Source organism: Pituophis catenifer, unplaced genomic scaffold (assembly GCF_029215685.1).
Source record: "Pituophis catenifer annectens isolate HBS135680 unplaced genomic scaffold, rPitCat1.0.hap2 SCAF_4, whole genome shotgun sequence".
Lineage (NCBI taxonomy): Eukaryota > Metazoa > Chordata > Lepidosauria > Squamata > Colubridae > Pituophis > Pituophis catenifer.
In genome coordinates, this window is record NW_027256884.1 from 79,492,377 (window position 1) to 79,636,555 (window position 144,179).

The following is a 144,179-nucleotide window of genomic DNA, read 5'->3' on the forward strand; positions in this document are numbered from 1 at the left end:
TATGTATAAAAAAGGTTTAATGGTTCCCCTGTCCAGTTGTGACTGACTCAAGGGGGCAGTGCTCATCTCTGATTCTCAGCCTAAGGACTCTGCATACTCTGAGAGATGCTTCCATCATCATGTAGCTAGCATGAAAGTACGGAATAAAGTAACCTTTCCTGGATCTCAAACTTGGGCTTTCGACTTTCCAGCTGACAAACTCAGCATCTTAACTGCTGACAGATCGCACTGTCCATAGATACAGATGTTACATTATGTTGTAATCCCATGTACAGGTGTTTACATGCATCCCAGCCTGCTTTCTCTATTATGTATATGTATATTCTTGTAATCACTGACCACTAGTACTTGGATAGCTCCTCAAGCTAATGCACTGTATATTGTCATTTAAAGTATAAAGTTCCATGTGTTCAGTTCCAAGTCAGAACCTCATAGACCAACATCTATTAACATCTGAGAAATCTTGACAAGGATGAAACCAGTCACTTGATGCTTTCCCAGTATTTAAAATCCTAATGATTAGATATTTCTCACTGAGGCTTTTATTTTACAATATTATGTTTTTTTTACAACAAATTAAGATAAGAAGAGTTCTTCTCTTATTTAATTTGTAATTTCCGACATTTCTTTTTTTCTAATTGGGAAATAATCCAAAATTGTACAATTCCCATCCCCCCTTCACTTAAAATTTCTGAAAAAAAAGGGAAGTGTATATATAAACCCTATCAAATATATAAATAAATAATGCTCTTAGAAGTGCAATTGCCTAGCTGTGTTTTTCACAGATTTCTGTTGCAATAATTAAGATGTAGAAGGTACAGTAAATTTTGAGTAAATTAAAACATTTAACATGAAAGCCATCTTTTTCTAAGAAATTGATATCCTAAAATAGGAAACATTACTTTTTTCTGACTTCAATATAGGACGACACTTGCAAATGAGATTTAGCAATAATTGTGTGACAATTCACACAATTAACTTGCCTCAAATTGGGTCTCTGTGCTGTTTTTGTCACTAATGAAGACATGAGAGAAGTCTCCTGTTGAAGAACTGAGTTATGAAGAATGTGTTTTAAAAGACTGCTACATGTACACAGAAATTAACATACTTTTGAGTATTTTACTGGAGCTAAATAAATAAAATTATATATAAAAATAATATATGGAACCCAATGCAAATGAACACAAATTCATTTAACTGTAATATAAATGTCTCCATTTAGTATATTTCATTTATGTAATAAATAAGCAGAAACATGCAAGAATCACACTTACTTAGTAGAAAGGGCCTCAGAAATAGAGCATTTGTTACTAGGGTAAAATTATGAGTAGTAAATAGAGAGAACCAGACCATTAATTTTCATGCTAAGAATCTGTAAAATCCAGGAAAGACCTCATTCTGACCTCACAGATAAATTAGGGTTTAGCTACAGGGCACTGGCTTCCTTATATTTTCTCTGCTCATTTGCACTCCTATTCCTTGTTACGCTTCCTTCATAATAGATGTAGATTAAATTGGACAAGCTTTGAGTCAAAAAGTTTGCATTCAGAACACAACATTTGAGAAAAAGTTAATGAATCCTAAAATAAAATGTATCACATATTTATATTTATGAATATCCATGACAAAATTACTTTTGATAGACAGGTTCATTCTACCTTAAAATTACATCTACTGTTGTAATTTTTCAAAATGTGGTAACCAAGATCATATCCATACAGGAAGCTAATGTTGGTGACAATATAAGCACAAGTCCTAGTTATTTGCAGAACTGCCTGTCTTCACCTGTCTCTGCATATCGCTCTGACAGTGTGGGCATGCTTCAGGTACCAATGTATTTGACAGTGTTGTATTGTATTGTGTTGTGTTGTGTTGTGTTGTGTTGTGTTGTGGGATATAGAAACCTTCTCTGTTGCAATGTCTGCTATATGGAGTAGCATCCCCCAAGAGATCCTGGCTCTCTTGGCCTTTGAGCCAAAAGGTTAAGTGAACTCTGTTGACTGATTTTTTTCCCAGTTCTAGTTTTTTTGATTAAATGTCAGAAGCATACGTTATATTGGTTGTTCTGGATATTTATTTTATTTATTTTATATTTTATTGTTTTTAACCTTCATGTTTCCTGACTAAGTTTACTGCAAGTGAAATAAACAACTATATAAGTTGTATAATTAAATACTGTTTTTAAGTTAAAAATGAGAAAACTCTAAAGTAATAACTCTATTTTGTTCCAGTAGCTGTAAACAGCATAAAGTTTGTTTTCACAATAAGTGTCCCATAAACTATGTTGAATAACAATGATTGAATGATCAGCTAAATCATAGCTGAAGGTGACTTGAATCCAGATCTCTCTAATCGTACTCTATTTTTTATTACATTTTCATCTTTGCATGTTTTATTCTGTTTTCTGATGGTGTCTAGCATGGTCTCCATGCTCTGGAAAATAATTTATAGTTTATAGTTTACTTTATTGTCATTGCACATGGTACAACAAAATTAAATGCAGTCTTCAGTGTACATTATAACTATAAAAATAAAAACACAAACATACATCCTTTACCTTCTATATAATTGAAATTGAAAACCTGATATTGCACTATACAATAGAATTCAATATGTTTATTGCCCTGGGATAGAAGCAGTTTTTCAGCCTATTTGTCCTTGTTTTTATTGACCTGTATCATCTGCCAGATGGTAATAGTTCAAAAAAAGAGTGACCAGGATGAGATGGATCTTTAAGAATGTTTTGAACTTTCTTAAGGCAGCGGGTAAAGCTCTTCAAGATGTCTTCCCCTGGAAGTTCAGCTTGTGACAACATTGATGGACTTCCAGATTAATATAAAGATAAACTTCTATGGTCATCTGGAGTTTTGCAGCCCAGATCTGATATCCCTTCTAATACTGAAAATCAATGGCTGAATCAGCTATTATTAACTATGCCAAACTCTCACTGGCATATAGGAATAAATAACAGCCATGATCAGCAAAGCTTGATCACCTGGAGAGTAGAAAAATAGCAACTACTTTTTTTCAGAGTGCTCGTCAAATCCCAATGGCTTGCTCTGAGGAGTCCTTCCTCAGAGGGAAGCATTGTGAGCATGGTGTCCATGGAGACCATCTGTGCTGTGGCAGCACCAGCAGTCTCCATGGACACTTCGCCCACAGTGTCTTGCTCTGAGAAGGAGCCCCTTTGAACAAGACACAAAGTATAAAGCTGGTAGAGGTAGCAGCTGCTTTCACACCTGAAGTGGGACATGTCTTGGGCTCCACTAAATATACTCAATTTTTGCACTGAAAGTCATTTCCACTGCCAGCCCTGCTGTTTTCAGAATGTTTTAGCTTCATAGATCACACTTTACTTTCAGTGTGGCCACTTACACTACCAAAACTGTGGAATGCATTATAAAAAACACAAAGGACAAAGGAGGCAAATTGGCATTATTATTTTTTTTAAATTTGATTTATATGCCGCCCTTCTCCAGAGACTCAGGGCGGCTTACAATGCGTTAAGCAATAGCCTTCATACTTTTGTATATTTATACAAAGTCAGCTTATTGCCCCCACAAACTGGGTCCTCAATTTACCTACCTTAGAAAGGATGGAAGGCTGAGTCAACCTTGAGCCTGGTGAGATTCGAATTTACAGTAATTGCAGACAGCTGGTGTTAATCACAATGCTTTTAGTCTGCTGAGCCACCAGGCCCTTCACTTTGGGACTTGTAGGTAAGCAAGATCAGTCCTAGTGACCGTAGTATTTGGTTAGGAGACTACCAGAGAATCTTAGGACTGTAAACAGAATTGAGTTATACACCCACCTATCCACACATCCAAAAGAAGGCAACTGCCAACTGCTTCAATGCTATTTGCTAAGCAAGCTGCCTGGATATCTCCATATGGTCACCAAAACCCTAGCTGAACTTTACTCTTACTTTACTCTGAAGTACGGATGAAAACTTTATAAATAATGAACAATGTTTTTACATGGCAGTGCAGTAGATCATGCTGCAAAATGGAAGGTTTTATCTAGGTATCCAGCTGTTTCTTCTACTGTATCTGATATCCAAATGGTCTTAAAAGACAGCTTTGAGGCTCCCACTCTCCATTCTTGCAGTTCCTGATATTTGAACTGGGTATAGGTGACATAAACTTTAAAGAAAGGGCATTTTTCAGTAAAGGACTATTTTCTGTAAAGGAAAACACATGGCCATCCTAACCACATGTATATCTGTCACTGGGGATAACAATTCAAGCATATAATGAAGAGAGCTCTAGTCTGTGGAAAGCTGTGCCATATTAAATCTGTTTGCTTTTAAGTTACTTTAGCTTCCTTTGTTCTTTTAAGGGCAACATATGATCATTGTTATCCTCTGGAATTTTACCAGAGGATAACAATGGTATTATTACATCTGGTAATTTTTCATGACATTTTTTTTGTTTATTTATATATAGTATATATTGATTTACAATCTTCTGAAATTTCAACAGGCATTTATATACTCATCTTTTATACTCTTAATACACATTTTAAACCATATATTTTCCTTTGTTCTAGTTCAATTACATTTCTTGGTTTACCTTCATCTTATCTGTTTAATAAAGATAAAGGTTTCCCCAATCCAGGGGTGTCTGACTTTAGGGGATGGCTGAGGGAGCCAGCATTGTCTGAAGACATTTCTGTGGTCATGTGATTATCATGGCTATATGTCAAAGGCACACTGAACACTGCTACTTTCCCACTGAAGTGGTACCTATTCATCTATTCAGATTTGCATGTTTTCAAACTCCTAGGTGTGGCAGGACTTGAAGCAAGTAACAGGAGCTCAACCCGTTGCGCAGTGCTGGGGTCTTAACCCAGCTGTCAACTTAAATGCTGAGTCATTGCACCCACATAACTTTTAATACATGTTATTAAATTTACATACTATGGTTTACAAAGCAGTAAGGTTGCAAAATGTTTAAAACAGAGTCGAGTATGATCTTCTGGCTAATTTTTATTATTAGGTTATTTCTCTGAAGCAGAAATTTCAGAATTTCTTTTTTATTTGTTGCTTGAAAAATACATGATACTGGGAATTAAATTTATGTAATGTTCAAGATTCTTCTCCCTCCTCCTCCTCCTCCTCCTCCTCCTCTTCCTCTTTCTCCTCCTTATCCTTTTTAAATTGCCATTTTTGAGATTTATATCAATGTTTCAAAGTTTGTATATATTTCATTTGTTTGTGGAGATAATACCTTTTTAAAGAAGGGGGTAAGTGTTCTAATGTAAAATTTTCTCACAACCTGATTGACCCATTCACACACTCTGCAAGAGAAATGTGTTTGTTAGTGGTAGTGCTGGTATCATCACATACCTCAAACGCCTGTATGTTAAGCCAAACAAAGAGCCGTGCAGATTGCTGCTTCTGCACAGTTACTTAGCAACCATACAGTGAGTACTGAAAACAAAATATTGCCATACAATGCTTAACATGTTGAAGCTGAAATAAAACTGATAGTATGTTTGGTGAAATATATTACGTATAAATGATTTTAAAGTGTTGATCAGAAATGAAGAAACAAAATACTATGAGTGTTTTGATGTTATTTCCCCCTCCTGATGGGACTGTACCTACAAATCCTGCTATAAAAAAACTTATCAGACAGACTTATTCATATGACTCACATGCATGTTACTCCTGTTTCCAGGTTGCAAGTTAACTAATGAAGATACTGTTTTTATTGAGTTTGTGCTATCAAGCCAGTGTTGACTCTTAGAATCACATAGATTTTCTCCATGATGATTGTTTCACAACCTGATGCTTGAGGTACATCCTTTGTCATAGCCCTTTCCTTGTTCATAGATCTGGAATTAGCCAAAGAATCTATGACAACATTGATCCATAGTGCACCCAACTTTTTTTTATTATTATTAAATTTATATCCCTCCCTTCTCCCCAAAGGGACTCAGGGCGATGAACAGCCGAGAATTAAAATAACATACAATATAAAAGTTAAAATAATTAAAAATAAATTAAATTAAATAGCCGCCCCAATTTAAAACCCCTAGCAATACAATTAAAAAACTAACCCATAAAACCTATTCAGGCCAGGCCGGCTTGCTGAAATAAAAACGTCTTCAGGGCCTTACGGAAAGTGCGGAGATCCGGAATCAGCCGTATTCCGGGAGGTAGCTCGTTCCAGAGGGGAGGTGCTCCCACAGAGAAGGCTCTTCCCCTTAACCACATACACAAAGATTGAAAGACCCAGAATTATGGATTTTATAAACCTCTGTGTAATCACATACTTTCAATTAGATGGACAAACCTATCAACAAAGGTATATTGGTGATATACTTTATTAATTTTTAATAAGCGGTGATCTATGGGACCACCGCTTTCAGGTTTCATAGCGGAGGTCATTAGGCAAAGTCTTGAAGTGATAGCACTTCCACAAGTACAACCCAATATATGGATCTGGTATATATGGATCTACCAGATCTTCACCATAATAAAAAAGGACAATTAGACCACACACACAAAAACATCAACAACATCTTCACAGGAATCCAATTTACCAGGGAGAAGTAAACTACAACACACTACATTTCCTGGACATCCTGATCAGCGGAGACTGTGATAGCAAACTAGAAACACAAGTGTACTGAAAAACCACCCACATCAATCAAGTGCTCCACTACTGAAGCAATATCCTAACCTATCACAAAAGAAGCTGTATAAGAACTCTTATTTACAGAAGTGCAAACACACTGTAGCAGCCCTGAACAACAGAGAAAGGAAATAGAGCATGTATACAATATCTTCCAACAAAATTCATATCCATGCAATTTTATTAAAAAGTGGCTGACCACTCAATCTAATATAGTACAACAAGCAGAAGCTGTAAAAAGGGTAATACTGCCATACATCAAAAACTTCTCAGAAACCACCAACAGACAACCACATCAAATCAGCGTAGCACACAAACCAACTTAAGCAGTGATGATGTTACCCAGTTTGGTTAATGAAACATCTGCAAGGAAACAACTGAGCTCAGAGAGCACCAAGGACTCTTCATCTCAATCCTGAACTGCAAATATTATCCTTCAAAGGTACATCCATTACCATGTAATGGAATCTGTTCAGCTTGCTATTAGTCATCCTCTTCTTTTTCCTTTCACCCTTCCTAGCATTATGGATTTCTCCAGAGAGACTATAATGTATAGGATAATTTGAGTCTGGTCATTGGTACTTTAAAATGAGTACTTTAAAATGGTACTTTAAAATGAGAATGCTACATTAGTTTGATGATCCGTTTTGTTTATTTTCTTATCTATCCAAGATATTCTAAAGAGTCTTCTTCAGTACTAATGTTCAAAAGCATCAAAGTTCTTTCTATTCTGCTTTTTCAAAGTCCAACTTTTGCTTCCATAGAGTGTCACAAGGAAAAGCATTGTCTGCACAATTCTGATATTTGTAAGCATCATGGCATTTGAATATCTTCTCCAAGGTCTTCACTGCTACTTTGCAAAGTGCAGGTCTGCAGCATATTTCTTGACTGCTGATTCCTTTCCTGGTAATAGTTGGTTCTAAAAGGTAGAAATTATCTACGTATCACTTTAATGTCTCCATTGTCAATTCCACTATTGGTTGCCGTACCTGTCATCATTACTTTTATCTTTTTAATATTTAATCCATTGCCTTTTCCAATGGATTATGAAATAATGCCCTTGCTGTGATCATTAAAGAGTTTTTATTTCTCCATCTAGATTATTAGGAAGACTAAGAACACTTATGAAATAATTCGGAAATTGTGCTTCAGAGTATGTGAGAGCATATACGTAACACCTATCTGTAACTCTTAAAAGTAGTTGTACATTTTCTGGAATCATGTAACAGCATACAATCCTGGAAAAGGTATGGAACCTCTAAAGGGGTAAAACATCTTTTGGAAACTAAACCCAAACTGTTACACAGCCATAATCTTTAATTATTGGACATATAAAAAACTATTCTGTAGACACTTAAAGATTTAGTATGAACAATTTAAAAAGCAGATCATAAATTTATGGAAATCAAAGTTTGTCCATCAGAAGCCCCTCTTTCCAATAAATTATCAGCGACCCCCCTCCAGTGCATTTTTTATTACTAATCACAAATTTGCAAATTAATTGCTTTTCCTTATTCTAGGCTCTTCAGAAAAACTAATTTTGGTTAGTGTCTACTCAGACCAATTCCAAACTTGATTAGGAATCTCTTAATTGCCATTTGTTTGTCTGTTCACTTTATAACCTTGCAGAATTATTTAAGAAATACCAGAACTAAATGTTGCTTTTTAATAATAAAAAAGAGACAATATAATTGAATGGAAGTTCACTTCATCAGTATAAATGGCAAAGTAACATGTTCCATTTTATTTGGAAATCTTTTATATTCTTTGATTTCCAGAAGTTAAGGAACAAAACATGTTTACGTTGCTCATTATCTCCTAAATATTACTTTGACTATAAGGATATGGTGACAAAAAGTACTGAAGTATATTAACAAGAAATACATTTTTATATACCTTCCCCAAAGTTGAAATCTAACTGTTGTTTGAAAATAGATTTTACTGCCTAGTAAAGAAGTTGGCTTTGGCCTGTGAAAATAAAGGGGCAAAGATTCTTTGCTGTTTTTAAGCCGGGGTGTCAAACATGCATCGTCACAACGTCGTCATATGACGTATCACGACTTCCCCCCCTTTGCTAAATCGGGCATGAGCATAGACAGCGCATGATGCATCCGGCTTGCAGGCCGCGAATTTGACACCCCTGTTTTAAGAAGATTACTCCAGATTATTCCAATTTCATTTTAAATTGTATTTTATCCAATTCCATTTTAAATCGCTTTTATCAAATTTTAGTAATAATTTGTTTTTGGAACTTTGCACTTTGATATAGCCCAAGGGCTAATCAATAAATAAAGACTTAGAAGATTACTGATACTTTTCCACTTGTGCAATAATACTTTGTCCTGAGTGATGCGAAGTTCAGTTTATGTTGATTATCTGTTGTGAATGTGAAGCAGAGGAACAGATGCTCCAGACAGCATTATGTTTGAATAGATACATCTAGCCAGAGGTTTGTATTAGATTTTTTCTTTCATTTTGTTTATGTGACATATTGTCTCTATTCCTCTGTAAAAATTATGAATGTGGTTTTGTATCCATTTTTAATCAACTTGAATATGTACAAGGATATTATTTAATCTGAATCCTAAACAATTTACAGGAGATTTTGTGGCAGACCATCACCATCTTGTGGTCCTTCTGGAGCACTGCATATTTATATTAAAAATTAAACTGAGATTTTTGAATTTTATATTTTTTTGTTCTAATAACGTTTGTTTATTTTTTGTTGACTTGCTCTATTTCCAAAGGGCTAAATCCTCCAACTATAAATCTCTAAGCTATACAGACAAGTTGCATTTATAAGAAAAATTATTATTTATAAGAAAAATTATTTCTCTCCCCCCTTCTTTTTTCTTCCTTTTAATTTCCAGAAAGTCAGCACAGTATAAAAACAGCCTTGTCTCTCTCACATACTGAATTTAGAAGGAAAACACCAGGACAATTGGTAAATAGGTGGTGACATTCAGAACTATCAATCTGTGTATTCCAAAACAGGGTATAGTTTTCCAGGGGGTTTCTGGCAGAGGATGTTTAAGATCTCCAGAATTCTATTCTAGAAACTCAGCTACTATACTATACCCCCTTCCTTGGATAAGTTGTCAAACATACTTCTTGGAGACAAATGGCTTGTAAGGAAAGCAGATTTTTGTATTCTGAAGAAGAAACAGCTCATTTGGAGTTCCCCTAAAACCGGAGCCATGGGCTATTTGGAGTAAAAGTACATTTATGTATTCTGACCATAGAATAAAGAGGCATAGATGATACTTGGCATCTAGAATTTGAGGGCAATAATTTTGGTCCCCAGGGTTTAATATTTAACTGTTTCCTACATTTTCTGAAAAAGTGTCAGAATTTATGATTAATTTTGGATGCGTGACTAATTTTTTTTTTAATACAATTTTTATTGATTTTTTTTTTACACAGATAAAATATAGTAACAATTCTGTTTAACATCGGATTCGCAGTGTTTATACATATGTACATGAATAAGTATCTGGTGTCATTTATACTATACATTTCTAATTAATTTCTAATTAATTAATTTCTACACCTTTTACTCCTTCGCGTGACTAATTTTTATTATACTCTTCAGAGCCAGTTCTTCCATTAGGCCTTGCAGATATGAATTTTTCTACTGATTCTTTTAACTGGGAGCTGAAGTCAATTATTTTTGGCAGGAAAAAGATAACCTCCTGGTCTATGTTGCACTTTATGACTGCCTATATCACCTACAAAACAGGATCAGGTTTCAAAACCCGTCGCTACTGGTTTACTCATGGGTGTGCGTGCATTTGCGCGCACGCGCAGAAGCATCCAGGTGGGTGGGTGGAGCCTCTTGCCACTGCCGCTACCGGTTTGCCCGATCCGGGGTGAACCGGTAGCAACCCACCACTGCTACAAAAGTTTTAGAAGTAACTCAGTATTTCTTTAAGAACTTTTCCTCAGCTGTTTGTATGAAAAAAAGTATATAAATGCATAAAATCAAGACCAACACGTATTTTCAGCTGTTTTACTCTAATTATGGTGCCTGGCTCAAACTATTTAATTAACCCTTAACTTTTGGAGAGAAGAAGCACATGCAACAAAAGCAATCATGTTTATTTTCCATGGTTATAATTTATTCTTAGTCTGAATATGCAAATATCTAGAAACTCTGAGGAAAAAATAAGAGAATCCAATCTAAGATGGTCAAAGTTCCTCAAAGATGAGTCTCTTAGGCAGAATCTATATTTCACAGGTTTTTTTTAAAACAAATTGTCCTATTAAAAATGTTTGCTTTAACTTTGCTTGCATTGTGTTTTTATACATAATGGAAAAGTAAAACAAATAATAATATCAGGACAGTTCACAGGAAACAATATGAAAAATAAGCCTTGTATTTAAAAACATACAGTATCATGAATTTGATCCTTCCAATTCTGCCCTGAGATGAATAGTCAGTTGTGGAATTTGTCAGTCCTGGACTGCTCTACAAGGATACATGTTGTCCCACATGCTCCATTCTTTCACCTACATCCTACAGACCATTACTATACAAAGAGATTCCAATGAGTCAATTTGTAGTTAAGTGCCACCTACTGGTACACTAATAACACCATCACAAGAAATTGTCAAATTTATCTCATTTTTTTTTAATAAAATCATTTCAACAATATATAGTGACAAAACATCAGAATCAGCTGTTGTATTACCTGCAGAACTATTCTAATCACCTTCTTTATAGATGCAATTTAAATATGATCTAGTTCAGGAAAAATGATTGCATTTCAACTAGAATAAAATGTTTTTGTACTGTTGCTCATCTAGTCTATATGCTTGCAAAAATATCCCGCATCAGCTTTTGACAGTGGAAGGTATATTGAGATAAAGTGAAAAATAAAGATTAAATGAGGTAACTAGTTGGGGAAGAAAAGAAATTACTACCGGTACATATCTAAATATGCAAGTTTAGAGCAGGTATGGCAAGATAGTACTAATATGAAGTGTGTAGTACATCTAGAACAGGGATCCTCAAACAATGGCCCACGAGCTGGATATGACCCACCGATACAATCTATCTGGCCCGTGCAGTGGTGGGATTAAGCCAGGGGTGAAATCTAAAATTTTTCCCTACCGGTTCTGTGGGCGTGGCTTGGTGGGGGGGGTGTCCTGTGACTCAGTGGGCTGGCCAACTCAATGTCACTCACAGCCACGCCCACTCAATCACAAGACCCCCTCCCACCAAGCAGGAAAACTTTTTAAATTTCTATTCTGCTGGCGTGTCCTTACCTTTCTCCCGCAGCTCTGCCCACCGACTCCGGGGAATGGGGAATGCACCATTCCCTGACTCCGGCCTTGCCACGGAGCCACTGCCTGCTCGCCCTTCGCCACACAACCCCATTCCCCGGAATCCTACTGCTCACCTTTCTTCCGCCACTGGCTGTCAGGGAAGGCAAGCGCTCGAACATTACCGGAGTCACTCACTCTCCTTCTTGAATGAGCCGCTCTGGTCCATGCGCTGGCTGCGCAAGCGCACACCCAATCTTCCACTGATGAGTGAATTAAATAAACGGTGTGTGCTTGTGCAGCCGGCGCATGGACCAGAGCGGCTCATTCAAGGAGGAGAGTGAGCGACTCCGGTAACTTTCGGGTGCTTGCCTTCCCTGACAGCCAGCCATGGGAGAAAGGTGAGCAGTAGGATACACCGCGTGGCGAAGGGCGAGCAGCAGCGGCTCCGTGGCAAGGCTGGAGTCGGGGAATGGTGCATTCCTCGCTCCAGGGAATGGGGCAAGTGGGCAGAGTGTCCAGCTGCCATTGCTACCGGTTCTCCAAACCACCGGCCATCATCGCTACCTACTCGCCTGAGCCGGTCCGAACTGGGAGCATTTCACCCCTGGATTAAGCCCCATCCCTCGCCTCCCAGCCATTCCTTTCATGGCTGGCTTTTCCCACAACCCTCATTTCTCCTCCTCCAGCCTATATTTACCTTGCAGAATGCAGCTGCACTTCTGTGAACTTCTGCTCATCGCTGCCCATGCACTTCTGCTCACCACTACTTGCAAAGGTAAGGTCAAAGGGTGCAGGCCAGCAGATGGGGGGGGCGAGCTGGCAGAGGGATTATACTGGCCAGTGGACTGATGCACAGGGTTAGAGCTTTGAGCTCTTCCTAGAGTTTTTGCAGAAGCTGCCCCAGTCTTAAGTGGGAAGGGAGGAGAGTGTGTGAGAGCGTGCACTGAACTCTTCCAGGAGTTTTAGAGAAGCTGCCCCAGTCTTAAGTGGGGAGAGAGGAGAGCCAGGGGTGAAATGCTATTGGTTCGGGGTGGTTCGCCCGAACCGATAGCATTTCACTACCCGTTCGGTAGTGAAAATGCAACTAATTTGCCCAAACCGGTACTAAAAAAATGTTTTAAAAAGTAAAAAAAAGTTCCAACGATCACGTGGCACAGCTGATCCTCGGAACTTTTTAAAAACTTTTTTAAAGCATTATTTTACTACCGCTTTGAGGAATAGGTAGTAAAAAAAATGCTGAAAAAAAGTTTTAAAAAGGTTCTGACAATCAGCTGTGCCATACGATGGTGGAAACTTTTTTTTTTACTTTTTAAAGCATTTTTAAACTACCTATTGCCTGAACCTGTATTTTTGTGTAAAGTGTGATAGTTTGTTTTTGAGCTCTCTGTGACTCTGTGAGGTTCTTGCTTGTTGCAGGGGCCAGCTGCTTTTGCATTGTGTGTGAGTCAGTTGTGTAGCTTTTGTGTTATTTTTGTGTAAAGGGTGATAGTTGGTTTTCCCAGTCACATAACCATGCCACGCCCACCCAGTCACATGACCACCAAGCCATGCCCATCCAGTCACATGACCACCAAGCCACGCCCACAGAACCAGTAGGGAAAATTATTGTGAAATCTGGGATTGCTGATCATCAGACATATGATTTTGTGTGTTTCCTTACTGGAAGCAACACAGAAATTTCTGAAAAAACACGTAATCCTATTAAAAAAATACTTGGTTCTATTTTAGTCTTATGGATACAAAGTCTTCCTGTTAACTTTGGCCTTTGTAATCTTTTTTCAAAATAGAAAAGCTCAGTAATGCTTTATAATCAAAACAACAACGTTTGCCTTTTGTTATATTTCTTGTTTGCTGACTATTGCTATTATTGCTGTTATTCTGTGCCATTGCCAAATACTTCATTATAACTCCAGTTTATAATCCATTTAAAATATAATAAAGAGTCAGCAAGAGAAATTAGCTTCTGAAAGGTGACGACTGATTTAGCCAAGTCTGTCTATAGATGGCTTTGCTATTGAGGTAATAATTTGTTGCTTCGAATGACAATCATCTTAGATTTCTTAGGCTTAAAAGATTTGATGTCCTGTGAAGTCACAGATCAGTTTCACCCATCTTGCTAACTCATAAACCATATACAATCACAGTGATCAGACTTGAAAAATTAATAAAATCAAAATTAAGCAAGCCAACACAAACAAGCTGAGAATAATGCATGAAATATATCTTTATTTGAATATGCATGAATTGGTCTCCAGACTGGAACTTTATATTCTAACACTAAACATTTATTTCAGAGAAAACTCTTTTGATTCTGTGCAAATTATTTTAAAATAAAGATGCTAAGAATCACGATTAAAACTATTTGAAATATTTTTATTTGATTACCTACCATTATCATTGGAAATGTATTTGCAATGCACATCTGACATATTATGAAATATATGATAATTATTGTAGTGATCGTATTTTTATACTGAAAATAGCTGCATTTTGAAAGAATAGGAAGAACCCCATTTATCCACTCCTAAATGTTTCATTCTGCTGAAATGCAGCGCTCTGAATAAAGTACTTATCTTATTCTATGAAATAATTTATAGAATAAAAGGCAACAAAATTAAAATATGTTGTCAGCCATAGTCTATCTTAGAATTAATTCCGTTTTGAAAACAATAAACTCTCTTAGTCCATACTTCATATTATTTCTTGGCATTACAGATGGAATGAAGTACTTACTAAATGAAGTCATTTAATATTTGTAAACTGTAATTGTTCTGACCCAAATTCCTTGTGTTATTTTGCATATGTTACTCTAGGCTTTTAATCCATTGTACTGTTGGAAGAAATGTCCATCTGGGTTCAGTTCCAAGTGGGAAAAAAGACTGGATTCATGGAAGTTGCTTTGAATGAAGGTTAATTGATGAAGAGGATCACATGGCTTGAGATCCTGGGCAGAAAAGAGAAGAGATGCTGAGAGCGCCTGGGTTTTATGCCCTCTGTTGGGCTTTGAATTTGAGTGTGTGTTCTGATTGGTTGTCAGACTCCCATGGGGCCATGCAGGGGTAACTTTGTAGGTTGTCTTTTGAGTTCCTGGCTTGGTTGACTCTTGCTGGGTGATGATGTAATGGAAAGGCTTTGGGCAATTCCTACTATGGCTCTGCCTGAAGGAGGTAGATCTTTTTTATGTAGAATAGACTGGCTCAGGCCTTAATGGCCCATTGACAAAGGTGGGGAGCTGAGTTTCTGCCTCCCTTTTAGGGGAAATATTCTGCCCTTTTAATATTTCCTAAAATATCTCATTTTCCTAGGAGAGGGGTGGGTGCTAACTTCCTACAGTACTATGCTAAACATTAATTGTTCAATTCATTTTAATAGCAGAACTTCTGACCTGTTTAAAGCATACAATTTTCTGCTTAGTCATGCCTGAACTGAGGATATCCCAATGATCCCAGAAACACTGCACTTTAAAAAAAGTGAGCACAATTGAAAATCACAACTCTTTGGCAAAAAGCAGTCCCAGAGCTCCAGCACAGTACAAAGTCCAGCTCCAGCTTGGCTCACAAGTGAAGCACAAAGCTGCAGCTGACTCAACCCAGTCCCAGTTGCAGTTGCCCACACCAGCCTACACTCCCAGACCCCTGCAGCTCTGAGTTCTGCTGTTCTCTGAGCCCCCTGCCGCCCTGAGCTACCTTCGTTGTCTTCTTGCTTCTGCTGCTGAGGCGGCATGCTTAGTTTGGCTCTTCATGAGGCAGCTGCTGACCATGTGAGACTACCTTTTCTAGGTCTCCAAAGACATTTTTTAAATAAACAACTATATAAACAACTAGCTGCAAACTTCCCCAGATGAGGTGAAAGACAAAAAGGCTGCTCATGCTACAGTGAGAGCTGAGAAACTTGGGAGTGCCATAAGACCAGAATAAGATTTTCAATTCAAAGAGCTGAGCAAAGTGGATTATTCCCAGAGGGTAGCAGAATACACCTAAATAGACTATGACTGTAGCTCTGCAGATGACGTTGGGGTGATGGATGACAGTGCCCCATAGGAGTTATAGCAGATCCCATGCATTCAGGGAAATAATGCATCCTGAAGAGCAATCTACCTAATAATATAGAGACTTATCCAGCATCTCACAGATCACACAAAGATCTCAACTCAAGAGAGCCTGGATAGCTCAACAGACTAAAAGCCTGTTATTAACATTCAGCTGTCTGCAATTATTGCAAGTTCGAATCTCCCTAGGCTCAAGGTTGACTCAGCCTTCCAGCCTTTCTAAGGTAGGTAAATTGAGGACCCAGTTTGTGGGGGCAATAAGCTGACTTTGTATAAAATATACAAAAGTATGAAGGCTATTGCTTAAAGCATTGTAAGCCGCCCTGAGTCTCTGGAGAAGGGCGGCATATAAATCTAATTTAAAAAAAAAAAAGGGAAAGGATCACACAAACACAATTGATTTAATTAGAAAAGTACTGAAAATAACTTGTGACATCTGGATTTATAAAATTACATGATAATTAGATGACAGAAATTAGATAGTTTCTTTAAAATTTTTGAAGGCATGAAACTACCTCTCACTCCCAACACATCAAACACAGCCTCTAGATAAAATAGTTGTGTCATAAAATCTACCAGTGAAGAAAAGTTTGAGGCAGCATTTGGAAAGTCATTGAACTCCAACTGGAACAGATTGGAGACTTGCTGCAACACACTTATACTGCAGGAGTCTGGTCTTATGAAGAGACCAAGAAAATTTCCAGAAATAGCAGGAATGATTTCTTCAATTTATGGGACTCAAACTGTATTTAAACCGATCACTTCTGAGGAAGTGGACTCTGTCTTGCTGTTGTGAGCTCTGCCACTTGTGTTCTGAGCCCATGTCCCTTCTGGTCAACGTGGCTGTTAATCAATGCTTTTAGAAAAAAATATTTTTTTCTGTATTCGGGCCAGGTCTGATTCAATGTTCTTATTTGATTTCTTTCTTTGGAAGGAGGAAATGATGAGATTGATCAAAGAATATGAAAGGTCTTCCTTTGTTTCAAAGGATAACTCAAATGCAACTAAGGCTTCTACAGTTTGTATTTGTATTTACTAGTTTGTCAAACATGTACAAGACAGCAAGTATAAATATAAAAATGGATATGAATGAAAGAAATGAATACAAATAAATGGGGACAGTATGACAGGGACGGTAGGCACACTGGTGCGCTTATGCACGCACCCTTATGGACCTCTTAGGAATGGGGTGAGGTCCACGGTAGACAGTTTAAGATTGAAGCTGTGAGGGTTAGAGGATATAACAATGGACTCAGGTAGAGCATTCCAGACGTTGACCACTCTGTTGCTGAAGTCGTATTTTCTGCAATTGAGTTTGGAGTGGTTTACCTTGAGTTTGTACCGATTGTTTGCTCAGGTATTATTGAGGTTGAAGCTAAAGAAGTTGTTGACAGGTAAGACATTATAGAAGATAATTTTGTGTACTGTACTTAGATCATACTGCAGACTGTGTAGTTCCAAACTGTCCAAGCCCAAAATTTCAATTCTGATGGCATAGGGAATTCTTTTGTGAGTAGAGGAGTGCTCTTCTTGTGAAGTACCTCTGGACCCACTCAATCACATTAATGTCCGATATACAGTATGGATTCCAGGCAGATGAGCTGTATTCGAGAATTGGTCTGGCAAAGGTTTTGTATGCCCTAGTTAGCAATACAATGTTAGCGGAGAAGAAGCTTCACAAAATTAGGTTAATAACTCTTAATGCCTTTTTGGCAATGTTGTTACAGTGGGCTCTGGGGCTTAGATCATTTGAGATGAGTACTCCTAGGTCCTTGACAGAGTGAGGGTCGTCTACGAGATTGTTTCCATCCAACTTGTATTTAGTGTTCTGATTTTTATTGCCAATGTATAGGACAGAGCATTTATTAGTCGAGATTTAGAGTTGCCAATTCCGTGACCATTCGGATACATTTTGTTTGTTAATCAGAGACAGGACGTGAGAGGGATTTTCAAGCAAATTGCCCCTTGTTCTTATTTTCCACTCACCAAAGGGAATAGTAATCTGAGAGAGAACTTTACTTGGTTCTCTCTATGGTTCAAATTCCTCTGATTAAAAATAAACTGACAGATTGGTGCAGGGCAGGATTTTGCTATCTCTGGCAGCTAAGTACAATGGCCATTTCAGATAAAGACCCCAGCAGCTGGATGGAAGTGACCAGTCTTGAGGTAGATTATTGGGGACCCAGAAGGTCACCAACCTTTAACTTCTTAGTGCAACCTAGAATATCTAGTGTTTATGGGAGATTTTCTTCCATTCTTCCAGATAAAAACTACTTTAGTAGTTTTTAGTACAATGCTTAGTACATTGTAAACCGCCCTGAGTCTCCGGAGAAGGGCGGCATATAAATCAAATTTAAAAAAAAAACAAAAACCTTTCAAGCCAGAACAGCTGAAACTAGCTTCATCTTGCCTCAGTTGTACCCCAGCTACAAGATGGAGGACATTCCTTAGGAAAAGGCTAATGGAGTTTCTTTGTGCTGGGACAAAGAGATTGTGTGGAGAAACCATTAGAATTTCTTTAAACCATGGAATTCAGTTCTATACCCACACAGCATTTTACTTTTTAAGAAATGAGGATATTTAAGACTGTATCTTATATTAGAATAATAATAAACTGAAGAATCTATATCTGTAGATCTTATGCTTGTGTTGTTTTTATGAACAAAAGTACAGAGCCTGCTGCCTGAGACAAAATGAAAGACAAAAAGGAATACTGTATAATGGTTAAATCCTTTTAAAACAAGATGATTTGACACTATAATTCTATCTGGAAACATCTCAATTTTCTTTAGAAAAAAAAATGAGGAAGAAATAATGGTAGACTGAGACTATTACATAGACTCCTTGTAAAATTTAAAAAATAAGGAAGGACAGGAGCATAATGAAAGCAAAGTTAGAAATGTGCTTCAGCTACTAGATAATTATCTGATTTTCTTGGCTACACACGACAAAGAGAAACATTTTGTTTTATTAGATAAGGCAACAGTCCCTTTAAGAGAGCAGCTTTATCTTATCCTCTGTATTATATAAAATTGTGAGGAATTGCTCAAAAGGAAAAAGAAAAATGACTGGGAATATTCAAACAGGAGGCCTAGTTGCTTTTATTTGTTCTTTTCAACTAATCTTTCTGAGGTGTAAATGTGCTGGAATTTGATATGAAGCTAAGCAAATATTAATTGACTTGTTTAATTAGGAGTAAGGTCTCTTTTCACTTATAGTTTTGTATTCCCTGATGTACGAAGGAATTGCTCATTGAAATCTTTCCCATGTGCAATCCCACTTGTTTGATATATCATTTGGGTTTCAGGATTGGCACAAAATTCTGTATAGTGGTTTTGGGCAGGAAGAACCAAACCACCTCCCTTGATTGTTCTGATTGCTTTTAGTGTAATTGACCCAGGCATCCTTTTGGATAGTGTTGGAAGAAAAATCCAATTCCAGTTCCAAGCCGGGAATAAAATGGAAGCTGATTAGAAACAAAGGTTCCCTTTATTTGATGAAGCAGAACTAGCCTGTGGTTTTGGGACAATTGACAAAATGGATTCTGCTTGGGGCAGGGAGACTGGTGCTGGTTTCTGCCTCCCTTACGGGGAAAAAAAATTCCTTAAGATTTTTTCCCATTTCTCCCTTAGGGGAAATATTCTATCCTGCCTTTTTAATATTCCTCAAAATATTTCATTCTCTAGGAGGATGGGTGGGTGGTGACTTTCTACACTAGCCTAGGACAATTTGGCCTTGGAACCACTATTTTGTGATCCTTCCAATCTTCTCCTTAGGGTTTGCTGGTGTAAATTATCTCGAGTCCCATGCTGGACAGTATTTCCATGAAACTTTGGAGTACTTCAGAGCAGTATGCCATCAATATACAGATAATTCTAGCCTATTTCATTTACAATCTTAACTCTAAAAAGCAATCACTATTCTTGAATGATATTTGTGTTTCATAATGGTCTGGGTTCTACTTACCTTTAGTACCGGTTTGCAATAGGAGCGCACGCGCGCTTCTGTACATGCGCAGATTGTCAATTATGATATCTGGGTGGGTGGGCGGAGCCTCCTGCCACTTTTACTACTGGTTCTAAAGAACCGGACAGAACTGGGAGCAACCCACTACTGGTCTGGGTAAAACATCTAAGAAAAATAAATTCAAACAAGGCTAAATTGCTGCTAATTTGGTGCTCTTTGAGCCTTAACCACCACTAGATATTAATGCTGGCTATAGTAAGGAATCTAGTTGCAACTGTTGAACAAACTGTTTTGTTTTCGCAATTTTTTCTCTGCCTTACATATGTACTGACTTGACAACCGCAGTGTCCTCTATTTGTAGCTACTCTTGAAACTGGACCCAAAGGAAAAAAATCACAGAATAAAACAAAAAATCATTTACTTTGGAAATAATGATTATTTGATTAGTCCAATGCATTTCTACTATATTAGAAACTTTTTGTTTTATTTGGATTACATTAATATTGTACCAAAAAGACTAATGTAGCCTGAAACACATTGGACCAAAGACTTTTTATACCAGCGAGTGAATTTTCCTTTCCTTTGTCTTCTGCATGTTATCCTTTCTACATGATATCTATAGTGAAAGATCTGTAATGATTGTAACTCATTTTTCATTCACAGTTTAAGGTGTTGATATTTATGTTTAAATGTCTAAATTGATCTATTTAAAGGACTACTTCACCTGTTACCAACCTGTCTGGATATTAGAAAATGCAGGACAGGATCTGAAAATGTTCTGCTTTCAAGGACTCATTTATTATGGAACAATGTTTTCTCTTACATCAATTCCAAAAATATATGATACACTCCCTTGTGAGTTATGATTTGGTCCCTTTCTGATGTTAAAAGGTTTATAAAGTATTATTTTTAGCTATAAATCTGTCTTTTAAAGACAGATTTTATACTGTAATTTGGTTTGTTTATATCTTTTGCATTTTGTACTAATAAACTGTACAGCAACTTAATTTTCCAATTTGAACTTAAGGGCTATATATAATCAAATACATCTTTGGACAAAGTTTCTTAATAATTCATAATTGCCACCTGGATGATACTTCCATCATGTACAGATAGTTCTTAATTTACTACCACAATTGAGCCTAACATTTTTGTTGCTAAGTGAAACAATTGTTAAATGAATTTTCCCCATTTTGTGACCTTTCTTGCCACAAGTGTTAAGTGAATCACTGCAATTGTTAGTAAAAGTTAAGTGAATCTGGCTTCTCCATTGACTGCCCTTGTCAGGTCACAAAAGTTGATCACACCAGGACACTGCAACCATCATAAATATGAGTCAGTTGCCACGCATCTTAATTTTGATTATGGGGATTCTGCAACTGTTGTGTGAAAAATGGTCATCAGTCACCATTTTTTAATGCTGCTGTAACTTGAAATGGCCACTAAATGAACTATTGTAAATTGAGGACTACCTATATTCCACTTGACTAGACCAATCCGAAAAATTACACATCTGCTGAATCACAGTCTCTAACCCGAGGTGTTTCCAGCTAGAGAGCCCAGAAAGGAGGAAAAGGCAAATCTTGTTTTGTGTGCTAGTACAGGTAGTCCTCAACTTACAGCCACAACTGAGGCCAAAATTTTTGTTGCTAAGTGAGAAACTTAAGTGAATTTCACACCATTTTACAAGTTTTCTTGACACAGAAGTGAATCACTGCAGTTAAATTAGTAACAAGGTTGTTAAGTGAATCTGGATTCCTCATTAACTTTGCTTGTCAGAAAGTTGCAAAAGCTGATCACATGACCCTGGGACCCTGCAACCATCATAAATGTGAGACAGTTGCCAAGCATCCGAATGTAAGTCACGTAACCATCGGGATACTGCAATGGTCTTAAGTGTGAAAAATGGTCATAAAAGTCACTTTTTTCAGTGCCGTTGTAACTTTGAATGGTCACTAAGCAAACTTTTGTAAATCGAGGACTACCTGTACTACTAAGAACCTTCTACCTGGAAACACCTCCGGTTAGAGGCTGTGATTCAGCGGATGTGTAATTTTTCGGATTGGTAGACCCAGAAAGCCTCACTCCTGAAGCACCTTAATCCCTACCAGCAATGCGTCCATTTCCAACCGTCCCACAGGATTACAACATTCGTTCTGACGTTTTTAAATTGTAAGAATGGAAAAAGTAACGAATTTTTAAAAATCGCCCTTTTGATTTTAACCGGCGTGTATTATTTAAGTGCTGATTGATATTCGTATTTTATCGTTCACGTAAAGACAAGTCATCAAAATGTTCATCAATCAAGGGCAAGGGTACCCTTAAGAAAGTCTTCGGGAAGTAGTCCGCCAAAGCCGAGAAGGGGAAAAAAAAGAAAGCTCAATCGCATGCGTTTCCTTGCGCGCGTGCGCACTCGTAGGCACTTGTGTGTCTATGGTTTTTGTCCTGCGGTCTCCTTCCTCCGATGGGTGGCGCGAGGCTTGGGAGGCCCTTGCTATCCCAGGGTGCTGTTCGCGGCGTGCACTTTGCCGTTCCGCTGGAGAGAGAGAGAGGGAGAGATAGAGAGGGACGGTCTGTGCGAAAACTTCGCCAACGAGTCGCTGCGGGCTGCCGCCAAAACGGACATGTTAGCGCCGAGGCCCTGAAGGCGGGACGCTGCTGAAAACGACGTTCGGCCATCACCTTTCAGCTCCTCGCGCGCGGTAGCGTAGGCCGCCGACCGACAAACATGGAGGCAGTGAACGCCTTCAACCAGGAGGTGAGAATGGAGTCCGGCGGGCGAACGCGGGGCAGCCAGGCCCGGCAGGGCTCGGCCTCTTGGATGGGAGGAGGTGGTTGTTGGCACGGCCCCTGACTGGAACTATGAGGAGGTGTTAGTGGTTGGGATGGGCTTGAGTGGAAGAATTACCCGGGCTTTTGGGTTTCCCCCCCCCTCTCTTGAGCCCGGCATGTGTGAGGCCAAGCTGCATCGGGTGACACGAGACCTCCGAGGCCTACCTCTGAGGGCTCCCCCTTGCCTGTGAAGCTCATTCCCTCTGCCCTATGGAACCTGTTCGCCCTCAGAGAAATGACCTAGTTTGCCGTGGTCCAAATTGTGGAGGAAACTTTGCCGAGCTGCTTAAGGTCAGCTGTATAGGCGGGGGGGGGGGGGGGAGGGGGGAAGACCGAAAGAAAGGGAGTAGAAGTTCGTCGCTGCGCGCCTATCTGCGTGCTAGGTCAGACTCCTCCTGTCGGTGGAGTGGGCATTCCCATTGTGTGTATGTGCGCCAGTTTGAGGAGAGAGATGGGGTGGAGCGAAGAGGAAGTGTTTGGCCTTTTTCCTGTACAGATGTAATGAAGAGCTCGGCGTGAAACCAGGAAAAAAAAAATCGTTTACCGTCTAGTATTCGATCTTTCAAAACGTTGATTAGATGCTTGAGCCAGTCTTGAAGTCTCACCCATTTTTGTATTATGGAAACGGGAGATGAATAACACAAACAGCAGTGCTCAAATTGGTGAGGAGATTGAGGGAAGGTGAATTAGACACTCTGGAACATTTTAACAGCAAGGTTTTGAATATGAAGAGGCAGTTAAAATTAATACAGGTAATCCTCGATTTACGACTACAATTGAGCCCAAAATGTATGTTGCTGAGTGAATTTTGCCCCATTTTACGACTTCTCTTGCCACATTTGTTAAGCGAACCACTGCAGTTGTTAAGTTAGTAGCACAGTTGTTAAATTAATCTGGCTTCCCCATTGACTTTGCTTGTCAGAAGGTCGCAAAATGTGATGCCATGACTCTGGGACACGGCAATCGTCATAAATATGAACCAGTTGCCAATTATTTCAATTTTGATCATGTGACCATGGGGGTACTGCAGTGGTCATAAGTGTGAAAAATGGTTATAAGTCACTTTTTTCATTGCTGCTGTAACTTTGAATGATAACTAAAGAAACTGTTGTAAGTTGAAGATTACCTGTATTGAGCAAATAAGTTATTTTATAGACAGTATTATAGAATTTCAAACAGTGTCATACATTTCTTTGAATCTTTGCATGGGTTTTTGCAGTAATTCACAAACTAACATTTATTTATTTATTTGTCATATTTCTATGCTGCCCACTCTCCGAGGACTCTGGGCGGCTTACACCAAAGACAGTATATTAAATAGCATATTGCCCCCAACAATCTGGGTCCTCATTTTATCCACCTCAGAAGGATGGAAGGCTGAGTCAACCTTGAGCTGGTGAGATTTGATCTGCTGATCTGCTGAACTAGCAGTCAGCTGAAGTAGCTGCAGTACTGCCCTCTAACCACTGCGCCATCTCGGCTCTTCATAAAAGTAGTACTAAAACTGTATGAACTGCAGAGGATGTGTATGGGTTTTGTTTAGCTACATACCTGAATATAGGTTTTCTTTAACAGAAAGTACAATGGAAGTTTCATGCTTTAACTCATTGAACAGAAAGCTCTATAAAATTAATTCACAGCAATTATTGTAAATTGAGCTAATGGATCACTATAGGTAGTCCTTGATTTACTGTCATAATTGAGATCAGAATTTCTGTTATTAAGCAAGATGGTTGTTAAGTGAATCACACCCAATTTTATGACCTTTTCTGCCACAATTGTTAAGTGAATCATTGTGGCTGTTAAGTGAATCTTGTGCCTTAAGCAAATCCAACTTGTTGACTGTGCTTGTTGGAAAAAAACAAAGTTGCAAATGGTGATCATATGACCTTGGGATGCTGCAAACATTGTAAATGCATTCTGGTTGCCATGTGGCAAAATTTTGATCATGTGGCACTGGGCATGCTGCAAGGGTTGTAAGTCACTTTACAACCTGTAAGGACCAGTTGTAAGTCACTTTTTTGTAACTTTGAATGGTTACTAAATCACTACCTGTATATCCCTTCTGGTTAAATATAGATATAAGTAATTTGTAGCTACATATGACAAAACTGCATTTAAAGCACTATTAGTTACAAAAGTGGTGGACTTTTTGGTTTTGAATCCATAAAGAATTAATCTTTAAGTGAATAACAGATATCTATATACAATTGTCTAGAGTTCAAATGCTTCTCATATGCTTTTCAGAGTTCCTACGCTTGAATGGCAGATTCAGAATGCTACTCTTTTTTCGGGGTCGGATAAAGATGCTATAAAGCAGTCTTTCTCAACCTTGGCAGCTTTAGGACGTTGACTGGGAAATTCTGGAGTTGAAGTCCATACATCTTAAAAACTGCCAATGTTGAGAAGATAAAGTGCTGCCTTACTTTGAGTCATTAAATGTAATTCAGCTACAGTATGTCACAAAAGTGAGTACACCCCCTCACATTTTGTAAATATTTAAGTATATTTTTTCATGTGACACCACTGAAGAAATGACACTTGGCTACAATGTAAAGTAGTGAGTATAAAGCTTGTATAACAGTGTAAATGTGCTGTCCCCTCAAAATAACTTAACACACAGCCATTAATGTCTACTGCTGGCAACAAAAGTGAGTAAATAATTGGAAGGGATATTGTCATTTCAAAATGGATACCATTGACTATTGCATACAGTAGTTGCTTACCTTAGAGATAACATTTAATTTCAATAAGATTTCTAGCAAGAAAATGGAAAGTTGCCTAATGATCCGTAATGAGTAAATATGATTTTGCACACTTAGATAGGGTTAGGTTTGAGACACGATGAAATAGTCATAGCATTCAGCATTGTTTCTGTATAGCAGTTGCATATATATGTATCCTAAGAAGGATGGGAAGAAGCTGCACTGCTCTTATTCCCATACTAGTTCAATAGCTGGAGATTGAAGTATATCTGTGTGTGCTTTGAGATTTCCCTTTTCTCTCAATGGAGGAACAGCCTAACCCTCGAGTTGTGGGTGCTTCAGTACTATACGTTTTCAATGGGAAGAATATTCCTATGCTGGGCAGGGGTTTGGACTAGACTTCTAAGATTTTGCTGTTCCTGTGATTCTATTCCTTTCCTGCACATTCCTAGAAATACATAAGGAATACATATTCTGCATGTCCCTAGTGTTACAAGGCAGTTCAAAGTGATACAAGCCCCTTGTTTTTAATTTGGGTAAAGTCCTAAACTTTTTAATTCTTAAATGTTCGATATATAGCAAATATAAATTTTATTGTCTACAGAAGGGTAGTTCTGTTCATTCCTGCTGTTTCAATAACAGTACAAACAGTAATTAAATAATTTTAATTTTTTTTGAAAATGGAAACATTTTTCTTAAAGTCATTGTGTTAAAATTATTTTTAAGAATGTTAATTTTCAAAGTGAATGAGTGTTGCTCTCAGATACATTGAGTTAAAGGTGTATTATATCTGCCCAAAGTCGCTTATCAGTAAAATGAATGACATAAATATTTAATAAATGAATAAAATATGTAATTGAATATTTTCTTCTTAAGCAATTCTAGGTTTATTATTTAAAACATTTTAAGAGAAATAGCTGTCCAACTATGTTTTATCTATAAATTAAATGTAAAATATTAAAATTATAGCACTAATTAACAAAGTCAAAACAGTCACTGTGATAAAATCATTTGAAGTTGAAACATCTCAAACTTGAAACACTCCATTTCAAGAATATTACTCTGTAGTTTAAAACAGCTTTTCCACTTCAGAATATGTTGGTCTAGCTGTTGTGGAAATATTTTGAACTGAAAACGCATTCACTCAAAATATAAGTCTTGAGACTTTCTTACAAATGGATGGTGTGGCATGATGAACATTAGGTAAGATGTACCGTAAGTGTGAGAGCTTTATTGAAGGAATCTTCTGTCTTGTTTTGACAATTAAAGAGCCGTCAAAGGTCACAGAGAAAGTCCTCTGATCCAGATATTAAAATATGGATAAGTTGATATAAATTAAGACACTACTTCAAGTAATTCACAAGGATTTACAGTGTACCTTCCAACTTACAGTATAAATTTTAGTTTCAGTACAAAAAGGGTTATATGTCGTTCTGCCTCTAGTTATCTGCACGATAAAATCACTCAGATTTGGGAAGGCTTGGTCTCTCACTGGGTAGGTACAGATGGGATGATGGAGGCTAGTCTTGAGAATGTCATTTGGGAAGAGTTCGATCCTGTCGCTCCTGAGGATGTGGACAGGATACTGGGACAGATGAATGCGACCACATGTTTATTGGACCTGTGTCCCTCCTGGTTGATGCTGGCCTCCTGGGAGGTTACGCGAGGCTGGCTCCAGGGGATTATTAATGCTTCTTTGAGTGAGGGTGTCTTGCGGTCCGCCTTGAAAGAGGCGGTGGTGAGGCCCCTCCTCAAGAAGTCCTCTCTGGATCCGGCTGTTTTGGCTAACTATCGTCCGGTCTCCAACCTTCGCTTTGTGGTGAAGGTTGTTGAGAGTGTGGTGGCGCGACAGCTTCCTTAGTACCTGGATGAAGCTGTCTATCTAGATCCGCTCCAGTCCAGCTTCAGGCCTGGGCACAGCATGGAAACGGCATTGGTCGCGTTGGTGGATGATCTCTGGAAGGCTCAGGATAGGGGTTGTTCCTCTATCCTAGTCCTGTTAGATCTCTCAGCGGCTTTTGATACCATCAACCATGGTATCATGCTGTGCCGGTTAGAGGGGTTGGGGGTGGGGGGCACCATCCTACGGTGGTTCTCCTATCTTTGGCCGGTTGCAGTCGGTGTTGGCAGGGGGGCAGAGGTCGACCCCAAGGCACCTTGTTTGTGGGGTGCCGCAGGGGTTGGTCCTCTCACCCCTTCTGTTCAACATTTATGTGAAGCCGCTGGGTGAGATCATCCGTGGTTTTGGGGTGGAGTTCCATCAGTATGCTGATGATACTCAGCTGTACATCTCCACCCCAGGCCATCCTAACGATGCCCTTGAAGTGATGTCCCGGTGCCTGGAGGACGTGCGGGTCTGGATGGGGAGAAACAGGCTTCGACTCAACCCTTCCAAGACCGAGTGGCTGTGGCTGCCGGCGTCCCAATATAGCCAGATGGTGCCATCGCTGGCTATTGGGGGCGAGTTACTGGCCCCCTCGGAGAGGGCTCGCAACTTGGGCGTCGTCCTGGATGCACAGCTGTCTTTAGAAGAGCATATGATGGCCGTGGCCAGGGGGGCTTTTCATCAGGTTCGCCTGATTCGCCAGTTGCGTCCTTTTCTGGATCGGGACTCCTTATGCACAGTCACTCAGGCTCTCGTCACTTCCCGCCTGGACTACTGTAATGCTCTCTACATGGGGCTCCCCTTGAGGAGCACCCGGAGGCTCCAACTGGTGCAGAATGCGGCCCCGTGGGGGATTATGGGAGCGATGGGCCGCTCCCATGTGACACCCCTCCTGCGCGAGCTGCATTGGCTCCCGGTGGTCTTCTGGGTGCGCTTCAAGGTGTTGGTTACCTCCTTTAAAGCGCTCCATGGCACAGGGCCTCCTCAGGGTGCCGTCAGCCAGGCAATGTCGGCTAGCGACCCCCAGGGGGAGGGCCTTCTCTGTGGAAGCACCTGCCCTCTGGAACGACCTGCCCCCGGAGATACGTAGGATACCAGATCTCCGTGCTTTTCGCCGTGCCCTCAAAACTTTTCTATTTCACCAAGCTGGGCTGGCGTAACCCTCCCCCTCTTAGATATTTTAATTGTAACAGATTTTAGTTGGGATGTTTTAAATGTGGGCCAAAATTTGTTTAATTCTTTTAATAATTTTAAATTTTGTATTGGATGTTTTTTATTCTTGGCTGTTCACCGCCCTGAGTCCAGCAGGAGAAGGGCGGTATAAAAATTTAATAAATAAATAAATAAATAAATAAATAAATAAATAAATAAATAAATAAATAAATTTTTTACTTTCTGTTCTGAGACATGAACTAAAAATAAAAGAGAAACATGGAAAAGAAAAAAAAACCAACAATTTTGTCTAATATGTAAATTCTTATGGTCCTCACAAAATGTATTAGCTTTTTCTTTATAGGTAAAAAAAGCATAAATATAGTACAGTGTAGTGCAATGAAAAAGTTGCAAGGCTTGATTGCAGGAATGAAAGTATAGAGGAAGGAAATCCCAAATACTTTATATCATTTGGTGGCAAGCACTGTTCTTAATGGTTCTCTATTCTTGAGATGTATGATACATACAACTCATTCAAGGACTTTGCCTGTAGACTTGGAAAGGTAACTGTTGTGTGAATATGGTATGATTTTAGAAGATCAGAACGTAGTACAAGTAGTCCTCAATTTAAGAATCAGTTCTGTTTCTGAAATCTGTCCTTAGGTCTAATTTGTATGCAACCTGGAACAGTTTTAGTATATAATATTGTGTAATGAACCATTGTGTACTTAACTTGAATCATTGTGTATTTAACTCAATTTTTTTATAATAGGCTCTGTTCTCAATCATGGGTTGTTCTTAAACCAGGGCACTCTTAACCTGGAGATTTGTTGTACAAGGAAAGACAGTTTCTATTATCATTTTCTAGTAATTATCAATGTAAGAAGCTTTTTTTGCAATATTGACAGTTTTTTTCTCCATTTTATAGAGTGATATATATACAATACGTTGCATAAATTGTAGAGGTAACCATTTGGGAGAGTTACTGCATACCTTCAGGCAAATATGTGTTACCAGTCTTCCTTGCTCAGTACAAGCTTATGTGGGAAAGATAATATTTTAATATTAAATGTTAAAATCTAATTTAAAGTAAAATTAGGGAATGAAGCAAATTCTAAAACATAAAGTTCATATTCTCTCCTCCCTCCAAATTATGCACAATGTTTTACCAGCAGTGGCTGGCAACTATTGTCAACGAGATCAATTGTGCCATTAGAACATACCGAGACCAAAATAATTTTCTTCACTAAGAGCAGTCCTCTTATGAATAACCCTTTGGACTTTTGGAACTCTGGGTTTCTGATCTCACAATATGGGGATGTCATAGTCAATCCTGTTGATACAACAATATTATATTGAAGAAGGTTCACCAAATCAGTACCATATAAGGCATCTGGGGCCATCACTCTCTATCTCTTAGCATACAGAATATTATCCAAACAACTCTTATACCTGATTTTCAGAGACTCATTATCAAGATAACAAACTGTTGGCAAACTAATCAAAACTATAACTCTTAAAATAGCTATGTAATGCTCGGAATTATAAGACTAAAAAGACCTGCACATGGATTAGAAAAACAAAATTATACAATATGATTAAGAGAGCAAAAGAATTGAAATGGGCTGGTCACATAGCAAGAAGAACTGATGGCAAATGGATCAAGGCAGTCATAGAATGGATCCCACTTGATAAAAAATGTCCATGAAAGAGAGCTAAAGCAAGATGGATCGACGTCAACAAGTATCGCGGGTCTAATTGGCAAAAGAAAGCTCAGGACCATATTGGTTGGAAACGTGGCAGAGGCCTTCATCCTGCAGAGGATAGACAATGGCTAAAATGATGATGATGAGATATATGTGGATAAAAAAATGGAATATATAAGATGCCCAATCCAAGTAAATTCTAGTTTTCTGTTGCTTAGTGGCAGCAAACTATTTGGAGAGTCTTTAGGAAAATACTGATCAAAAGCAAGGAAAAACAGTCCATTTGAGTCAGTTCCACCAGATGTAAAGACAGACAACCAAAACTATCTACTTGTAGGTGTGGAACTTTTGAAACAGTGGTTACACAGAAGCACCCTTTTTTTTGCGGGTTACAAGGGAAGCACAAAGCTTCCGGTTCTGGCAAAAAATGGTCCATAATGAACAATGAGTTTGCTTAACCATTGTGTTTGCTTAATGAGTCCCAGAGAGCAGGTTGTAAAATTGGATGCAGTCATGTAATGACCTGCTCAGGACTATCACCATTTATGACCATAATTGCAGGCTCAGTTATTGTTGTTAAGTGAGGACTAAAATAATGCCATAGGGAACAGGCTTTGTTTACTCACCCAAAGCCTCTTGATTGTGTTAGAATTTTTAAATGTTCCAACTTATTGTCAAAGAACCAGTCCCACAAAAAGATTCCCAATATGTAGTCATCTTTTGTTATTCAAATAAAATGACTCCAATCTTCTCTCTGAATGTGTAATACTTGTAAGTTCGACATGATCATATTGCTGCTGTCTTTGGACTGGCTAGCATTCAGGATCTTTGGTGTGCTTAGTCTTTACCCAGGCCACTAAAGGCTTTAGACATTCAAATTTCTGGGCTTACATTTTTAATACACCATCTTCCCCCCCCCCTTTTTTTTTAAATTTGATTTATATGCCGCCCTTCTCCGGAGACTCAGGGCGGCTTACAATGTGCTCAGCAATAGCCTTCATCCTTTTGTATATTTATACAAAGTCAGCTTATTGCCCCCACAACTGGGTCCTCAATTTACCTACCTTAGAAAGGATGGAAGGCTGAGTCAACCTTGAGCCTTGGCGAGATTCGAACCTGCAGTAATTACAGGCAGCTGGTCTTAATAACCAGCTTAATAACAGGGTGCCTTAGACCACTGTACTACCAAGGCCCTTAGAGCTATAAGCACCAAGAGTGCTTATAGAGATCATAAAGTAGGTCCTTTGATGGTCTTCCACATTTGGAGAGTTAATATCCATTCCTATGGAGAAGATAATCTGCTATTCTTATTCCTCAACAGAAGTGTGACAACCAGACAGCAATTTGGTACCTATTGCATCTGTGCTTCCCACAAATCAGGAAAACAGTCAGCTCTTCCTTTCATAATATCTGTGTCTGGGAATTATTTTGTATACCATATCAGGTTTGGCTCTCCTCCCAAATGCTAGGAAACTAAAGAAAGTAAAAAAGTGATGATCTGCCAAAAAGCATTGAATTTATTTGACAGGTCATTCTGTTAATTTACAAATCCAGACCTTCGTGAATGGGCATGGGCATGGACATGGCTAAGGATTGTCCATAGGTTGTGCAATGGATGATACTGCCTTTTTAGCAGCAGGGAGCTGAGCTAAAGTTCCACTGAATTTATACTTGGTAGAGTCCTTTGAGTTTGGATGTCCAGCTACCTTCTTTTTCCATTAATGAGTTCTTCGTACTATTAGTGAGTGTCTGAGCAGGGCTGACCCACAGCCAGTATTTTGCTGTGAATGCTATTGGACTATGGATATCTCTGATAGTGACTTTCAATTTTTTTCTGATTAAGGGCTGCTGCTTTCACATACTTCGTTTCACATCTAACCAAGGTGTTATGTAGCATTTTAAATTTGTTTTACCCATATTTTTGTTTGGTGCTATTCATTAGACCTCCACTACAGGGGTTCCCCAATCCCTGGTCCATGGATTGGCATCGGGCTGCACAAACAAGCGAAGCCCCATCTGCAGGATGCAGGCAGCACACGAAACCACGCCCCCTCTGGTCTGCGGAAAAACCTCTCTCCATGGAACTGGTCCCTGGTGCCCAAAAGGTTGGGAGCCACTGTTCTACTGTTTCAGTTTCTTTCTCCCTTAGTATTCTGTAAGCTCAAAATTCTAGATAGTAAAAGTGATAAGGGAAACATTCCCATTCATCCTAGTCACATGTGATACCAGCCTTCAATATTGGGATGCCTACTGCCTGGCTATGTGATCCATAGATGCTGGGCATTTCGGTATGTTTGAATGTTCACTATGTCATTAGCACAATATTGTCCCGATGGACAACAGCACAACCTGAATATATATCAGTTGCCAAAGAATTTTGGTTTATATTGAGGGAGTCCTCTAGATAGAGCCTCATCTCCTATCCCTCTCAGCAGAGCGTATTGGAAGTTGAATGACAGATTGGTTGAGCTAATGTAATGGTATGTGGGAATGACCTTGGGAGGTAGGAGGAAGATCCTCAGTTTATGCAACAGTCTGATTAGAGGCAACTCAGTCCACGGGGGGGGGGGGGGGAAGCATGGGAAGTGTTTCAGAAGGGACCTTCCCTAGTTTTCTGGAGACTCTAAAGTGAGGAGGGGAGAAATGCAAAATTAGTGCAAGTTACATTAACATCTTCCAGTGTACAAGTATAGATTGTGTTGCCAAGGAGGTCAGCAGTTTATCTTGTGATTTTCTATGGAGGAATCATAGCCTCAGATGCACTGAAGTTCCTATCAGGGTGGATAAAAATCAATGATTTTTTTTATTTAAATCGGATTTTTTTTATTTAAATCGGATTTTTTTAAATAAAATGCTTTTTGAGGAAAATATATTACCATCCAAAGGTTATTCCATCATGAAATAAAGATTAGTTTTTTAATTATGTAGAATAAGGCTGTATATGTTTAATTTGTTTGGTAAATAAATTCCATTAATCCATTCACAATGTCATGCTCTTCCAAAGGTTTTTGTAAGATTATTGGGCAGTTTCTCTGCCTACAAGATATTATCACAGATGCTTGGTTTACTTTTGCAGTTCTCAAAACTGAATTTGACTCAGCAGAGATCACATGCCTCTTCTTCACAGCAAAAATGTTATAACATGAACAGAGTTGAGAAAAAGACCTTAATCCTATTGTTCTACAAACCTATGAATACAGAATCAACCCCTTCAGTACTAAGTTTCACGAAGTTCCGTGAATAGAATAGAAACAATATTTTTCTGATTGTTTGGAGTGGAATAGATCTGTACAAGAAGAAAGTGAAACTAAGTGTGAGGAGAAAGGGGCAAGCAGACAAGCAGTACAAAATGAAAGTGAAACTTTCTGAGCACAATACTGCACAGCCACAGACAGACAAGTCTTTGGATCTTTTTGTGTGTATGACCTGAGGTTTATCACATTCTTTCCTTGGAGGAAAAAACCTATAATGGCAGCAGGCCGTAAAAGAGACCCAGTTTGGCAATATTTTAATGAAGTTCCTTTACCTATCGGTAAGGCAGGCATGCGTGCAAACTGCAAACACTGCAACAAAGAAATGCAAGGCCTAGTGGCCCAAATGAGGCAACATCATGAGAAGTGCTGTGATGAAGATGACCAAAGAAACACATTTGAACAGGCAGGATCTTCAGGTTGGTAAACATTTTTATTGAATCATATTTCTAAAGACTGCCTTGAACTGTCACGGTTGAGCAAAATTATATTTCTTATTATTACTGCATGTTACTGTCATTTAGTACAGTTATGAAGAAAAGCAAATATTCCTTTTGGGGCAGTGCTGTGTACAATAAGCAGAAATTGTATAAACAATAAAATAACAGCATTGGCTTTTTTGTTTAGGGGAATTCATGGATTCTGGAAACTATTCACCTTCAAGATCACCATCCTCCTGTTCTACAGTTTCAGAGTTATCCATCCAGGATAGTGCTTCATTAGCATCATCATCATCAGACACCCACAGCCACATATCACTATCACCTAAAAGAAAGAAAAAACCCTTCCCTCCTGGAACCACCATAGATAAATTTGTGATAAAAACTAGCAGATTAGAAAAAGAATTAATTGATGAAAAAATTGCCCAGTTTGTTTATGCAACGAACTCTTCTTTCCGTCTGACTGAGAACCCACATTTCATTAATATGGTTCAGTCACTGAGACCAGGATACAGTCCACCCAGCAGAGCAGATGTTGCAGGGAAACTGCTGGATAAAGTGTATGACAGAGAAATGGAGCAATGTGCAACAGCTCTGGAGGGTAGAATTGTTAACCTAAGTATTGATGGGTGGAGTAATGTCCACAATGATCCTATTGTATGTGCCTGTATAACAACAGAAGAAGGAAAAGTCTTCCTTGCACAAACAATTGATACGTCAGGAAATGCACACACAGCAGAATACTTACAAGAAGTGGCAGTAAAAGCTATAATAACATGTGAACAAAAATTCAAATGTCTAGTACGCAGTTTGGTCACAGACAATTCTGCAAATATATCCAAGATGAGAAAAAATTTAGAAGAGCAGGAAGGGAATACAAAGCTAATAACATATGGTTGCAGTGCTCATTTGCTGCACCTCTTATTCAAAGACTTAAGTGTTCCAGAAATAAAGACTAATGTTGTTGAAATTGCTAAATACTTCCGTAACAATCATTTTGCTGCAGCAGCTCTGAAAAGGATGGGTGGAACCAAGCTAACGCTCCCACAAGATGTTAGATGGAACTCTGTGGTGGACTGTTTTGAGCAGTATATCAAGAACTGGCCTATTCTGATGACAGTTTGTGAAGAAAATCGAGATAAAATAGATGACATGTCACGGCCAAAATCCTCAACATTGGGTTTAAGAGAAATGTTGAACATATGCTGAGCATCCTGAAACCCATCTCTGAAGCTTTAAACAAAATACAGAAAAATAGCTGTTTTATTGCTGATGCTGTTGAAATTTGGAAGGAACTGAGTGAACATTTAAAAACAGAACTACACATGGACAGAATTAAATTACAAGCATTAAAAAAATGAATGGGACAAGTACTGTCTCCAGCTCATTTTTTGGCAAATATTGTCAATATCCAGGATCAGGGTCAAAATTTAAGTGCTGAGGAAGAGGAGTTAGCTATGACATGGGTATCCAGCAATCATCCATCTGTAATGCCAACTATAATAAACTTCAAAGCTAAGGGGGAACTATTCAAGAAATATATATAAGATGAAGATGACGAGTGAGCTACAGAGGACAGTATTTAAGTTTTTCATGTGTAGGCTGGGCTGACAGTCTAAGTTTCTTAAAATATATATATTTTGTTTAGCCAAATTAGTTAACAAACATGGATGTTTGTTTAAGCAAATAACAGATGCTGTAATGTTATTGTTTCAGTTGAATAAATCTATTTAAATTGTTATTATTAAGATAATGATTATTTTTCTCCTTCCTAAGTACAACAGAAAAGTTGTCCAAATATGAATGATTAACCTATTAAACGGGGGATAAAAAAACTAATATGAAAAGTTGTTATTCTAAAAATCTTCATCTACTTGCATATTAAAGTTATACTAGCAAGAATTAGTCTTTATGTAGAAAACTATGATTTAAATCGAGCCTTACTGACTAGTGATTTAAATCGTGATTTAAATCAATTTGATTTAAATCAAATCCACCCTGGTTCCTATAGTCCAAAGTTCCACTCTAGGCCTTTCTGTGGCTCTCCTTCCTGATTTGTATTCTGCCCAAGACTTAAATGAAGAGGGCAGAAGTCACCAGGATGATTTGTAGCTCAAGATTTTGGGACTCAGTATTGGTTCAATTGCCCACAAATCTCTGTTGCACCTCCTCAGAAGTCCAGCTTCATCCAGAATTGAAGTGGTTACAGTTGCGATTTGCAGGTTAAATATCAGGCCTTACAAATACTATGCTACAATCTAACCCAAGGGTGTCAAACTCGCAGTAGCACATTGCAGTCACATGATGTTTCATGACATTTTCCCCCTTCGCGGAGCTGGGGTGGGCATAGCTGTGCGTGACACATCTGGCTCATGGGTCGGATGACACCCTGACCTAGCCTATTCTGTTTGACACCCCTACCTAGCCTATTCTGCTGAACATCAGTAGTCCAAATATATTAAATCACCAATTGTACCTTTGCTGCTAGCAAAGAAGGAAGAAAATCTGGTCCGTCACAGCTTCAATTTTTCACATATAGATCATCTCTGGTTTATATAAGTCTTAGGTCAATTTTATAGATTTTTTTCCCATAAGCCATGGAAAACATGTAAAATATAGCTAGCTTCTTGTGCATGCACAAGCATAACAAACATATACGGTGCATATGGTAATCTGATTTGTGCAACAATTAGAATGGAATGGATGTGTAAACGGGGGGCTGCCTGTATAGGCCTTTTCCAAGCAGGACAGTCTAACACAATAAAGATGTCATTGCTGATATGAGGCCTTCCAGATTCCCAGGGACCGTCCACCTTCATGTGTTCATACATTGAGAGTACTGTGTGTAGCTATCTTTCTGAAGTCACATCTTGTTCATAGGTTTCCTTTATGTGACTTTCAACTGGTTTTAAAACCTCCATTGTACTATTGTTTTGAACTCATCCACGAATTGTACACCAAATGTCTTATTTGGAAATTGCCTACATAAACTGTCCAGCCTCTATGGTATTACATATGAATCCCAAGGTAAATTTAATATATGACTGAACACAGGATTCAACTACAATTCTAAAGGAACAACAGGACACATATACCATCAGAAGAGCTATCTTAGAAGGATGAGGACTAGCCTTTCCTTTCAGTAAGTTTTTCTCCACCATCTGGTAACTCTCCAGTGACCACCAGCTTGAATAGAAACTTACTGTACCCTTTTCACTCACCCTTCACTGAACTTATTCAGAATGGCAACATAATCTTTGGTCTCTCCCTATATTAAATACTGCAAGCTCAATTTGCCCGTGTTTTCCTGAAAATAAGACCCTGTCTTGTATTGTTTTGAACCCTGAAATAAGCGCTTGGCCTTTTTGCCATGCACTCAAAAGCCCAATTGGGCTTCTTATCAGGGGATGTCTTATTTTGGGAGAAACAGGGTAGTAAAATTGAACAATCTGAATAGTTTAGTGAGCTGGTTTAGTAGATGCAGTTTTTAGAAGTAGAAAAGAAGACGACAATCTTCATTTGGCACCCTTATGACTACAGCAGATTGGATGGGAAGGAATGAGAAGAAGGTCAAGGGCTCAGAAGTAGTTCTGACAGTTTTAGTTAATGAAGACATCTCGCTATATAGATGAATGTTAGCGATTTTGTCTTCACAATATAGAATCACAAAGTGTAAGTGGCTATGTGGAGGCACTTTGATAGAAAATACAATAAAATACCATAACACAACTTACGAATTATTCTTGAAATAAGAAACTGCAACCATACTCTTCAAAAAAAATATTTTTAAGTATATTTTTATGATATAATTATTCTAGTTTTTTTGAACAAAATTGTTTGGTCTTTTGGTTCTGTCACCATCTCATAGAATGACGTGTTACATGAATAACATTTTTTTAAAAAAATTGGCCCTGTCTATTAAACTCACCAAACAAATAAAGTATCTTGGCATTGCTTATGAAAATTTGAACACTTAATTGTATTTCATACCTATCTGTAATGCAAGATAGGAGGAACTTGCAACATGTTTTGAATTTAAACATTTATTTCGGGATTTAAGTGGGTTGTTCCGTTATTATTAGAAATAGTATGATACTATTCTGACTATCCTAGAAATGTTTGAAACATCTGTTTTAGTTCAAAACAGATATTCAGTACTATACTTGGGTGTGGCCATTTTGAGTTCAGGATATTTTAGCAGTGGAGAACATTGGAGAGAGAGCTTTAACTGGAAACTGAAAGTTTTGATTTTTTTTTTTTGTACATTCCTAATTTTCACACAGCTGACAGTCTGTATGCTCTGAACTGTCATCAGAATATAGGACAGAGAGTAAAGGTGTTAAGTTACTGTTGGGTCCTGATAAAGCATTAAGAAGAATAATGGGAAGAATAGTTTTCACCATGGAACCATTGTCCTAAGGGACCAGCATGCTTCCCTTGCTGTATGTATTCAAGGATAGACATTGTAAGTGAAGTTTTGCTCCACTGTGCTGATTCTAGCATTTCTGTTCTCTGATTTTAAGAAATATTTTCCATATTGGTTTTGTTAAGGACTTTTGGAAACACTTCCTCCCCAAAGAAAGATTTCAGATTTCCCATTCTCTTTTCCAAAAGTTTAGGTCTGGTCAAATAGTCTGTATTAGCCAACCACTTTCATTAGTATTACTTTACTTTGTTTTATAAGTGTCCCTTTTTGCAGTGGTAGGATTCAAGTAATTTAACAACCGGTTCTCTGCCCTAATTATTTTTTCCAACAACCAGTTTGCCAAACTGCTCAGAAAGTTAACAACCGGTTCTCCCGAAGTGGTGAGAACTGGCTGAATTCCACCACTGCCTTTTTGTAAAGAATATGAATGCAATATAAAAATATCACAAAAAAAATATTGTGTGGTAGAATAAAAAATCTTTCATAAAGATTTTCCTTCTGGAGGGAAATATAAAAAAATCCAATACCATATTGACATCATTCTTTTAAAGAATGATTACATCAATGACATCTGTGTGAGTATACCTTATTTACTTGGGCAATTCAGGTACTGTATTTTTTGCACTATAAGACGCTCCAGTCTATAAGAAGCACCTAGCTTTTGGGGAGGAAAACAAGGGGGGGAAAATATGCCTCTGCCTCCCAGCAATTTGCCTCCTTACAGCAAACAGCCTGATCAGCTTCAGTACAGCTTGTTTTAGCACAAGCAGCTGATTGGCAGTTGAACTGGCCTCCTGGAATAACGCCAATCAGCTGTTCCAGGCTACGGGGATCGCCGCTGCACACCCCATTTTTGGCTTTTGCGTGTCCCATTTTTGGCATGTTCCAGGCGGTGGTGACGACCACCAATCACCGCAATTTGGTGATGGCGATTGGTGGCAGTGGCAATCCCCGCTGCCTGGAACGGGCCGAAAACAGGACGCGCCTGGAACGGGCTGAAAACAGAAAACAACCAAAGGGTGGGGGCCAGAGGGTGGGTGCGGCTTCGGCAACATTTGCTCTATAAGGCGCACAGAAATTTCCACCCACTTTTTTTGGGGGGGGGGAAAGTGCGCCTTATAGTGCGAAAAATACGGTAGCTACTTTGGGAGGTGGGTGGGATAGTAAAACAAGTCATTCCTGAAATATTCTGCTCCAAGCCTGGGTTTCTCGTGGGTGCTGAAAGTACCAGCCTTCAACCTGGCTGTTTCTCTGTGTCTGGCTTTCCGGATGGGTCCCCAAAGCACTGTGCTGCAGAAGACGCTCCCCAGCAAGAGGGGGGTGGAGAGAAAAAGCAGCTGCTGATTACATGAAGTGTTCTCGTCGAGTCCGTTCAAAGCCAGTTCTTACGTCGCCTAATGGGAGTCCCCCCCGTGTGAGCAATGCTGCAATCCGCCTGGAACTGGGCACACCATCACTTGCTACTGTTCTGTGGAAGTGTGCTATTGGCTACTGGCTGACCCTGTGGGTCAGACTTCCAGATTACTATTTAGGCCAGTGCTTATGGCAGGACGACTTCCACAGTCCTTGGGCCAGCAATATTAACACCAAAATTATGAAGATAGGTATTCCCCCTATTGAAGCCCTTATGCTTGGCCCAGATGCAGCCAAATCACTGATATTCCAGCGATTGAATGATATTGAAAGACAACAGAATCTGGCATTTGGTGCGGGAGTATGTTCTCCGTTTTCTCTCGGTATTACTCCCCAAACGCCCCCCCCAAATATCTCTCTGCGCTATCCTTTGTCAAATAAAGGTTGGCCTTTTTAAAGGCACGTTTTAATGTGATCCCCTTGAATGTCCTAGAAAGCAGGTGCTCGGGGTGTGTGAAATCCACCCACTGTTCATGTGATGGCCGATCTCCGGAATCGTTGGCTCACATCGTATTTATATGCCCCCGTTATCAGGAGGTAAGGTCAGAACTTATTTCTCCCATTTGCCAAAGATTTCCTGGAACATCTGAAAATCTTAGCCTTCGCTTCTTACTCCAAGATACTGATTCTAAGATTACATTAAAGGTAGCAAAATTTTTTGCTGCAGTATTGGTATGTAAGAGTCGGGGGAAGGGACAGGCTGGACCCATTGACTGAGGTCAGCCTCACTGATCGTCAGCAGTTGAGCTAGCTGGTGGTTGTATAAAGTGCCGATATGTGGATTTTATGCAAATTGCAATATAGTATTTTCTACCTATGTATAATTTTAATCGACCACAGTCCATATAGATTGGAGCTAAAAAATTTTATAACACATGAACTATGAGCTTGACGGAGTGGTTTTCTACCACTGATCTTGTTGTCGTTTTGCACTTCAGTCTGGTCGTGTGCCAGCTACGTGCCTTTGATGTTTTGGTTATTTGGTCTATGATCGCAATAAAGTATGCTATACTACATGAAGCGTTGTTCTCCGGCGACCTGTTTTCTCTCCCCCGCTCTCTTGTTGGGGGAGCGTCTTTCATAGCACAGTGCTTTGGGTCCTGTAAGTGTAAGTCCGATCTGGAAAGCCAGGCAGAGAAAAACAGGTTGAATCCTGTTTCTCTCTGGCGCAGCCCTTTCTGGACTTACCAGGACCCAAAGCTCAGTGCTGCAAAACAACTTTCTCTCTCCCCCAGCAAGAGAGAGGGGAGAGAAAACAGGTCGCTGGAGAACACATGGAGGCTCCATCATGTGCTCTCCAGGTCAGCGGCTGCTGCTTCTGCCCCTGCTGCTCTTGCCTGGGAGAGAAAGTGTTTTGGAGCACTGTACTTTAGTCGGACTCCTGTAAGTGCTATCCGGAAAGCCTGTGCTGCCTGAAGCTCCCGTTTCGGCTGCCTGCTGCAGCCTGGAGCTCCCATTTCGGGGGCCCCGCCTGCCGCGGCCTGAAGCTCCTTTTGTTAATGTTGCTGCTGCAGCCAGGCGCTTTGTCTCGAGCCTCCTGGTCTCACTCTCCTAGACTTCGAAGGAGGAAGGGAAGGGAGGGAGGGAGAGGGAGAGAGAGAAAAGAGAGAAAAAAGGAAAGAGGAAGGGAAAGAGAGAAAAGGAAAGAAAGAAATAAGAGTTAGAAAGAAAAAGAAAGGGAGAGACAAGAAAGAAAGACAAAGAAAGAGAAAGAAGGAAAGGGAGAGAGAAAAGAAAGAAAAAGACAAAAAGAAAGAGGGAGAGACAAGAAAGAGAAAGAGACAAAGAAAGAAGAAAGAGGAAGAAAGGGAGAGAGAGAGAAAGAAGAGGAAGGAAGGACCACAAACCCTGGCACTAGACGTGGCTTCAGAAGATGCTTTGAAACAGGACAGCAATCTAGGACTGGAAGGGACCTTAGAGGCCATCTAGTCCAACCCCCTGTTCCAGCAGGAAACCTTATATCGTCTGGATTATTTTGGTGCCTCTAACAGAGAGGAAAATTACCAGAAAGGAGAAGAAGTTTACTAGGACAAGGCTGCCATTCAGAAAGGGGCAGAGATGGTCCTTGACTTATGACCACAATTGAGCCCAAAATTTTGGTTGCTAAGCAAGAGCATTGTTGAGTGAGTTTCACCACATTTTACTCAATCCATGACCTCTCCTGGCTCTCACAGTCATGTGCAAGCTAGGGAAGAACATCTGAAGGCGTGTGTAATGTTCTAAATGTACAGAAGTTATAGTTAAATGTGTGGCAAAAGTGGAGTCTGGGTGTGTTTTTCCAAATGTGAGGTTGAATATGTATAGTTTTAGAAGAGTTGTGTGTTTGTGTGTGTGTGTACATACATATACAGTATATATAGTAGATAATGTATCTTTTTGTGTGCCTATACATTTGTACACATATGGCATATATACATAGGATTAAATAGTATATTTTGGATGTTCAGTAGTAGTAAATAAATAGACAGGGAAATTGTATCTTGTTGAGGCCTTTGAGGCGAGGAGAGGCCAGGCACCCTAACCCTTGATGTGAGTGACATCAAGGGTTAGGGTTGTGTCACTATGCCCACCCAGTCATATAACCACCAAGCCACGCCCACCCACATGACCACCCAGTCACATGACCACGAAGCCATGCCCACCAAACAAGCCATGCCCACAGAACCGGTATTAAAAAATTTTGAAACCCACCATTGGAAAATTAAAAAAACAAATTGAAGGTTTGATTTTGGTTGTTCAAGCTATTTGAAATAATGGAATCAAGTCTGGCATTGAAAAATTACCAAATGATTTGAGGTGCAGATTGTGCAAAGAAGCAGAAGAAACAGTAGATCATATATTAAGCTAGTGCAAGAATATCACAGAAACTGGTTATAAATAATATAACACAGTTGCCAAAATGATGCACTGGAGCATTTATAAAAATTGACATGTTTGTTTTGTTTGTTTGTTTTATTAAATTTATATACCGCCCTACTCCCGAAGGACTCAGGGCGGTGAACAGGCACAGAATAAAATACATAAATACAAAAGTTAGAAACATAATTAAAACCAAATTAAATAATTTAGCCCAAGACAATTAAAAATCCCAATAATTTAAAACAAATTAAAATTCCAATTTAAAAATTTAAAAGAAAGGGGAGAAAATTAGGCCAGGCCGGCTTGCTGGAATAGGAGGGTCTTAAGAGCACGGCGGAAAGTGTGCAGATCCGGGATCCTCTGTATCTCCGGGGGGAGCTCATTCCAGATAGTGGGTGCCCCCACAGAGAAGGCCCTCCCCCTGGGGGCCGCCAGTCAACACTGCTTGGCACCCGGAGGAGCCCCTCTCTATGAGAGCGTACCGGCCGGTGGGAGGCTGTTTGTGGTAGTAGGCGGTCCCGTAAATAACCAGGTCCTAAGCCATGGAGCGCTCTAAAGGTGGTAACCAAAACCTTGAAGCACACCCGGAAGACCACCGGGAGTCAGTGCAGCTCGTGCAGGAGAGGTATCACACAGGAGCGCCATGTTGCTCCCATAACCACCCACGTGGCCGCACTCTGCGCCAGTTGGAGTCTCCGGGTGCTCCTCAAGGGGAGCCCCATGTAGAGAGCGTTACAATAGTCCAGGCGGGAGGTGATGAGGGCATGAGTGACTGTGTAGGGAGTCCCGATCCAGAAAGGGACGCAACTGGCGAATCAGGCGAACCTGATGAAAAATCCTCCCAGTCACGGCCATCAAGTGCTCTTCTAAAGACAGCCTTGAAACCAGGAGGACGCCCAACTCTCCGTGGGGGCCAGCGATTCGCCCCCAATAGTCAGCGATGGCATCAACTGACTATATCGGGACGTCGGAAACCACAGCCACTCGGTCTTGGATGGGTTGAGCCTGAGCCTGTTCCTCCCCATCCAGATCCGCACGGCCTCCAGACACTGGGACATCAAGGGCATCGTTGGGGTGGTCCGGGGTGGTGATGTACAGCTGGGTGTCATCAGCGTACTGGTGGTACTTCACCCCGAAACCACAGATGATCTCGCCCAGCGGCTTTACATAAATGTTGAACAGAAGGGGCGAGAGGACCGACCATTGTGGCACCCCCGCATATGAGGGGCCTCGGGGTCGACCTCTGCCCCCCTGCCAACACAGACTGCAACCAGTCGGAAAGAAAGGAGGAGAACCACCGTAGTACAGTGCCCCCCATCCCTAACTCTTCCAACCGATGCAGCATGATACCATGGTCGATGGTATCAAAAGCCGCTGAGAGATCTAATAGGACCAGGACAGAGGAGCAACCCCTGTCCCGAGCCCTCCAGAGATCATCGACCAATGCCATTTCCGTGCTGTACCCAGGCCTGAAGCCTGACTGGAATGGATCCAGATACATGTGCCAGTAATGAAAAATTGGTGGAAAAATAAAGTTGAAAAAGTAGCTGAAAATGACCAGGTTAAAATATTTCTGAATACAAAAAGTTTTGGCTTATAACATATCGGATTTAACTGTGATTGAAAAGAAGAATAATTGGATAATTTAATTATTGATAATTGATGTGGCAATACCAGCGAATAGTAGAATATAAGAAAATATTGGAGAAGATCACAAAATATCAAGATCTGAAAATGGAACTTGAAAGATTATGGCATAAACCAGCCACTGTAGTCCCAGTGGTTATCTGCTTACTGGGTGCCATACCAAAAAAATCTTGGATGACACGTAGACAATTTGCACATTGGCAAAATTTACATCTGTCAATTACAAAAGTCTATACTGCTTGCATCACTTATATGCTAATCTGATACATTACAACGTCTTAGCTTCTTGAGAAGAAGTTGATGCATATCAAAGTCAATACCAGCTAAAGAACTGGCAGCTGTGATTTCACATTGTTGTGTATATCATAATCATAGTATTACCAGACCCTTTATCTTGTATGCATAAAAGCATATAGAACCTCAGGAAGCTGGAACCTGAAATTTTCATAGAGCTATAGTGTATGTTTTATACAGTGTGAGTTATGGGTAGTAGATGAAAATTTTGACCCTACACTTGGAAGTTCTGAGGAACTGTATAGGATGGGATAGGTGAATCTCAGCAAATGGAGATGCTGTTGATGTGGATACCTTGTGGGTTTCAGTTATCACCCTATGTGGGATTGCACCTCTCCTGAAAGAGGAAATCCAGATATAATTTACAATGTGGTAAAATTTGTTTTTGGACTTAGTTTGGTAGTACATAAATTCTATCAGTATGATATATAGGCTGATGCATGGATATTTTAAATTTTATCATATCTTTCATGTTATTTTGCTGTTTATTTTGTTATATTTGTAATTTTTCTTTTTATATGCTTGTCTTGGGCTGTACTTTTCTACCGGTTTTCCTCTATCTTGACAGTTCAACGTTAGTATATGCTAAATGCTCTTAAATTTTTTCTCTGGATCTTATTTTTTAAAGTTTTTTTTTAATTACTGTATTTTTCAAAGTATAAGACGCAGCTTAGTTTTTGGGGAGGAAAATAGAAAAAAAAATCTGCCTGCCAGGTATTCGTCTGGTTAGCGTCCTTAGTCTGGTTAGCTTCAGCACATTAGTTTGCTGGTTTTGAGAGCATGCGTGCCCTTTTTATCCCCTACTTGGGGATAAAAAACAGCTTCTAAAGCACAGCTGATCTTTGGAGAGAGAAGCAATGAGAAAAGCAAGCCGGAAGATCGCTTCACTGTCATTAGGGCTGAAAAACAGCTTCTCCTGTGTCCAAGCAATGGGCGTTAACCTCGTCTTATTGGCCAGAGACTGAGTTGAATTTGTTTAACCACGCCTCATCTTCCTAGTTGGGCCCCAGTTTCTTAATTCAGTCGACCTAAAGAGACTTATTTTTTGCTAATCCATTGCTTGGACTTTGCTAATCAAGATATTGGCTTTCTTGGACTTTTTTCTAAAGTGGCGGTGTTTCGGCGGCGTACCAGCCTAGTGCCGCTCAGCTGAGCTGCTTATCAAGATCGTGGCGGTTCCTTTCCCCGGTGAATTGGCACGCCACGTGTAGTCATCAGACCGAGGCTTCAGTCCATGTGAGTTGGTAGCCGGGAGAGTGCTATAGAGCTGTGGTGTGGTGTCGGCTCTGCACACACAGGGACAGAGAATTTTGATCATGGTGCCAGTTCACGTGTCTCTCCCTAGCTGAGACTGCGGAGAAGTGCTTTGGGGCTGTGGTGTTGGCTTCGCGCCATTTTGCCTCACTCAGTCGCTGCAATTAGTTGCGCTTTCAAGCCGTTTTGTCGGCTTGGCATAGCGAGGAAAGCTACAGCTGATCCCTTTGGATCCTTTTCTATTTGGTGTGGGGTAGGTTTTATTGCAGCAGCGGAAGGGCACAGGTGGGTGGTGTACCATTTTAAGTCCCATACCAGATCCGCATACAGTCCTTCAAAATGGCGGACCGCAGATGCTCTCATTCTAGTGAATCTGCGTCATTCTCCCCTGGGCACTTGAGCTCTCGGGCTCCAGCCACCAAATGAGGAAGGCCAGCTTCCAAGGGCCCTGCCACCTGATCCAAAGCCTCGGCTCCGAGGTCCATTTCATCGGCCTCAGAAAAGGATGCCAGGAGGCGGCAACGGGCCTTGGAAAAACACTTTGACAAGGCCCAAAAGCTGGCGGAGGTCAGCAGGGAGTATCCCACTCCAGGCAGCAGTGGAGGGCCTGGCTCTGCCTTACAAGGAGAAGTCTTGCTCCAAGATCATCAAACAGATCAGTTCGATTTATCCCCTAACGTGGCAAAGGGCAAGGAGGTACCTTATGCCCACACACAATCCAGTGAATTTATATCTGGTGCCATCACCTTAGAACCGGGACCGGCCTCTCTCCATAGGTCTCACCGCCTTTCAGCCACCTTCACTTCTGCTGTGGCGGGGCTCCACCCGGAGGAGGGCCAGTGGGCTACCATGACACAGGATATGTGTGATATGATTGCACACACCATTTCAAACAGAATTGATGCAGTCCTCTATAAAAGAGGTTTATTTTTTTTTAATTTTTTTTCTTCTTTTTTTTATTTTATAAATAAATTACTAACATTACAAACAACATATACAATATAAAAGAGGTTTATTGGGCCCATCACAGTTGTCCGAGCCCTGCCAACATGCGTTTCAGCCATCAAGCCCACTGGATAGAGAATATGTCCAGGATCCTCAATCTCCTTTACCCTCATAACATAGCAACTTGTCGTTTATGGGCGAGGAGGACATGGCAGACTACAATCTTTCTGAAGGGGAGGGCTTCACGCTGGGCTGTTCCGCCATGACTTATTTAATACCCTATTGTTTAAGGCAAAAACAACGGCCAACATGGGGTCACTTATTGGGCACTCGGAGGACTCCATGGACCCTCAAGTTCCCAATGCCCTTCTTTTCACTGAACCTGTCTGTGAGCAGGAGGTTATTCCATCACCCAAGATGTTTCCTGATGTCATACAGAGACTCTGGACTCAGCCTGGAGCAATTTCTGCCCCTATCGGGATGGATAAGAAAATATACACAGTGGAACAAAATCTTGAATAACTCCAAATTCCAACTGTAGACGCTCCTCTGGCTACCCTTGCCACTTCCACCATCTTCCCATCAGAATCGGCGGAAGGGTTGAAAACCGAGGACAGAAGGGCGGAGCTTTCTGCTCGTAAGACCCACCAGGCGGCAGCCTGGGCAATTCGATCTGCCATGGCGGCGGCCTTCTTCACAAGGATGTTGTTAATATGGCTTTGCCAAATGCAGTCCCATGTTTCATCTGTGGACACTCGGATGCAGCAAGACATTAATAAACTGATAGCTACAGCTGAATACTCAGCCAACACAATTCTCAATTCTGCAAAATTTGCCTTAAGAGCCCTAGCGTCCAGTGTTACTACCAGACGCCTTTTGTGGCTGAGACATTGGCAAGCCGATATGAAAACTAAATGGAGGCTAGCGTTGGCCCCCTTTAAGGGAGGCAACCTCTTTGGTGAAGTAAATGTTAGACCCTATTTTAGTGGAAGGCAGAGACAAGCGGAAATCTCTTCCCCGTGTCTACAAACGATCAAACAGACGTCTACCTTTCCCTATCGCAGACAGTCAGATGTCTGATACCGGATTCCAGGCCCCGACCTACCAAAGAACCTATGTCCAAGGTATAGATCGACCACTGGACAGACAGTCCTTTTGTGATCACAAGACCACAAGCCAAATGTCCCTTTCAGGGGGCCGGCTACCGACCCTATCGTCGGACTAAGTGACTGGTCCGACTCGGGTCCCATCAGCGGCCGTCTGGAACGGTTCGCCAGCAGGTGACAGAATATGACCATGGACGCCTGGGCACTGCAAACAGTGACATTAGGTCTTACCCTGGAATTCTGCTCCGAACCTCCACAGCGGTTCATTCAATGTTCGGTGTCACGTGACGCCACCAAGAGATCTCTGATGGAAGCCGAAATCTGGCATCTTCTGGCAATCCAGGCCTTAGAGTCGGTTCCACCTGAACATCAGGGGTTCGGCTTCTATTCGATCCTTTTCTTGGTTCAAAAGGAATCGGGAGGAAACAGGGCCATCCTGGATTTGAAGATTATACATACAATACAAATGCTTCAAAATGCAATCTCTGCATTCCATCCTGAGTTGCATCAGACAGGAAGATCTCTCAACATCAATAGATCTCAAAGAGGCCTATCTCCACATCCCGATCAGACTATCTCACAGAAGGTTCCTCAGATTTTGCTACGCAGGGACCCGTTATCAATACAGGGCCCTGCCCTTCTGGCTCTCATCAGCCCTAAGGACCTTCACCAAATTGTTGGGCGTAGTGGCAGCCCACCTACGGACCAGGTCCATCAGAATACAATTTTATTTAGACAATATATTGATCCAGGTGACGTCTCTACTACAAGCATGACGGGATCTCCGGTTCACAATCCAAACACTCCAATAGCATGGATTTACAGTGAACCTGGAGAAAAGCCATTGCTTCCATCCACCAACTTGATCCATTTGGGAGCAAAGGATCGACACTTTGACCTGTCAGGTCTTTCTATCTCCAGAGCGTTTGGCCAGCATACGCTCAACAATCAGACGAATCAAGGCCCTTAGGCAAGTTTCTTTGGCGCTTTTTCTCCAATTGTTGGGGAAAATGATCTTCTGTTTAGCAATTGTTCCTTGGGCGAGATTACATTCCCACCCTCTTCAATGGTTCCTGCTCCCAAGTCAAAGGGCTGGTTGTTCCTACTCCAAATTGCGGATCACGGTTCCCCAGCGGTTGATTGGATCCCTAGAAGGGTGGAGGTTGCCCGCTATGGAGAGGGACTGCCTCTTCAGGGAGCCACCTTGTCTAGTTCTGACCACGGATGCCAGTCTTTTCAGCTGGGGTGCCCATCTGCAATCCCAGGTAACCCAGGGCAGGTGGACATCAGCAGACCTCTTACACGACATCAATTGGCTGGAATTGAAAGCAGCACACCTAGGTCTCCGGAATTTTCAACAACCGCTGTCCGGTCACCATGTATTGCTGATGACGGGCAATGTCACAACCAAGGCGCACGTGAACCGCCAGAGGTGCACACGATCCAGGGTCCTGATGCGCAAAGCGGCGGAGCTGAGTTGATGAGCAGAGAAACATCTGTTATCCCTGCAGGCAGAACACATCTCCGGAGTTTCTAACACCCAAGTGGACTGGCTAAGCAGGACCACCATCGATCAAGCCGAATGGCAACTACATCTAGACCTATTCCTCCAGCTGTCAGCCAGGTTCGGCCAACCATCTGTCGACCTCACAGCACGGCTGAAAGAGAGCAGCAATGAGAAAAACAGGCAAAGCACGGAAGATCGCTAGTGCCTCGTTAGGGCTGAAAAAAAGCTTCGAAAAAGCTACATAAGACGCACTCAAATTTTCAGCCTCTTTTAGGGGGGAAAAGTGTGTCTTATACTCCGAAAAATGCGGTAATTATCCTTTGTATTATATTGTATTATTTGTACTGTATCTGGGATATTCTAAGGGTAGCACGAAAGAAATTTTCTGTTCTTAGCTTTTTTTCTTTCTAACTCAAAATTCATTTGAGCTCATTAATGAAAGGAAATTTTTTAATAAGAAACAGTACATGGCACTAGTATATCTTTGAGGATGGTACAAGGTCATTTTAGCCCATTCTGAAACTGTTCTATTATATGTAGTTACTTTTAGGAGGAACTAGTGATTCTAAATATCTTGTCCATTTAACACATGAAATTAAATTCTTAAGTGCTATCTGCATACATTTGGTTCTATCTGCTTCTCTGCTTCTTTATTTTTAGTAGGTGCAAGGGAGTATTGGCAATTCTTAGGTTTCCTTATTTTCTGTCATTTTATCTGCTGCTATTGAGGAGGAACTTGAAAATCAACACTCCTTTGCAGTTTTGCTCTATTTTCGTGACCATTTACCATATTTTTCAGAGTATAAGATGCACCCTTTTCCCCCAAAAAAGAGAGTGAAAATCTGGGTGCGTCTTATACTCCGAATGTAGCCCCTGCCCAGCCTCCCAAACAGAGATTTCAGAGGCTGAAAGAAGCCTCTGAAAGAAGCTTCAGAAAGAAAGCCTCAGAAAGGCTTTTATCTAAAATAATATGGCAAGCAACAAAAGAAGAATCAGTAAAGGTTCTAACCAAACTATGCTAACAAATCTGGAGAATGACACAATAACCAACAGATGGGAAGAGGTTACTGTATTTTCCGGCGTATAAGATGACTTTTTAACACATGAAAATCTTCTCAAAAGTCGGGGGTCGTCTTATACGCCGGGTGTCGTTCTCCTGTAACCAGGCAGACCAGCCCGAAAGGCTCTGACAAGCCTTAAATGGCTCTGGCGATCCCAGCTCTGGCGATCCCAGCTTTGACGATCCCAGCTCTGATGATCCCAGCTGAGTTCCCTGCAACTCAGCTGGGATGGCCAGAGCCATGTAAAAGGGAAAAAGTTTTCCCCCTCCAGCTTGCTTTCCTCAGCTGCTAGTCGCAACGCTTGCCTTGCTTCGCTTGCCTGAATCTATTCCATCAGCAAGCAACTCCCTGCCTGCAATCAAGCAAGCAAGCAGGGAGTTGTGGACTTCAACTCCCAGAATTCCTCAGCCAGCAAAGCAAAGCTGGCTGAGGAATTCTGGGAGTTGAAGTCTACAAGTCTTAAAGTTGCCAAGGTTGGAGACCCCTGTTCTATTGGGTAAGTTTTTTTTCCCCTTTGGGAGCTTTAAAAAAAATAGTCAATTGGGGTTTTTTTAGTTGTTCTTTTTTAGACCTAGCCATTTAAAGTTCAGGAAGTTTTAAATTTAGCTTTCATATAAAAATAAAAATAAAATAAAATAAAATAATATTTATGCAGCTTTCTGAGATTTAGTGTGTTTCTGTAGTGATTCACTCTAACTACATAAACACACAAAATCTCACAAAGCTGTATGTGGAATTTTGTGTGTGTAAAGTGTGAAAGTTAGTTTTTTGGACTTTTTGTGGCTGTGTGAGGTTCCTGCTTGTTGCAGGGGCCATTTTGGGTCTAGCACAGCTGCTTTTACATTGTGGGTGAGCCAGTTGTGTTGTGTGTGTTTAGAGTGTGAAAGTTTTTTGGAGGGGCTTTTTGTGGCTGTGTGAGGTTCCTGCTTGTTGCAGGGGCCATTTTGGGATTAGCACAGCTGCTTTTACATTGTAGATGAGCCAGTTGATGTTTTTTAATTTTTATTTGGTGTGCATTGGAAGAGGGGTAGTCTTATATGGCGAGTATAGCCCAAACCCTATATTTTAACAGGAAAAGTTGGGGGTCGTCTTATACGCCCAGTCGTCTTATACGCTGGAAAATACGGTAATCTACATACCAATATCAAAGAAAGGGATTGAACAGAGTACAGATAGTCCTTCAGAATAAAAGCTTCTGAAAGAAGCTTCAGGGAAAAAAAGCCTTTTTTTCCCCTGAAGCTCTGTTTCGGAGGCGTTCAGAGGCAGAAAAAAAAGCAAGGCACAGAGCTCACAACCAACGAACCTGTTGCTAAAATTCCCCATTGGGAACAGCTGATTGGAGGTATTCTGGGAGGCCGATCCACCTACCAATCAGCTTTTTTCTTATTTTCCTTCGCAAAAGCTAAGGTGCATCTTATACTCCAGTGCATCTTATGCTCTGAAAAATACGGTAATTGATTTTGCATATTTCTAAAATAGAACATGCTTTTATCCTAATGAGTTAAATATTTATTTATAATGAAGTGGCAATATATAGTATTACAAAGCAATAAACTTTTCATAATAGTAGAGAACAGTCTATCAAGATATTAAGATTCCAAATCAGAATAAATGGTTTCATAAGTGTAATTTTATAATTTTAGAATGATTACATAGGGGAGTAAATAACATTTCTTTATCTAGAAATATTGCATTTTTAATTTTGTTACATTTCTTATTTTTTTAAGCTCTTCTCATTGATGGAGATGAAGCCTCCAATTTCTCGTGCAAAGATGATTCTCATCACTAAAGCTGCCATTAAAGCTATTAAGGTAACTTAATAAAGAATATTTCTTTTATGATAGTCAAAATTGGCCTATCATAGCAAAATACAAGATTTATAGTGTTTTATTATGTTCTTTTACAAGTGAAGCAAGAGTTCGTTCATTTTCATTATTTTGCAAACCTTGAATATTTGGATTCATCTTTTTAATATGTATTCTTCATGGTATGTGTAAAGCTCTTTTAAAAATTTAATTTAAAAGACTTGTTGAATTTGAACTGATGTTTAAAGAGTTCCATAATTCTTAAAAGGTTCCATCTTGCTTTTAATTATAATTGTAGTGCTCTGCAATTTATACCTGTAAAAATAAAATAGTATTTTTCTATATTTTTTATGGAATGAAATAAAACACTAAATAAAACACATTTAATTTTTCCTTTCAGCTTTACAAACATGTAGTCCAAATTGTAGAGAAGTTTATTAAAAAGGTAAGTGGAATTACGTAACTCAAAGTAAGTTGTAAAGACTCAGCAGTTTTCTCCATATTAACATTTTGTCACATATAACATCTGAAAAAGGATATTGAACAGATCATGGAATTATTTTACTTCCTAGATTTTGTGGAGGCTGGCAGTGTAAAGTGAGGTTAAACCTGTTCCCTTAACAATTCTGATCAGGTTTGAAATAGAATAGTCTAGTCTTCATCCTGTCAGCATTCTGTTTGGGTGGATGGAAAATCTGCTCAAATAAATGCCTGTATTCCACCAATGGGAACATTCTGCTCACCTCCAGTCCTACTTACCACATAGGATTGTGTGTAACCTTTGCAATAGGGGAGGCCTTAAGAAGAACTCATCCCCACCCCATCTGTCTCTTGTGTCTTTAGGTGTGCTTTTAGGGGTTTTTAACAATGTTTTAATGTCAGTTTGCTTTAATATTTTAATACTTTATCTATTTTTCACTTGTTTCTATCATTTTTGAACTGCCTAGAAGTCACCTTGTAGGGGAGATGGCGGCATAGAAATTTAATAAATAAAATAGACTCTATTCATATCAAGGGAAATAATAGAGAAGAGGACAAGATATTTGAATAAGAAGTAGAGTGTGAAAATACTTGAAATTAAACTGAAAAGTTTAAGAGAGGGACAACTGGTCATGTGTGACTTTTGTATTTTGTTTAAAATTCTATCACTGGTGATCCTATAGTCTCCAAGTTAGAAACTCAGATACAGAATCATAGGCCATTGCAAAGAAGCAGTGATGTTGGTTTCCCAGAAAGTAGGTGCATCAAAGCAACTCATTGTCCATGGAGAAATGAGACTGCAGGTAGTGAAAAACAAAAGAGGAAACTATAGTTCTGAGAATGTGAGCCAGGTACTAGAAAGGAGAAAGTACTGAAAAGATGGAAACATGATCTTGGGCATCATTCTGAAACCCTTAAATATGCTAGAAGCGCATGCATAAGAAAGGAATATTTGTTGGTCAAACCTGAAATTGTTATCCAGGTTATCCAACAGACTTATTTTATGACCACTTAGTAATTAATGTTAATATATTAAACTTCAGTTGTGCATTTAGAAATGGTGATATGTTTTATTTCTTTAGTGTAAACCTGAATATAAAGTTCCTGGACTGTATGTTATTGACTCCATTGTTCGCCAGTCTCGTCATCAATTTGGAACCGACAAGGATGTTTTTGGGCCAAGATTCTGTAAGAATATAACTGCCACATTCCAGTATTTATATCTCTGTCCATCAGAAGATAAGGTATAGTTGTTGTTTTTAGCTTTGTTTGAAATTAATTTATAACCTGTACATTTGCATTTGTCTAGAATAGAGACTCAATGATTGTTAAATAGGACTCTGGTTTTGAATAAGGCCTTTAAGTTGAATGTTGTTCTTACTTTGTTTTCAATTTCGTGAGACATTTTTTCCTTACTACTTTAAGATTGGAAGAACTTTTCAATGGGCTTGCAAAATGATTTTTGAATTGCATGGACACACGTATATAAGCATCTGCTTACATTCTGAATCAGCTTTACTCTTTGGATCCAGATTGCTGCATAATCCTATTTTGTAATGTAGATAGTCCTGTAATTTGGATTTTATTGTATTTGAAATAATATTACCATAAGACTTGATACAATCAGTGATTTAGAACAGGGATTTTCAAATGTTCTCAGCCTATGTAATTTGTAAGTTAAAAAAAATCTGGAACCCTTGATCAAGAAGCAAATTCTAGTGATAGTAAACTGGCTGTACCTGAGTGAACATTTGGGGGGGGTGGGGGGGGGTGTAGATTCCTTTATCTGTCATGTAACTCAGAATTCTGCTGTATATAATTTTTAAAAATCTGATTTCTAAATACTCTGTTGTAAAAGAGATATTGCCAAGTTTAGAATAATGTATTCCAAATAAGGCTTTGAGACATCTTGGAGTTTGAGTTGATTTTTATGTGATGTTGTCTCTGTTCCTAGTTACTCATGCTTTTAGATAGTTTGCCCTCTCCTGATCTTTTCACATGTAAAGGCTAGATGATTAGATTGCACTTTTCCTCTTCCATCTCCAATGGGAGACTGATATTGTATTGCAGCTCAATGCATTTACTCCTTTCTTAGAATAAAAGATACTCAGATTGGAATATCCTACGTTGATTTGAATAATGGGAAGAAAGTGCATAAACTCAAAACATGTTCCCTGTTTCATAGTACATGAAAGTTAAGTGTGCAGGAGAGTATTTTCTGAGTAGTGCTTAAAAAAGATTAAACTTTTTTTTAAAAAAAAAAAGAATACTGACATAATTTCTTGTTGAACAGAGTAAGATAGTTCGTGTCCTCAACCTATGGCAGAAAAATGGTGTGTTTAAAATAGAAATAATTCAGCCACTTCTGGACATGGCAGCAGGAGCTAGCAGTGCAACCTCGGTGACAGAAGATGCTACCAATAATGAAGGTAGGAATTAGGACCACCCTGTTTAGATGCAAAAAATCTCAGTTTCAGTCCTTGACATATCCAAAAAGTTGCCTGGAATCCTGGAGAACTCTTAATATATAGCTTAGGAGAACCAGTGGTCTGACTCAATAGAAGGCAGTTTCCTAAGTTTGAATATTGATAGCTTTATTTGAAGTCTTATTTTGTTATAATCTATGTAGAATGAACTGAAATAGGGCCATCAATTAAATACTCCTTTCTCCATCATAGTGGAGTCAGCATCCAGAAATGGGTTGTCTCGTCTATTGGCCAATGAGACTGGGTCTGTCAAAGCTGTGAGGACACTCCCCCTACCAACTGTCCAGCTTTTGACTCAGTCTGGTCATAGACAGTCGTGGTTTTATTAGCTCACCCATTTCTGGATAGTTGCTTCCATTTTAATTAGGATTTTGTTTAGAGAATTTCTTTATTTTTTCTTGAATTTAGTCCCTTTGTGTTTTGTGTTTGAACTGACAGCCGGCTCCCAGCCTAGGCTGGTTGAGCGGGCTTTTCCAGCGAGAAGGGCTGTTAGCCCGATACCGCTGAGGGCCAGAAGTTTATTCTTGGCAGGGCAGCGAGCGAAGTCCACCTTGCCGCCACTGACTCTTGGGCTGCACTGGACTAGAAGATCGCCCGTTTCCACTTGGGCGCTTCAGTGGGTCTGGCTGTCAGCCGAGGACCTGTCAAGCGGCTGAGGCAACAGCCGAACTGTGAGTCCAGCGCCGGGCGGCTGCCCCATTAGCCCAGCCTCTGCCTTCAGGCATTTGAGGCTCCGGAGTCCCTGTCTGGTATCCGGACAAACTCCACTGACAGCGCGAAGCGTTTTGCTGCATTTTACTTGCAGCGGAGCTGTTGGAGCCGACCGGCGACTTTAAAATGATGGAGGAAGCCGCAACGGCCGCTGCAAGTGCTGGGATCAGCATGTCCGCCCCAAATCCAGCTTTCTTGGCCCCTGACAGATCAGATTCAGCGGCCACCTCTGGGCAGTGAGCCACGGCCAAGAAAGCTAAAGACAAGACTCCCAAACATCATGGAGCCTCCCAGAAGTCCTCTAAGGCTTCGGAGGCTGATGCAGCGAGACGGCACAAAGCGATCGATAGGCAGATCGAGAAATCCTTGAGGAGGGCAGACGGACAACAGACCATCCTTCAGGGGGCCCTGGATAGGGATAACCATTCCCGCCTTTTCGCAACACAGCCGTTGGAGCTGCTGGACGATTTTGACAGCCGGCAAGAAATGCAATGGTCGCCAGATGGCACTAGCAAGCATAGGGCACCTAGTCTGCCCGGCAACAAGGAACCTTTGCTAATTTTAGCCCCTCAGGCTCCTGAGGGAACTTCTGCCTGGCAACAAGCTGTCAGACAGAGACCTGCTCAAGGGGATGCTTCCTTTACTCCGCTGGCTGCTGGCTTTAGAGCAGAACAGCTGTCCCCAAGTATGGGAGACATAATTGCTGCTGCAATTTCTAAGGGAATAGCAGCTGGTCTTCAGCAGGGGCATAGAGCTGTCTCCCTGCATGTTTCGCTCTTACAGAATGTGGAGGCTGAAGGACTTGCACACACCCAGGGCTCTTATTCTCCTAGCCATTCTCATCATTCCTCAGTGTCTGGGGAGGAAACAGGCAGAGACCTAGACTTTTCAGAGGATGAGGGATTACTACCTGAGCAACCAGCATTTTCAGGACTTTTCAAGCCTGCAATGTTTAAATTGTTGCTATTTAAGTCCAGAAAGTCTACTAATATGGTTCTGACACCGGCTTCTCTGGAGACTGCCCTGGGTCCTTCTGACATGACAGGCTCTTTATTTTCTGAGCCGGTTAGTGAGACCAAGGTGGTGCCATCTCCTCGCCTTTTCCTGGACGTTGTTAAATGCCAGTGGTCTGCACCAGCGACTGGGCCTAACCCTGGTTCGCTGGATAAGAGGCTGTATAATGTTGGCCCAGAGTTATCGCAGGTACTGATGCTGCCTTCAATTGATGCACCTGTAGCCGCTTTGGCGGCGCAAACTGTTCTCCCAGAGATGCTCGAGGAAGCTCTCAAGCCTGAGGATAGAAAATCTGAACAGACCCTTAAGAAAACTCATCAGGCGGCTGCTTGGGCTATCCGGGCTGCCACTCAGCTTCCTTCTTTAATCGGGCATCCCTCGTATGGCTGAAGCAACTGCAAGATAGGATCTTGGTGGGGGATTCCAGAGCACACCAGGACTTGAACAAGTTGCAAGTGGCTCTGGTGTACTCGGCGGATGCTATGCTGAACGCTGCAAGGTTTGCATCAAAGGCAATCGTCTCCAACGCAACATCCAGGAGGCTACTTTGGCTGCGCCAATGGCAAGCAGATGCCAAGAACAAGTGGCGCTTGGCCTCAGCTCCTCTTTCTGGGGAGAGGCTTTTCAGTGACTCCTTGGAGCCGCTGTTGGTGGAGACCCGGGATAAACGTAAGGTCCTTCCTTCCTTATCCAGGCGGGCTGATTCCCGTCCAGCCCCTTACTTCCGACGGCAGGTTTCCAGGGGGCCGACGGGGGCTTTGGTGTCCCTCGCCAACAACGCCCCTTCCCTGCGGCAGGAACAACAGCCAGACAGGGCAGGGAGGTATAGGCCATTCCCTTCTAAACGGCCCTTTCGAAAGGGAGGGAGCCGTCGTTTCAGACGCCAACGCTAATTCTACTGGGAGGGGGGACGACTGGCCTTGTTTGCCAGGCAATGGGAGAGCATTACTACGGATGCATGGGTTCTGGAAACGGTCTGGTTGGGCCTGTCCTTAGAGTTCCTCTCCGCACCCCCAAGGTTTTTCATTCGCTGTCCTGTATCAGGAAACAGCGTCAAGCGTGGGCTCATGGAGACTGCTTTTCAACATCTCTTGGATATCCAAGCAATCCAACCGGTTCCGGAGTTGTAACACGGGGGGGTGGTTACTCCATCCTCTTTATTATTCCAAAGGCCTCGGGGGGGTATAGGGCAATTCTGGACCTGAAAAGACTGAACCGCTGTATTGTATACAGACGGTTTAAGATGCATTCATTTCAGTCCATTTTGGACGGCATCAGGGAGGGCGACTTCCTCACTTCTATTGACCTTACTGAAGCGTACCTTCATGTCCCTATTTCTCAGGATCATAGACAGTTTCTTAGATTTTGTTATAAGAACCGGCATTATCAATATAGGGCCTTGCCCTTTGGCCTGTCATCAGCGCCCAGGGCCTTTACCAAATTGCTAGCGCCCCTGGCAGCACATCTCCAGGCTATTCCCGTGCACGTCCAGTGCTACCTGGACAATATCCTTATCCAGTCCTCTGAAGAACAGGCTTATGTAGATATAGGACTTACCATCCGGGTCCTTCAGGAGCACGGATTTTCCATCAACGTAAGCAAAAGCCATTTAACACCAGCTACCCGGTTGCTGCATTTGGGGGTGGAAATAGACACCAGGGAGTGCAGGGTGTATCTTTCCCAGGAATGACAGGCTACTATTAAAGATCTAGTGGGTCGAATCCAGCAGGAGCGGCTCATTCCTCTGTCAACGCTTTCTAAACTCCTGGGCAAGATGTTTTCCTGTATTTCCATAATGCCCTGGGCCCGTTTGCATGCCAGGGCTCTACAGTGGTTCCTTCTCCCTTATCAGTGGACAGGTAGGAGCACTTTGTTGTCTTAAGGTTAAGGTTACCCAGGTGGTGTTGGGTTCCCTGAGATGGTGGGAGTCCGAGGCTCTTGCTCGAGGTTGCCTATTTAAAGAAGTGGACTCCCTAGTTCTGACAACCGATGCCAGTCTGTTCGGCTGGGGGGCTCACTTTCAGGCTAGGGTGGCCCAGGGCCAGTGGTCGCAGGCTGACCTAGCCCATAGCATTAACTGGCTGGAGCTAAGGGCTGTGCACCTGGCTTTACAGCACTTCCAGGCCTTCATGCCAGGTAGACACGTGCTGGTTCGGATGGACAATGTTGCCACTAAGGTGCATATTAACAGGCAGGGGGGTACCCTGTCCCGGGCCCTTATGCAGGAGCCTGAGTGGCTCTGCCTTTGGGCTGAGTGGCTCCATGTGACCCTGAAGGCCGAGCATATTGCGGAGGCTGCCAAGGTACTCAGGCAGGGCCACTATTGATCATGCAGAATGGCGCCTGCAACCGGATTTATTTCAGGAGCTGATGGAGCGATTCGGGAGACCTGCTGCGGATCTCTTCACCACCCCAGACAATGCCCAGCTGCCGAGATACTTTACAAGATTTGCGGTTCCGGGGACGGAAGGGGTCGACGCACTCCCCAGTGCTTGGCCACGGGAGTTCCTATATGCTTTCCCCCCTCTTCCTCTCCTCAAAGGTGGTTCGAAAGATTTTGAAGGAACAGGTGGAGGTGTTGCTCCTGGCCCCGCCGGCCATGGTTTGCAGACTTGGTCGCTCTTTCGGTGGCCCAACCTTGGAGGTTACCGACGGACAGAGCCTCCCTCATCCAGGGGGCATTGGTGGACCCGGACCCTCAGTGGCTCCAGTTGACCACCTGGTGCTTGAGCAGCAGTTGCTTAGCCAAGACAATTACCCCTCCGAGGTCATAGCCACCTTCCAGGCGCCCTTCCACGAACAGGATTTACGATGCCACTTGGAAGGCCTTTTGTTCCTGGTGTTCTCAAGCAGGCTTGGACCCAACCGAGGTGTCTGTACCCCAGGTGCTGGCCTTTCTTCAGAAGGGGCTTAACATGGGTCTTTCGCCCAACACCATCCGCCGCCAGGTGGCTGCTTTGTCGTTGGTCCTTGCCTGCGGGGTGCTGGAGTCCCTGTCTCAACATCCCAGGGTTCGCCACTTTATCAGGGGCGTTTTGAATCTGCGGCCTCCGGTGGTTCACTGTTTTCCCACTTGGGACCTCTCCAGGGTGCTTCAAGCATTGACTAGGGTCCCATTTGAGCCACTGCGTGAGGCCACGCTCCGTTTCCTGTCTTACAAGGTGGCCTTCTTGGTGGCCGTAACATAGGCACTGCGGATTTTGGAGTTGGCAGCGCTTTCCATCAGACAGGACCTTTGTGTGTTCCACCCTAACTGGGTGGTCTTACATTTAGACCCTTCCTTCCTCCCAAAGATAAATATGTGGTTTCATAGGGCCCAAGAGTTAGTCCTGTCTGATTTTTGTCCCAATCCCAGGCATTCTCTGGAACGGGAGTGGCACACGCTGGACGTTAGACCGGCGCTCTGGATTTATGTTAAACGCACTTCCTCCTTTAGGAGGACGGAGTTGCTCCTTGTTTCCTTCCAACCTGCCACCTTAGGGGCTAAGGTGACTTCTTCTACCCTGGGCCGCTGGATTCAGGCGTGTATCGCCAGATCTTATGAGGCTCAGGCCCTTCCTTTGCCCAAGAATATTACGGCACACTCCACAAGGAGCACGGCCACAAGTGCGGCGTGGGCAACAGAGGCCTCTGTGGCAGAGGTTTGTCGTGCGGCTACCTGGTCATCGCTGTCACCCTTCATCAGGCGCTATAAAATAGACAGCTATGCTCGGCTGAGGCGGCGTTTCGTAGGCGGGTCCTACAGAGTATGCATACTGATGTTGGGGCCTCAGGCCAGGCTGCAGCCCACCCGTAGGGGCACTACTGCTTTGGTATGTCCCATTTCTGGATGCTGCCTCCACTATAGCGGAGAAGGAGCGTTAGTCCTACCTGATACGATCCTTCTTGTTGAATGGAGGCAGCATCCAGCCCCTCCCTAGCTTAGGGCCGACCCTCGGTTCCCCTAGGGATAGCAGCTGAGCTGACCACACAAGTCTGTCACTTCATCGTCACCAAAAGCTGGACAGTTGGTAGGGGGAGTGTCCTCACAGCTTTGACAGACCCACTCTCATTGGCCAATAGACGAGAGAACCCATTTCTGAATGCTGCCTCTACTCAACGAGAAGGATCGTATCAGGTAGGACCAACACTCCTTTTATAAAGGAATGCATATTTTATTCTGATGATGTGAGTGAATATATCAAAGAGCAAGAGTGCTCTGAAGAGCGTTCCAGTATGCTTGTGTTTTTTAAGACCTATTCAGATTGGTTTTTTATATTCTTTTTCTTTGATTTATCTTGCATATTATTAACTCCTATTTATTCTAAATAAATTTGCCTGAAAATAAGTTATTGGAATTAAATTGCTCTGATGGATATGGAAGATATTTTCTTGACGGAAATTATTTTGGTTTAAATATTATGCCTAGGAGAATTTTATAAAAATGTGGGTGAAGCTGTGTGTCACAATAAATTATTCAAGCAGCAATTTTGTGATTTTTTAAAATAACAAACAGCTACTAAGTAGAAGGAAGGATATATAATCTAGTAGTTTCAATCATAATTGTTCCACCTAACCTATCATTGGCTACATTTTTAAAAAAAAAACAATCATGACATCATATTCTTTTTCTTTGATTTATTCAATATCAATATCAATATCAATATCAATATCAATATCAATATCCTGTGTTCTAAATAAATTTGCCTGAAAATAAGTTATTAGAATGCCATCTACCATGATTAGTCTTGTGTTATGATGTGAGCCTTATACATTATATGATCTTTAAGTAGAATACAGATTTTACAGAATACAGAATACAATACAGACTGTATTGGGAGAATGCAGAACCTCTTCATGATTGTGAGACATAGATAGAGGACATATTCAATCCAATTTAAAGAACCCTGCTGCAGGAGGTCAAAACTACTTTTGGATCATACTGTAGAGGATCTAGAATTTGATCACTTAGTTTAGAATAATAAATTGAAATATAAAGTGGTTTATATATGGGAGCACTTCAAAATCTTAAATTGTATTTAAGATTTAAATATTTAAATATATTCTATAGGTTCACCACAATCTGCTACAATTCCATCTGAATCACCACAGGTTGGTGCTAATTCAGTACCTGCTGTGCCACAGCTGCCCAGTTCTGATGCATTTGCTGCAGTTGCTCAGTTGTTTCAAACAACACAAGGACAGCAGGTAAGCAAACGATTTTTTTTTTAAAAAATACTTTCTTAAGAAAATATTATTTAAGGCAAACTGTCTTCAGTTATATATTTTTAAAACTATCATGGAAACTTGTGAATTACATTGATAAAAAGTGAAATCTGGTTTTCTACTGTAATGCATATCAGCATAAGAGTAAAAAAATGTTTAGCCAAGCAGTTAGTCTATGCTTGCTCTCTGAGGAGAATATCAAATGTCCTAGCACATGTAGAAAACTGTATTTTTCACTTTCCCAATAGTAGTCCATCCCAATAGCAGTCCACTGCCATTGCATTCCTCTAAAAGCAATCATGGTATGTTGCAGTGTTTCCATGGCAAAATGGTATTATGCCTATTCTAACTTTTACACCATGTTGTAGTCTGCAAGGTAGATGCATAGTCACAAGATCAACTATCTTTTACTATAGTAAGTAAAATTATGACTAGTAGTAAAATGTAATTGAAATACATTTCATTTTATTCAATTTTTTGGGGCTTACTCAATATTCATAGATCTCAGGAATTCAACCAATAAACAATTTAAGAAATTAAATAAGTGACAATATATAGTGCATACTGAAAAAGCTTTAATTCATTTTCAAATAAAAGTGTAGATTCAAAGCCAGGTCTTAAATGATATCGAAATAAAAGCAAGGGTAGTACCTTCTAGATCTCCTTACATTCCATAATTTGGGGTAGCCAAAGAACCCCTCTCTGGTTTTTACATAAGAGACAGTTCCCAGTAATGAGAAGCAAAGGGGAGCTGTTTTAGGAGATTAATTCTCAGGCAGGAGAGAATACTGTATTAGTTCAGTTCACATTGGAAATGCTCCAAATTTTGTAGTGCCTAAACAATGTCTCTGCTATCCCTATCCTTAAATTATATTAACAGTTGCAATTTTAATCTGATAGCTCCAACAGATTCTCCAGACTTTTCAGCAACCTCCCAAACCTCAGTCTCCAGTAATAGATAATAATGTAATGGCTCAGGTTCAAGCTATCACAGCTCAGCTGCAGACCACGACAACACAGCCATCAGAACAAAAGCATGATTTCCAAATACCAGAACAAAAAACATCTTTTGATAAGGTAGTATTTTTCTTCTACTTGAAAAGGAATTACCCAAATATTTTGTTTCAGGGGAAATCCATGACAAACTGTAGTTTAGTGCTGTGAGAACAAGCCTGAAGGCATCTCCTTGCATTCCCTTCTTTCATATGCATGCAAAAATACCATCTTCCATTTCTGTCTAATGTTGGCATATTTATGGAGCCTTATAGGTTTTTAGTTTGTCCTGGCTATATGGAAAATTGTTGCTCTCTCTGAAACAATAATACAGTCCTGTGATTCATTTTTTAAAAGTGAGTCTTATAAGTTACCTGCTTGTTGCATTAATTCCAGGTGTGCATATAGCAGTCCTGATGCAGATTAGCAGTTGATACTGACTCTAATATTTGAGATGATACAAACCATGATTTAACTCTGTTTTGTACTTTATCTGACCTTTGGCCTAGATAAGATTGCTCTTCTTAAAATTGTTGAAATGTCTGGAAAAAGTAGGAGAGAGAATTTTAATTCAGAACAGCTAGTTCTGGCAGGTTTAATGGCTGGGTTAGATTTTAAACAATTAGTAATACTTAATTGGATTTCCAATTTCAACTAAACTATTTCAGCTTTGCTGTTCTATATATTAATCATTTTTTAAGGTTAAGGAGGAGGCAAGGGGACAAGACACTGGTACAGCTGGGTTTTATGGGGCCAACCCCATAAAACCCCATATAGTTTGAGGATAGAGACTGCTTTCTTAATTGTACATCTGGAAAATACTTACAAAAACTTACATCATCAATAACATGTTTTGTTTACTGTTCTATTCTTATGGAAGAAAATAGAGTTGGCTCAATGTAATATGTTTCAGAAGCTGTTGGATCGCTTTGACTATGATGATGAACCAGAAGCAGTAGAAGATACAAAAAAAGAAGAGGTCACACCTTCTCCTTCACTCTCTCAACCAACATTGTATGTTTTGTTTTGTTTTGTTTTGTTTTGTTTTCTTTTGTTTTGACAACCATAAGCTGAGGAGATATAGGAGATAATATAGAAATTTAAAGTTCATAGGTGATTTGCATAACTATTTGGAATTTCTATTAGTACTTTATATAATTTATATACTTTATATAATATTTTGGTATCTAAGTATTAGTTTGTTGAAAAATTATTCAGTTCCAGTTGACTATTTATACTCTTAACTGAAATGCAAATTCACAATCTTAATTTTGACCCAAAAAAAATGACAGATGGAGAAGAGCAAAATGGAAATCATACTTAAAAAGGAGAGGGGAATATGCAGTTAATTGAAAACTGTTCTCGTAGGAAGGGAACATTGATGGTGTTTTAAACAACTATACAAAATACTGTATTATTGATATCCTGTTGAATTTTTTTTTATATCTTAGTGGATTTCCAGGTGAAGGCTTACAACAACCAGTTTATCCTCAGCTTCCAAATATAGAACAGTTTCAGCAGAGAATGCTGGGAATGCAACAGGATGCAATGCTTCACCAGGTAATGGAAACATTTCCATTAGATTAATTCTTATTTTTTCAAAATTGAGAGCGTTTGATTTCTAGGAAATGCTATTCAGATTCTTCTACTGCTTACCTATGCATTCTTCTTGTGCAAGGTCCCCCTCCCTCCAAATGGACAGATGCCTAGCTATGGACTTTTGCCTACACCACAGTTTACTCCTATAGGTCAACAAGTTATACAGTCTTCACCTCAGGTGCAGCAGCCTTTTCAGTCTTCTTTTCCAACACAAAGTGAATCACATTTACAGAAAACACATCAGCAGGTAAAGAGCTATTTATACCCAATATTTTAAGCTTAATGCTATATATTGTTTCAAGAAAATGCTACTGTACTGCTTTACCAGATTCCCTTACAGCATATTTCATTTACTAATTTAAATTACATGCATTGATTTTTCAAATGAGATTTTTGGTGCAAGTTACATATTTTAGATTTTAAAGTTGAGGAATTAAATAAACAGTATTCAATGCTAGAGATTTGAAATTGCAGAAGAATGTAATAAAGAGGATGACCTTCCCTCTGACAAACAAACTGCAAGTTCTGAAGATCTAGAATGGGAAGCCCATTCCTTTAAATCGGTATGTTTTTCGATTATAGATCAATAGATCTTTAATGAAATCTGTACCAGTAAACTAAGATGGAAGAGAAATAGTAAGCAATTTTATTCTGGTTATAAAGTACTTAGGTAAAAAATCAGAATAAATACATTTGTCCAACATTGGTTGATAGAAATGAGAATAGAAATCCCTTTGCGCCAATGTCATTTTCAGTGCATTGAATATAAAATTCCATCTTGCACAATTGGTCAGGCAACATTTTTATAATTACAGAGAAAAAAAAAAACATTCCAAAAGGGGAAGTAGATTTTATTTTTTTATTTTTTGTTTTTCTTTCTTTTTCTTTGTTTAGCTTGTTATTGTTTATTGGTGTCTTATGTATTTTTTATTTTTGTATATTTTTTTTGTAAAATTGTGAAGTAAAATAAAATAAATTGAAAAACTTGTTATAAAGATCACTTAGAAATAAAGTTATAATTATTTCAGGTATAATTACACAAATATGTTCAAATTATATTGCATAAGGACCATCAATGTTAAGCTTATATTTTATTCAGGTACCGGTATTAAGAGTATTTATGAGAAAATATTTGATAACTTTTTACTAATTTTTATTTGCTATTCATAATCCTGTGCATTCTTACTAAGAAATAAATTCCAAGGAGCTCAATGGAATTTACTCACCATGTATTAACTCTACTACTAACATCTGCATTTAAAAGACAAAGGGCACTCTTCTGAAGACAGCAAAGTCCACATTTTGGACAGAGAAAGGGGGGAGGTCAAAGAAGCCATCTATGTCAAAGCCTATCTCCAGTCCACAACAAAGTCCTTTCAACAGTTCCAAGAAGGCTCCACATCTATTTGCACTACTCAGGTGACCTTGAGGACATCGCCAGGTGACCTCAATGACTCTTTAAAAGAATGCAAATGACCAGCTGTCTGCAAGGAGTATCAATCCTTCCATTCCCCACCATTCAGTCAGAGCTGAAGAAGCTTCTTGGATGAGAAGCAAAGTGTCTTCAAAGAAAAATCATAAAGTCCAGTTGCCTCTTGAAAAGCACCTTTGGGACAATCATTACTTGGATGGCCGAGAATCTCCATAGACATTCTACTACAAAAACATATTTAATATAAATCATATGTAGCTTTGTGACTCTGTAACATGATTATATTTTAGGTTTGGTGTGTGTGTGTGTGTGTGTGTGTGTGTGTGTATACACACACACACATACGTACACAACATAATTAGAGGAACAGAGATGAAAATTCTGTAATCAAACAGTAACTCTAGTTTCAAAGTTGATACAGATCAGAAAAGAGTACCACTGATCATAAATCCTTGCTGATTGTTTAAGGAACTGGAAGTGGATCAACATCCAACTCAAGAAGGAAAAAGACATGAGAACCGAAAGTCGAGATCTAGATCAGCATCAAGGTAGGAGTGCTTTACAATTAATAGTATTTTAAATAAGTGAATGGACATAACTGATATACTGTAGAAGGCTAGGCTTTAGTTTTTATAACCCAGGTTTAAATGGAAAGAATATTTTTTAAGTAATTTGTAAAAACAGTTGTGGAAAGTAGTACTAAAACCGCAAATGCACAGGACAGCATTAAGCATATAAAACCATGAAATGTATGACTAACAATAAAAAGGCATAGAAGTTGTTACAGGAAATAACCCCTAAAATTTTAATTTTATTGCTTGAAGGTCATCTTTTTTCTTTTTTAAAAAATGACTAATTCATAAAGCAAAAATCCATTGTTGTCAATTAGATATAGATTTCATCTTCCAGTGTTGCATAATGATTTTTAAGTAATCAGCATGCCTGGTAATTCTGTCCCTTCCCCAAACAATTCCTGTTAGTTTGACAGTTTATAAAAAAAGGTATAGCTAAGAAGAACCTAGGTATCCTTAACATACAATAATTGATTTGGAGTCAGACCATGATTAAGATAAAGCCATACCATAAGAGTTAGTATTCCATCTTTTGAGATATATCTCCAACAGCACGATTATAATGAACATTTTCTAAACTGTCAGCTTATAGGAAGTAAAACGTTTTGTAGCACAAATCTCATTTTAAAATAATAGAAAAGTGTTTTAAGCTTCATAAGTGTATTAGGACAGGACATTCAAATTACTTATTAAAAGTTACATAAATAAGTAGGATCAATTTCATAAAGTTTCTTCAGCTACAAAGAGTTATTGGCTTAGGATTCACAAATAATTTCTCTAAAACTTTGGAGCCTCAAAAAGCAGAAATGATATCTAGATCACATATAACAAATAATAGGAGCTTAAGATAAATATCTTAACATCTACATAAAGCTGTTGGGAGACACCATCAGTTTGGGGTACAATAGCATCAGTTCATGTCTGCCCAAGGCAAGTTGGGCAGTGTGAAATTTGAAGGGTCTGAGTGAGAAAAAAAATAGGATGAGACTGAATTAAAGAAAGACGGAGAATGACTGTTGATCCAAAAGCCACCTGAGTCCATGACAATCTCAAATTCTTGATATATTTGTGATCTCACAGAAATAACTGATATTGTGCCTATAGATTTTTTTGGTTCCTATCTTTTTCTACTTAGTTAAGATTTATCTATATTTAGCAGGAGATCCTAATCCTTTAATATTCCAAATTACAAAGAGCATTGCCATTGATGTTATTAATATAGAAAACCATGAGTAACAAAAAAGGTGCATGTTATATTCATCCATACCATACATAGATTGTATCCAAAAGTGAGGAAAAAATAATACATGTATCTTTATTTAATGACCACAATTGTGATAAAATCTCAGTTGTTGAATGAAGTGGTAGTTAAGTAAGGCATCACGTGACAGTTTCACACAATGACAAAGATCCTAGCACTCCTGGTTGCAGTCATTAAATGAGCTCATAAATTGTTAAGCAAATGCCCGGAAGTAAAATCCTTCTGTGCCTGTGAGCACCTTGCAGCTCTCTGTAGGCATAGAGAGACAAGAAGAGAGAGTTTAGCTCTGTGCTTGGTTGGATTTCAGCTTCTGAAATCCTTCATCAGAAAGCTCTTTTAGAAAGCTCCCAGAGTTGAGAGAGTCCTTTTGGCAGGCTGCAGCAGCTTGCAACTTTCCCTGCCAGCTTTCCCTTTGACTATCTGGGGGAGCAGTCAAAGAAGATTACAGAGGATGAGCACATGACTGCGGGGTGCTTGACAACCAGTTGTAATTGGGAAGTACTCAGATTGCAATCATATGACTGTGGATATGTTGCACCCTTGCCTTTAACAATAGTTAAGAGAGGACTACCAATAGTAACATGATAAAAATAAGTTTTCTAAATCCCTAATCAGCAGTTGTTGAACGTTATAGACTTTCTCTGCTACCCCTTACACAAATTAATAAACAAGTCATGGTGATTATTAATATTCTTACTGTTACATGAACAATACAGAAGAAAAAGGAAAATGTAATGAAAGGTTTATTCTCTAATAAATGCCTATTAAAGAAGAGGGGAAAAGATTAAAGTGAGGAAAGGTTAAAAAAACCCACAAAGATAGCTGTTAAAGAATTTCCAATTTATACACTTTATTATTTGATAATTTCAGCTGTCTTGAAGTCTGATGGAGAATTACCAATACTCTTGAACAGTAATTTTGAGTTATTTGTCCAATATTTTTTCTGCATTGTTGGATATCCTTAACAGAACCAGGGAAAAACGTTTTTATTCATCTATACATGTAGAATAGCCCATTTTTGAAATGTCATTTCCTTTTGGCATATTTAAAGCAAACTCACAGTGAATGACTGAGATCAGCTGTACAAACGGAAAAGATAGGAATGAAACCTCTCAGTATCTAGATTACTGCATGCATTTCTTTTTTTATACTAGATCGCCCAAGAGAAGAAGATCACGATCTGGTTCTCGAACTCGAAGATCACGGCATCGTCGTTCTCGTTCTCGATCCCGGGACAAGCGCCGTCATTCTCCTAGATCAAGGTCCCAGGAAAGACGTGAGAGGGAGAGAGAGAGAGAACGCAGAGTAAAAGGCCTTCCTCCAATCAAACCAGAAACAGTTAGTGGTGAGTATTTTAAAAAAAATTATTAAGGATTTTGATTATAATAGAAAAAGCAAATACAAACTAAACTTGGGGAGAGAGGGTGGTGCAAAGAAAGAAAAACAACAGAAAAAGTGATACTTGAAGAAGTGATTTCCAGTCTTTATCACGAGTATAAACGAACTTAGTAAATTTTCACCCTCTATAAGATTACAAATAAATATCTCTTCTTTCCATAACTTGTCCCTTATCTATATGCAAATCCATAGTCAACTTTTGAGTCCCATAGATCTGTCTATAAAGATTTAACAGAGCTTTATAGAAAAATACCTTACCTTTGGTCAAAACAAATCAATTTTATATTTCTCCTTTTTTACTTCTAACAGTCTTTTAATTTCTTCAAATGTTGAAGGATTTAATCACTCTTCAACTTTTCTGTCTCCAATACCAAAGGATTCTTCAAGGCTTTAGCATCCTGTTTTGTAAATCGCATAAAAAAATCATTATTGAGGTCATTCTCTTGGTTTATATTTCTATGTTAATTTTCAAAGCTTTATGTAACTTTTATACATTCACTAGAAAGTGCTAATCTTGGCCATTCTTTTGGCTGCTTTCCCTTCTCTTGTGACCTACAATTTTTTTTAAAAAAATATCCAATATTTCTGGTTCTAATATTTCTACATCAGGCAGATTTGTTTGACATCTCTCATTTAGTATTTAATATGTTTTGGATATAGCCTGTCTATAGAAGCAGACATCATTACTAACATTGTAGCTGTTAATTTTTGACTCCATTCTTCAAAAATTTCCTGAAGTATTTTAAGTGTAACAATGTTTTGTGTGATTTTGTAAATCCCAATACTAACTAAAAACAAAATGCAAGTTTTCACTTTTCTTTTTCTGCACGAAATCATAGTCTCCACTCAATGTTATCACTTAGGATAGACAGAATAATTGTCTTCCTGTGAATGGCTATAAAATTGTCTTACAGTACAAGTCTGAATATTTCATATTTATCTGAACCATTAATTTGTTTATAACTTTCTTAAATCAAAAGTTTATTTAGCCTTTTGCCACTTATTTCTAACTCATTAAATTCTTAAATTTATCGTTAAATTTTTTTAAATAAACTTAAATTCAACAGGTTGCTTTTTAGACTTGTTCTGAAGACATTTGATAGCCTTAAAGTAGCAAATAAATAATTTCTGAAATTGAGAGTGAAGTTAGTGAACCTAATGTCTCTAAAAGATTCTGCCAGAGCTGCAAGAATAATAATAATAATAATAATAATAATAATTTTATTTCTATACCGCCCTTCTCCCGAAGGACTCAGGGCGGTGTACAGCCTATTTAAAAACACAAACAAAACAATAATATAAAATTTAAAATAATTAAATAAATGGCTCAAATTTAAAACCCCAATAAATTTAAATACCCCAATTTAAAACTATTGTATTGATAGTCCGGCCTGGCGGAACAACAGGGTCTTCAATGCGCAGCGAAACACCCGGAGGTCAGATATCTTACGAATTTCCGGGGGCAGTTCATTCCACAGGGCTGGGGCTCCCACAGAGAAGGCCCTCCCCCTGGGCGTCGCCAGCCGACATAACTTGGCTGACGGCACCCTGAGGAGACCCTCTCTGTGGGAACGAACTGGTCGGTGGGAGGCTATTGGTGGCAGAAGACGGTCTCGGAGGTACCCGGGTCCTATGCCATGGAGCGCTTTAAAGGTGGTAACCAACACCTTGAATCGCACCCGGAAGACCACCGGGAGCCAGTGCAGCTCGCGCAGGAGGGGTGTCACATGGGCATAACGGGTTGCGCCCATAACCACCCGCGCGGCCGCATTCTGGACCAGTTGGAGCTTCCGAGTGCTCTTCAAGGGGAGCCCCATGTAGAGAGCATTACAATAGTCCAACCGGGAAGTAACAAGGGCATGAGTGACCGTGCGCAGGGCGTCCCGATCCAGAAAGGGCTGCAACTGGCGAATCAGGCGAACCTGATAAAAGGCCCCCCTGGCCACGGCCGTCATATGCTCTTCTAAAGACAGCCGTGCATCCAGGAGGACACCCAGATTGCGAGCCCTCTCCGTGGGGGGCAAAGATTCACCCCCAATAGTCAGCGATGGCACCTGCTGACTATATCGGGGCGCCGGGAGCCACAGCCACTCGGTCTTGGAGGGGTTGAGTCTGAGCCTGTTCCTCCCCATCCAGGCCCGCACGGCCTCCAGGCAGCGGGACATCACATCAAGGGCATCGTTGGGGTGGTCTGGGGTGGAGATGTACAGCTGGGTATCGTCAGCGTACAGATGACACTTCACTCCAAAACCACGGATGATCTCACCCAGCGGCTTCACATAAATGTTGAACAGGAGGGGCGAGAGGACCGACCCTTGCGGCACTCCCCATGCGAGACGCCTCGAGGTCGACCTCTGCCCCCCTGCCAACACGAACTGCGAGCGGTCGGAGAGGAAGGAGGAGAACCACCGCAAAACGGTGCCCCCTATTCCTAACCCCCTCAACCGCTGCAGCATGATACCATGGTCGATGGTATCAAAAGCCGCTGAGAGATCTAATAGGACTAGGATAGAGGAGCAACCCCTGTCCCGAGCCCTCCAGAGATCATCCACCAACGCGACCAATGCCGTTTCTGTGCTGTACCCCTGCCTGAAGCCCGACTGGTACGGGTCTAGATAGATAGCTTCATCCAGGTGCCGGGGAAGTTGTCGTGCCACCACGCTCTCAACAACCTTCGCCACAATAATGGCTGTTCCCTTTATCTCCTGGTGCTCAAACCCATGGGACACTGTTCTCCTGCGGTCCCCTCATGAGGAACAACTGACCAGAGCACAGGTGGATAGAGATATTCCTCAACTAAACAAACAGTTGCAGAAGCCCTGCAGTCACATGATCAAAATTTGGGCACCTGGCAGACTGCCTGCATTTTACATACACAGGGGCGCTTCAGCTCCCTCTGCTTGTACATCTCCCCTCCCTCCCCACCTTGCCTTTTTAGCTGTTCTTCACCCAGCCCCAAAATTACGCAGCTTACTCAGCTGCCTTCTGTCCCAATTCCCTGCACCAACATTTTGCCTTTTGCACCCAGCCACCATGCTCAAAGCAGAAGTGCCTTGCAACCCTTAATGGACTTTTGCTGATCAGGCCTGAAACAATGAGGCTTTAAGAATTTGTTTATAGATAAGAGATGGACATGGGAAGAATAGATTATTTTTAGTATTTTAAAAGAAAAGATTAAGAAGGATAAGCTATTAAAATTATTTGTACTTATGGTAATGAAGAGGGAAGTAATTTCATTTTTTTAATGTTATTCTTTTTGATTCTATTTCTGTTTATCTTTTTATTATTTTACTTTGTATTTTTACCTAATTATAACTTTTAACAAAATTGCTATAACAGTTTTGTGATTTGTATACATTTGAAATAATGTTCATTTTAATATTTAAGTCCATTCAAATATATTTCTCTCTTAGTTTGCAGTACAACTCTTTGGGTAGGACAACTGGACAAACGAACAACACAGCAAGATGTTGGAGGTCTCCTGGAAGAGTTTGGTCTAATTGAATCTATAAATGTGAGTGTCAGTCTCAAAAAACAAAAAAACAAAAAATCAAACAAATAAAAAAACCAACCAGCAATAAAAAGCAACTTGCCATTTCATTTGAAACTTTAGACTTTTCTGTGACATATGACTATTACTAGTACATTAATAAAAGCAAAAATATAAAAAACAAGTAACATTCAGTTTTATAGCTTCTAGAATATAATTTCCTTGACTTTTGCCTTTAGTTATAGTTTAATTTAGTTATTTATTTATTATTTCGTGCCCTTAAGTCAATTTAGATTCCTGGCAACTACCTGGGTAGGTTTCTACAATTTTCTTGGCAAGATTTTCAAAGTGCCATTGCCTTTTTCCTAGTATTTACAGAAAGTGGCTGGCCCACTAAGGAAGGACTAGAACTCATGGTCATTTGATTTTTAGCCTGATGCTTTAACCACTACAGCAAACCAAACTGGCCCCATTATTAATAATAATATTAGGTACACTTTAAAATCACAATACATTTTAAATAACATATATTATTCTTGTAAAGTAATTTAATATTTCTTCGTTGAAAATAGATGATCCCGCCAAGAGGATGTGCTTATATTGTAATGGTACAGAGACAAGATGCAAACCGTGCCCTGCAGAAACTGAGTCGTGGTAACTTTAAAGTCAATCAGAAATCTATAAAGGTATTATGTTTACATTTTTCCTATCCTAAAAAGAATATTTTGATTGACTGATTTTTGTACAAGAACAGTAATTCAGTGCCTATAAGATTATATCATAGAAGGTGAATATCCCCTATAAGTGTTGAGGTAAATTAACATAATTGGGCTCCCTTGTGTTTCTGCATATTTATATTACTGTAAGATTGAAGAGTAGGAAAAGATACTCTGGTTATCTGTAGTTTAATGTTGGTTGTAGGGTTGATTCAACTACTTTAGCTTTTCAGATTGTGTATGACCCCACTTCAAACAATTTTGATTGGCATTTGATAATTTAAAAACAATATGTGGCAGTTATTCCTATTTCACTTCTTTCTCCCCCCTTATTTTGAAGATAAGAGCCACACTATATATTTTTTTTAGATATTACTATAAATCACTAAAAAAATTAAAAGGAAAAGACTTCATGGTAAAGTCAGCTGAACCACTATAATCAGCAAGGGATATGAAATAAATATATGTGATTTCTGTATAGTTTTAATTGTGATTGAACCAGTTCATTACCTACCTGATTTTATGATTATATTGAACTGAATGAATATAATTTATTATCTTAATAGTAAAACTTGCTGTCTGACAAGTGTGCTCTTTTTCCTTCAGATTGCTTGGGCTTTAAATAAAGGAATTAAGCCAGACTATAAGCAGTATTGGGATGTAGAATTAGGTGTTACCTACATACCATGGGGTAAAGTTAAACCTGAAGATTTGGAAAGTTTTTGTGAAGGAGGAATGCTGGACAATGATACACTTAGTCCTGGTAAGAAAATAAACTTATGTTTAAATAGAAGTTTTAATTAAAATCTTTGTATACATAAAATATTTTAATCAATTAAAAAACAGTTTCAGCTATTCAGGGGTTGAATTAGATGTTACATACAAAAAGTAGCTTTTAAGGAAAAAATGAAATTTTGAGTAAAACCACTTAGCATGGATATGAGGCTTGGAAGTAGTTATGTGATTCTAAATGTCTGAAATCCTTCAAGAGAAGAAAATACAGTTTACACTGTACACAGTCTTAAGTTTACACTTTAAGGATTTGGATATATTAGAATAGGTTCAGAAAAAGCACAATAAAGATAATTGGAAATTAGAAGTTAAATCTTATGAAAAGATGTGGAAGGAGGGATAATGTACCCCTTTTCAATACTTCAGAGAAGAAGTCAAAACCTATTCATGTTATGTTGCCAGTAACTAAGTGATGGATTCAAACTACAAGAAGGAAGCATCTGACTGAATGTTAGGAGAAAATATTTCTATTAGAAAGAGCAGAGTGGAAGTTGAATGAGAGGAGAGGAGAGTTTCTTTTCATTAAGTGTATTCAGATAAGAGAGTTAACCATGTGCCAGGGATGCTGGAGTTCTATAAGTAAACAGAGAATTAGACTTGACAGTTTAAATAACCCTTTCAACTGTATGAGATTGCGATACATAGCAATACTGCTTTTGGATATAGTTGTCTAAGCTGATGAAAATAAATACAGACCCTGACAAAACATAAGAGTATTATAATATGAAAGAGGCTTGGTCATAATGAGTTTTGCAAATTCATTTTCAATTAAAATGCAACGAAGCTGAAATATCATTTGTAAAACCTTTATATATTTATTTGTATTGAAATATCAAATTTACAAACTGCCCATCTCACTCACAGAGTGACTCTGGACCCAATTATAAAGTTTAAACATTAATATTAATATGGAAGTTATACAGTCAAATTATACCATTCTGTAAAAAATGCAAAAAGCTTGGTTGCAGATGTGGCCTCTTGATGCCTTTTTTTAAAACGAAAGAGAGTTAGTTTGCTCCCAAGAGAGCTTGTTACTTACCTTGAAAACAACATTAGGTGTCCATTAGGCCAACTAAAGGAGTTGAGAGCAGGGATATTTTAAAAGAATTTCCTTTTAAGATTTCAAATACTGGAACAAGTTCTTCAAGAAGTCTGGACAGAAAGTGTAAAATTACCTTCTTAAATTATGCCTGCTAAAATAGCAGCCAAAAAAGTTGCAAGTGAAAGCTAATTCCAATATTGTACCCAATTGGCTACATTTTTCACCAACTGAAATTTCTCTTTGTGTAGCCAAATCATGCACAATTTGTGATATATCTAAGGCATGGATTTGGCCCTTTTAGATACAGTTAAATCCAGTATACAGCAAACATAGTTTTGTAAACAAATTCACTATAATTGAATATTTCAAGATATAGTTGATGAGCAAGAAGCAATCCCAAATTACACAGCAATCCCAAATTTCAGGGTATATATCTTACTTTTCAAGTGCTGTATTATGAATTAATGCAAGTTTGGCATGATAGTACAGGGGTTTGGCATGATAGTACAGAGCCTTGATAGTACAGGGGTTTAGTGCACCCTGTTATTAACACAGCTGCCTGCAATTTCTGCTGGTTCGAATCTCTCCAAGGCTCAAGGTTGACTCAGCCTTCCATCCTTTCTAAGGTAGGTGAAATGAGGACCCAGTTTGTGGGGGCAATAAGCTGACTTTGTATAAAATATACAAAAGAATGAAGGCTATTGCTTAACGCATTGTAAGCTGCCCTGAGTCTCCGGAGAAGGGCGGCATATAAATCAAATAAAAAAATAAAAAAAAATATGCTAGACATTAGAATAGAATTAGAATTAGAATTAGAATTAGAATTAGATTAGAAAGAATAGAATAGAATAGAATAGAATAGAATAGAATAGAATAGAATAGAATAGAATAGAATAGAATAACAGAGTTGGAAGGGACCTTGGAGATCTTCTAGTCCAGCCCCCTTGCTCAAGCAGGAGAACCTATACAATCTCAGACAAGTGACTGTCCAGTCTCTTCTTAAAAACCTCCAGTGATGGAGTGCCCACAATTTCTGAAGGCAAGCTGTTTCACTGGTTAATTGTCCTTAATGTTAGGAAGCTTCTCCTTAATTCCAGGTTGCTTCTTTCTTTGATCAGTTTCCAACCATTATATCTTGTCCTGCTCTCTGGTGCTTTGGAGAATAATTTGACCCCCTCTTCTTTGTGGCAGTCCCTCAAACAATGATAAAACAATTCTCATTAAATTTTATACCTATTTTTGGACTGTGTCTATTCTGAATGTTGAATACTGACTTCTGGAGGACAATACAAATTCAGACAATAATAAGCATGATCTAAATAGAATGCATAAAGCTAAAATTTACAATATATCTAAAAAAATAGATAACATTCATTTAAGAGAGCCATATGATTATAAACTAAATTTAATATACTGAGGACATTTTATACGTGGGTCTGTGTATATTAAATTCTTCAATATTTACATATAATTTTAGTTCATAGTGGTGATGTATACATTTTGTTTTTGCCAAATTGACATGTTAATATGACTTTGAAAAACTGCTGACATATATACATACAGTTGCGTTAGCGGGAAACAAATAGGAAGGAAAATCAAAGTGCCTGAGTAAAATAGTACAGTATGCCTTATTGAAGTGCTCTGATGAAGTCCTTATGGCTGTCTAGAGTTTGGATTCAATTTGGAAGACATTTGGATGATCCAGGAATGTGAATACTGCACCTGCCTGAACTCATTGAAGTAGCTGCATGTGTTTCCAAGAATTTATAAGTGCAGCATAGATTCACCATAGTATACTCAATTCTAGAAACAGTTGCAGTTGCTTAAAAGAGTTTCTAATTAGTGCTGTGTTCATACTTCATGCAGCACCACTTTAAATAATATCTGCAAAATTCAGAGCTCTAGTTCATATATTTAAAAAAATGAAGCTACCTTGACAGCATATACGCACACATTTGAGAAGGAAAGTATTTTGAGTTTCTGTTTATTTCATCCTTCATCTGTTGCACAGAAAAACTTAAATACTGTGAAATGGTCTTAAATAGATTTAGGATATAGAGATACTTTTTCCACTAATGGAAGTGAAATCTGTATTTGTTTCTTTTGTCTATACTTCAGGATATTATTAATCTAGTTTTATAAAGAAACAATTTCATGAAAAAAACTGGAAAGTTTTCTATGCTGGATTACTATAAAAATGTTTGTTGCCTAGACCATAATTCTGAACATATAGGGATTAGAAAGCAGTGTAAAGGGACTAAGTTGAAAATGAAGTATTTAAAAGAAAGCTACATTTTTTATGAAGAAACTTGCCTTCATCCATTTGTATAAAAAATAAAAACATGTATGAATTTTGTATACAAAGTGTTTAGGCAATCTTGTGTGCACAAGAAATTAAACATATTTAAAGCAATTTAAAGATAAGTTTAAATAAATGAATAAATTGAGATCAAATATTTTTACATTCTTTTTAATCTTTTATAGAATGGAAAGGAATTCCAAAAAAATCAGAAAACCAGTTAGCCCAGAATGGAGGGGCTGGAAGTGGTGATACTGCACATAATGAACAAACATCACCTGTAGCTAAAGCGTTGCCAGTCCAAATGCCTCTACCGATACCTACACCAATAACAGTACCACCTCCACAGGCAAGTTCAACACTTCTCTTGTCTCTCTCTCTGTCTCTCTCTCCCTCTCCCTCCCTCCCCCTCTACCCCCTTTTTAGTTCTCTTCATACTTCAATTGGATACTTGCATAACTTCATATAAATTTTATTATTCCTAAATAAGCAATTCAATACTTTGCTTTGATATGTATGTAATATGGGTTCAATTGCTGAAAATTGTATTTGAAATTCTCCCAAATGTTGAGATTTTCAACTTAAAGGACATGCAAACATCCTATAATAATCAGGTCATGATAACTTCATTGTGTACAAAATCAGCATGAGAGTTAAATTAATAGAAAACAGAAGATATGTTTGAGGCCCAGTTCGCATATTCATTAAATTGGATTTAATTGTGAATGAGAACCTGAAAAATAATATTAAGTGTGTCCTTCGATTGAAATTACTTTTATTACATAGCATTTTTAAAAAGGGATACATAAATTGAGGATTTCCCCCCATTAAATTGTGGAGAAGATAATAAGTAGTCTTTCTGTTCATATTTATGTAGTTTTTCTGTTTTATGGAAAAAAAGCATGATGACCTAGAGGGTGGCTCAGTGGCTAAGATGCTGAGCTTGTCAATCTAATGTTCGACATCTCAGTGATTCGAATTCCTAGTGCCGTGTAATCGGGTGAGCTCCCATTACTAGTCCCAGCTTCTGCCAACCTAGCAGTTCGAAAGCACGTAAAAAAAAATGCAAGTAGAAAAATAGGGACCACCTTTGGTGGGAAGATAACAGTGTTCTGTGTGCCTTTGGCGTTTAGTCATGCCAGCCACATGACCACAGAGACTTCTTTGGACAGCGCTGGCTCTTCGGCTTTGAAACGGAGATGAGCACCGTCCCCTAGAACAATTAGCACATATATGTGAGGGGAACCTTTACCTTTACTTTAATCACAGTTTAAATTAAAAGAGTGTTATCCTAGCATATTATCTCTAATGACCATCTCCACTTTTAATTTCTTTATTAAGATGTTGTATGGTACAGTTAGTCCTTGACGTATAACCACATTTAAGCCCAAATTTCCATTGCTAAGTAAGAGTTAAATGAGCTTTTCCCCATTTTACAAACTTTTTTTGCCATAGTTGTTAAGGGAATCATTGCAGTTGTTAAGTGAATCATATGGAAATTTGCCTTCCCCCATTGACTTATTTGTCAGAAGCAGGCTGGGAAGGTTACAAATAGTGATCACATGACTGTTGCCAAGTGTCCGAATTTTGATCATATGACCATGGGAATGATGCAATGGTCGTAAGTGGGAAAACTGGTAATAAATCTCTTATTTTCAGTGTCATAACTATGAGCGGCTACTAAACGAACGGTTGTAAGTCAAGGACTGCCTGTAAATGAGTGTATGCAACATACTGTTGAACATCAAGTGAAGCATTGCCCCAAATTTAAAATACCTTGTAAACAATTTACAAAATAGAAAATAAAATTATAAAAATATTAAAAAATCTAAGTTTTAATCTTAGAATTTGTTTACTTGTGTAGCAAAAATTGAACGAATAAAATATATACACATTTACTTTTAACCATTTGTTTTATAGAGATGATGCAGCATTTAAAATATTTTACTACTTGTAATTACTAATTTTCTCTATCCAATTACACTTAAAATTTTGAATATGAAGAATTATGCTAATCAGGAATATATTATTATTGGTTCCATTAAAGTATAAATTATTTCAATTCAATTTACATATGACAATATCATGAGCGATAATGTTACATCATTTTATTGATGTTAACAAGAAAGAATTGATGGTAAAAGAGATTAGCTATCACAGACAACTAGTGATTATACAACTTGGCAAACAAACAAAAAAATATTAACAATTAAAGATCCTTTCCCATTATGATATTCTCCAGCAATTCTGGACTTAAACATTATACTAGTCTTGCTGATTTTGCATAATAAACCTTGTATTGATTATATTTTCAAATTTTGTAATGGTAGAAACATGTAGTCCAACATGATGAATCCCAAAATGGGAAAAAATTGATACAGAAGAAAAGTGCAAAGCAGTTCAAAGAAATCTTATAGAACTTCACTGAGAGATAGAACTATAACCTAAACATTCTTAGTAGCTTTTTGTGCTGGACTCTATAGGTGCACTGATTGCACTGCATCATCTAAAAAGCACATTTTTGGAAAACATCCTAAAACAACATTTCAAACAGCACTTACAAATGTGTCATTGTATGAGCTACTAGGTCGTTTAAATGTACACTGTTAATTAAAGAAATAATAGATGTTATGCCAAAGGAAAAAGCATTGATAAATAAGGAACCTCTGAATACTTGCTTTTGTCGCTACTGTTTCTATATGAACTGTATCTTGATTTAAAAATAGCATTTATCGATGGTTTATTTTATTTGTGATTTGGAATTTAAATTTCTAACTATTAAGGACTTGAGGTGAGGGTCTAATAAAAACGAACTTTACCACTTTTCTGTTTCTGACATCATTGTAAAGTTACCTGTAAACTCTGCAATAAAATGGAAATAATTTTATCCAATTGCAGGTGCCACCACATCAACCAGGTCCTCCAATGGTTGGTACCCTTCAGCCTCCTACATTTACTCCTCCATTAGGAATTCCACCTCCTGGATTTGGTCCTGGAGTTCCTCCTCCACCACCACCACCATTTATGCGACCAGGCTTCAATCCAATGCATTTACCACCAGGTATATTAATTGTTCTTAGAACGTTTGTAGGCATATGAATTATGTGTTAAATCATGCCAGCCACATGACCATGGAGACGTCTTCGGACAGTCCTGGCTCTTCGGCTTTGAAACAGAGATGAGCACCGCCCTCTAGAGTCGGGAATGATTAGCACATATGTGCGAGGGGAACCTTTACCTTACTCTAGAAAGTATGGCTTTCTGTTTATAGATAAATTGAATGGATGGCTGTTCTAAAAGTGATACTTCATTATTTCTGTCTTCATAGGTTTTCTTCCTCCTGGACCACCGCCTCCCATTAATCCATCGGTTTCAGTTCCTCCAGTTTCTGTCCCTCCTTCTGGAGGAGTAAATATCCCAAATTGTAAGTGAGAGTTGTTTGGTGTTAAAGATAATTCAAATAGAAGTGTATGCTATTTAAAACGTTATTAATGTCATTTTTAGCTACTGTGGCCACTATAAATGAAGACACTACAAAAGACTCTTCTATAGGGAACCCTATTCCAACAGTAGTTACTGGAGCTAGAGGAAATGGTGAAAATGCAGAAGGCTCCAAAGGATATCCAAATGCTCCACCACCTGTAACTTCTGCTAGTATATCAGCTTCTGTATCCCAACCAGTCCCACTTCTTGGTAAGTTCAGCTTTCAGGTGTTGGCAGTGCCACATTTCTGTATTCATTCCAGACGGATAACTCCTACCAAGCAAAATATAATCTGGACTGCTGGAATGTTAAGCCTTTAATTTTTGAATTCTGATTATGAATAATGAAGAACAATACTCATCCTGAAAAGCTTGAATTGATAAATTGATTTTGATAGAGAATGATATAATATACATTTTAGTAAAATGAACACTTCAAATATTTTGACTCCAACTAAAGTAGCAGATTTGGAATTTGAATGTTAATTTACCAGAGCTTTCCCCTCTGAACTTCAATACATTTTCAAATATGAAAGATGAAAACAGAAAAAAACTGTTCCTCTCTGTATTTCTCAAATACACACACTTCCATAACCCAAATGCTGTCTTTTTAGTCTTTTACCTGAAGAACTTTAATAATCTATTTGTGATAGATTAAATATAAATAGATAGACAGACAAACAGCCCTTCTCTTTGTTTCTGTCCCCCCCCCCCCCACAATTTAAATCCCATTGTGAGGAGAAGATGTGGAAATTAGCTTTGTGATTCGCTGGCTACATTTATTATTTAGCTGTGACAACTCTCAAACAACAGCTGTCTTATATTTTTACTCTTTTACTTCTCTGCTATTCTAATGTTCTGCCATTTTTTGTCTAGGTTTCATATCCTTTCATAATCCAAAGGAAAGAAAAATACATTAGAAATAGTTCCTTTTGATCAAATATACTTAAATATTATGAGGCCTTATTTATCACACAATACCTATCAGTTGTGTCAAGATTTGTTTTAAAACCACTGATTTATTACTTTCACAATTGCTTCAGGAAACCTATACTGGAATTACTTCCAATTTATTTTTTTAAACAATTGGCATTCCACAATACATTTTTATTAAAGTTCAGATTGTCCATTAATTCAAAACAAAATACATTCTGAATAGGTTCTTAATAAGTTTATAGCAGTCTGCACAACAAAAACTTCAAGCTGCCGCCAGCTCCATTGCTACTACCACTTTGTTTGGCACAGAACAGCTGATATATATTCCTATATTCCTTTGACATATAATCTTTTGCTTCCAGTGGATTGCATCCAATGTTTCATTCCATTGTTAGTAGAACATTCAAATGGCTAATACCAGAATCTTTGTATCCAGTCAATTGTTCATGTTCATTCATTCATTCATTTATTCATTCACCATGTCACACCTGTGGTTTACAAAGCCATGGTCCAATATAGTTGCTAGTCCTTTTTCTTAATCCTATCTTTTCCTGCTTCCTATCATGTATCAGTTTTGACACCAAGATTGTGCTTCCTGAAAATATAGTTCTATATTTTTTTTAAATATAGAACTATAAAATTACCTTTAGGGTCAAGTAATCTAAAGTAAGGAATATAAATTGCAATAATTTGTAGTATAATAAAAAGATTCACTCCATATGTATGTGTGTAAAATTAGTATACATAAATTAATACATTACAAAATCATGAATTATGGAGAATACTTTCTGATCCTGGCTTACCCTTTCTGATCTGTGCTTTTTATTCTTATTTATTCATCAGTATTATCTTAGAGTACCCCAAAGAGCCTATGTAATGGGAAGAAGTAGCTAAGTGAGGAGTCCATGGTAAAAGAATTTGACAAGTTTATAAAGTATGAATTACACCATTGTGGACAAGGTTTTAAATATTTGGGCATTTGATTACATTTGTTAACATTTATGAGCAGAAAACTGATATAGGTAGTCCTCAATGTATGAGCATAGCTGGACCAAAATTTCTATTTTTAAAGAAGGTACCGTATTTTTCAGAGTGTAAGATACTCCTTTTTCCTCCCCAAAAAAGAGGGTGAAAATCTGGGTGCATCTTACACTCCGAATGTAGCCCCGCCTAGCCTCGCAAATGGAGATTTCAGAGGCTGAAAGAAGCCTCTGAAAGAAGCTTCAGAAAAAAAGCCTCTGAAAGGCTTTTATATAAAATAATATGACAAGAAACAAAAGAAGAATCAGTAAAGGTTCTAACCAAACTATGCTAACAAATCTGGAGAATGTCACAATAACCAACAGATTGGAAGAGGTTAATCTACATACCAATACCAATGAAAGATTGAATAGAGTACAGATAGTCCTTCAGAATAAAAGCCTCTGAAAGAAGCTTCAGAAAAAAAAGCCTTTTTTCCCCCTGAAGCTCTGTTTCGGAGGCTTTCAGAGGCAGAAAAAAAAGGCACAGAGCTCACAACTAACTAATCTGTTGCTAAAATTCACCTCTGGAAACAGCTGATTGGGGGTATTCCGGGAGGCCGATCCACCCACCAATCAGCTTTTTTCTTATTTTCCTCCCCAAAAACTAAGGTGCGTCTTATACTCCGGTGCGTCTTATACTCCAAAAAATACAGTAGTTGTGCATCTGATTTTTTTGACTTTTTGTCATGGTTGTTAAATAAATCATTACAGTTGTTAAGTGAATCAAATGGTTTTTAAGTTGTAGATACAGCTATTGTAAATAGATCCCAGTTGCCAAGCAGCCAAATTTTGATCACATGGCTGTGGAGATGCTGCTATGGTTGTAAGTGCAAGGACTTGTAACTTTTTCAGTGCCATTGTAACTTTGAATGCTTGCTAAACAAATAGTTGCAAGTCGAGGACTACTTACAATCCACATTTGGTGCTTGGGTTTATAAAAAGTTGAAGGAAATGGGAAGCTATTGTCAAATTAATCTTTGGTACTGGCTTATTTTGTTACTTGCATAGTTATAGGGGAGTGAGGATATTTAATGTGCAGTTGAAGATAAAGTTTAATTTCATATCAAAATTAGAAAGTATAAATACTTTTGTAGATGTAAGGCTTAAACTTATTTTTTTCTGGCAACTACAGCTTGAGGATAAGCCAATCAATTATATTTAAAATTTTGAAACTGTCAGTTTGGGATCATGAATGGCACCAAGGTTTTCTTGATCCACCTAAGAGCTGAAGAGTAAAATAGTAGATTCAGGGTCTCTGAACTATATGAATCCAAGGAACTAGGTGACGAGGTGCTAATGTAAAGGCTTGTTACCAATGTATTACCTAATCTCAATTTCAGTTAAGTGCTTATTGTGTTAAGGCGCTGTGTAAGTTCTGCAGTAGATTGGAAAAGAAAGGAGGATGGAAGCTGGTTTCAGCACCCTCAAACATTTCTTTTCAAATCAGTACATGTATTTTGCTACCTTAATATAGCAAAAATATTTGAGTCCCTCAGTGGCTGCACCAAAATTTAGGATCTTTTTGGTGTGGGGGATGGGGGCAGAGAAAGGAAGCCTATAAATTTCCCCCTTGATTCAGTATGAATTTGACTGTAGTTTAAAACTGCCTCCATAAAGAACAATTTATTAATGTTGATTGGATAGTATTTTCCTTATCCAGAAGGCAATTTGTTATTTGGTAAATTAGAGTTTTTAATTTTTTATTATTCCACTTAACTTTAATCAATGAAATTGCTTTAAGCACTGAATCATTTAATTCAGATTATCTAATCTTTGGATCGAGTTAAATTTGATATAATGAAACTTATTTCCAACTGAAACTAGTCTATATACTGCAGCTATGTTTCTAAATTTAATAATTTACATCAATATTCTGGTTCTAAGAAGCAGATAATAATTTCCTGGATCAGCAAACTATTGTTGCAGATGGACATAATGTACACTTTACGTAATCTATATGTGTATTGAATTAATATGTATTTCAAAATCCACGCAGAGATATTCATGAGTTTCTTCTAATGACAGCTGCATTACATTCATAATGTTTTAATCTCTAAAACAGCACTGCATACTCTAGTCTTTTACATAGAGATTACTTCCAGGTTTCTTGAACAGTTCAGGGTCTAACAAATAAAATATAGAAATGATATGGAGAAGCAGTGTCCGTCAAAACAAGGTAAAATTGCTGAACAGAGTTCCTTAAAAAAAAAAAAATCTAAGGTAAGTTGAAATGGTTCTCCAAAAAAATAACAAGTCATAGTCAGATGCTATGGAAAAGTCTATAAAATCATGTTTAAAAGGCATTTTAGGTGTGTTGTTTAGTATCAAATTGGTATTGAAAAGTATGGGAGGGAAAATCAGCATAGAAAACCTCATGGAAGAACTTATCACAAATGATCTTGAAGGAAGAGGGCATACGTGAAAGTAATATTCAATATTGTTTTGAAACATCAGTGCAAACACAAGCCAGTGGGTGTGTAATAGTTCCAAGTGTTGGAGTAAACTGGGGAGAGCCAAATTCAAGTTTACCCTCAACCATATAAACTCACTGGAAGACTTTGGTCCAATCATACTCCTTAGCCCAAAATACCTCACGTGGTGGGAAAAATTAAAGGAGAGAACGCTGTGTATGCTGTTTTGCCCTCCTGAAGGAAGGCGAGATATAAGAGCCTTGATAGTACAGTGGTTTAGTGCACCCTGTTATTAACAAAGCTGCCTGCAATTTCTGCTGGTTCGAATCTCTCCAAGGCTCAAGGTTGACTCAGCCTTCCATCCTTTCTAAGGTAGGTGAAATGAGGACCCAGTTTGTGGGGGCAATAAGCTGACTTTGTATAAAATATACAAAAGAATGAAGGCTATTGCTTAACGCATTGTAAGCGGCCCTGAGTCTCCGGAGAAGGGCGGCATATAAATCAAATTAAAACAAACAAACAAACAAAAAAACCTGTAACATATAAATCAATAAATCTGTAATATGAACATGTTACCTAGAAGGTATACTGCTTTCTGGATGTGTCAGAAAAAGGAACCTAAAAACTACTGTAGCTTAACAGATATAATTTCAAAAAAGTTGTGTTATATCCCATATACCATTTTCAATGGAGATACTCATATGATAGACTGAGAACATTGCATCACGTGTACCCTCTAATGTTGTGACAGTAATAATGCAGTCTGTATATCTGCTTAAAAGAAATGTGCTTATTCCAGCGTAAGTGGATATAAGCTGTAGTCCAATGTCCTGATACCCTTTTAAAAATGAAATAAAGTTGTATGAATGCATGTTCTCTAGAAATATTGATGGCTATGTAGAATTGCCACCAGCATAGTTGTAATTTTGTGTCTTAATATGCTACATTTTTTATAAAACTATGAATTTTGCTGCCTGCATAAATTATGTAAATTAATGGCATTGATTATGTTCTATTTTGATGAAGAAAAAAGCCAATATAAGTATTAGGAATTTTTTTTGAAATGAAAACTAAATTTCTCTATTCCAAGTGAATACTAATGTCATTTACATGAACACACTATGTTTAACATTTAAATCTGCAAAGCTAACAAAACCATTCTGGTTTATAAAACTCCTCTTAAGAAATATGAGAAAGTTTTCTAGAGGAACTAACCTAGTTGAACCAGGTTGTAATATTTGGTAGAATATTTGGGTTCATGGATGCTAAATAATCCCATAATAATGAAGCACTCCATAAACTGGTTCAAGATTCAATATCAAGTGAAGGGAAATAGTTTTTGTAGCTGAGTATCTTCATGTCTGGTGACTACATTCTGATTTCTGCAAATGTTACTTAGTGTTGCTATCATTTTAGTAATTTGTGGAATAAGTAAATTTCAGGAAAGATTCTTTCATCACTATCTCAGTTTCTTAGACTCATATACAGAACATATCTCTCTCTGTCCCATGAGTCTAAAGGTTGGTTCTACTTTCAGTTCTTAGTGGTTTAGTCATGGATACAAAGGATTCCCCATCATATTTTAGCAAAACTGTATTCAGCATTCAATACACATTACTTTAAAAAATGCATTGGTTTTTTATCTTTCTGTAAAAAACATAACACATGCAATACCTGCTACTACTCTGGTAAGGGAAAGGTAATTTTGCTGTTATATGAAACAAAGTCACAATGGGCATATGTATATCGTCTGCATGTCTTGGAGAAGATTAACAAGGCTGAGATAGAAAATGGATGTAAACCTAGTCAAAGCAAATTATTTTACTTAAGTCATTTTAACATATTCATTAATTAACAAAGTAATATATAATTATTAACCATGTATTGTAAGAAGAGTAACATGATCTAATCATTGTATTGCCATTGAATAAACATCTTGACTGAAATGTGACTGATAAATAGAAACTGAAAAATAAGTATTTTTTTCCTTTGATAAATCTGATGCTGGATTTAAAATTGCCATATTTAATCCCTTCTAGTGAATAATACCAACACATTTGGTACATGAAACATTAACGAGCAGTGGGTTACTATATTTTTATTTATAATTTTTCAGATCAGTATCCTTAACTCTACAGACTTAAGAGTTCAGAAAAGAACTTTGTGTCCTTGGAAAAATAACATTCTACTATCTATACCTATTTGCAATAATCAGAGTGAAAAGCAGGTTGAAATTGTTATGCTATTAAAATGTTTATGAAGAACAATTGACTTGTTATAATTAAGAGTATAACTTCAGAAGTGAGATGTTTTGACATGTTCTGAAATCATCTGAAATCAAGTGCTCCCTCACAAACAATTTGAAATTACACAGAATAATTAGATATTTCTATTACATGCTCTGTAGTTTTCAAAGGTTGAAATGCTAACTTCACATTTTAAAGTTGTATCTAGTTGAACATGAATTTACATATGCTGAACATCAACATAAGAATGCTGTTATGAAACATGGTTAAAGCACAAAGGAGGAATACTTAAAATTCAGAAAATACATTTCATCAACTCAGTTTAATAGGGTTGAATGAATATCCACTCTCTTTTTAAATAAATATAAGTAAGAAATAAGTACCTATATTTGTAGATAACTGTTTGTGCCTAGTTTGAATTATGTTGCTGGGAATAGTATAGCTCTATTTCTACTTTAGTGCCTTAAAATGACTTAAAGGTACAGAAAAGGGTCCCCTTCCTGTTCATAGTGGAGGCATCATTTAAGGCATTCTGGGTTGAAAGGATTAGCCATTGATACCACTGATGGGAGACACCCATGGGGGCTCTTTTCATGTCCCCTTCAAGGAGCTGGATGGGAGCTCACTCCACCACGCAGCAGCACTCAGGTCACTAACTTCCAACCCAGCGTCCTAACCATGTGAGCCACTGCTCTCTGTATGAAAAGGATTATTGTCCTAGTATACTTTGAGTAAATCATATTACTTTTGGTTGGGAACATAGCAAGTATGTTCATGAACATTCCTAGAGTAAATTGAGATGGAATTTTTTAAATACCAAAATTTGCTTGAATATATTTAAAAAGTGAATTAGAACCTCAAAATCTAATAGCATTAACAAACAAAAAGCTAAGACAATGAAGACATTTCATATGTATTCTCATACAGTCTAATGACCCCTGGTGGTATATATGGGATGAAAAACCATATGCAAACAAATGCAGCAATTTTATGACGATGCTATGGAGAGTCTGCTATTAACATATGCTGATGGTAAATGTAGCTGCATAGTATTTATAATATACCTAATTGTTTCTTTTGCACTTTCACCACATGGATACATTTCTTTTTCATGTTCAACAAGACAGACAGTACATGGTTTTAACTAGGGTTTTCCTAGTTATATTTAGTATATCATCTCTAACAAAGTAATTTACAGTTCTGTAGTTATATCGGCTAGGTCATGGAATCAAATATCTCTTTGGAAGGGAAATCGGCCATTTTTCTTTGTATTTTTGCTTTATTGTCAAATAGTTCTTACTGTTAGAAAATAGCTCAATTTCATTTGGATTCCATTTGCATGTAATTGAAATTCATTAGCTATGTTCCATGGAGCATTGTCAACCATTTTCTATTCCGAAAGCTTTGCTTCTGGAAAATTGCTAGGTACAATGGCTGTATCAGTACAGTTAGTTTTCCTTCAGTGGTCACAATTTGGACTGGAAAGATTATTGAGCAAAATGGTCATAACTATGCTTGTGATTTTTACACAGGACTGTAATGGTAAACATATGACATAAAAATGAGGTGAAAGTGATAAATTCAGCCATTGCTCACCATTTTTCAGCACCATCATAACTGCAAATGGTTGCTGAAGCAATTGATAAGGACTACCTTCAGAGTTCAGAGAAGAACTTGAACAATAGACCTTTTAGATTCCCAGATGTCAGTCCTTTGATGGTCAGGAAGCAGACTTCACATGAACTACTGGAACTCTATTGTTGCAAGGTAAAATAATAGGCTCTTGAAGGCATGACAGTCTCTCCATCTTCTGCTAAAGGGAATCATGACACGGCAAGCTTGAGGTTTTTTCCTCATTTTTCCTTTTTAGGTTAAGCTAGGTTTACATAACTACCTTCATAGTCTTTCTTCAAGGTAATATTCTACAACAGAATATTCTGGCTCTGGAATGGAATATTTTATATATGCCTAGTCTTGATGAAAGGTTTGCATGTATAATCATCCTTAACTGTATGATTATATATAGGATAACCATTTAGGCTATCAAATCCAACTCCCTGCTCAGTTCAGAAATCCAAATCATTCCCTATATATAGGTAATAGATTCCATTGTGTGAAAGGTGTTTGTGTATTTCTGGGGTGGCATTATGGGAATTATAGGAAAACAGGCTTGTGTACTTTCAAATATGCAATTATATTCATGATTCTTAAGACTAAATGTTCTTAGTTTCTCATCATGGGATTTAGCTTCTAAGTCCCTGATAATTTTCATTATTATTTTTTACATTTGTCTCAGTTTCTCTAAAACCTTAAAAGTTTTCTGCCTGAAACTGGATACGATGTGGACTACATCTTGGCCATTGCGGAATAAAATAGAAATGTTATTTTATATTATAAAATGTATTGGTTGCCTGTAATTGCCTTTCTTTTCAACCACCTCACCACTGACTCGGTTTGCAATCTTGTTACTAATCCACATTATTTTTGTGCTTGTCAGAACCTTGCTTTACTCTCCTCTATTCAGCCTCAGTCTCTTAATTTCCATCAGCTTCTAAGTAATAAGACCATGTGGGAAATATCATCAAAAGAAGTTTGTAATACTATCAAAGTTTCTAAAGAAGTGTCAGAACAGTGACAATGCTGGGAATGTCCATAATGCTGTTATTACCATTGTATCTATATGCAGCTCAGGTCCTGGAGGATGTATTTATCTTTTTAGGAGCCCATTAAATAGCATCTGAGTATGATTATAATGATGATGAATGCATAACTTAATACTTTTGCCTCCTATTTTTTCCACAACAACCCATTGAATATTTTAGTGTCTTATGTTCCCATAACAAAAAGCAACCCAAGACAATTCCTGCTGCATGATGCATGACCTGCCAGGAAGTTCCTTGGAATATAGCAGACTGCTACTTCATTTTTTTAAAAAAAGACTGCCTTTAATTTTTAAGAAAATTTGCCTTTTAAAAATGTCACAGTATTTCCTTTTCTTGCAGTATTTGTTTTCTGTTTGTTTTGTCAGGGTTAAACAGGATTCAAAACTCTGAGTCACAGGTATCTTCTATATCTCTCAGTTCTGCCAGTTTCACCATGTAGCATTCCCTTTTGTTTCTTCTTAAAGCTTCATCCTTTTATCTCAATTGAATATGGCCTTTCTCTCCTTTGTTCACTGCATTGACCTTTCCTTCATAGACCTCTGTAAATTTGCACTTGCTGTTAACACATGGCAATTCATTTTCAGTCGGATCACAAACATGCTACAAGCACTGCAGGTCATCACTACAGAGTCCTTCTTTATCTTTACATTTGTTTCTTAAGGTTATACTATAGGAGGCTTTTATTTATTGTTTCTTTCTCAGGTAAGCCAAGGATACACCCCATTTTGAATATGGTGTCCATTGCAATCCCACATTTAATTTCCATTTACTGGAGGTTTTTAAGAAGAGACTGGACAGCCATTTGTCTGAAATGGTATATGATCTGCTTGAGCAGGGGCTTGGTCCCTTAAACTCTGTTATTCTATTCTGTTATTTCAAAAAGTATTTGTGGAAATTACAACAGGTTCAAAGGAAGACATCAAGAATGTTAGGCGACTAGAAATCAAATTCTTGAGCAGATATTTAAGGAGTTCTGTATATTTAGCCTGAGATAAACACAACTGGAGAATATGATAACACTCTTCAAATACCTGAAAAGGTGTCATTTGGAAGAAGATGAAGAATTTTTTAAAATTTCAGAATGTAAAATACTGAATAATAAATGTAAGCCATTGGAAGGGAGATTATAATTGAAAATTGGTGAAGGAAACAAATTATCATGGGTAATAAAATATTGGGAAATTATGGTTGGTTAGCACTAGCGGCTGCTGTTGTCACATGATCTATTTTCAATGTTCAGTGATCATTTGTCAGTCTCTCAATCCCTCATTCTTTCCCATGCCCAGTAGCGATCACTTACTTGCCTGATGGAAATGGGAGGCAGGGAGGCAGATTTCTGGTTCTCCCTGCCAGATTTCACCTAGGAAATTCAAAGGAAGCTGGCAGGAAGTTGAAAATTGTTTCCTGCTCCTTGCTTTTTTGCCTGCCCTCAGTCATTCTGTTTCTCTGGGTAAGGAAATGCCTCTGAAACAATTACTCTGGGGCATGGCTTGTCTAGTAATATTTTAATTTCATGACTACTTTTCTTCCTCTTAATTATAGTTATACCTTTATCTTTATTTGAAAGACAAGTATGGAAAATATGTCAAACAAAATCTAAACATAATCCTAATTCTAAATAATACAAATATAGTAATATATATTTAAAAATATAGTTTATGTTGCAATTTAAACCCAGCTGAATTTCTTGATCCTTGAATTCAGTTGTTTCAACAGTTATTTAGGGGTCTTAAATTGTGGGTGTTACTTGATACATGGACCTCTTTAATACTAAACATCGATTTTGTTTCCTAGTGATTATTTTTGTGAAGTGAAATGTCTTCAAATAATGTGTAAATTGCATCTGGGATCTAGAATCTGTTGCAGCCACGTGGATCATGTTTTGAATATAATAATAGAAGTATGTCTTTCCATATACGTTGTTCCATATACGTTGTACATGGTTGTCTCATGTACAACCATGAGACAAAAAGCTGCAGGAAGATACTAACAGTCATCTCTGCCCTCCAAGCTGATCAGGTTCTTTGATACACTGTTCTAGCAGTGATAGCGTTTTTGGCTGAGCTAGGCTATTTTGCCAAACCCTAGAGTCATGAAAACAGGCAGCATATAAATCTCTCCCTCCCCTCTGCCCCCCAAAACTCCCAATTATGAATTATATAATGGGCATTGCCTGTCAGTATATGATGAAACTTGTTTTGCGCTCTGGGCAACTACTGAATGGGAAGTGGTGAGGCATTGTAAAAAATTGCTTAACCTGCTTCAGAAAACTAGATTCTTTTCCCCATGTGCACTTGAGGCTGCTTAGCAAATATAGATACAACCCTCAGCCTACCCCATTGGTATACTGTAGGGGAAGGAGAATTTTGTTTCTTTTAAGCAAGAAAGTCTTGGGTTTAAAGTATTTCTAAAAACCAGACTGGAGTCTTGTGTTCAGGACATTAGGTATTTATAAGGGTTTAGAATTATAGCTATGCTTACTGATGTATGGAAAGACAATGCTGAAACAGATATACTAAGTACATATTAAATAAAAGTTGTAATTATTATCAACCAAGTGTACATAGAATTAAGGACCAGCCTTAAGTCAATAATATATTAGATTGCTGAAAATAATGTGCCATCGATTGAAAAATGCACACACTTTAATTCTTTGTGTTTTGACTCGTGTCAGCTTTACAAAGGAATGGGAATTAGTTGTGAAATGTAATAGGATGTTTGAAATGCAATTTCAGTTCATACTTGGACTTTATGTTCTGCTCTGGTTATAAGATTTGGTATAGAGTTGAAAATTACATTCTTTTAATTACTGAATTCCTATTTAAATGTTTCTTACAGATGAAGATGGGTCTGAAATACTTGTATGGCATAACATATTATAGTTTTGTTAAAGCTTTAAAGAAAAAAACTTCCAAAAATTATTCTGGGTACTATAAGCCCAATTTTATCAGCAAAGCATTTAATGCAAAATCTTTAAACAGCCCCCCCCCCTTGTTACATATATGTATATGTATCTTAAAATGAATTCTATCATTTTAAGTTTCTGGAATAGATTTTGGATTGATGCAGGGTAGTTCTTAACTGGAAGACAGAAAGCTTGTATCAATGCAAGTTTTTGAGATGATTGCAGAATTGTAATTTGTTGTATATTAGATATTGAAGGTTAGAATAGGCCTATTAAAATAAGAGGCATTTAAATGGGGCATGTTGATTAAATGGTAGTGATCCACAGATAATCTATTTAATTTTCTGTCCATTAAAAAAAACTGAATGAATTTCATGTGCAACCTTCTCCAGTAGCTTATTTTGCATAATTGATATTGAGCTGAACTTTCAGAAAAATGGTATACAAGGGGTTTGAATTATGTACTCTTTCATAGTGTTTCAGTTTTGGTAGACCATGCTTTTTGAAAAAAATTGAAGGCAGGTCTCTATTCACTAAATTTTAAGTGTATTGATAAAACTATTAATAAAAGCCTGTTTTAATGTTGCATGCTTCAATGTTTATAAACATATTTAATGTTACAAAAATTGAAGCCTGAAAAAAGAGCACATCTTCTAATCTTTTGAGAGATTAAATGTGAACAAGAAGTATCTTGTAATTAATTACATGTTTTTTGGCTTACTAGGTACTCAAGGAGTTACATCTAGTCCAGTGATTGGGCTTCAGACACCTTCTACTGGCCTTTTAGGTGCCCGACCCGGTTTGATACCACTTCAGAGACCTCCAGGAATGCCACCACCTCATCTGCAACGGTTTCCAATGATGCCACCTCGGCATATGCCTCCTCATATGATGCACAGAGGTCCGCCTCCAGGGCCAGGTGGTTTTGGAATGCCTCCACCTCATGGGATGAAGGGCCCTTTCCCACCCCCAGGCCACTTTGCAAGGCCCAGTGGAATGCCTGGAGGTGGTCCAGGAGGATCTGAGGATAATAGAGATGGAAGGCAGTTCAGGAATGACAGGCCACCATTTACTCCACATAGAGACCAAGAAAGGTTTGGAAGGAGGTCTTTTGGGAATCGGATAGAAAATGAACGTGAACGCTATGGCAACCGTAATGATGACAGAGAGCATGAACGCCTTGGTAATCGTGAAAGGAGAGAATGGGGAAGAAGAAGCCCCGAACGTGATAGACACAGAGACTTGGAGGAAAGAAATCGGCGTTTCAGTGGACACAGAGAGAGAGATTCTAGAGATAGGGAACCCCATAGAGAAAAAGATGAAAATCGAGGAAAGGAGAAACCCGAGTTAACAGACAGAGTAGATGGGGTCAAAAACTATGAATCTCAGAGCAGTAAAGTAGAAAACACAGACTCTGTTTCAGAACTTAATAAAGAGTCTGAACCTATTGGTGTGAAACCAACTGAAGAAGTAGCATCTGAGTCTACCTCATCTCTTGAAAAACCTGAAAAACCTACTGGCTCAGCTGTGGAAGCTCCTCGCTAGAGACTGGAATTTGTCAAACATTGGAGTGTAGAGCTTTAGAATTGTACAGTATGCTGTATATTTGCTTTTGCTATATCACAATTCCCCCATAGTTTATGGGGACATGTAAGCAATTTGATTGCTTCCCTTCTATTTAAAATAGCTACACAATAACATGAAAAGAAATAAACCATTACCCATTTTCTGCTGTAACTTTTTTAAAGTTTTCACTTTAAAAAGTTTACAAATCAGACTTAGAAGTGCTTTCTATTTTTTTTTAATTTAAGTGAAGGTAAAATGGTGAAAGCTCCTAAAAATAGGGATGTGTTTTTAATAAACTCTATTTTCATAACAATCCTTAACGTGTGCTATTCTTCCTATGCTGCACTGAAGTGGTAAAGAATTGTTCAACATCTTAAAAGTTTGAACTAATGCTGTACTGGAGTCTAAATTAGACTGTTTAAATCTGTTAAAACTGTTTGTATAATAGTTCACAGAAGCTAAATATGTGATAGTTACATTGATTATAAATTTATGCATTTTAATTAACTACATTAGATAAAAATTAATAGCTTTTAAATGTTTTAAGAAATCTGGTGTTTGCAGTGAAGTCACTTTTTTTCCTGGCCATCCAATTAATGCCGTGGTAAATGTTGCCCTATAAATAAGTTCCTGGACTTATGCCAGCTCCTGTGGAAAAACTTTTTTGGTGATTTAATCCATTAGTATGTTTGGGCTTGTTCACCTCCTCCAAATTACCACTGTATTTTAATGTGTCTTGGAATAGAGTATATGAAAGCAGACTACTAAGGTTTTTAAAACGACTTTTGCATACTTTTGCCAAGTAACCAAGCTATTTAAGCTGGCTGTGTCATCGTAACTTTGTAGTAAGTGAAAGAAACGAGTATTAACTCCATTAGCAAATGCCAGCAAGCCTTAAGAGTAATATACATTTTATTCCTTGGTTTATTCTATACAGTGATACTCTTATTCAAAATTGCAGCAAACAGCAAATACCGATGCCATGAAATTTTTGTTTTGATTTGGTGTGTCTCAGATAGCTTGTTATGCTCACTTAAGCGGAAGTATAGATTCTTCCCCTCCCTCCACTTAATTTTTGGAAGATGAATTGAGGCAAAATTATTCTTTGCAATAGAATAAAAAATAACTTTATATATTCTTGTGAAATTAATTTGTAATTTGTTTTGAACTGTTTCCATACCATTTATCAGCATACCAAAATTGATTCTAAAATTCATTTAGTAAGCAGTCCCTAATTCAGTGAAGATCATCATGTATGTATGAATAGAAATGATCAATACTTGCTTGAAAAAAAAGTTCAGTGATATAAAATTTCCATGCGGCGCACTCACAAAGCTCTCAACTTGTTGGCCCGCATTTTGTTCTAGATATTAAAACTCTTAATGGATTATAGTCCTCGCTAGTTACCATGTGGTGAAACAGACTTGTGTGGACAAAGCATATATATAGCCAAGTACAGTGTAGACAGCTTTTAAGACAAGGCCATTAATTTGCTCCAACACAGGTAACCACTACTAACAATTCTGATTTCTCTGCCTTTAACATAAAAAAAAACAAAAAACAACCAGATTCACTAATGTTTTTATTTTCAGCATGGTCTTCTATAACAATGCTCTGTGAAATTCCATCTTTATATGATAGGATTAGCAGTATAAAACCATTACTAAATTTAGGGTTTGTTTTGTTTTAAATGCCATACAGGATTTTGCAGATTTGTTACCAGAGTTTGTTATCAAACCCTTTAAGGTCTCACTTTCCATAGTGAAGTGGCAGGATTTCTGTTCAGCAACTGCCTTTATAAAGGTAATGTAATATAGTTATGTAGACTTCATAGATTACTTAAATGAAAATATTTTTGTTGGTTTCTTGTAAAATTTAACATTTTAAACCACATCCCACAGGAAGCAGCAACAGTTCTTATATAGAAAGTTTGGATAAATATTTGGGAGTATGTGGTCTCCAGTGATCAGGCTGTCATTTAAGATTTATTTTGACCAGTCTTGATTTATTAAATAAAACCTAGAATGAGAAGTCGCTGGATTTTTAAAGAAAAGGATTATCAAACTAGCATTACAGCGATTTCAGATGTCCAAAGCATTTCCCTTAGAATGTTTTTTTAAAAAACTGCACACTCAACATCCATATAATACCAATACTCTGCATTTGTGTTTTACAGCACTTTAATAACAGATTAAAAGGTAAGGGAAAAACAAGACTTGCCAGCTTAAATTCCATTTAATACAACCATAATATTCTTTTTTAAACCATAACAAAGCCCAGTAACGGGCAATTCTACAAACACATTTATATTCCACATACTGTACTGCTGCTTCTATTCATTGTCACTCATAGAAGTACTTTATGCTTTAGCTAGGCCAACTACTCCACAAGCTAGACGAGGACCAGCATTTCCAGTTTTCAAGCTCTCTTCATTTCCTCCTCTACCCAGGTCATCCTCCTTTTCATGAACCTAAAAGGTACAAATCAACACATTCAAGTCAAGGCCATTAGTTAATAAAATTGGAATTTTATTCTCAATTTTCAGGGTTGTTTTTTTAAAAAAACATGTCCCTTTGTTGAATTATATATGCCTGCAAGAAATTATATATTCTACCATATCTTAATATGAAGAAGAAAGCATCTATTAGTTTAACAGTAAGTTAAAATTAGTTAAGATACTGGCAATCCTTTGCTGCAACAAGAACATAAAATGCTTACGGGATACGGAGCAATCTTGTTCCAGAGCAAGCAGGCCTCATGAGAAATATGAGCCATCATAGTATGAAAATTTACACTTAAGTTCTAGATAAATGCAATTAAGGAATCAAAAAAGGATTACTGCCTTCAGTGTTGTGTTGTTATTCCTATATGCTCATAATACAGCTACCAAATCTGGATAGTTTCCTCTTCATGTGTGGTGAATTGCATCTCATAGCATTCTTTGTTACTGGCCAGCCTGATTTGGGCCACTGGCCTTATGAATGTTCAATATTCCTAGTGTACAGGAACATCTTTCTATGACGATTAATCTGAAAATTTAAGCATATGCAGAACTGTATCTTAATATTATGGACCTCTACTGGATATTTCTCCATCTATAATTCATACCAAGGCATCAGGAAATCTGGGCTTAAGGATGCTATAAGCCCAGGTTTGGTCAATGGGTTCCATATCAACGGTTTTACACATGAGTCCCTGCTGATTACCACCTGAAAATTCTGGGTTTACTAATTTAAAAAAAAAAAATGCTTACAAAGGTCACTCAACTTATAAAGGTTGAGTGAAAGCCAGAATAAAAAATAATTCCCCGACTTACCACCAAAGAACGTCCAATAATTGAATGTGGTCCTGAGAGAGAAATACACTGGTCCTCCATTGACACCTCTGCAACACCTGACTCATTTGCAATTACATTTCCAAGATCACCAACATGCCTGGAATAGAGTTGTTTCACAGAGTTAACAATAAAACCTGACCAACGTTGTCTTTCATACACAATTTTCTACAGTATTACCTTCATACGGCTGTTTTCAAGCTGTACATGAAAGTCATGTTGATCAGTTTTTAGAAATTTAGATTAGAAATACTATAGCCAGCTAATAATGCTCTTAACAATATGTCAATATTTAGGTATTAAACATTTAAAATTTGCTGTAAACAGAATCTTCCACAAATGCAATATCCAGTTACACTTAAAAGCCCGTAACATTAGTCTTAAGGCTTCACTTGTAGAAATAATCTAAGTACACTTCAATGCCAAATACAATGCTAGTTGTTTAAAGTTTTCCTATTGCAGCCATTGCCTTTTTTACACTTATCATGAACAAAATACTGGATCTCCTTTTGTGTAATTCTTAAAGCAGCAGCTGTTAATGACATAGGAAGAGAATTTATAACTATACAAGTTTCCAGAATGTCCTGAAGAGTTCTGCTGGGGTCTATTTGTAATATAAAGCTACAAATACAAATTGATATTTTCATTATAATTCATGTGTATACAAGTACTGATGCCTTTAATTGTATGGCTGTATTTTGCTTGTTCAAGTAGTAACTGTATTTTTATTTTTGGCAATGCTGAATAAACTGTATGAAGCACAAATCTCTTGCTACGTCTTCAAACTAGTATATAGAAATACAGAAATATTCCCCTAAATATTCTAGCTTGGTGCCTCTGAACAGGATACTAAGGAAAGAACCCGTTCATTTAATAAAATCTGGTGAAAAATCAATTGATTTACTTATCAAAATTATACTCCATCCCCAAAATGACTACAGGTAGTCCTCGACTTCAGTATTGTTCAAAGTTACAGCAGCATTGAAAAAAGTGACCTATGGCTGTTTTTCACACAATCACTGTAGCATCCCCATAGTCATATGATTAAAATTCAGATGCTTGGCAATTGACTCATATGATGGCTGCAGTGTCCCCGAGTCATTGGGATCTTCTTATAAGTCAATGGAAATGCTTAATAACCGTGTTAGTAACTTTACAATTGCAGTGATTCACTTAGCAGCTATGGCAAGAAAGGTCATAAAATAGGGCAATTGTTTTGCTTGGCAACAGAATTTTTAGGCTCAATTGTGATTATAAATTGAGGATTACCTGTATTTTTAATCTTTATAAACCTCTTAGAGAGCACATCAGTTGCCATTTCTTAAGGACACAATATTTAGGGCTGAGATTTAAAACAAATGTTTCAAAGCAGGGGTCACCAACCCCTGGACTGTGGACCGGCATGCCAGAAACTGGACTGCACAAACAAGCAAAGTCCCACCCGCAGGATGCAGGCAGCACACGAAACCACGGCCCCTCTGGTCCGTGGAAAAACCCCTCTTCATGGAACCGGTCCCTGCTGCCCAAAAGGTTGGGGGCACTGTTTTAGAGAGAAAAAGGTGGCCAAGTCAAAAGCTGGAGAACAAAATAATATAGGAAACGTTAAGTTACTGAAGGAAGCAGGTGTCCCCATGAAGTACAAAAAGCAAGCAGCTAAAAAAGGTGCTAAGAATAAATGGAATTAATAATTGAAGAGATAATGAATGAAGAGACAGACAAAACAAGCTAGCCATAGGGCCATTGTACAAAACTGGAGGTTCAGAGACTTAACTTATATCTTGCATGAGCAGGCACAGATAAAAATTTCTGAGATTGTGAGCTGAGTCACTGGGCACATGCACGCCTGAAGCAACCGTTTGTGTGAGCAGCAACTTTAATGCTTCCAAGAAAGATGCTTGTTTTACACTAATGAGCTTTGCAAATTATGTCTTTCAAATATTGTGAATAGATATGTTATTAAGTTAGTATCTGTGATTATTCACACACTGGGAAATTTTTTGGAAAACTTCAAACAGAACACATATATCTAACCTGAAGTTAAAGAATTAGAAAGGTGGTCTTGGTTTGCAAAGTGCAAACCCACTCTACCAGAAGTTACCCTTTAAATCACACATAGGAGAAAACATTTTTATACATACCTTATTTCATCCTGTGGCCCACCGTGAGTTTTCCCCTCAGGATTGAAGTGGGGACCTGCACTAGTACATCCTGTAACATACACAATAATATGCAAGTCAATAAAGATAGCTTTAAAAATAAAACCTAATAGAAAAACTCTATTATCTTATAGGTATTTAAGCTGGTTCGATCTATATATTCTATATAACATATACAAACTACAAGCATTCTTATTTGTTAGGATATACAAGAAATCTACCATTTGAATTTGAACATTTGAAAAATTGTCATTGTTTGAATGATTTGAAAAGCATTCAACACTTATCAGTAGATGAATTTCATTTCTTCCATTTAGAAGTTAAATGAAAAATAATCAGGCATTTATTTATCATTTATCCATAATTTTAGGATTACAATCTGTATTCATGGTTATCAGAAAAATGTTAACACAAAAATGTTACCAGTTGTGTTATCTCCAAATTCATGGATGTGGAAACCATGTTTCCCTGGAGTCAATCCTTCAATTTTTCCTTTAACAATTACTTTTCCATCATCCTGAAATATTAAAAAAATGCACAATAATGTTCAAGCAGTAATTTCACAAAAGAGTCTTAAATATGCAGAATTAAAATTGTTCCTCATATAGAAAGTAATTTAATAGGAATTTAGAAAAAAATGACCCTATATAGAATCAGAATCCAAATTAAGAAACAGACCAAATCAAAGAATACATTGAGAATTGCATGATGAATGCACACATATCTATAACCCCAAACTGAATGCTGTTATGCCATATAGCAGGATTAGCTATTTCAATATGTGTACCATATACTTTTTTTTTTTTTTTTTGCTTTTGCTTTAATTTGTATGCCGCCCTTCTCCGGAGACTCAGGGCGGCTTACAATGCATTAAGCAGTAGCCTTCATACTTTTGTATATTTATACAAAGTCATCTTATTGCCTCCACAATCTGGGTCCTCATTTCACCTACCTTTGAAAGGATGGAAGGCTGAGTCAACCTTGAGCCTGGTGAGATTTGAACTTGCAGTAATTGCAAGCAGCAGATGTTAATAACAGTGCTTTAGTCCACTGTACTATAAGCTCTTCCTTGATTTTAATATGCACATTTTCAATGCCACAACCAACAGAGGTATATGATATTAACAAGCATATGCATATATTTGTTAATATCTATAGTATAAAACTCCTGTTTCAATTTTTCCCAATCTTGGCAAGCAACCTTTGTAGTAATTTTATTATAAAAATAAAGCTAATACAAACTAAAAATAGAAAAGAAAAATAATAAAGAATATTTTTTTTATAAAGAATTGACTTCCTCTTCATTATAAACAACTTTGGTAAATTATCACATTCTTTTAAAATACAAATGATCTCTTCTTGCCAAATCCCATCTCTTATCTATAAACAAATCCTTAAAATCTCGTTCAGTCCTGATCAGCAAAAGTCTATTATAGATTACCAGAGATAACAAACTTTATATCACTTCCTTTTATCAATCTTGATCTTTAATCTCTTGAATTAGAGTTTTACCCATTCATAAAATGATGGGTTTCAACAGTCAGGCTAAACCACAGTCAACCATTTCTCTCTACCGTCCCAGTTTTTCTTGATTACTTTTATTTTTTTTGCGGAGGGAGGGCGGGTGGCATTTCCAAACAAAAAACACCAGGCTGTAATTGCCTACTCTTTCAAGAATAGCTTTTTAGGAATAACATATTCTTACAAAAAGCTGTGCAGGTTACTACTCTGTAATTAATAAGAGTATTTTAAAATATCAGATGGATGAGGAATTTGGCAAAAGCCTGAGTTCCTGAGGCATGTCAAAGTCTGAAGCCATGAGATAACAACATATGCTAAAAAAGAGATTAATCCCTTGAAAAGGCTTGAATCTTTGGCAGTTCTGAACCTCCTTCTACAAACAGCTTTCAATTTTAACTACCCTATGGAGGGTAAAACTCCCACCTAATTTGATGGCAACCAAGAATGTAAAGTTCTAAGAACTTCATTAAGAAGAGCCCTGTTTTACCAATCTCTTCTTCTGGGACTTTTTTTTAAAGGGGTTGAACCCTTAGATTTTAGTGGTTGGCCAAAGATGGCAAGTATGTCATAGAGTATAAATCCCTCCATTTCCAAAGACTTTATCTATGTAGTCTAGGGGTGTCAATGTAGTCCAGGCTACACCCACCCCAGCTACAGGAAGGGAAAAAACATCACAAAACGAGTTTGACACCCGTGATGTAGTCCAACACTAATGTAGTCTGTTACACTATTCCCAAAATCTAGGCCAAATTCCAAAGAAAGGTACTTTAACTGTTTAATAAATGTGCAAAATTCACAATCATGGGGTAAGTTTATTTCACAGATTCTTTTAGAAATTACCTGAAAGTTTGTAACTGTTCTTTCATTATTTAGATAACCATTAATGCAAGTATTTCATCAGTGGCAACAGTAGTTACTTATTCAGAGATCCCCCCCCAAAGTTAACATATTGCAGCATTAAAAACATGAGATGTTGACCTAATGCAAAATAAGTATTGCATCACTAACACCCAACTATGAGAAACTAATAATTGTATCAGTTGAGAGCTACTTTAGTATGATTAAGCCATCAGGCTAGAAACCAGAGGATGAGAATTCTTAGGTGCAAAGTCAGCTGGGTGACCTTGGGCCAGTCACTTTCTGCCAGCTCTAGGAAGGAGGCAACGACAAACCACTTTTGACAAATCTTGCTAAGGCAACTGCAGGAACTTGTCCAAACAGTCTGAGAATCAGGCCCAATTAAACTAAAATAAAAAAAAATAGGTAACTGATATCAACTAGAAATCATATTTTATTTTAATACATGTGCCAAAATGATTTTCAAAACTGTTTATAATGAAGGCACAAGCTTGTATGTTTTTTAAACCAAGGAGAGTATTTTAATGGGACAAAGCATGGTTCTTTTTAAAAATAACTTTAGTTTTCTATAAACAAATACTTTTCAATTTCAAAGGATTAAATGATCAATATAAACAAATACACAAAAATATTACTGGAAAATATACATGACTGTCACAATGTTAAATGTAAAGTTTCTATTGAATGCTTACTTTTGAACAAATACATTTCTTAAAATCAAACAATGCATTGAAAAAAATCCTCTATTGTGTGAATTTTCAACTGCCACCACTACAAGTGTTTGAAACTATTCTGCAAACAAGTTAAATTCTACAGCTGATCAGAATTGATTCAAATATTTCAAAGCATCCCTTTTGCCACACTTTAAGAGCTGTTAATTATGTATGTGGTCTACTGTTGCCAGCAGTATACCACATACATAATTAGAGTACATACAAAGTTGATGCAATCTATTAAATAAGTAAACAACCCATGTATGAATGTATAAAAGATAAATACTATATCTAATATTTCCTAAATAGCATACAAAAAAAATCATCTATCGTAACTCTAATCCACGGCTTCATCTCCATTTCAGTTTCCCATGGCAGATGTATACTGAGCACCCACATAACCTTTATATTGTGTTAAGATTTTATTTATGAATAGGCACAGAGGTTGCAAAACCTGTTTGTCCAGTGAGGAGAATTCAAAACTCATACTCTTGTCTTTCCCAGCTTCAAAAGCAGGCATTAAAGTCCTCTTCTAAAACTATGACTCAGCAATTATTCTTTATGGAGCAGATTAAATAAATCTGGAGCATGTGCATCTTTTATTACAGAATGGACAACAGAGATGCTCTCTGAGGATCCTGAGAAAGTTTTGGGGAAGTTACCCTCACTGGAAACTAAAAGAAAAATCATAACCTCAAACAAATAGGATGTTAGTTTCATTGGTCCAGATGTTATTCTGCACAAAGGCAATGAAAAGGGAGATTAAAAAATGCATGATAGAACTAAAAATCTGAGCAAGAATTAAAAACTATTTTATCTACCCTAGCAACAGCTATTTTTTTAAAAAAAAAATCCCAAACTCGAGTTTGCAGTTTCTGTTATTTGGTATTTGGTATTTCATAACTCCTCCTCCTCCTCTACAACCTTAATCGATCCAAATCTAAACAGATCAAGGGCAAATCAGGATAAAGTAGCAATAGTAGAAGTTTAGCCTCCAACCACAGTTGTGCAACTAAATCCAAATTTAGTTAACCTGATTCTGCAACCTTTCGCAATTAGGAAAGAAATCAAATGGACTTCTCCCAAAAGAACGGGACCCAGGGTACACGAGGTCTCCACTTGCAATATTAACCCGGTTATCTGGGACATCCTCTTCGGTTCAGCATCTCAGCCCGGGAATAGCCTACAAAAAAAGCCGATCAGGGACTTCCAAGCCGCAGCTTCCAACGTGGGTACTGCGTAGCCTTCCAATTTACGCTTCCTACAGCGAAAGGGAAAAAAAATCTCTTTCTTAAGAATAACCCGGGAGCCAAGCCTTACTTTTTGCTCAAAGTAAACGACGCCGCTGACGTTGGCCTTGCAGTTGGGGTCGCGAAGCAGAATGCAAACCGCTTTCCGCGACGCCATATCTTTCGCCATGTCTTCGACTGCAGCAGCTTCGCCCGCACTGCAAACACCTCTCCCCGAGCGCTTGCGCGACGCCCCCTTTCATCAGCGTTTTATAGCCTCCGGGCTTTCTCTTCCTACCAATCACGAAGCTTCGTTGAGCTTCTAAGACCTGCCTTCGCGGGACGACGAGGCCAATCTGTGAGTCGAAATTGAAGTGGTTTTTTTTTTTCTTACGCAACCAGAGAGAAAGATTAAAGGAACCGGGCCGCCTTTGCTGAGCTAGAAAGCGTGAGGTCACGTTTTGTTCGCTGTCTTCTAGTGGACGCTCAAACATAAATGCCCGGTCCCTTAAGAGCAATGAAGAGGCGCGGACATCAACTCCCAGAATTCTTCAGCCGACTCTGTGAGAATTCTGATAACAACCAGTTCTGCTGGCTGAGGAACTCGGAGCGTTGAAGTCCGCGCCTCTTCAAACTGCCAAGGTTGAGAAACACTGCCTTAGAGAATGCATTTTATTACCATTTTCAAATAGTTTATGAGTAATGTAGAGAGTAAAAATAATGCAGAGAGACAGTTTGTGTAGTGGTTAAGGCATCAGAGACCATGAGTCTGGCTTTAGGTACAAAGCTGGCTGGATAACCTTGGGGCGGTCATTTTTTCTCAACCCTAGGGGCAAATAACACGGCTTTTGTTATTTGTTAACTAACATAGTTACTTTGAATTTTAATCTGATTTATATTCTTTCTTTAAAGTGATGTTCAAAATTTATTAGCTTTTAACATTCTTAAACTGATAAACAAGCTGGAGACTAGCTCCTGATAAGAAAAGTTTGTTAGTACAAATTGGGGTCTGGCTTATCTCTTTTGTGAACCCTAAACAACCTTTCTCCTTACAATTTATTCCCCTTCAGACCTCATTTTAATAAACATGTATGCTATTTTAATAAACATGTATGCTATTATCCTGTCCAATCAACTTTCCTCTTTCAAATTTCTTTGTTATGTTAACTATAAAAGGGATGTAAGCGAAAGATCGGGATTCCTTCTTTGAATGGAGAATCTCTTTTGCCTGAATATTCTGATAAATTGTAATAAAATGATCTTCCTGTCTCGGTTTGTCTCATTGGAAAATATGCACACCGAGGCACAAGCCTGAAAAAGCCATATTTGACCATCAAAAGAAAGCAATGGCAAATCTGAAAATCCTTGTCCAGAAAACTGCAGGGATTTGTCCAGGCAGTCTCCAAGAATGTTGGACTCCATTGAAGGGAAGAAAAAAAATGTAAGGCTTGTCTCTCTTATTGTCATTCATTTATTGTGCAGGTAATCTTAGTACAGGTAGTCCTCGACTTACAACAGTTCATTTAGTGACCGTTTGATGTTACAATGGCACTGAAAAAAGTGACATATGGCCATTTTTCCTGCTTATGACCATTTCAGCATCCCCAGGGTCACATGATTTACATTTGGATGCTTGACAACTGACTCAGTATTGCAGTATTCTGGAGTCAAGTGATCTCCTTTTTTGCAAACCTTCAATGGGGAAACCAGATTCATTTATCAACCATGATTACTAATTTAAGAACTGCAATGGTTCACCTCATAAAATGGGGCAAAACCCTCAAAAAATATTTTGGGTGATAGGTAACTGTTCATTTAACCATCCACTGCATGTTTTGTTTTTTAGATTTTGCCTCCAGGACTGTTATTACTGCTGGTGACAGTTGGACTAATGTTTCAAAATATTGGGTCATAAATACATACTGTACGGGTAGTCCTTAACTTATGAATGATTGTGGAATCCTTGGTGCTCTCTGAGCTTACTTGTTTTCTTGCAAATATCTCATTATCCTAACTAGGTAACATCATCATAGTTAGGGTAATGAACACCATAGTTAGGGTAATGAAACGTTTGCAAAAAAACAAGCAAGCTCAGAGAGCACCAAGGACCCCTCATTTCAACCCTGAGTTACAAATATTCTCCTTTATTGGTTATGACTGATTGCTTAGTGATTGTTTGAAGCTATGATGAACAATCCAAAAGCTTCTTATGACCTGATTTCATAGTTATGATGGCTACCTCCCACTGTAAAGTGATCTCATTGTGGGTGTTTGGCAAATGGTTTACCTTCATGGCCATGTGCAGCATTCTTTGGTAATATCACTGCAATTTCAGACAATTTTTGCTGGTTTTTGGCAAAAAAATCCCTATTTTGTAAAATGAATTTGCTTAGCAACTGCTGCATTCACTTAATGTCTGGTGTGTTTGCTTAACAACTGCTGCATTTGCTTAATGACTGCCACCAAAAATGTCGTAAAACTGGGGGAGATCACATGGGGACCACTTAATGACCACAATGTAAGTGTAATTCTGGGCTCAGTAACGGTCATTAATCAAGAACTATCTGTAAAAGCATTTTCTGTCAGTTATTTTTTTATATATCTTTGTTTAAAGACCGACATGGCTGCCTCATACAATACTATATGATTAATCTTTTCTTTATTGGACTATACTACACTACATTATAATAATCCTAGATGGCTCATAACAAAATCAATAAAACAAGATAAAAACTTCATACCTTGGCATACATTTTAGTAATCATATGCCCTTTCTCCTGGGCAAAGGCCAATCTACACAGGTTTTTGTTTGTTGTTTTAATGTACATTATGAAACAGCTCTTCAACATTCTTCAAAGCTATTTACTTATCCTAGAGCATTTGGAAGTCAAGAATTACTTGTTCATTGGTATGAGCTTTCTTTTTCTTCAAGTCTTCTCATCTCATCTTTTCTAATTGTCTTAGCTTAATTTTACCCTGAAATCTTCATTTTCATTTGAAATCATCCATGATAGGAATAATCCATATTGAATGCCATCTTCCCTATTGACTATATATCTTTATTTATTTATTTATTTTATTAGATTTTTATACCGCCCTTCTCCCACTGGACTCAGGGCGGTGAACAGCCAAGACTAAAAACATCACATACAAAATTTAAATTAAAAAAAAAAAAAAGAATTAAACAAATTTAAATAAATTTAAAACACCCCAACTAAAATCAATTAACAATTAAAAATATCTAAGGGGGGGGGGGTTTAAGCCAGACCGGCTTGATGAAATAAAAAAGTTTTAAGGGCACAGCGAAAAGCACGGAGATCTGGGATCCTACGTATCTCCGGGGGCAGGTCGTTCCAGAGGGCAGGTCTTGCCACAAAGAAGGCCCTCCCCCTGGGGGTCGCCAGCCGACATTGGCCGACAGCACCCTGAAAAGTCCCTCTCTATGGGAGCGTACTGGCCGGTGGGAGGCTATCGGTGGCAGAAGGCGGTCCCGTAAGTACCCAGGCCCTAAGCCATGGAGTGCTTTAAAGGTGGTAACCAACACCTTGAAGCGCACCCGGAAGACCACCAGGAGTCAATGCAGATCACGCAGGAGGGGTGTCACATAATCCCCTGCGCGGCCGCATTCTGCACCAGTTGGAGCCTCTGGGTGCTCCTCAAGGGGAGCCCCATGTAGAGAGCATTACAGTAGTCCAGGTGGGAGATGACGAGTGCCTGAGTGACTGTGCATAAGGAGTCCTGATCCAGAAAGGGACGCAACTGGCGAATCAGGCGAACCAGATAAAAAGCCCCCCTGGCCACGGCCGTCATATGTTCTTCTAAAGACAGCCGTGCATCCAGGAGGATGCCCAAGTTGCGAGCCCTCTCCGTGGGGGCCAGTGACTCGCCCCCAATAGCCAGCGATGCCATCAGTTGGCTATATCGGGACACCGGCAGCCACAGCCACTCAGTCTTGGAAGGGTTGAGTCAGAGCCTGTTTCTCCCCATCCAGACCCGCACGGCCTCTAGGCACCGGGACATCACTTCAAGAGCATCATTGGGATGGCCTGGGGTGGAGATGTACAGCTGAGTATCATCAGCGTACTGATGGAACTCCACCCCAAAACCACCGATGATCTCGCCCAGCGGCTTCACATAAATGTTGAACAGGAGGGGTGAGAGGACCGACCCCTGCGGCACCCCACAAACAAGGCACCTCGGGGTCGACCTCTGCCCCCCTGCCAACACCAACTGCGACCGGTCAGAGAGATAGGAGAACCACTGTAAAACAGTGCCCTGCACCCCCAACCCCTCCAACCGGCTCAGCATGATACCATGGTCGATGGTATCAAAAGCCGCTGAGAGATCTAACAGGACTAGGATAGAGGAACAACCCCTATCCGAGCCCTCCAGAGATCATCCACCAATGCGACCAATGCCGTTTCCATGCTGTGCCCAGGCCTGAAGCCGGACTGGAGCGGATCCAGATAGACAGCTTCATCCAGGTACTGCGGAAGCTGTCACGCCATCACACTCTCAACAACCTTCACCACAAAATGAAGGTTGGAAACTGGACGATAGTTAGCCAAAACAGCCAGATCCAGAGAGGGGCTTCTTGAGGAGGGGCCTCACCACTGCCTCTTTCAAGGCGGAAGGCAAGACACCCTCACTCAAAGAAGCGTTAATAATCCCCTGGAGCCAGCCTCGTGTAACCTCCCGGGAGGCCAACACCAACCAGGAGGGACACGGGTCCAATAAACATGTGGTCGCGTTCAGCCATCCCAGAATCCTGTCCACGTTCTCGGGAGCCACAGGGTCAAACTCCTCCCAGATAACATTCTGAAGACCTGCCTCTATCATCCCGCCTGAACCTACCCAGTCAGAGACCAAGCCTTCCCGAATCTGAGCGATTTTATCGTGCAGATACTGCACAAAATCCTCAGCCCGACCCTGCAAGGGATCCTCCCACACTCCCAGATGAAAAAGGGAGCGGGTCACCCTAAACAGGGCGGCTGGGCGATTATCTGCAGATACGATAAGAGCGGAAAAATAATTACATTTTGCTGCTTTTATCGCCATTAGGTAGGTCTTAATATGAGACCTCACCAGTGTTCAGTCAGATTCGGAACGGCTGGCCCTCCAACCGCTCTCTAGGTGTCTTTTCCAGCGCTTCATCTCCCTCAGCTCCTCGGAGAACCAAGGAGCCAAGTAAACTCAGCGACGGGTCAGAGGCCGCAAAGGCACGACTTGGTCCAAAGCACCAGCGGCCGCCCTGTCCCAGGCGGCCACCAGCTCTTCAGCCGAGCCGTGAGTCAGAGCCTTAGGAAATGGCCCAAGCTCCATCTGGAACCTATCAGGATCCATCAGGCGCCTGGGGCAGAACCACCTAGTCTGTTCTGCCTCCCTGCGGTGGGGTGTGGCTGTAAGAAAGTCAAGCCTAAGAAGGGAATGATCTGACCATGACAAGGGCTCAATCGCTATATCCCCATCTCAAGATCATTCATCCACTGACCAGAGACAAAAATCAAGTCCAGAGTGTGTCCTCCCGTGTGAGTAGGGCCATGAATTACTTGGGTCAGGTCCATGGCCGTCATGGAAGCCATGAACTCCCGGGCTGCCTCAGACGCTTTGCTGACAGATGGCAAGTTGAAGTCCCCCATGACCATAAGCCTGGGGGTCTCCACCGCCACCTCGGCAATCGCATTGAGCAGCTCAGGCAGGGCCGTCGACATGTGGCAGGGAGCCAGGTACGTAATCAGCAAGCCCACCTGCCTCCTATGTCCCCACTTCACAAGGAAGGACTCACAACCGGCTATCTGAGGTACAGTGGCCTCCCTCGGAACAAGTCCTTCCTTTACAAGAACCGCCACCCCCCCCGCCCCTCCTCTGGGACCTCGGCTGATGGAATGCCTAGAAACCCGGTGGGCACATCTCAACGAGGGGAACCCCCCCTCCTGGCCCAACCAGGTCTCTGTAATACCCACCAGGTCCGCACCCCCCTCCTGAACCAGATCACAAATAAGGGGGGCTTTATTTACCACGGACCTGGCGTTGCACAACATCAACCGAAGGCCCGGGGCCTGAGGGCCTGCACAACCCGGGGAACAAGAAGAGCATTGGGGGCCGGGGCATGCCACCACTCGCAAACAGCAGGGGTGCACCCCCATAACAGGATAGGGCCCCCTGCTCCTGCCATATCTGCCCCTCCCACCCACAGTACTGATGGAAAAACCCTCATTGGTACAAACTCTAGCCCCCTCTTCGTCCCCCAATCCCACACCCTCTAAGCCGTGCCCCCCACCCAACCAGACTCCCCCCCATGGGTTTACCCCCAAACCCGTCAAACAACCCTCCCCCTCCCAGACCCCTTCAAAATACAAAATAGAAATTTAGCTAAAAAACCCCACAACATCCTCCTCGCTGCATGCCACCTCTCTGGGTTCCAAAACCCTTCATTGAGGTAGGCCCTCGATAGCATAGAGGGCCAAATCTGCGAGAGGGGGGAATCTTGCATACCAAGAAGTTCAGTCCTAGAGTACATCTGAGGGACTGTAATGATGGAAGGATAAGATGGCATAGTCCGGGAAAACCCCAAAAGAGGGAACTTCATCAGCTGATGACAAAGTCCAGGGAGAAACGTATCAAGTGATGAAATAAAAATCCCTCCCCCATTGCCCTCTGACTGCAATGGAGGGGAACCGTAGGTCAAGGACCACATGGACCGCTCTCTTACACCGGCCTGTTGGGAGCACTAATATCCCAGTTCTTCCGCCGGCAGGCAAGTTCTGTCAGTTTGGTACATCGTCTCTGGTACTTCCTGAAGGGGGCAAAGCGGAGCACCCGAAGGGCAATAAGGACAGTTCCATATCAAAAGACATGTCCAGATGGAACAGACAATAAAAGACCGGGCTCTCACAACCCAACCAACCACATACCCAGGTAAACCCCTGGGGAGGGGAGGGGGGAGGAGTCTTGGGGAAATCCCCTGTCTGCCATGTTGACTCCACTGTCTGGCGGCCCCAACTCCTCCAACCACCAGAGGGCCACACTCAGCATCGATGGTATCAGCACGGTCCAGGGACGAAGAGGAAGCCAGGGGCACTCGGAACGGGGCCCAGCGGGAGTCCAGTGAGTCCAGCAGCCTCCACAGCGACACAACGATGGAATGGCAGCGGCGCAACGAGGGAATGGCAGCTGCAGCAACCTCGGCCACCTCAGAGGCACCCACCAGCACAACGAAGACCTGGGGCAGCCCCCCCATTTGGCCACCAAGGCCACATCTTCCTCAGCGCAGCCCAAACTGCCGGCGTTTTCCCGGCTGCCCCAACTGCGCCATGTGAATATTGACTTCCTATCTTTTTCTGTCAAAACCATAATACATGAGAAATTTCTACTATTTCTGTCCCCTTTTCTGTCTCTCTTTCTCTCCCCCCTCTCCCCCAGGATAGCCATGTAATCCCATTAGAAAAAGAAAAAAACACCGTTGATTAGTATCTTTATTAGGATCAGTCAAAATCCCATAAAAAGAAGTATTTGTTTATTATGGATATTCATGAAAGCAGTGAACTAGAAAAGGAACAGAAAATCTATTTCTCCTTTATCATGACATACTCTCGCCTCCATCTATTTAGAAAATAGTAAAAGACCAACATAACTATATGAAGCAAAACCAAAGCTAAAGCAAGATTGCAAAAGAACTGCCATGATAACTTCTAGATTTTCTTATTTTAACCTTGGCAGATTATTATTGTTTAGGAAGGACAAAAAAGGCAGTGATCTTCCACAGAGACTTTGGAACACAGGATGCTAAATTATGGGAGGTGGCAATATTTGGGTGGTGGGGGTTGAACTGGTTGATATGTTATTGCTTATAGATGTTTATATTTTTATGATATGATTTTAATATTTTAGGGATATAAGTCAGCTAAAATCTTTTAAGATTTGTGCAAAACTAAATAAAAACGTTTAATATACATCTAATGCACATTTCTTATTCTATCAAGAACTTCAAAATTTTCCATTTATCTCTCTGTCAGCCTTTTAAGGTGTCGAGATAAGGAAACAGACTCCATAAACTATATTTCATTAAGGTAAGACTATATGAACTGAAACTTGAAAATCTTATTGTATTTTCTCTTTCCACTCTCTTATATGCTTTTTCCTTTCCCATGGGTCAAGGCATGCTTCAAAATTTTTGTTTTGTAACAGCTGTTGAACATTTTTTCTAAGACCATCTCCTTGCTCCCTACATGCTCCCAAGAAAGTCAACTTGTGTGCTTAGCATTTACAAATATGCATTATATAAGCTATAGTAGTTGGAAAACAGACAGTTTGTAGCCCTTTTTTTCTGGCATGCTAAAGTAAAGAATAGATTTATATTAGAAGGATGACTTTTAAAAATGGCTAAATCAGTTAGTATTGGAATTATGCTTCAGCTCATTTGGCAGAGAATGAATAAGAGCATGAAAGTCAATAAGAAAGTTAAAGTGAAAAAAAATAGGAGCTGAAAAGAGGCCATTTCAATAAGTCAATGTTTCAAGATATATCTCCAAATCAATTATAGGAAGAAAGATAAAGGATTATACATGGCCTTTAAAAGCAAGAGTACAAGACACTGAATTGACTATAGGAAAGGAGGGCAAATAGGGTAAAAAGAGTATCTACTAATTTTCTTGTATCCGTGAGAAAGATTACAGTGAAAAACTGCAGCCAAAACAACAACAACCCTGAAGTTAGGCAAGTTAGAATTAATTAGAATTAGAATGATGAGTCATGTGAGCTATCATAGATCTGAAAAGACTGGACTGAAGCTGATTGCTGGAGTCAGAAAATAAATTCAATGATGTCAATCTAGGCCAGTGATGGCTAACCTTTTTGCCGTTGCATGCCAAAAGTGGGGGGAGTGCAGGGGGTCATGTGCGTGCATGCCTACACCCATAATTCAATGTGCCCTGTCCCTCCCCATGCATGTGCACGCGATCCCCCTGCGCTCTCCCCACTTCTGGCATGTGATGACACGGTGCGCCCGGTAGACCCATTTTTCATCCTCCCCAGCCTCCAAAGGTTTGTAGGAGCCTGGGGAGGGTGAAAATGGCCTCCCCCCTCCCGAGGCCGGAAACAGCCGGTTTCCTAACTTCCGGTGGGCCTGGAAGGCCCTGAAAATCAGTTGGCTGGTGCATGCATGCACGCTGGAACTGAGCTAGGGCAATGCTCGCGTTCCCACAGATATGGCTCTGCATGTCACCTGTGGCATGCGTGCCATAGGTTCACCATTACAGAGCTAGGCTGTTAAGTTTACAGATGAGGGAAAGACAGAAGCAGACAATTTATAAGATTGCAATACACAAAAGTATAAATGAATATTATTGTGAAAACAGACCAAAACATTTTTTAAAAAAAGACACTAAAACATAGGACAATATTTTCTTTTAAGGCTATACCTGCTGGACAGAGGACATGAGGGAAAAAATAATAAGATATGGTCTTCTTTTGCCAGACATCTGGTAACCCTGCTTTCACCTGAGGAGAGATGAAGAAGGAAGGAAGGAAGGAAGGAAGGAGAAAAGAAAAACAAAAACAAAGAAAAGAAAGCAGCCTCATTTTAAGCTGCTTTAACTCTGATGTCTATCTTTAAGAGAGTTAACAGGACCTCTTTTTGGGGTTTAAAGAACACAATGGTTTTTAAATAACCTGTCTCAACATGTCTTGAGAATATATCTCAATTGCCTTAATTATTTCCATTCTTTAGATCTAGCTGCCATTTCAAACTTCCTCTCCTCTACTGCTGATTTTAATTTTATGCTCCATATGTTTTGTCATATAAACGAAGTGTTGGTAAAAACTGCATAAGCTTATGCTTTCAGGAAAAAACTAATTTTGATTTAATTAAAATGGCTAAGATGTCATCTTATTAAAGTCATCTTTACACTCAGTCATATTAAAATTATAATTTAGTAACACCCAAGGCTTGGCCAGGGAGCTATTTAGGGCCCTGAGTCACAAGATGTTTACTTCGTCTTGGGTAAATAGGGTGAATCTCCACTTTGTAATCATCAAAATATCTTTTTGATGATGCCAAAGTGCATGCAACTTTTAGCCAAAAGGAAGTAGAGAATATGAAAAGTTGATATTTGATTAAAATGTTAGTATGGATTGATTTTAAGTGATATTTTTCCCTTGTGGAAAGGACTTGTTGAATTTGCTTGAGATCAATTAGGACTGGAATCTATTAATTACTATACTTCTTTGATTCAGTATAAGATCAATTATCTGTAAATAAGTCATTCCTGATTATATTTCCATCAGTACTAGTTCTTTGTTATTGCAATAAAGCCAGCTGATCTCTGTGGATTTCTTTCCATGGCTTTAGACTAAAGCAACTACTATATACTTCTATATTTGAGAAGTGGGCGAAAAAAATAACACATTAAAAGACTAATATCAAATACAGTAAGGCAACAACCAGCTCAATACAGAATACACTAAGCATACCCTCAGAAATATATAGGTAGATTTCCAATTGTGTTAAGAATAATCTTCTTCTTGTGCCATATCCGTCATTGGCAATCATGTTGGCAATCCTATTTTTGTCAACAGCCGTATGAAAAAGTGCTGCTGAGTTTTGTCCAAACCAGTTCCTAAGGTTTTGAAGCCATGATGTTCTTGTTCTGCCTGGACCTCGTTTGCCTTCAATCTTTCCTTAGAGGATTAAGTGAAGGATACCATATTTTTCTGGGTGTTGCATCACATGTCCAAAATATTCTAACTTTCGCTTTTTAATGGCTTTGATTATTTCTCTTTGCTTTCCCAGGCGGCTTATTACCTCCTTGATTTTGTTAACTCAGCTTATACGTAACAGTCATCTGTAAATCCACATTTCAAATGCTTCTAGTTTCTTCAAGTGATTTTCTGTCAGAGACCAACTCTCTACTCCATAGAGCAAGATAGAAAAGATGTAACATCTGACAAGCCTGATTTTCAGTCTTAGGCTTATGTCATGACTGCAGATCTTTTTCATTTTGAAGAATGCTGTTCAAGCTTTCTCTATCCTTGTCTTTACTTCACTGATCATGTCCTAGCTTTCATGTAAATTAAAACCGAGGTACGTGATCCTTTCAACTTTTTCTAATGGTATTCCTTCCGAATTTATCAGTGTGTTAAGAATACCACACAAAAATAATTCTGGCATAATTAAGCATTAAGAAAGAATATAAAGCTAAATATACATTATTTAAGTATACAATAGATCAACAGGCAGACTTCAAGCTTTTGACAACTATTTGGATTCCAGTGGAATGATGAACAATGAATAACCTGAAGGGGAGTGTCAAACACAATGTATTTATTCAGTATTTACATGCATCTGGATTGCTCTGGTAAATAACTAAGTACCATTGGCAATAAGGGTAGGTTAACACACTGTGCTAACTGTTGTTTGTTATACCAGTAGTTATTGAAAAAGAACAACTGTCAAGATTCACACAAATATACCATATAATATGCCAACATCAATTCAACCACATTCTGACTTACTATGTTTTGTGAATCAGGGCTAAAGGTAAGCTTTTAACTGTTACATTGCTTCTTTACCTCTCTATCTCTGTTTAACAGATTCTGCTTAATCTGTTTCAGACTAGAGATTGCCAATAACTTTTAGTTCATTTATAAAATATAGAAGGCATTCTAAGCAGTAGAAGTTATATTGGCTGTGAGGAAAAAAAATCAAAATTAATTACCTTTATTAGACCAACTGAAATTATAAAAATTGCTGATAAGGTTTCTGTTTCAAGGCTTTTCATTAGGAAAGTTGGTTTGGGGAGCAAAAGGAAAGGAACAAAATGTGGAGCAATGTCTGCAACAGCTTCCTGATACACTGGAAAACCAGTGTATATTGTCATATTGTCATATAAAGTAATCCCAGAAGGATTAAAACAACTTGCTTTTCCCACAGCCTATACCAAGCCAGGAGTCCAATGAGTCAAAATATGTTTATTCAGGAAAAATTTTCAATTTTGTGTGGCAGTACGTAGCTTTGTTTCCCTTTTTATAGGTTTCTGAAATTTAGAAATTTAGCCAATCATTATCAGTGGAATGGAATTATTACAAACAATTGTTTCCTTATCTTAGAAAGCCTCCTTATTTATTGCTAAACCAATATCTCTATCTAGAGCCAAAACATCTATGTTTTATGCATGTTTTCTTTACATAAATATGTTACCTGTATTCATTTGTTTCAAATTGCAAGAACCAGCATTTTCTTTTTATAAAATGGCTACTACCTATACTATCTTTAAACCAGGGGTGAAATGCTCCCGGTTCGGACTGGATCACCTGATCCGGTAGCGATAGCGGTGGGTGGTTCGGAGAACTGGTAGCAAAAATCCCTGCACTCCCCCATGCCCAGCTGAACCGCGCGATCATCAGAGACTGTTTTTTTTTTACTTTTAAAAGCATTTTTTCTACAACATCTTCGGCCAAAAAAAAATGCTTTTAAAAGTAAAAAACAAAAGCCTCTGATGATTGCGTGGCTCAGCTGGGATCGTCAGAGGCTTTTAAAAGCATTTTTTCTATAACTTCTTCGGCCGAAGAGGCTGTAGAAAAAAAAAAAGCCTTTAAAAGCCTCTGGTGATCCCAGCTGAGTTGGCTGATCGTCAGAGGCTTCTAAAAGCATTTTTTTCTGCAACCTCTTAAGGTTGTAGAAAAAATGCTTTTAAAAGTAAAAAAAAAAAAAAAGTTGGCCACGCCCACCCAGTCACATTACCCCCACCACCAAGCCACACCCACAGAACCGGTAGTAACAAATTTTAGATTTCACCCCTGTTTTAAGCATATAAGAAAAATATTTCAACAGTTTACCGCATAGATTACTATATTAATTGCCAGCTGAAACCATGGATTACCTTCTTAGAGCTCGCTGGGGAGAAAATCCTTTTTTTTGTTTTGTTTTTTTGCTTTAATTTATATGCCGCCCTTCTCCGGAGACTCAGGGCGGCTTACAATGCGTTAAGCAATAGCCTTCACACTTTTGTATATTTATACAAAGTCAGCTTATTGCCCCACAATCTGGATCCTCATTTCACCTATCTTTGAAAGGATGGAAGGCTGAGTCAACCTTGAGCCTGGTGAGATTTGAACTTGCAGTAATTGCAAGCAGCAGATGTTAATAACAGTGCTTTAGTCCACTGTACTACAGGCTCTTTTTGTAAATCTCTATTGTAAATATAGGACCACATTCACTTTGTTTGTTACCTTAAGTTGATCTTAGTATTCATTTTAGTAATAATCTTGATACAGGTTTTTGTTATAGATTTCAATTCAGTAGGTGCTCTTGTTAAAATATATGCTAAGAATATGCAAGGCGCTCAAAGAATATTAAGTAATTATTCTAAGTAGCCAAACTATTTTTTAAAAAGGATTGGCTTAGATGTCAATTAATATAAAAAAAACAATTATATTTGACTTATTAAGAATTACATAAAATAGGGGACTTCCGCTGGCACCGCTGGTGCCACTGCAGCTCCTTTGTTAGCTGCTACTCCCGGGATCTGTAAAACCGCCAAAACAGCGTAAATCAGCTGTTTTGGCGGCTGGAACTTCCCTCTCGGGCAAAGAGGGGGGGTGAGTGCTCAGGTGTATAGGGTAGAGCCCCCCAAAACCTCCAGGATTAACCCTGGAGGTGCAGAGGGCAAGGGCTCCCCAAACGCCTGGAAAGCAGCTCCAGACTCGGGATTCTGTCTTTGACGGATTAAGGCGTCGCGACCATCCCTGTGAAACAAGTGATTTCAAGGATTGATTTTCACGCAGGCAGAACAAAACAGGAGAGCTTCTCGCAAGTATTTTTCTTTCTTTAACTCTGATGAATAATGAGTCCTTTCAGATTCGAGTGAAAGCTTTAAAGAGATCCAAAATGGCGCTGATTTAAAACGGAAGCTTAAGAAGAAAGTGATTGTTAAAGCTTGTTTGCGCTTGTTAAGGTCGTTAGAGTTGTCAGTACTTTGAAGCTTTGCTGAATGAAGTTTGCAGCATAAGAAAAGATGGCAGAAGTAAAGATTTTTGAAGAGAATGGAGGTTTCTCAGCAGATAATTCAGCGAGTGTACAAATACTGACAATGGATTTTGTGGATGTATGGCAAAAATCATTTATGGAAAGACTGGATAATAATAATAATAATAATAATTTTATTTCTATACCGCCCTTCTCCTGAAGGACTCAGGGCGGTGTACAGCCAATTTAAAAACACAAGACACAACAATAATTAAAAATTAAAATAATTAAATAGATTTGGCTGATTTAAAAACCCCAAAAATTAAAATGATGAGATCTTTGAGAAGTTTATTACTCAAAGTGCTAACAAAGTTGCAATGTTGAAAGAGGAGGAAGAACAAAAAGCGCCTGAGGAACATGGAAAGGATGTTTTTCAAACTATGAATAAACTGATGGGCTTGAAGGAGGTTAATCCGGAGATATGGAGAGAGATCTATCCAGAGGTTTTGACGCTGATGAGAGGAAAAGTGCTGGGAGAAGCTTGGATTTTCAAGATATCAAGAAGGATTAGAAATGGAATAATTAAAATATATATATATATATATATATATATATATATATATATATATATATATATATATATATATATATATATATATATATATATATATATGATTGATTTTTTGTTTAAGATGTATGTTGACTATGAAATAAAAGTTTTTCCAGGTGAGAAATAGGGGCAGTATGTGAAGACCTGTGCTGTAGCTGTCTTTTTGTCATTTGCCCTAATGGTCAAAACTACACAAGTTCAAAGAGATGGTGCAATTCCCAACAGTTTTTAACCTTTTATTTTGTTTTGGCTATTTATCTAGCTACCAAAAAAGGGATGATATATTTGCATAAATTAATAACTTTCTAAACACAAATGTAATTGTTAAAACTAATTTATCTCACTGCTGCTGTTTCTGCATTTTTTTTGCCTACTTCACCCACCAATCCCAGCACAGCTGTAATTGAGAATGGGAGGAAATTGAGGACCTTTTAAAATATTTTATTTGGGCTGGGCAACAGTAATCCAGATTACCACTAGAGGGAAGCAAAGGTTTGCCAAATATTGCTTCCATCCAGAAGTCTCAGGGATTTTTTGGAGCCCAGGTGTGATAAATCTGATCTTGATGAAAGGTTCCTCTAAATTAATCTGAGGCTTTAATCCTATGGTCACTTAACTTTAACAGCAAGGGACACATGTTGAAAGATGGCTGGACTGTAGAGGCACGTATAGTAGCTTGCATTCCAGTTTTCTTCCCATTACTTAGCTGAAAAATCAATCCTTATGAAAAAACAGACTGATTGCACTTTAGCTGGCCTAAGGATAAAATTGAAAGACCAGTCTGAGTTTTCTGTATTCATCAATGAGTTTCCTTTCCAAGTCAGCTGATGTTTTTCTGCTGAAAAAGGCAAAGTTCATTACAGACAAGCATTCTGCCAAGAACAAGCTCAAATGTGGAAAGCAGCTATTAAAAAATTGAAATTGAATTAAAGTTCCAAGATGATGGTGGTATTTCTCAAATTTACTAGAAATCTTTCCAAGAAATGCTTTAGGAATTTTCTTGACTAAAATATCATTTTATTTAATAATAATTATTTTCCAATTTGGAAAAATAAATAAACAGATATTTCTAGATGGAAAAAAAATTAAATCTGTGTTGAATAGGGAGAATCACAGCTTTCAAAATGAATATCCTACTATGAGTACTTTAATTTTCAAATCACTTCAATATTTATTGAGAATAAGGCATTAGATGTTTGGCACAGACAAATAATGAATTCAATACGGTTTAGCAAAAGCCAAAGATTAAATTTAAACAATTGTAGGACTCAAGAGAACAAGATTATTTCATGGTCCAAATTTTAAATTGTTGTTATCATGCCAGCTGTTTAACATGGATTTCAGAATGGATTATATATCTCCTAAACATAGTGGATTTTTACTAGAAAATGGGTATAGATATGTGATGTGTATACGTATCACATGATATGTTTCTAATGATGTATTAGATTTTATTTTTATAACATTGTTTTTCCACCCATATATTGGCATGCCTGATTTTATTGTGCTAATTATTTTTTCTGTTGTTTAAAATATAAATAATAAAAATTGAAAAAATACATTGTTGAAATTAAGCAGTTTTTTGTTTTAAGTCAGGAATTAAGTATGTGAGCATAGTTTGTCATTTATAAATGAAAAAGGAATATTGTTGTTGAAGTAAAATCAGAATGATTGTTACATTAGGATTTATAAACAACAATCTACATCACTGGAGGGCCGTAGTCTGCATAAAATCTCACTATAACCAGTCATTTAAGACACTAGAAGACAAGAACTTACAAATGTTTTCTGTTCCCTTGGACAACATCACTTTACATTTAACACTGAAAATATACAACTGCAGTTATTAGGAAAATGAAAAATTAAGTGAAGAAAACCCCAGTAGGTGGTGCTCGTTGTCAATGCCAAAGTTTGATGTCTTTGGGGACAAACACTTCTTGATTAAAGAGCCTTTCTGTCTTTGTAATATGGATACTGTTAACCTACAGAAATAAATGAATCTAATAAATTGCACATATCAAAGCTGTGCATTTGAAAATGTAGGCCTGGAGCATTAAATCACTCCCTCAATTTCCAGTGTTCATGTTTTAGTGTATGTGGTTGCTTCTGTGGTGAAAACAGCTGTGCCTACAAAGAGGCAGCGGAAGGATTCCAAATTTTACTGAATTTATTAAAGAAAATTAAGGATGGATGGAAACTCAAAAACAGTCCTATGGAGATAGTTCATTTTTGTGGTTACAAGGGGAGAGTAGAAATTCATGAAGTAGGCAATAGAGCAGAGAAAGACATTATAGTATAACTTTTGCGGATATTGAACAATTTGTTATTTATATATCTTGCCTTTCCCCCAGGAGCTCAAGACAGGGTTTCTCTTACATTTTTTCTCCACAGAACAACCCTGTGGCCATCAAACTGAAAGAGATTCAGTGGCCTGAGGTCATCCAGGTGCTCCCAGTTCTAGTTCAACACCTTAATCATGACACTATTTTGACATATTTGATTTAATGTATTTGCAACCTATCTTTCAAACTTCTTTCTTCATAATTCTACTGACTCTACTTGGAAGGAAATGCAATCTGAAACATTATAAATAGGGACTCCTGAAAATACATTGACTAAAACTGCTAATTTTGACAAACACGTGGAGAAATGCCATGATCTCAACCTGTGAAAACACCGAGTTCTGGAAAAACACTATATAATCCAACAGTATAGTCAAAAAAGTCAAGGTGATGGCATGATGGTGTGTTTGGAGCTCCATGATACCCATAAAAAACAAGCAGAGCTTTGGTCATTCTTTTATGGCTGCCACTTTGATTTTCTTGGCCATACCTTTTGGACACGCCTGATACAATCTTTTACAGATAGCCCTTAATGTACAACAGTTCATTTAGTGACTGTTTGAAGTTACAACGGCACTGAAAAAAGGGACTTATGACCATTTGTCACACTTACAACTTTTGTAGCATCCCCATGGTCACGTGATCAAAATTAAGACACTTGGGAACTGACTCACATTTATGACGGTTTTAGTGTTGCGGGGTCATGTGATCACCTTTTGCAACCTTCTGACAAGCAAAGTCAATGGGAAAACTAGATTCACTTAACAATCAGCTTACTAATTTAACAACTGCAGTGATTCACTTAACAACTGAGGTCATGAAATGGAACAAAATTCACTTAACACATGTCTCACTTAGCAACAAAAATTTGGGGCTCAATTGGGTTGTAAAAGTGAGGTACTCTCTGCAACATAAAACATACATTATGAAAAAATATGCTACTTTCCTTCTGTCAGCACAGTCAAAACAACTGTACTGATTCCTGCAAAATGAAAAAAGCTTTACTGCTACTTTTCTCCATACAAATAATTCCCATGAACTACTGTAAACAAATAGTACTTCCCTCCAGTCACCAGCCAGCATCCATCACAGCTATTTCTTTTCCCAGATTTGCCCTCAATAGTTTATTTCCTGGATTCTCTCCATCACCATTCCTTATACATTAACTTATTCCCAGGCTTCTGACAAGATAGTGAAGAGGAGGACAGACCTCCACTATATCATTTGAAGAAGAGTATTAACACTCTGAAATAGTGTAAGCAGAGACCTGCTTTTCTTCCCTGTAGTGTCCTGTAAATGTTGAGGAATGTGGAATTAGGCTTTTGTTGCTTATTTGCCACCTTCAATCACTCTCCCTTTTCTTAAGCCTGGTAAATTAAAAGACTGGGTGTGTTGCTGAGTGGCTAGTCACTTTCAGTTATTTTCTCTCTACTACCTTGCTGCTCTGCTTGCACAATCATCTGGGGATCTGTCTGCATCCTCCTTGGGGCTATTTCTGTCCTTTTGTATTATTTCACCTTGGAAGATGTCCAAATGGAGCATGGCACACAGCAGAAGCCCAGATAGCGTCTTAGTCAGGTGCACAGCATTTGTGCTGAGCTGCACCATTGGGACATGTATTCCCTGCTGGCTCTGTGACACTGCTGACAGCTGTCAGAGCAGAAGACCTTTCCTCTAACTGTTGACATGCTGACTAATCAAAAGAAGGTGATACAACAGTGATACAGAAAAGATGCAAGAGAGGCCAAATAAAGATTGGCAAAGAGGATGGCAAATTTTGGGGAAACAGCACTTTCATTTGACTGCTGATTTAACGCTTTGTATCTGTCATGATGACTATAGGACACATATTCAAAAGAAATACACTGCTCAAAAAAATAAAGGGAACACAAGCAGAAGACATCCGAGATCTGAATGAATGAAATAGCCTTATTAAATATTTGTTCATTACATACAGTAGTTTTGTGTTCCTTTTAGTTGTTTGAGCAGTGTATAAACTACAGTATGTAAAGAACAAAGTATTTAATAAGGCTATTTCATTCATTCAGATCTCGGATGTCTTCTGCTTGTGTTCCCTTTATTTTTTTGAGCAGTATATTTTAAAGAATTGTTCTGTTGTGGAAAATTTGCATGTCTAAGGCTAATGAAAAAGCTATTTGGATTATATGAATTATATGTTTATATGTTTTAGTAATTAGATATTTATACCCAGAGATCTTTTTTATTGTATTCATCATATGAATAAATTCAGTCTTGCCTATTATGGTTACAGTCCTATGCAGGATTTTCTTCTGAATACACAGAATTGAATTGCATGTTACTTAAAACTCTAATGGACCAATAAAATTTACTATAAAATCATTTGATGTACAGTAGTTATCTATCTATGGATTTGTTAAGAAAACAGTCTCAGTAGTGATTGATGTTTTAGAGATAGTAGCAGATAAATTGGATTCAGGTTTTTATTCTTGCAAAACCTGAAATGTCTTTGATTGATAGAACTGGCAAGGTGAAATATTGCTATCTAAACCTACCTCTTTTTATTTGCTTCAAGATGGCATTGATATACAGAAAAGATAAGTTTGCATCATAAAGCAATGTTAGCCATCTTGCATTTATTGACCGATTTGTTGATGTCACTGATAAAGTTTCTGGAATATGTTCTTAAAAGATTTTTGTTTCCCACAACTTTTTATACATTGGATTATTATTTGGTATCTTCATCCAAAAATATCTCTGAACCTATCAAATAATATAGCATCCCTTTACCAAGTTGCTCACTTTATCTTAATTTTCAGTCTATCCTTGGACTTTTAACTTTTATTGGACCAGTAGTTCTCAAACATTTTGATTTCAGCACTTTATTATATTCTTAAAAATGATTGCGGATCCCAAAGAACTTTGGTTTATATGGGTTATATCTATCGATATTCACTGTATTAGAAATGTAAATACTGAGTGGTTTAAAAATATTTATTTATTTGACTTTGTAGACCCATTGCAAAGATCTTGGGGTCTCAGGCCAGGGGTGGGTTCTACTTTACTACTGGTTTGCAACAGGGCTGTGGGCATGCACTCACTTCACTCACGGGCGCTTCTGCGCATGTGCAGAAGCATTTTGGTGACGTCAGGGTTGGTGGGCGGGGCCTCCTGCTGGTTTTACTACCGGTTCTATAGAACTGGTGCGAACCGGGGGCAACCCACCACTGTCTCAGGCCATACTTTGAGCACCACTATATTAGGACAGGTACGAGACAATGGTGTGGAGGACAGTAACTATAAGCTCTTTTATATTCTGTAGTGGTAGTAGCAGGGATGGGTTCTACTTACCTTTGCTACCAGTTTGCAACGGGGCTGCGCGCATGCTCGCACTTTGCTCGTGCATGTGTACACTCTTCTGGGCATGTGCAGAAGCTTCTGCACATGCACAAAAGCATTTTGGTGATGGTGGGGCCGGTTTTACTACTGGTTCTATAGAACTGGTGCGAACCGGGGGCAACCCACCACTGGGTAGTAGTAACTAGTACTAGTAGTAGTAGTAGAAGATCTTGAAGATATATTATATAATACTATTACTTTTTGAAATTGTGCAGCAATATAGTTGATATTAAGAATATGCTATTAATCTAATTTGTTTTGTTCAGGATCAAAATATGTATATGTTATTCTAAAAAGTTGGATTTTATAATATTGTAGAAAATATTTGGAATTATATTTCTATTAAATATCTCAAAATATGATGAATTAATATGTCTAAATGCATGATAGACTGCATTGGATGTGTATTTTAGGCTAAAATTATCTTTCTGCCTTAGGGATAAAATTAATGTAATTAAAATGCATATCCTTAGACTGATATATATCTTAAAAGGGATTCTAATGTTAATTCCTTTTAGATACCTTACAGATACATAATCCATTGAGATTTTTTTTTGGTGGCAGGAGAAAATTTGTCAGTTGTCTCTGATTAAACCCAAGTTACTTATGAAGAGAGTGGTTTTCAACTATCAGATTTTGCTCTTTATCATTGGGCTTTTACTTTAATGTTAATATTCATTTGGAATGAAGTTGATTTGATTGTTATCCCCTCTGGGCTCATTTAAAGAGCTAATATGCAACTTCTTTGAAATCTTGGTAATTTTTGCAGTCAGTTTGCAGAAGCAAAGATTGAGTTTCTCAGCCTTGAAAGCTGCTGTTCAGGTTTAGTCAAGCAGTTAAATTTGGTCCTAGATGCACATGACAAATAGACATTCTGGAGTAATCCTAAACTGAAGATCGGGAAAAACTTTTCATTATAAATCATGAGCTCAGCAAGAAATTAACATCTAAATAATTGGATGTTGGCAGTTAATACAATTAAAGTCAATAGTTGTTACAAAAATACAGTCTGGATGTTTTAGTCATTCCAAAGACAACTGCAATGCTTAGATGTTTATTAGATCTGTATTTGAATTAAAATCAACAGTTCAATTTTATATGAAACTAAAAATGTGTTGAAGGTTAATACTGATTCTCTCTCTCTCTCTCTCTCTCTCTCTCTCTCTCTCTCTCTCTATGTGAATGTACACACACACATACACACACACTATCCATCCCATCCCATCCATGCATCCATCCATGCATCCATGCATCCATCCATCCATCCATCCATCCATCCATCCATCCATCTATCTATCTATCTATCTATCTATCATCGAATAGGAACTGGAATATCCAGTTTTGGAAAAAGATCAGTGGATCCAGGTTTTAGGAAGTGTTGGATATACTTGTTATGGCTTGCATGAAATCTCCTAACATTTTGTTTTGTGTTCATTGGACTTTCCTCCAAAATATTTTAAAAGGATAAATATCAGATTTTTGTGTTGACATTGTAATACATTTGAGGGCTCTATGATTCATATGATTTGGTCATGTTCCTTCTTGGTTTCATATCATTAATTCGATAATACAATCTTGATTAAAATCACAGTAGTTATATACTACTATTATATTACACAATGTTTAGTTTGATATCTGATTAAGAACTCTGGCCCTATGGAGCTTAAGGCTTAATTAAGAGAATCATATTGTATTAATAGAAATAAAACCGCCCTCTAGATCTTGAAAGTACATTCAAGAGATGTGCTGTTCGTCTGTTTTTGAAATGCCTCTGTCTTTTACAAATAGAAGACGGAACAGAATGTCTATATATAGTCTAGATTTAATAATATATAAAGCTAAGCTATATATTAATACTATATGGATCTTTTTTTTCTTTTTAAGTTTTAATTCCTCATATGTGTGTAATTATTGCTGCTGTATCATTTTTATTAAATTTTACTAATAAAACAAACCACAAATTAAAACAAAACCACAAAACATCTTTTGAATTCCTGGGTGTACTGAAAAATAATTAATCACTGATGCTTGAGTAACTCTGGATTCATCATAGAAGGGTTTGTCTTTCCCAGATTGATAAATTCTGGTTCCATTTTGTGAATGGAAGTTGCTGTAGAATTCTAATCCTACCATTTTTCTGTGTATGTTTTTTGGTTTACTGTAAGAGAAGGATTCTCCTAAGGATTCAATACAATTTTCTTCCTATTAAAGAAATAATGTCACCAACAAATAGCAAGCCATGACCTGGAAAGCAGAATCTCCTCAGGAAACCATAGTGTCTGGAAGCTGATATGTTTTATATCACTCTGTAAAGCATTTACAATTACCAGCCAATTTTATTTATTTATTTCTTGATTTTCACCAAAAAGAGTAAAATTCTTTTATTGCAAATGGAATAATACCTTGCAATGTTAATTTGAAAGATGATATTCATAGTAAGCAGGAATAAAAACAAAAACCCATAAAGATAGTTTGGAATGCAGCCTCTGGAATATTGCCAGTTCCAATGACTTTGGCTTGTTCCTAGAGCTACGTAATTTCAGATTTTTCAAGTTCTTGTCAACAGTGATCATAACTTTTGAAACAAGCAATTAGTTGTTTTCATTAAATCTTCTCCCTAGCACAATTTCACTCAAACACATATTGCCATCTCTATGTTACAGCATTTCAGCATACCAAAAGTGCTACAGCAACAAGCCTAAACAAGGAAAATGTTGGTGCTTGTTCATGCTACACTTTTCTCTGAATGGAACGGTTGTTTTTCCATTTTCCTGTCGTTTACTCTCTGAGGTAAGGCTGTCCTGGGCATGTCTAAGCTTGAAATGGCGGTTCACTTGGTTCACAGCCATGCACCAGAAGAACAAATGATATACCAGTGTTGATGATTCACAGTTAATGCAGTCAGGATTCCTGAACTGATGCACACAGTAGCAAGTCTAAGCCTTTCTCTGCAAATAGCTCACAATATGTTCACCTGGGTTTGCTGCTGTTCAACAGACCTCAGATCAACTCTAGAGCTGCCCATGGCTCTCAGATGAACTGTGACAGTTACATCCAGTCAGGGTTCTTCTGAAATTTGGTATTCCCAGTCGAGTCCTTTTTCTGCATGTATAAATGAAAAACAGCCTTGTTCGTGCAGCTGTCTTCCAATAGCAACAGAGTTAGAAATATGTCTCTGTTGCTGCAGTTCAAAAAAGCTTTTTTTCCCAAATGCTTTTACATTTTTCCATCTGTATCTTCTTTGTATGTGTGTGGATGTATAGACTTTAAACAGGCATAATTGGTTCAAAGAATCTTCCCAGAATCTGATTCCTGTAATCAATTTTTCAGAAGAATGGATATCAAAAGGGGAAAAAAAAACCACTTCTGGAGAAAATGGGAGACATATATTAAAAACATCCACACCCGCCTACCCACAAAAGTAGATTGTCAGTGGCTGGTTTTACATGTTGGGCTAAGCAATAATGTGACTTTTTTTGATTCTGGCTTAGTTTCATGTATAATTTAATTAATGGCACTCAGTGGCTCCTACATAATTTCCTACCCAATTTGCATGAGGGGGTAACCACAGGGGAGGTAATAAAAATCAAGATAGTAGCCACATGTAAAAAAAAAAAAGTGGAGATTAAACCACATTGTTAAACATGGTTCAACAGAAATGAGTGAAGTTTTCAGGCATAATAGTCTGAAGCAATTAAATTTCTTGATTTCTTACAGAAGATTGGGGCCATCTGTTTTCTGGAAGGATGTATTCCATAGGACAGGCACTGCACAGAGAAGACATGATCCCTGACTCCAACAACATCAAATTGGCTGATGGAAGTGACCTAAAGCATTCCCTCCCTGTTAGATCTAAGAGACCAAGCAGAAACATTGGCAGAGAGGTGACCCTAGCTATGTATGACTTTATGGGGTGATAAGCATAACTTTGAGTTGTATTCAAATGCCCACCAGAAGCGGGTGAATGTTTCTATAGCTTATCTCAATAAAATACAGGTAGTCCTCATATAGTGACCACAATTGGAACCGGCAGCTCCGAGCCCTGAGCACATTAGGCAAACAGCTGGTCCTAGTGCATTCTTTTTGATGTGTGGGCCTGCTTACTCTCTCTTCCTCTCTCTTCCTCTCCAATTTCTCAGTTCTGTGAGGGTGAGGGGAATGAAAAGAAAAACAGATCAGGCACAAGTCTATGTATACTAACTGACTGTAATGGCAAACACATGACTAAAAGAGAGAGAGATGCTGTGAAGGTCATAAATGTACATCTTGATTGCAAAAAGTTATTTTTTCAGCAGTGATGTAACTTCGACAATCGGTGAAGAAAGCAAATTCTGTCTGCAGCCTTACAAAGAGTTTATTTCTTAATCTAGAGTTAGACTGTCTTCTAAGGTTGTGATATCAGTAATGAGAAATTATTATAATAATTATTTATTAAATGCCCTAAACTGTCTGAATTTCTGTATTTTGGACCAGCTGCAGCTTCCTAATGCTCTTTAAAGACAGCCCCATATAGAGCATGTTAGAAAACTCCAAACAGGAAGCAATTATGGCACGAACCACCACAAGCAGAGCAATAGGCGCGGTTGGTGTGTGACAAACCTTTAGAAAGATATCCCTCCCCTCTAGCCATGGCTACCACCTGCTTTTTGAGCAAGAGCCAGACATCGAGGAGGACCTCCAAATTGTAGACCAACTGAAACTAAAAAATTGTGCCTCCAGGCAAAGTGAAATGGGAAAATCTCCAGATGTGTGGGCTTTAAAAACAACAGGCACCTGGTCTTGTGTCAGTGCGAAAATCAAAGTGACATGTGAAGGGTACAATTTACTGTTTTATTGCTCAACCTTATACATTGGAATCTTCTCAGACTAATGATTTACACCTGGGTAAAACAAGGTTCAATGGCATTCGGGGGGGGGGGGGTGAGTGTTGGACTTTGCCCCCTTGTAACTATGTAGATTCTAAACTAATTCCCTGCTTGACGTCTCCTTGTGGTTCTGCCAGTCTCTGTCCCACATCTTGCTAGGATTGAGCCAAAGCCTGTCCTCTTCCATCCAAGCTCCCACAACCTGCAGGCACTGGAAAAAACCCTTGGCCATATCATATGGTTGGCCCAAGGCAGATATGTCCAACTGGGTATCATCAGTGTATCAGTGATAGTGCATCCTGTCTTGAGGAATGATTTCACCTAGTAGCTACATGTGGATATTAAACAGGAGCAGGGAGAGTAGAGACCTGAAGTACTCCACAAAGCAGGGGCTTGATGCTCAATCTTCCCACTCTCCCCTCAACACCAACTGGAACTAGCCCCAGAGAAAGAAGAACTATTTCAATGCCACATCTCATACTTTCAATCTCCTGATACCATGACTGATGTCACTGAAAGTTGCTGAGACATCAAGAAGGGCCAGGATAGACATACCGTGTTTTCCCGAAAATAAGATCCTGTCTTATATTTTTAGGAACCCTGAAATAAGCGCTTGCCCTTATTGCCATGCGCTCAAAAGCCTGATTGGGCTTATTATCAGGAGATGTCTTATTTTGGGGGAAACAGGGTACTATCCCCATTTCAAGCCTGCTAAAAGTCATCAATAAAAGTGATCAATGCCATCTTAGTGCTATGACCAGCCACTGAGGGCATTACATTCTTTAAAGTACTAATTAATGTATTCTTACTGTTGATAAATGAGAGCTGTAATTAAAATATCCATTGTAGATAAACAATTGAATAATATAGATTAATGCAAAACATGCTAATTTCATATATGCCCTATGCAATGGGATCTAAGATATAACAGACTAGAAAGGAATCTTGGGCTTATGATTAGTTGTGACTCATATTGGCTGTAAATCTTTATTGACCAAGCTATCATCAATATACAAATCAGAATTAGCATTCCTGGAACATTGTTTCTCCATTATAATGGACCAACATACACTTTCAAGGAGGTCTTCATCTGTTTATGGAAGCGAATTCTCCAGATATGAAACACCATAAACCATTTATTGTTCTGGATAATTAACTTTTAAAAATATACTGTTCGTGGAGTACTTGAAATTGCAGTTCCAGAGGAAAAGTTCAAGAATAGACCACACTGTTTTGAACATATATAGTAGAAATAGTTTGATGATAAAAGGCAAATTCCCTATTGGAGGATTTCAGGAAATGAATCACTTAATAGTACTGATTCTAACTGCAACCATACTTTGAATACTGTGGAGTGCTGATTACTGCACATCAAAAAGGAAGAGAAATTACCAGGGGTGCAAAAGAGAGATACCTAATGTCTTGTCAACCTCAAGAGAGAGGTCTTGGTGAAATCATATTAGTAATATTTGTTGTATTATGACATCTAGCATTTGGGGATAAAAACCTTGCTATCCCCAGGTTTGAAAAACCAAAGACCACTAGTTACTAATGTGCTTCCTGCCAGGGATAAACTACAGCAGTTCCAATCTGGCAAAGAACAGAAATAAACATTGCTGCTTTTTCTATTGGTGAAGCCAGAGTTTAACTGTAGGTGGTGTCCTTGATAAAAAGATGTTTTTGAGACAACTTGCCTGACAAAGAATTCTGGAGAACTCATAACCTTTTTATTTTTTTTGGGGGGTGGTGGTGGTATTTTGGGCCTGAACAAAAATATCACTCTACAAAGGTTTGGGGATTACTATAGTGCCTGTGTTACATCTCACTTTATCAATTGCTTCTGATTAAATTGTCAGAGAGGTAGCTGTGTTAGTATTTTGCAGCATAAACAAGGGAAAAAGACAGTACTAGGCAAACTAGGCTATTGCATACATGTTTTAGAACATTTCATTTTATCAATTGCACTTGCAGGACCTTCTTCCATACATCTCATTAGGTGACTTTGAACTACACAAGCTTAGGCAACCATACATTTTGTAGGCTCAAAGTGTTTTAAGTTTCTTGCTTTTGCTTCATAAATTAACTTCAATCTTCTGCTATAGAATGTAAAATGAGACATTGAGGAACTTAGCCTTCTATAAAGATGGCCACATTTTGATATCATCAAACAAAAAGAGGATATCTAGATGGTTAGTAAAGTTACAAGATGTTTGCAGAATCTCTTAGTTTAGAGGAAGGTTGGTTGCAATTCTGTGTCGGTTGTATTACAAGTAAGCTGCCATCTCTTGAATTAATAGCATCCATCCATCCATCCAATACTTCCAGCAATCAGGCCAGTCAGTCAGTCAGTCAATCAATCAGAATAGAGCTGGAAGAGACCTTGGAGGTCTTGGAGTCCAATCCTTTGCTCAAGTAGGAGATCTCATACCATTTCAGACAAATGACTATCCAGTCTCTTCTTAAAAACCTCCAGTGATGAAGCACCCACAACTTCTGAAGGGAAGCTGTTCCACTGGTTAATTGTCCTCACTGTTAGGAAGTTTCTCCTTAGTTTCAGGTTGCTTTTCTCCCTGATTAGCTTCCATCTTTTGTTTCTTGTCCTGCCCTCTGGTGCTTTGGGAAAAAAGTTGTCCCCCCCCCCCTCTTTGTGGCAACCTCCCAAAGAGGAGGGGATACCCACAATATCAATACCCACGAGTTAGTTTGCGCTCCAGCGACGCTTTCGTCTGTTCGAAGAAAAATGGGATAAAACCCTGTCCCTCTTGTCTTCGTAATAAATAGCCAATCGCTAAAAATCCACTTCGGGGCGCGCATAATTTAATCGTAAATCTTCCTTCTGATTGGACCATTCGCTACTGGATTGGCTCAGGAGGGAAAAGCACTACTTTTGTTTCAGGTAGGTTTCTTTCCCCGCTCTCGGACCGCCTCCCTCGGCTCGGCAAAAGGCTCGAAGGCTTAAACAAAACCCGTTTCCCCCCTTCCTGACTGGCTTTCCGCGTGCGGCTCCTATTGTCACGCCGCATTCTAACTCCAAAGGCCCCGCTGTTCATCGCCGGCTTGGCTCATTGGGCCGCGTCGATTTGATTGGCCGGCCGCGCGACCAATAGCCGTCGGTTTCCAAGGAGTCTTCTCGCCCCGCCCTTCGCAGCGCTTGCCGTAACAATATGGCAGCAGTTGCTATTGGCAGAATGGCATCGTGAGAACCGCGGCGGCGGCGGCTGCTCTGCAGTTGGAGAAAAGCCACCGTGTGCCTGCCCTTCTCGAAGATCTCTGGTTGCTGCGGCACTCCTGTAGGCTGCAGCGCCCGATCGGTGTCTCTTTGGCGGGCAAGAAAGCCATGCTTGGTAGGTACATCGCTATGTAGTTGACGGACTTGACTGGCCGAATGAATGAATGAATGAATGAATGAATGAATGAATGAATGAATGAATGAATAGATGGATGGATGGATGGATGGATGGATGGATGGATGGATGGATGGAAGCTCCGGGAAGAGAGAGAGAGAAGGAGACGCAGAGAGAGCACCCCCCCCCCTTGTCCTTCTCCATCAGATTCCCCGTCTCTCCTTTCCCCACTTCCCTAGCGCAGATGCGAGTGAGGCTGGCCTGCGCCGTGTACTGTACGCATTTCTCAACCGAGCACTCTGAATGGATGTCAGTCGGAAAGGAAAACGCTCCTGAGGAGTGCGGGGCCAAGGAAAGGTACTGGATGGTCCGGAAAAAAAGAGAGGATCGTGTGCGAGTTTATCTGGCGAGCCTCCCACAGGCGCCCGTTTTATCCTATCGGTGCAATCTGAGCCTCTGTGGTTCATGGCAGTTCTGCGGGAGCGATGTCCTCCGTGCTTCAACGTAAGCCTTCCGTGCTCTCAGATCTGAGCCTATATACAGCCTTGCCGGCCAGCGGGGGTTAAGAAAGCGAGATAAAGCTGCCGGGCTGAAGCGCGATGTGGCTGCTCGGCACAACTGCGAGAAAAATATTCGCATAATAGTGGCGTTGTGGGGGTTGGGGAACGGAGCCCGAGAGGAAGAAAATCGGAAGGGCACAATTGCACAGATGGATCCGAAGGAGCCTTAGTTGTAAGCGCCTTCCCCGTCGTCTTTATTTGCATTTCAAATGCTCGGAGATCAAAACCCAGAAACTACTAGCTGGAGGTAGCCGATGCTGTATAACCTGGGACATTCCAGTGAATAAATCCCATTAAAGTCGGTGGGTTTATATCTCAGTAGATGGGCAAGACCACAGCGTTTAGGATTGGCTCATTGGCTTGCTTGTATGTGGCGGTTTCTGGGTTTTGGGGTAGGCGGCTCTTGAAGAATTTCACTATTGAATTTGGGACAGCACACTGGGATACCTGTATTAGGGGTTGGACTGGAAGACCTCCAAGGTCCCTTCCAGTTCTATTCTGATTGATTGATTGCTGTTGAAATCTCTTGTCTGCTTTGAAAGGGAGTAGGTCAGTGGGTTTGGGTCAGAGACCTCTTTGGGTATATATTAGTGGATGGATTGTGGATCTTGTTGCTCTCCTCAAAGAAATGTGGATGTCAAATGGCTGAGCATTTCTGTTTATGTTGGCAAATTCCAGAGGTTTCTTGCAGTGTCCTAATAAATTATGTAGCCATGCATGTGATCATCTTTGATAGTCAGTTTAGACAACAGTAGGGTTCCTTGGGATGCTCTGTGTAAATTCAGCTTACTACACAAATAAGTTGCATCTCATTTTTGGAGCCATAAGTATTACTGACCTACCTCACAACTCATGTTTCTTTCTTTTACAAAACCTATTGCTGTGTTTGTTTCTTTACTTCAGTTCTATAACACTGTATCAATGAATCCATTCTATAAATAGCTCTAGATGAATGTCATGGGCAGTAATAAGATTTAAAAATTAGCATAAACTGGCCTCTATCTCACTTGAAAGATACTTTTTAACACAAAGGCACAGAGATAATACTACATGCTTTTGTAGATGCCTAGCCACTTTGTATGTTCTTAATATATTGTTTAAAATGCAGTTGTACAATCTGCAGAAGTATATTTTAACTTCTGCTTGGTATATACTGTGGTGTCCAGCCTATTTTCAGATGAAGTTTTCAGTGTTTAAGGAACATATTAGTTGCAGATGGTCTAGTGCCTAGTATGTTTAGCTATGGATATGGGGGTGGTGATGGGGGGGGAGGGGAGAAAGGTAGGGGAACAAAGAGCAGGAAATATATCCATTGCCACTTTTCCCCTTTCCCTGTTGCACATTGTTCTAACCCTTTAATCATAGTTTGTTGAAAAAGCCATTGTCTTGGTTCACAAAGTAACAAGATTTACAGATAATAGTAGGTAAGCTGATATGACAACCCAAGATTGTGGACATCATATTATAGTTTACAGGAGTGTCTGAATTGAACAATAAAATATTGTCTAGTGTTGCAAATTCTCACAATGTATAATCAGACCATTTTAATATTTATGTTCTATAAATCTGTGTTTGCAGAATAATGTGAAAGGCTAATCTTTCAGACTTAGTTGAGATGCAGGAATGGCATTGCAATCTATGCGCTACTAAAACCCTAGTGTTTGTAACCTTTAATTGGGGAAAATTGTGCAAAAATATGGCAACAATTTTTGAACCAAATGGACTAACTTAAAGAATGTGTCCCAAATTTGGAACCCATGACTCCTATAAAATTGACATTTGGCAAATTTTGTAAACCATTTTATGACAAAACCAGAAACTATTAAAATGTTATGACATAATACAAAATGTCATAAAACATTTCCTGTGGCCAGCTCTTGATGTTTGACTGTGCTACTTTCAAGGCAGATACATCTCTGAACATCTCCCTGAATTTTTAAGAACTTTTCCATCATATTAGAAGCTCTACCATTGATGAAAGCATTGAGGAATCTGGTAAGGAAATATCTCTGAAACAATGACCCAATGGGTCAAGAATTATGTAGTGTTTTCTAAAGTCTAATTGCCTTAGCTGCCAAATAATATACAAATTACTGTGTTTGATATTTTCACTGCATGACCTTGTTACCCATTTCTACTATAAAAGTCTCTAAATAAAGTCTAGTTGCCTCAGTTGGCAAATAATATACAAATTACTATTTTTGGTATTTCTATTGCATGACTTTGCTACCTGTTTCCCCCATTAAAAGTCTTTAGATAAAGGGCAACTTGGATGAATGAGTTTTGGATTATCGTTACACCGGAGCATAGTTATACAGTATTCAAAAAAGAGAAACTCTCTTGGCAGAGTATCAGATTAGAAGTTCACTGCTTCTTGTGTTCCACTTTATCTAAGCCCCAAAGCTGACTGACACTGTTATCAATATAACAATATGGGGGAAGAGATAGCCTACAGTGCAGGGAACAAGTGTTGTTCATGAACAGTATGTAATATTTACCGTAAAACAGCCAATGCGGGCTCTCTTTCCAGAATATTTTAGATAAACAAGACAGCTTTCCTCTTATGTAACATATAAGACTGAATTGTCAGATGGTATTTATTTATCAGACATTGTAAAATATAGTGAGAGCCTATTTGTGGAAGTAGAGCTTTAGTGTCTCTGATTTTGGCTGGGTGCAGAGACATCTGCAGGATAGAAAAGTGGGGGAAATATGAGACATGGATCAGTTATCATGATGCAAGTGCCTGGTTGGGTCCTTTATAAAATGATGTTATGATGTATGTTTCATCATTTTGACATCAAAGTGATTGGTTATGGACATTGCTGGCTTGGCTCAGACTGGGCTAAATGGTAAAAGGTTTCAGTTTGGCTTATCTTGGTATGTAAACTCAGGCACTTGTTTGTAATAAATGTTTTATGACTCCTTAAAATGTGTGAATATATATTTTTCAATATCAAGAACTTCCACACCCTTTTGTACAAGTTTAGATATCAGAAACTTTTTGTATGATCTGAAGTAAAAAAAATGGTGAATGGTACCATTTTACATTCCTGTCACAGCTTAACCAACTTTTGTAGTTTGTCAAGCCTGAGCTCAAAATTGTGAATATATCATATGGAGATTTTTATCCAGGGTTTTTCATGAGCTATGTGCTCTTGTTTTCATAGTTCCAAAAATCACAACTATTTTGGATTCAGTCAACATAAAAAGTTACATGCTTAATTAAAGCTCTGCGCAGGACAGGGTTTAAGAGTAAAATGATAGCACCAACTCATTAACCAAGCTTTTTAGTGTTGTGCAAACATATCACAATTGATAACATGAAAGGTAAGGTTATATCTCTGCACAAGCCATTAATGAATGTTTCTGTTGTTATTTTAAGCAGAGAACTCAAAAATTCTGCTTTCTTCCCTTTATGAAAGTAAGATACATAAGAATGAAAATGTGACAACTATCCCACAGAAGGGTTCTTTGCATTAGCGCTTTGAGAAGGGACTTCTTTTGTCCTAATTGGGCAAAATATGTTTAAGAGCAAAACAGAATACAGAACTTTGGATCATTTTATTTAATGTATGTATTAACAAAATTCACATACTATGCTAAATCATAGTTGTTTAATCATTATTTGTTTAATAAAACATAATTAGTTGTGTCTGCACAACACACTTAGCTATACACTACTGATGAACAATGTGGAGCTCCAGGCTTTATATGGTGATCAAGCTTCCTGATCACATAGTTGTGGAGATTTTTTCAGAGAAATTTAGCATATTCAAGATAGGGAACTTGTCACCTTCCATTTATTGCTTAGCTACTATTCACAGCAAGTGAATGCAACTCAACAACATCTGGAGGCCACATTCCCAACCCTCCTTCAGCAGTATCCAAAAAGCTCAGTCCAAAAAGATAAAAGCAGGGGCAGCTAATTCTTAGTCCACAAAAATTGAGAATGGAAATGTTAACATTCTCTGGAATAAAAAAAATCCTCTTGCTTTTGAGATGTATTTGTGGAGTACTTGCAACTCACCAGAGATTGAGTGGTCCTCCTTACAAACTTTTGTGTTAGACATGCACACTCAGAGGTTACCGTTTTTCTTCTTCTTGCAAAACCTGTTTAGGAATCTGTTATCCCCCTCCTTGTTCTCCCCTTCTGTAATTTGCAATTGTTGCCTAATAGAGTTGCCTACAACTCTAATCAGTTTGAGCCGAAGATGCTTTTTAAAACTACAGTATGTGTGTCCGTGCACACACTACTGTAGGTATAGGTGGTTTTGAAGATACGCCTAAATTACTGTAAGTTACATGATAATGAAGAATATAATGTTTTGAATTTTAGTTAAGAATTACTGCCACTGTGCAACATTTCTGAATTTGCTTTAAAGCTGCATCAATGGAAGTGATACTGACGAGTGTAGCTACCTTGGCAGAATGACTAAAGTTTAGTAACAGAAGTCAAAGTTCTTGTCTCCATAGCAACTGTTGCTGGAGCCTCTTTAGATGCGGATAACATTTTGCTTTTAAAAAAGGCTTAGCTTTTCATGCTTTATCACGTCAACTCCTCCTCCCTGACCAAATCTTGCTGTCATTCCTCCTACTCTTCTCTCCTTTCTTCTCTTTTCTTCATCCTTGAGAACCCCCTGCTGCTTTTTGTGCTGCCTCCTACTTCCAACAGCTCAGAGATGCATCACTACTTACATAATAATTGTCTGTTGTCTTCTGTGGGCTTTGTTTTGCAACTGTTGTATGATTCCAGCAGGGTCTACAAATAACATGCCATGATACTTTATAGACAGGATCTTAGCTAGAGATGAACTAAGACATTTTTCTTCTTGATTGAATAGACTCACATTTATACTGTTGAGAATGTACCCTTTTCTCTTATGGAGGGCTATATTTGCTTTTTTAATGATTATGTACTATATTCAGACTTAATTTGACAAGCATAAATTCTAGAATAGACATTTTTGCCTTAAGAACAAACTTGAAATTCTAGCAAAATTGCTCTCCCAAAATGAGCCTCAAGGGATCTCCATGAAACTATCTCATATATGAATAACTAGGTCATCATATCTACTGATGAATATAGATTTATTCCCAGGTAAATAATTCCATTGAACTATCTCGGGTTACTTAAGAATATATTCGTGTAAAACTGTACTGCAAAATATGTTTTCTGACTGACAGTTCTCAAATTCAACAGCAAATTAATTCCAGTTTGAATGTTTGGAATGACATGTTAGAATTTCCTCAGTACAGTTTGAAGAGATAAAATCCCATAAGAAGATGTTGGCTTCTTGAATTGACTTTCATAGGTCAGTCAAAGTTGTGGTAACTTTAAAAAAGCCCTAATAGGTTTCAGAGGAAAGGTTTCCTAATCTGTATGTAGCATGTAGGTCTTTGATAATAGTGTCCTACAGAGCCCTACTTAGTGCAATGAGATACATTGAGGTAAGTGTATAAGATTGTAGTTAGTCTTGAAATATTTTTTTCATGAGTTTTTCAGCTTCAGCTATCTCCCTTAGTTGAATCATTTCCATATTTTTGATAAATTCAAAATTGGGATGTATTTTTGTTAGTTGGGAACTTTATTCTGTGAAATTCTGGAATATTCTAGATTAGAGATGCTACTGTACATATTTTCCTGATATTTTCCTATCAAATGCATAAGTTACATTTGATTCAGAGGACTTATTTCTGAGATTTGCATTTTTAAACATTCCTGTCGTTAATGTGTTCACAATAATATTTTGAAATTAGTTATTAAAATAAAAGAACACACTTAAACTGCAATAGATTCTATGACATGTAATTTTTTTAGACAAACTAAATTTGTTATCATAAAAGTTCACAATGTTATTGTTATTCCCTCCCCTTTTAAAATTAAATATTTTTGCCTCAATTTGGTATCATCCAAATGTATTGCACTTCAACTGCCATAATTACCCAGCCACCATCCTGATCAAGGGTGGGTTCTACTTACCTTTACTACCGGTTTGCAGCGGGGCCTTTCCTTATCAATATCTCCATTTATTTTTCTTATGGTAATTAGGTATATAAATAGACTGTTTGTGTGAATCTTTTCTTCTGACTCTAGATTTTAACCACAATGGATATATTATGGGTAGGATCTTTAATGACATTGTTTAAAACTTTATGAGATTCCCAAATGGTTCTTATAATCACTACAGTTACTTAGAACTACTACTAGAACTGGATAGGCTATATAACTTTGATTTCAGTAGGGACATGCAATGTGATACATTTTCAAACATTTTTTTAAAAAAAAACAACAACATTGCTCACAAGAAAGGATTTTTCTTACTTCATTAGCTATGTATGTCTTTGCTGGATATTCAAGATTAGTGCAGTTATCAGCGATTCTGTAAACCCTGAAGGCTGCTTAAGATCATAGGCAGAATTCCTTAAAAGTGTAAGCTTTGATGGAAAAGTATTACTGTACATTATCATTCAGGGGATCTGAATATATGTTTTTCTTTTCCTGTTTGTAGGTTTCAACTCAATCTGTCCTTCATTTGTATGCCCTATCCACAAATCCTTATCATAACCAGTTAAAGAATTGTCAAGCAGAGGGAAAAAAATCCTTCACATAGAAAAAATATTTCTTTCCCTCTCCCCCAGAAATGGGTTAGTTAGTGTGTATCCAGCAAAAGCATTAATAGAGATGCACATAGATGATATACTTCAGTGTCTCCAGTGGGGTATCTTAATGGTAAATGAAATCTTAGCAACTTGATGCCTCAAAGGCTATTTTTAATGCAAGTATGACCTCATGATACTTTGGAGAAAATGCCATCAAGAAAATGTATTACCTGAAAAAAAAATAATCTATGGAGTAGAACTTGGCAGATGAATGAACTTTAATTGCCAGGAAGTATCTCCCATGTATTATCCAGGATTTTAAATGCTGCTCTTATGTCATTCAGCAGGCACTTTGCCACACATTTTGAGATACGTAACTATGAGGGGATATTGGAAACCTTGTAAGCCAGTTAGAGTAGCGGAACAGAGTATTTGCATTTCAGTATTAATATGTTGAAAGCTCATTTAATTTATTAAATATCATTAAAATAATGCTTTTTGTAATGTTCAAAAGTCATTGCCTTAATACTCTGGGAAAATCACCATACATATAGATTCAAGAAATGGCAAAAAACGTAACAGACAAGAGAAGGTAATAACATTCTTGTTTCCTTTTATAGTAGAGAGGTAGCTTCTCTTAATCAGGCACTTGTACATGTTTTGAGACTTCATTTCCCAGAATTCTTAGTGATCTCAAGCATATTTTCCCCTACATATGAAACAATAATAAATATTTCGGTGCTGCTAGCAAATAACCTTGATTTTTGTACTGTGTCTGTCACAAAACATGTCAGTAAGCCACAAGAGACTGCAGGAAAATGCATAGGGTGAGTTACTCACAGAAAGCACAATCCTATCTTACCGTGCAACTCTCTCAGCAAGCAAGCAAGCAAGCAAGCAATGCACTAGCCCTCTGTGGAGGTTGCTGGACATCCCTGCCAGGGAGAACAATATTGTTCTTTTTTTTTGGGGGGGGAGATATATGATTAGGAAGTGTTGGAATGATGTGTGTGTGTGTGTGTGTGTGTGTGTGTGTGTGTGTGTGTGTGTTATATGTAAAACAAATAATCTGTAGAAGAGTTTTTGTTAGGCTGATTAATAGAGACAGGCTTCCTTTTTATGAGTCCCTCTCTCTTTACTAGGGCTATAAAATCTATCAAGCCAGCAGCAGAATAATGGCTTGGGGTTGTAATGGAGCTGATTTCCTGCTTTATCATGGAAACCAGACATAGGAATAAGATGCTTACCAGAAATTATTCTAACCTTCTAATGTAGTCCTAAAGGCTGGAGAGAATGGGAAAGAATCTTTGTTGATATTAGTACAAAATTGAGATTCAAACTCTTGATGATATATTGCAGATGTTTGTATAATCAATATCTGACATAGAAATGTCTTTAATCATGGAATTAGAAAACTTCAATTAGGTCGCTGAATACACCTTTGTGCTTAATGTAAGAATCCAAATAAAACTTGTTGTGATAAATGATTGAAGATGTCCTAATCAACATACCAACATTCCAAGATACATGAATACTTAAACATATATAAACATTTTGTGTTTTATATTGTTTTACTGCCATCATGTTACTTTGCTCATAAAATTTGTCAATGAGGGACTGTAAAATCTCTGGTAGTTTCAAATTATTTTCTTATTAAAATTTTGAGATAGATACAGACATAGAACTTTCCAGTTTTTTAAGACATCATTTTGACACAACTGGTGCCTCACTAACTGTGGTATAGCTTCAACTGAAGAATGGCACACCCTTTCGGTGGGATGGTCATCCTTTTTCACCCAGAATGCAACTTTGGGAGAGATACATGGGAGCGGTAAAGGAGGAAGGGGATACCTGCCTAGTCACGCAAATCTGCTGAATCAACATTGGCTGATGATGTCGCATCCAGATGACCCTCCATTAACTAGTTGCATAGCAAACTCTCTAGATTGCTGTGTTACCAACTTTCCAATTGCACAGTGGCTCCCCTGCTTAATCTATTCAGTCACCTTGGGGCTGGCTGGTGTTTGATATGCTTGCGCTAATTGAGATTTCAACCTAAAATCCCAGGGAAAGTAATCTTATGTGGCTCCTGCTTATGACCACTAAGACAACCATAGGTTTGTTTCACTTAATTTCATGTCTGACACATAGTGGGTGAGCAGAGTAAATAAGTTTTGGTCTATGTCTTGCAGCAGCTGAGATGATACATACAGAATATATACTACTAAAACTCTTGTATCTGTAACATTTAACTGGGCAAAACTGTGCACTATAGGGCAAAACTTTTTCAACTAAGATGCCTGATGTGGGTTTACTTACAGAACGCACCCATTGCTGAAACCATTGCTGAATCTGATAAGGAATTGCCCCTCCTCCAGCAAATTAACAGGCATTTCTGCTGGTCACCCAAGGAGGAGGGGGTAGAGTTGGAGCCCACAGGGCTCTCCTGAGGGTTGTGAGGGAGGGGGAAATGGCACAAGCCTATATAATATTTGGAAAGAAGAATGACTCAATGGGTCACAGGTTGTTTTGTAAGGATTATTCCATGTCACGGATTGCTTTCAGATGACCTCTGGCCCAGATAACTACTGGATCCAGTTTCATTTCCAGGGGGTGCTTGGGACGTTTCCCAGTAACTTGGAGGATGGTTCAGCAGGGAGTCTGGCAAATTTCTGGAACACGGAGGCAATGAAAGAAAGGATTGCCCCTAAATGGTGTCTTCCTGTGTTCTGATCTCTGGGAGCTCCAAGAGATGAAGCAGATTTTTGGAGTAATGCTGATGGAAAATGGGCAGCAAATCTGGATATGGGTAAAAGCCCAAATTTGAGTCTGTAATATAGCAATAATGGCAATAAAGTAGAATTACTTTTCTACCTTTATTTCCCCTGAAGAGTATTGTATGCTGTTCTTTTTTAAAGTTGCCCAGACTATAATTAGGAAGGCTGCTGTGAGAGGTTAACAGAGTACTTTGCAGATAAAATCCCCCCTGTATTCACTCAGAATTGAAAGCTGAATCCAAAGAGGTTTGGGTAATATTTGACAGTGTAATTTGTGAATAATTTAATGTGTTGATCCTGAGGAAGTGGACAGATTCCTTGAAGAATTGAGTTCTGTTTCCTGCCCTATCCTGATAATACAGCAGTCAAGAAGAGAATGAGAGGCTGGATTGGGGTACCGTGTATCACTGTGGTGGTGGTGGAGAGGGTGAAGTGTGGACCTCCTTAAGGAGGGAATTGTACACTTTGGACCTAGTATATTAGACAACTAATGCCTAATCTCCAACCTTCCGTTTTGGGGGAAAAAATGATGGAATAGATGGAGACATTATTGAATGGATGGAGACATTATTTCTGGTGCATGCAGGGCAATTGAGAAGGCCATACACTCTCAATATGTGCTTTACTAATTATAGAAAGGGCTTTGATTGAGTTCACCATGTTAAGCTGTGGAATGTGCTTAGAAAAAAAATGGGAATCCCAGAATATCTCATTATCCTCATGTGAAACCATTACACAGGCCTGGTAGCCACTGTCTGGATGGAAAAGGGTGAAAAAGACCAAATCAGCAAAGGAGTGAGGCAAGATTGTATGCTCCCCCCTTATTTATTCAACCTGTATTCTGAATATATATTGAGGGAACCTGGATTGGAAGAAGATGATCAGGTTTTAAAATGGAGGAAGGAATGTCAATAATTGCACTATGCTGATGACATGACTGTGATAGTTAAAAATGTAAACGACCTGCAAATTCTAGTAATGGAAGTGAAAGAGC

At 38.6% G+C, this 144,179-nt stretch overlaps 3 protein-coding genes across 6 annotated transcripts; 2 read left to right on the plus strand and 1 right to left on the minus strand.

The window, feature by feature from the left end:
• Nucleotides 1–22,480: 22,480 nt before the first annotated feature.
• On the plus strand, nucleotides 22,481–96,065 carry SCAF4 (SR-related CTD associated factor 4). Of its 4 annotated transcripts, XM_070942620.1 has the most exons (20): nucleotides 22,481–22,681; nucleotides 52,134–52,217; nucleotides 52,612–52,656; nucleotides 53,774–53,935; nucleotides 54,985–55,120; nucleotides 61,953–62,089; nucleotides 63,008–63,184; nucleotides 64,014–64,114; nucleotides 64,552–64,660; nucleotides 64,779–64,946; nucleotides 66,600–66,679; nucleotides 69,119–69,309; nucleotides 72,776–72,876; nucleotides 73,425–73,538; nucleotides 74,175–74,331; nucleotides 77,887–78,050; nucleotides 80,600–80,762; nucleotides 81,030–81,125; nucleotides 81,206–81,394; nucleotides 94,091–96,065. In XM_070942620.1, the coding sequence occupies exons 1-20, from the start codon at nucleotides 22,652–22,654 to the stop codon at nucleotides 94,909–94,911; spliced, it is 3,225 nt and encodes a 1,074-aa protein (XP_070798721.1). In that variant the 5' UTR covers nucleotides 22,481–22,651; the 3' UTR covers nucleotides 94,912–96,065. The 4 variants fall into 4 exon arrangements, with proteins under 4 accessions (XP_070798721.1, XP_070798717.1, XP_070798720.1 ...); XM_070942616.1 differs by lacking the exons at nucleotides 22,481–22,681; nucleotides 52,134–52,217; nucleotides 52,612–52,656; nucleotides 53,774–53,935 and having other exon boundaries at nucleotides 54,989–55,120; nucleotides 64,017–64,114; XM_070942619.1 differs by lacking the exons at nucleotides 22,481–22,681; nucleotides 52,134–52,217; nucleotides 52,612–52,656; nucleotides 53,774–53,935; nucleotides 81,206–81,394 and having other exon boundaries at nucleotides 54,989–55,120.
• On the plus strand, nucleotides 33,431–35,533 carry LOC139316113 (uncharacterized). The gene is made up of 2 exons (XM_070942621.1): nucleotides 33,431–33,873; nucleotides 34,082–35,533. The coding sequence occupies exons 1-2, from the start codon at nucleotides 33,672–33,674 to the stop codon at nucleotides 35,101–35,103; spliced, it is 1,224 nt and encodes a 407-aa protein (XP_070798722.1). The 5' UTR covers nucleotides 33,431–33,671; the 3' UTR covers nucleotides 35,104–35,533.
• Nucleotides 96,066–97,094: 1,029 nt separating the features above from the next.
• SOD1 (superoxide dismutase 1) lies at nucleotides 97,095–104,974 on the minus strand. The gene is made up of 5 exons (XM_070942622.1): nucleotides 104,835–104,974; nucleotides 100,846–100,939; nucleotides 100,405–100,474; nucleotides 98,249–98,366; nucleotides 97,095–97,402 (listed from the first exon to the last, which is right to left on the minus strand). Exons 1-5 carry the CDS (start codon nucleotides 104,931–104,933, stop codon nucleotides 97,292–97,294), a joined length of 492 nt encoding a protein of 163 aa, XP_070798723.1. The 5' UTR covers nucleotides 104,934–104,974; the 3' UTR covers nucleotides 97,095–97,291.
• Between the last annotated feature and the right edge of the window lie 39,205 nt (nucleotides 104,975–144,179).

What these genes read in the sequence shown, in the direction of transcription:
- SCAF4 (XM_070942620.1), top strand. Translation starts at nt 22,652, where the DNA reads ATGGAGGCAGTGAACGCCTTCAACCAGGAG. An exon ending in AAAAAACATCTTTTGATAAG is followed by an intron (nt 63,185 to 64,013) that starts GTAGTATTTTTC and finishes AATATGTTTCAG; the next exon opens with AAGCTGTTGGATCGCTTTGA. An exon ending in TACAGAAAACACATCAGCAG is followed by an intron (nt 64,947 to 66,599) that starts GTAAAGAGCTAT and finishes TGATTGTTTAAG; the next exon opens with GAACTGGAAGTGGATCAACA.
- LOC139316113 (XM_070942621.1), top strand. Translation starts at nt 33,672, where the DNA reads ATGGCAGCAGGCCGTAAAAGAGACCCAGTTTGGCAATATTTTAATGAA. An exon ending in TGAACAGGCAGGATCTTCAG is followed by an intron (nt 33,874 to 34,081) that starts GTTGGTAAACAT and finishes TTTTTTGTTTAG; the next exon opens with GGGAATTCATGGATTCTGGA.
- SOD1 (XM_070942622.1), bottom strand. Translation starts at nt 104,933, where the DNA reads ATGGCGAAAGATATGGCGTCGCGGAAAGCGGTTTGCATTCTGCTTCGC. An exon ending in TCGTTTACTTTGAGCAAAAA is followed by an intron (nt 100,940 to 104,834) that starts GTAAGGCTTGGC and finishes TTAATATTTCAG; the next exon opens with GATGATGGAAAAGTAATTGT. An exon ending in TTATTGGACGTTCTTTGGTG is followed by an intron (nt 97,403 to 98,248) that starts GTAAGTCGGGGA and finishes TGTACCTTTTAG; the next exon opens with GTTCATGAAAAGGAGGATGA.